The sequence below is a fragment of the Cupressus sempervirens genome, chromosome 9 (genome assembly GCF_028749045.1).
Source record: "Cupressus sempervirens isolate cs-2001-9-10 chromosome 9, ASM2874904v1, whole genome shotgun sequence".
Classification (NCBI taxonomy): Eukaryota; Viridiplantae; Streptophyta; class Pinopsida; order Cupressales; family Cupressaceae; genus Cupressus; species Cupressus sempervirens.
In genome coordinates this window covers 693,807,650-693,951,828 of record NC_143126.1, presented here as the reverse complement: position 1 = coordinate 693,951,828, position 144,179 = coordinate 693,807,650, and the positions used below count along the sequence as shown (strand labels likewise).

The window sequence follows — 144,179 nt, the reverse complement described above, 5'->3', positions numbered from 1 at the left end:
TGACCCTTATTTTTCAGAAGAGAAACATTGATATTTATTCTTCTACTTCTTATGGGTCTTGTTCATTATGATTTCAGATATATGGGAAAGCCAAAGGAAAGGGTCATGCATTGTGTGTAACTACTACTCTACTTTCTTCTAGATGGCAATTGGATTTAGGTGCTTTATGTATATGCTACTTTAGTATGCTAGAAACACTAATTTAATGAAAACAAAAGCATTAACATTAACTAAATCAACATAACATATAAGATAGACAAAGAGAAGCCACTCAAATGAGAATGTGAGTCATTAAGGGGCTCTCTCAATGAGTTTGTTCTCTTGATTTGGGGATGAGTCTAATTTGGATATGGATTTAGGTTGTGTGCTCAAGGTTCTCAAACTAGCTTCAATGGATTCTTGGTATTTGGGTGTGGGTTTATGGAAAAGTATGAATTTAGGCTTCTCAAAAGGGCATTATAACTTTAGCTTAAGGGTTGTGATGATATGGCTTGGGAGGGGATTCAATTTATAGGCTATGGGCTTGAGGGATGGAGGGCTAAGATGCAAGGAGAGATGAAATCTTAAGGAGGGCTAAGATGCACTCAAAGGGGAGCACATGGATTGTGCTTGTTTAGCACCAACCAGGGAGTGACACATGTCACAAGGTGAGTGGATGGAAGAAAGGGGATGGATGAGTCAACAAAGGAGGCTCAAGGCCTTAAAGACCCTCATAAATGGCTTGTAAGAGCAATGAATGGGCTTGTAAGAGTCTTTATGGCCTTGTAAGAGCATTCATGGTTGGGTGATTGGGATATTTTGGAGGGAGTTGAGATTGTTGACTTTGCTTGGTTTAGGAAAGTCTTAAGCTTACTTAGGGAATGTGACAAGGTTTGGGGGGGGGGGGGGGGGGGGGGGGGGGGGGCGAAGGGGGATTAGAGGTGATTTAGGATTAAATTAGGCTTGTTAGAGATATGCAAGTGGATGGCATTCATGAGGTGGGTGAGTTAGTGGCTAAGCTTGGTTAGTATGGGTGGATAGGGTGGATTAGGCTAAATGAAGGGTTAGGGATAGGTTAGGGGTTATTAGATTGAGGGCTTTATTTATCAAATAGATTTATTTAATAAATGGGGATTTTGGAATTAGATAGAAGAATAGAAATTAATTGATAAATGATAAGTTATTTAATTTATCAATTAGGACTATAGATGATTTAATAGGATTAATCAGCTAGGGGATGGCAAAGGATTAATTAAATAGGAATTAATTAATGATGCCTTCAGAGATAACTAAATAGGATTACCAAAGCGGTGTAATCAAATTTAGGTGTCTACATTTTGCCCCTCTTTGACATGGTGTTGAGACAACACTATTTCAAAGAAGTTCAAATGAAGACGACACGAGGAAGATTTTTTAGCAACAAGGTTGGCCCAGTCTCGGATAAGAAGAGGAGAGACTAGACTTAGATGATGCCCCCTCAAGAAGGCGACAGAGAGAGAAATGAGGCTCGATGGCTTCTTTAAAAGCACCAAAAATTGAGACAAGCAGAGACACAGATTGGCAAAGAGAAGGGGTTGAATTAGCTCAAACTCTCACTATGGGAGAATGATAAAGGGAGGTTAGAGGCACAAGAGGAAGCAAGCTTAAGACTTTCCAGGATTGGGGGGGAGGAAAGAGCGGAGCGCTATAAAAAGGAATCCAGGATAGGGGGAGGGATGATGGGATGACAAAGCTGATGCAACAGGATTTCAAAGAGTCAGATTGGTGGAAGATGGGTTTCGGAGATCCTTAGGACTAGGATTGTGGATCTTGAAAGATGAGGCTTGGTGGATTGATTTGATTGGTGGATCCCTAAGACTAGGATCGTGGATCCCTAAAGCTAAGAGTGAAGATTGATTCAAAGAGATATTGATGCATAAGTTGGGGTAGGAGAGACAGATGTTGGATATAGATGGGGGATAATGGAGATGAAGGGAATCCATTGAAGCTTTTTGAGCGGGGGGATACTTCAAAGAGAAGTACCACCATATAGTTGAGCACTAGATTTGCTATAGGACTGTTGGTTAATTGCCAAGGTTACCAAGATCATCAAGGCATTTTCACCAATCGTCTAAAGGACTGACGAACTAACTCAAAATAAACACACAAGGATTGCCCCAGCATCACACATGAATCTCGAAAGAATCAGAGTGAAACCGACACTAGGTAACCCACAAGAAGAAAAAAAAAACAAACAAAAGACCTGATCAAGACCTTACGCTCAGATTGCCCCATTCGCAGTATACCATGATATGGATGATCATAGCAACCTTGAGGAGGGAACAAAAAGATTTCTTGAAAAAGATATTTCAAGACCCAAAAGGGAAGATTCCAAATCAAAAGAAAGTGAAAATCCAAAAGAGAACCGTTTGCCAATGAGATGGGTAGGATGAGGTACTAACGGACCAAGATTAGACATGAGGAAAGCTATATCCTACAAGGATCTATCGGAGAGCACCTAAGCTGATGGATATGGATGAGTGATGCATCTGGCAAGCTGAACTAAGAAGGATAACACTTTGGTGACAGGAGATCTAGCTAAAGGATGCATTGGAATAGCTAACCAAGGGTTGTATGATGTGTACAAGATGTTGATCAAGGAGGAACTGACACGAAAGCTAGATAGATAGATACAATGGTACTAAGCTAAAGAGGATGTACAAGCTGACAGACCAAGATATGTTACAAATGTACAAGGTTGTGCATGTTTTGGTTTTGTGAGATGGAAATGGTTGTGAAGGGTGGGATGTCTATAATAGTTGATAGGTGGATAAGTAGATGGTTTGCGAGAAGCTTAAGTGAAAATGGGGTTCTTTGTGTGCATGTGATAGGATACTAGCTAGGATACAAGCTTATTTACAAGCTGGAATATGGTACAAGTTTTGGACAAGATTTAGATATACAAGCTATGGTACAAAGGATGATACATGATTTACAAGCTGAGGGACAAGATTTACAAGCTGGGGGATTTACAAGTTGTACAGGAGGTATTTACAAGCTTCATTAGATTTTGGATATTTGGTTGGAACACCAAGGGAACAAGCAGGTGTTTTATGGGATGGTGGGTGAATGGATGAGGGATAGGATAGTGATAGATAATGGATTAGTCTTAGTACACAAGGTGCCTAAATTACTAGGTTTTCACCAAGGTACCTATCCAAGGCGCTTGAATTGCCAAGTTTTCACCATTGGACGCTTATTTCTCTTTACTATTTTTTTGTATTTTTCAAAAGCTGGGTATACCAAGGATCTTCAAGCATAGAACTTCTTGAGATGAATGATGTTAGTAGGATCATTCAAGATTTCTCCTTCCGGTGTAGATAGCTGATAGGCTCCGAAGCCAAAGAAAGCAGTGACAACATAAGGACCAAGCCAGGTAGGTTCAAACTTGCCTTTCTTTTCTCGATTTGCTTGCACTTTCATATTTTCTTTGAGGACCATGTCGCCCGGCTGAAAGTGTCATTGGAGTACCTTCTTGTTGAAATTCCTTTTGAGACGAGTTTGATAGACTGTGAGATGATCATAGGCTTTGTTGTTGCTTCTTGTCTAAGAGATCTAGCTGGGTGAGCTGAGCTACTCTATATTATTCATCTGATATTTTCCCTTGCAAAGATATGCGCAAGGAGGGAAGTTCAACCTCTATGGGTAGTACTACTTGAGCACCATAGACTAAGGAGTATAGAGTTGTACCTGTGGATGTACGAAAGGAAGTTCGATAGGCCCATAGGGCTGGATTTATTTGTAGGTGCCAATCGCAACCGAAATCATTGACAACTTTCTTTAGGATTTTGAGGAGGGTTTTGTTAGTTGCCTCTGCCTGGCCGTTACCTTGTGGGAAATATGGGCTAGAAAAGCGATGATGGATGTGGAGGGAAGTGCATAATTCTTCCATGTTGAGATTTTCAAATTTACCTCCATAGTCGGTGAAGATGGTGGATGGGATGCCAAAGCGACAAACAATGTGGTACAAGATGAACTTGGAGACCTGAACTCCTGTAGCTGAGACAAAGGGGACTACTTCCACCCACTTAGTGAAATAGTCTGTAGCTATTATTATCCATTTATGTCCATCAAATGAGAGCGGTGTGATAGTTTCAACCAAATCAAGACCCCAACAAGTGAAAGGCCAAGGTGGTGCAATAGGCTGTAGATCCTGTGCTGGAGCATGTATGAGATTTATGTGTTGCTGACATGGGAGACACTTTCTGACAAAGTCATAGGAGTCTTCTTCAATGGTAGGCCAATAGTAGCCTACTCTAAGGATTTTTCGTGCTAGGACAATACCACTCGTGTGGGCACTGCAAAGTTCGGAGTGTACTTCTTTTAACACCATTGTGGCCTCGTTTTCATCTAAACATCGAGAGAGAGTATCGTGATAACCCCGACGATATAGGGTATTAGCTATGATAACATAGCGGGATGATTTTCGGATAAGGTTCTGGCATTGGGTACGTGTGAGGTGAGGGGAGATGATATCATCGTTAAGGTAAGCGTGAATCTCATGGTACCAAGGGGATTGGGGACCAACCAAGATACAAACACGGTTTGAGTCATCATTCGCATAGGCGGGTGTGAGGAGCTGTTCGACTAAAAACTCATACTTGGTGGAGATGTAGGAAATTTCCAAGAGCGAGCCGATAGTAGCCATAGCACCTGTTGCTTTGTTCTGTATTCGAGGCACTTGTGTAAACTAAAGCTTTGTAAAATGTTGGGTTAGCTGATCAACTAGCTCTTTGTAGGGTAATAGCTTTTCGTCTTTGGTTTGATATTCATTTAGGACTTACTTGATGATGAGTTGAGAATCACCAAAGATTTGTAACTCAGTGATGTTCCATTCTGCAGCTATCTTTAATCCTGCTATGAGAGCCTCATATTCAGCTATATTTTTGGTGCTAGGGAAGTGTAGCTTGAAGTGCCAACACAGGCTGTTCAGTCACCTTCTTCTTCAGCAATTCAAAACTTCTCGCAACTGCTGCAGTCCATTTGAACTCTTTTCTATCCCCTCTTATTGTATCAGTTAGGGGTGCACATATGCCACTGAAATTCTTAATAAACTTCCTGTAAAAACTAACCAGACCATGAAATGATCTTACCTCAATAGCAGACCTTGGAGTAGGCCATTCCAAGATGGCTTTTACCTTCTCTGGATCCATTTTGAGACCTTCAGGTGATATAACAAAAACCAAATAGATTAACTCCCTTTTTGCAAAGACACGCTTCTTTAGATTAATTAACAGTTTCTCTTCCCTTAGACTTTCAAGGACACTACAAATATGCAATAAATGTTCTTCCAAAGTCTTGCTGAAAATTAAAATATCATCCAAATAGACAATAACAAATTTTCCCAAGAACTTCTTAAGTACCTCATTCATGAGCTGCATGAAGGTGCTTGGGGCATTTTTCAATCCAAAGGGCATGACTAACCACTCATAAAGACCCTCCTTGGTCTTGAAGGTTGTTTTCCACTCATCTCCTTCTCGAATCTGTATCTGATGATAACCACTCTTCAGATCTATCTTTGTGAAGTACTGAGCTCCACTCAAGTAGTCCATAAGATCATCCATCCTTGGCAAAGGAAACTGGTACTTGATGGTTATCCTATTTATAGCTCGAGAATCTGTACACATCCTCCACTCTCCATCCTTCTTTGGTGCAAGTACTGCAGGTACTGCACATGGACTCAGGCTCTCAAATCAAGCCCTTCCTCAACAGCTCCTGAACCTTTCTATTTAGCTCCTCTGTTTAAGTAGGAGTCATCCTGGGAGCAGCCTTGTTCGGTAAACTAGCTCCTGGAATCAGATCTATCTGATGACTAATTTGCCTTACTGGTGCCAATCCATCTGGAACATTATCAGAGATAATATCTCCAAACTCCCCTAGTAAATCTGAAACTTCAAGTGGTATTTCACTACTACCTTCTTCATCTTTCCTAGGAATCAAAGCATAGCACATATGCTGATGTTTCATGCCATCTAAAAACTTCCTTCCATCAACAAGACAAATCCTAGCACTGCTACATACCTTTTCACCTTCCTTTTTCATGGGCTTCAATTTGTGGCAAACTCCATCCTTTATCAGAGATTATGTGTTTTCATGTCCATCATGCACTGCATGTCTATCAAACTGCCATGGTCTACCCAACAATAAATGGCAAACATCCATCGAAATAACATCACAGAGAACTTCATCATGATAACTCCCAATTTTGAATTTTACTAAACATTGTTCACTTACCAGGACCTTATGATCATCTTTTACCCAAGAAATCCGATAGGGCTGGGGATGTTTCTCCCTCTTGAGCTTTAGCTTAGAGACCATCTCTTCTGATACCAAGTTATCAGTGCTACCACCATCAATGATCACATCACAACATTTATCCTCACACTTGCATATGGTACGGAACAAACTCCTTCGTTGTCCTGGTTCATTCTCACCACTTAGTAGGACTCTTTCATTTACCAAGGTCTCTCCTCTTTCTGCATCCTCTAAATGTGATGATTGTGCATCCTCATCCACATGAGCAACCCTAGCTTAGCCCTCAGTTCTCCTATCTGTCCTTCCTTGTCGTTGAGGGCATTCAAAGGCACAATGACCTTCTTCATTGCAATGGAAATAGGTACCATGGAAGCCTCCTCTTCCTTGTCCATGTCCCCTACCTCTTCCTCTCTGATTTCCAAAGTCTTGAACGCGGGAGCGGTTGAAACACTCATTCCTCTGGTTCCTGCTAGTACCCTCATCTTCATTTTTCTTTTGAGTTTCATTATGGCCTCCAGATGATCTACCGCTTCCCCTTCCTCCTTGACCGCACCCTCTTTTTCTTCCTTCAAACCTCTTATTCAGCTTCTCTTCAACTCGTAGGGAAAATTGGTATGCCTCTTCAACGCTGGTCATTCTTACCAGACTTAATTCCTCCTGAATGCTAGGTTGCAACCCACTGATATAATGAGCAACCTTCTCCTTATTTTCTTATGCATGCCCCGCTCTAATCAAGAGTCGGTAAAACTCCTCTGTATATTCTTGGACTGATCTTCTTGCTTGCTTTAATGCATGCATCTTCTTAAACAGATCCAGCTCGTAGTCTACAGGAATGAACTGCTTCTTCAATTTGTCCACCATGCGATCCCATCTTGTGATCTTCTCCTTTCCTCTTCTGTTTCTTTCCAATTGAACCTCTTGCCACCAGATTTTGGCATGGCCTTTTAGTTTGGCCTTTGCAAACTTAACCCTATCTAGGTCCCTGATATCCTCATACTCAAAGTATTCTTCCAGTTCATAGATCCAGTCGATCAACTCATCTAGTTTCAGATTTCCTGAAAATACACCCACTTCAATTGTGGATCTTTTCCCAAACTTAGTAATGGCTCTAAAAAGCCTTTCCTCTGCATGATTCAGAACTTCCCTGTCAAATTCCTCTTCTGGTCCCATTACTTCTTCTTCATTGTCATCCTCACTGTTGTCGCCAGCGGCAACATTTGCTCCTCTATGGAGCTCCTCTTGCAATGCCTGCACCTGCCTTTGGAGGGCTCTAACCTCCTTAGGATTAATATCTCTGGCCCTTCCACCATGCTCTCTTCGTGGAGGCATCTTCTAACTCAAACCCACAACCACAAAGTCCTGGTGCAAACTGCCTCACAGTCGGCGCTCTGTCTACACACTTAGGAAAACCTGCTCTGATACCACTTGATGGGGACACAACCCAAGAACAGAATGGAACCAACATAAAAGTAAAATTATATTAACTGAGAAAATAAGCTAGTACAAACAGTGCAGAGAAAATAAACTTCAAAACATGCCCTAAGGGCTTACAATAGCATAAATCTGGAGATAATTTCTCCTTTTAGGACCTCCTCTCAAACTCCACTCTGAACTGCCTTTTACAATGCTAGAAATCTCCTTAAATAGACCCCGGAGGGTTAAGGAATAGGAGTACATTCTAGAAAGTGCTAGTAGGCATCCACCGACCAAATAGAAGGTTTCGGAAGTTGCGTTAGAAGTTGGTGCAAATCTAAAAGAATCCAGAAACGGTAACCGAACTTTCGAGAGGCATAACTTTTGAACCATAGCTCCGATTGACGAACCGTTTACATTTTCGGAAAGCTCTCGAAGCACTCTATAGCCCTATGGACCAGCTTTTCTTGTCCCCCATTTTTTGGCCCTTTTCAAGGTCATTTAATGCCCCTAACCTGACTTTGAAGCATTCTTAGGAGGTCTCCAAAACTCGAAAAACTACAATAACTTTCAAACCGTGGGGCCTTTTGACCTGATTCTTTTTTTGGAATGCTCTAAATCACAATTACATTCATTTGGCCAATTCACACCTTCTAGGTCACCAAAATGATGGCCAATTTGCATGCTCCTATTTTTTCAAGATTTTCAAACACACTGATAGTGGAACTGTGAGAGTTGGAACCTTTATTTGACCCAAATGGGTATCCAAAAATGAAAAGACATGAAATAGAAACTAAGTCTAAGTACAATTTTTTTGGGTGACACAGGATTGCTCTTATACCTCTGGATGCTCCTGCATCAAGTTCATAACCAACTAGGGTTCTACTGATGTAGTAGATGGCCCTTTCTCTGTCATAGTCATCGAGTTGTGCTAGAAGTGCCCCTAGAGCAGTAGGTGTTGCTGATATGTACAAGATCAAGGGACGACCAGGAACTGGTGGAACCAAGATAGGGGGATTGGCGAGATACTGCTTGAGCTTATCAAAGCTGCATTGACATAAAGGATCCCACTTGAAGTTTTCATCCTTTTTTAGTAAATGTGCAAATGGCGTACACTTATCTGCAAGCTGGGAGATGAAGCGCCAGACAGATTGAAGCTTTCCCTGAAGAGTGTGAAGTTGTCGCATTGTTTGGGGAGGAGGCATGTCTAAGATAGCCTTCACCTTTTTGGGGCTGATCTCTATACCTCGTTTAGAAACTATAAAGCCTAGAAGCTTGCCAGATGTGACCCCAAAGACACATTTCTTGGGGTTCAGCATGAGATGATATTTGGCTAACCTATCAAAGACTTTCTCTAGGTCAGCAAGATGATCCATGAAGGTATGAGATTTGACCAAGATATCATCCACATAATCCTCCAAAATGCTATGAATGAGATCATGAAAAATGGTTGTCATAGCTCTTTGATAGGTAGCCCCAACATTCTTTAGGCCAAAAGGCATCATGTTGTAACAAAAGGTTCCCTAAGAGGTAGTGAATGCTATCTTATGCTGATCCTCTTCTGCAATCTTGATTTGATTGTACCCGAAAAATCCATCCATGAGGGACAAAATTTTATGTCCAACTATAAGATCTACAATCATATCTATGTTGTGCAAGGGAAAATCATCTTTCGGACAAGCTTTGTTAAGATCTCTGAAATTAGTGCAGATTTTGATGTCACCGGAAGGTTTAGTGGCAGGGACCATGTTGGAGATCCACTCTGATTAGTTGATGGGTCGGATAACCTTAGCAGCTAACATTCTTTCTAATTCAACTTTGACCAGTAACACCACCTTGGGATGCATTTTTCTAAGCTTTTGTCTGACAGGCTTGATCTTTGGATCGACTGCAAGATGATGAACTACAAGCTTTGGATCAAGTCCTGGCATGTCCTGATATGACCATGCAAATGGTCCAATGTTCTCTCTTAAGACCTCAAAGAGGAGGTTAGCTTGGTCTTGTGATAGGGATGCAGTAATGTGAACAAGTTTGGGGATCTCTGAAGAACCGATGTTTGACTTCTCTAGTATCCTCAATTAGAATAGAAGACACCTCTAGTCAATTATCTTGAGGAGGCAATGCTAAATCCTTATGTTCTGCTTGTGACTCTGGATTTTCTTTCTGAGGGGTTCTCTTCGCTGCCTTAGCTAGTCCCGGATTCACCTTAGTTCCAATTTTGGGTGTATCGAAACTAGGTTGGGGATTTTCTCCAAAATACCCCTTGGGATCTAGCATATAGATATAGGCAGAATCTGGCTTTGTTTTCTTGTGAGGTGTTTCAGCTCCCATGAATCTCAGAAGTGCTTCCTCTAATGTGAACTCATCAATGTGTATGACACTTGGTTGGTCCCAATCTATGAGTTGTGGATGGGCGAGTGGTAGGTCAATGAAATGGATGGATAATTCTTGGAGAACAGAGTCTCCGAGGAAGATTTGGTCTCGGATATCGTCGTAGGCTCTCTTTTCAACTTCCTCAGGAATGTCTTCGATTTTGACAAGGTCACAATGAATGTTCGAAAAAGTGTGACCGTTCTCATTAGTGCCCCCAGTTTTGGGTATGCCAAAGCCAAGACCTGAATTCGTTTCCCAATTTTGTGCTTCGATGGGGCATTGCATGTCTCTTTCTTTTGGTCCTAGACTGCCACCTTGATAGTTCCATTTGTTAGTGATGAGCTTATGTTCTTGGGGATACTTCTGGCTGAAGTGATCAAGATATGCTTGATTTCTTGGAGGTGCATCCTTATGTAACCAATTGTTGATATTTGGAGTGAGCTCCTCATGAAGAGGGATTTTCAAGGATACAAAGGTTGTTGGGCCAAACTGTTTGAATCGAGGAGGTGAAATCTCCTTAGCTTTGTGATATGTTGGTCGTCCATGGGTGTGTGGATCAAGTGGGAGTGCCCCGACAGCAAATGCATCTGACAAACTATACTCTCCACAACCTTTGTTATTGATCTTTACGATAGATAGGGTGGAGGCGAGGATGGTTTCTAGGTCATTACAAGTGTGGGATGAGCTAGCGATGGCTATGTCGATATCAATTCTAGGGCAATGGTTTGTATATGAAGCTTCAAACACATTGCAGTAAGCAAAGGGTTCTAGATTGGCATGGATGGTTACCTCAATGTCTTGATGCGGAAATTTGATGCACTAATGGTAGGTGGATGGAACGGCTTTCATGGCATGAATCCATGGGCGGTCGAGGAGGATGTTAAATGGTAGGTTTAGATCAAAAACATGGCAGAGTGTTTCATGGATGATTGGCCCAACCTTGATTGGCAGCAAAATAGTTCCTTCTGTGGTTCTTTCCAAGTTGTCATGAGCTTTGATTGTGATAACCTCACTGATGATATCTGCCTCAGTATATCCAGCTTGTTTTATGAATTTTATGGTGCAAATATTCAAGGCTGATCCATTATCTATCATTACTCTTTTTATGGCAAAGTTGGATACCATGATGGCTATGCGAAGCAGAAGGGTGTGATCTGGCTCGACCACGGGTATGTCGGCGGGTTTGAATGATAGGGCACATGAGGATGAAAGGTGTCCAACAAGATTATGAAAATTAGTAGCGTTGATATCTGAAGGGACACGAGATTCTATTAGAGCATTGTCAAGGATATTTTTGTACACAGGACTAGTGCGGAGAAGGTCTAAAATGGAGATTTGGGCTGGTATGTTCCCAAGGTGTTCCAAGATATTGTACTGGCTTTTTGATGGAGCTGATGGTGTTGGTGGAACTGGTGGGCCTGCGATGTTAAATTGCGCTCTTCGAGTGGTGACTGCACACTCATTATTTAGTCCTTGGATATTGATAACATTGACAGAAGGCTCTTTCTCAGATATACAACCTATGAGGCTACCATAGTCTATATAGGATGAAGTTTGGTCATTTTTCTTCCCATGCTGTTGGTTTGGTTGGCAGTTTTTGGTGTTTTTGTTGTTGGTTTGGATAGGTGTTTTTTTAGGATTTTGGTTGTTGTGAGGAGGAAAAGCATTTTGATAGATCTGTAAACCTACATTGGGAAAGGTTTGGGCACCAACGGTGATTTCTTTTCGATCAATGAGGTCCTACACATAATCTTTCAGTTTCATGAATCTGAGGATGGTGTGACCTTTTACCCTATGAAATTTGCAGTACTCATTGTCTTTGTACCATGTAGCTTTGGATTGGCTTGGGTCAATTTGCTGGGTAGGAGGAAATTTGATGAGGTTTTCCTTAGTCAATTTCTCAAAAATGACATCCAATGGCTCACCAAGGGGTGTATAATTTCTAGGTGCAGGTTGGAATCTAGGCTTTTGCCCCACAGCTACATTGATGGCATTAGCTTGATTGCTAGATCCTTGGAAGTTGGGTCTTGGATTGTGGTTTTGATAGCTTTGGTTATTCTGCTATTGGTAGTTGATAGCTTGTTGATTGTTTGGTTGATATGGTGGGTTGGACTGATTTTGGGAAGGACCAACAATATTCACATGTCTTGTGTCAGTGGCCCCATCTGTTGCAACATGCTTGTTTTTGTTCCAATACCTAGACTTGTCATTTGAATGTGTTTGATTTTGGTTGGCTTCCTTGTAAATCTTGACCATACCATCTTTAATGAGTCCTTGCTCAAGGATCATTCCTTTTTTTTTGATATCTTTGTAGGTCTACAAGCAGTTCATGGTCATGTGGTGATCCAAGCTAGGATGGGCATTATCAATAAACATTTTCACCAAATGGCATTCTGGTAAGGTGCAAGATATGTGGGTGGTAAGGGTTTTCCATCTTTGCAGATATTTGAGAAGGCTTTCTCCACATTTTTGCTTAGTGTGGACAAGTTCAACTACTAATAGTTCTATTTCGACAAGATGGGCATATTGGGCTACAAATGCCTCAGACAATTCAACAAATTTTTTAATTGTGCCATATGGGATTCTATAAAACCATTCAAGAGTTGGTCCAGCCAAGCTTTTGGGAAAGAGAAGCAAGAGGAAGACGACACTGTATGCTACTTCTTGGCAGTGCATATAGAATTCTTTGATATGTGTGACAGGGTCTCCTTTTCCTCTGAATTTGTCAAATTTGGGTATCTCAAAGTGTTTGGGAAATGGGTCATGGTAATGGTTCTGTCAAATGGGTAAGGACACACATTCTCAAATTTGAAGGTTTTTGGATCATTTCCCTCCTGGATGTTCTTCAAAGCTATCTTCATGGCTTCCCATTCTGAATTAATGGGTGATGGCTGGGGTGCCCCCAATGTAGGAGTGCCCTAAGGTAGGTATGTGCTAGATGGGGCAATAGAATATGGATGGCTTTGAGGTATGGGCTGGTAGGGATTGTACATGGCTTGGGCAACTGAATGGTGGATGATGGGTTGCTGAGGTGGAGGTGGCACATATTTTTGAATGTGTTGCAAGGCTTGTTGCTGGTATGGGATTTGGGATTGGGATTAAGGGATGTAGGCTGGCTGTGGGATAAATGGATTGCTTTGTGGAGGTAAGGTATAAGATGGTTGCGAAGCTTGGGGAAAGGATTGGGGAGCTTGTGGAACTTGACGTTGGATTTGAGAAGTTTGACCAATATATGTGGGTTGTGCCCCCATTTGGGAAGGTATCTGCATGGCAAAAGAGGCCAAGTAATTGGTGGTTGATGGTGGTGGATTTCCTCCTAGAAGTGGCATAGAAAAATAGTTATTAATAGGAGGTAATGGATTAGTTGGTGGTGGAGGTGGTGGGAATTGAAATCTTGGGAATGGAACTGATGGGGTTTGATAGCTTGGTGGTTGGATTTGAAAGCTTGTTAGAGTGGTGGTAGGATCTTGGATCACTTGAAAGCTTGGCACAACATTGGTAGTAGCTTGTGGGGTTTGATAGCTTTGTGGAGTGAGGGTAGTAGCTTGTGGATTTGTGGCTGATGGCATTGAGCTCCAAGGACCTAATGGAAATTATGGAATTGTGCTTTGAGCTAAGGTAAACAAGCTGGGGGTGATGAAAGGTTGATTACTTGGCCCCATGGGTGGCATCCATGTTGTATATTGTTGAGGTTGGCCAAAGATACTAGCACTAATTTGGGAGATGGGTGGATTTGGAAGGTTGGGTTGGAGAGCAGCAACAGCAATAGTGAAGGGAGTCAATGATGAGGTGTTTTGGGTGAAGGGGGTTTGGGATGGAGTGGTATGGACCAATGGTGGAGTGGTGGTGGTTGGATTGGCTTGTGGAAGGGATATTTCAACTTGAGTGGAGGTTGGTATGTTTGGGTCTGTTGGATCATAAGGATTGGCTTGAGGCTCTTCTTTTGGCACATATTGAGGATAATTTGAATCATAAGAGCCTATTGGGAGTGGTAGTTGTCCAAACAATGGGTGAGATAGATCTGATAAGAGAGGAGGTCTTCCAAAGTCGAAGGCTCCTATATTGTCCCTTCGAAAGTTAGCCATGATTGTTTCTTTGTTCTTGTCTATAATGGCGTTCACCAATACTGCATTTTCTGGTTGGTTCATGAAAGCTTCAATGTTAGTAGGTGATGCTATAGTGTTCTCTGGGCTGAAGGATGGTTGACTGCTCAAGGGGAGAAAAGTTGTTTGATCCAAATGATAGGGCTCCATTGTTTCCTTCTTCTTCTCGGCTAAGCGAGTGACGAGTGGCATGAAAATGTAGAATGTTTCCTAGGGATGAGATGCAACAATGTTGATGAATGCAAAGGGGGAAGGCTTTACTATGCAAATAATTTCCTATGTTGAGGCAAAGCTATATGACAAAACCTAAGGAGGATTGGGTTAGGGATTCTAACTTCAAAGATATGTTGCCAAATCATGAAAGGTCTACTTTCCTATGTGCAAGCTTGGTGGTGATTGTGTCAACTTAAGGATAGACTGATGATCCTTTAGAAAGAACACGAGATTGACCACTTGTGGATCTCAACCTTTAGCTCAAGGTGATGAGGGATCAAAAGTGACAAAGCTAGATTACCCTAGACAAAGCTTTGTCAAAGGGATAACTTTGGTGAGGCTGGTGGATTTGGAAGATTTTAGAAATGGCAAACTTTTGGCAAGGTGACAACAATTTTGAAGGCTTGAATGTGAAATTTTTGGATTGCTGGCTAGATGGTTTGGTTCTAAATGAGATGGATGAGCTAAAATTCTTAAGGGGGGTACTAAAGATGGCTAGATTTCTTACAAATATGACTCTAAAATGAAGCTTACGCAAGAAGATGTGGAGAAACAAGGGGGTCTAATCATAGAAATCATGCCAAGTTGGTAATGCATAAGCAGGGTTAACTCCTGGATGTTGGTTAAGTTGGATAGTGCGATCTAACCAGGCGTCTTGAAGGGCTTTGTTAGTAGCTTTGTCCTCTGCTTTGTGGAGTTTGGAAATTCGAGGGCTTGGTGTTATTTCCTTTCTCTTGGCTGAAAGTTCTTGGTATGCCTGAGATGGCTTGAGTTTGGCTTTGTGAAACTTTTGTTTGGGTTTGGGTTGTTCTAACATGAATTCCTAAATCTGCTTGGCTTTGAGAGATCTTAGTTGTTTTTCTTCGACTTGTTCAACTTTTGAAATAGGCAGTGACTACGCTAAGTATGCCCTAAGCTAGGATTGACCAAGTTTGGCAAACATTCATTCAACAAATAAAAAATCAAGCAATAGATAGGAACAACCAAATAGAAGTTTTTGATTCTCAAAATGTGATACTTGTGCCAAGGAGTGTGTATGTTTTACAAATGTTTCTATCAGTCACTTCAAACACATTAACATCCTAGATGGTTGTCTGCAAGGCTAACAGTTGGTTTAGCTAGGGAGTCCTCGATATACCCAAGGTACGTGAGGCCCAAATCTGTAGATGAAAATAAAAAGATGTCACACACCCGAGAGGAGCGGTAACCCACTTCTCCTCTTTCACTTCTCAAGGGTATAAAGTTCCTTGAGGCTTAGCTCGAGTGACAAAATCTTGATTCCAAGAGAGGTATCTTTGGATTCACCTCCCGGTCTTTATACTCCGTTAGAACGCTAGAGTTGAGGTCATCCAAGGGGTGATGAAATCCCCAAGCAGGCCTCCTAAAACTTAAACAAGATTTTGGATCCTAATCTTATGCACCCAAGATGGCCTCGAAAGACGACAAGGGGAGAGAAGACTTGGATGATCTTGGGCTAAAAAACACATTTGTTCTTTTACCAACTGAGTCTTATGTGTGTTGATCTAGACTTTGCAAGCACTTGTGTTTAAGATGTAAATGTTCAATTCCAACTTTGAAATGCACCAACAAAGCAAAATCGATCGAAGAATGTGAACAAGAAGAAGAATTAGGGTCAACAAAAAAGTAAACTCGGAGGCCCTCCACGTCAAGTATCGATTAATTTTCTTTAAGGCATTCAAGAGTTGGTGTGATTTGGTTTTAAGCCCAAAACAAAGATGTGTGAAACTTGATTGTCAAACGCGTGCCCGGAGGCCTTCCACGTTAAGATTTGTTCAATTTTTTATGCCCAAATGAAGTGTTAGCGAGATTAATTCACATTCAAAAAAAAAATTAGCTTAGAAAAACTAATAAAAATCCAAGTGGAGTTTGACTTTTGTGGAGCACTTAACACCCTCTTAGGTGGACCCATCCCCGTAGATGGCGCTGAGATTGCAACCAATGGTTAGAATGATGGGTGATTAAAGAGGGTGATTCCAACTACAAACTCACTCAAAGTATTTTTATTAGTTTTTATAACTTAAGAAATTACAAAAATGTGGATTTAGGTTCTTTTTATGCCCAAAAATTGAAGTGTGAGATATTGCAATGGTTAATTGATCTTTTGCATTCAAGATTAAGTTTTTTTGTTTTAAGCATGCATTCCAAGAAAGATTGATTTTAATCCATGGCATTCAAGATTATGTTTGAGCAACATTCATTCAAAGGAAAAATGTTTAAACATTCAAGTTCATTTTAGCAACATGTATTCAAAGACAAATGTATAAACATTCAAGTTCATTTTCCAAGAGCATTAAACCATGTAAGGAGAACCTATAAGAAACATGGTTAGTGGTTTCATATATGCTCCAACCTGCAATAGCTACAAAAGCCAATTTGATTAGTCACCCAAAACTCTCAAAAATTGAAGCTTAACTATGGAGAAAATAAAATCAACTTTTTTTGTTTTTTTTCCTAGGCATAAAAATGCTTAGAAAAACCTCTACTGTATGGAACCACCAAAAGTTAAAATTTTATTTATACTCTTCTTTTTTTTTTTTTTTTTTTCTTTTTTGGTTTTATAAAATATAAAGTGCAGGAACAGAGATGCTAAAACAAAAATGCAACAATAACAGGCGAAGACGACAGTTCATCAGCTGGAGATGCCAATCTGCGGAGATGATAGAGAAAGAGGTGGAGGCGACAGTTCTGTTTGACGGCGCAGACAATCGAAAAATAGGCAGAGACGCTAAATTGCAGAGATGACAGTTTAGGTTGGTGGCGCAGACAAACGAAAAATAGGTGGAGACGCTAAACTACGGAGACGATAATTTAGGTTGGTGGCGCAGACAAACAGAAAGCAAGCAAAGATGCCAAAATTCAGAGACGACGGTTGAGGTTGCGGAGATGACAGTTTGGTGGTAGCACAGCCAACAATAGACTAGGCAGAGACGCCAAACTTCAAAAACGACGGTTGAGGTTGCAGAGATGACAGTTTATCAAGCGTAGACGACAGTTCACCAGGCGCAGACGCCAATCTACAGAGACGACACTGCGCATGAACAAAACTTACATGCGCGGGTTTTTTCAAAAAAAAAATATTTTTTTTTATTATTTTTGAGTTTTAGAGGGTATGTCTTCTTCCCAAGTGCGCCCTTCAACATGCAAAAACAAAGAAAACACCCTACAACCCACTCAAACAACAACAAGCATTAGGGGGTTAGTTTATAAAAGCAACATGTAGATTGAAATGGATGAATAAATGACCCATAGTGGGGTCTCACCGAGCATGCCAAAAATGTATATGCTACTTTAGTATGCTAGAAACACTAATTTAATGAAAACAAAAGCATTAACATTAAAATCAACATAACATATAAGATAGACAAAGAGAAGCCACTCAAATGAGAATGTGAGTCATTAAGGAGCTCTCTCAATGAGTTTGTTCTCTTGATTTGGGGATGAGTCTAATTTGGATATGGATTTAGGATGTGTGCTCAAGGTTCTCAAACTAGCTTCAATGGATTCTTGGTATTTGGGTGTGGGTGTATGGAAAAGTATGAATTTAGGCTTCTCAAAAGGGCATTATAACTTTAGCTTAAGAGTTGTGATGATATGGCTTGGGAGGGGATTCAATTTATAGGCTAAGAGCTTGAGGGATGGAGGGCTAATATGCAAGGAGATATGAAAGCTTAAGGAGGGCTAAGATGCACTCAAAGGGGAGCACATGGATTGTGCTTGTTTAGCACCAACTAGGGAGTGACACATGTCACAAGGTGAGTGGATGGAAGAAAGGGGATGGATGAGTCAACAAAGGAGGCTCAAGGCCTTAAAGACCCTCATAAATGGCTTGTAAGAGCAATGAATGGGCTTGTAAGAGTCTTTATGACCTTGTAAGAGCATTCATGGTTGGGTGGTTGGGATATTTTGGAGGGAGTTGAGATTGTTGACTTTGCTTGGTTTAGGAAAGTCTTAAGCTTACTTAAGGAATGTGACAAGGTTAGGGGGAGGGGGGTTAGAGGTGATTTAGGATTAGATTAGGCTTGTTAGAGATATGCAAGTGGATGGCATTCATGAGGTGGGTGAGTTAGTGGCTAAGCTTGGTTAGTATGGGTGGATGGGGTGGATTAGGCTAAATGAAGGGTTAGGGATAGGTTAGGGGTTATTAGATTGAGGGCTTTATTTATCAAATAGATTTATTTAATAAATGGAGATTTTGGAATTAGATAGAAGAATAGGATTTGATTGATAAATGATAAGTTATTTGATTTATCAATTAGGACTATAGATGATTTAATAGGATTAATTAGCTAGGGGATGGCAAAGGATTAATTAAATAGAAATTTAATTAATGATGCCTTCAGAGATAACTAAATAGGATTACCAAAGCAGTGTAATCAAATTTAGGTGTCTACACTTTACACCATATGACACATTCTTAGAACATGTTCTCTTATTTTGGGGCTTCTCCTATCCCGCACATTTTGATGGGGAACAACATTGTTATGACCCTATGTGGGAAAGGTTCTATTGACATTGATGATTTTCCATTCCACGATGTATTATGTGTTCCATCTTTTTCCTCTAACCTTCTCTCTATTTATCATATTAGTCACAGTGAGACAGGGAAGACAGTTGATTTCACACGAGATTAAGTGTACATTAGAGATAGTGAGACAAGCAATATTGGTGCTACAAGGACTTTTGATTGTTCTTCCCTCTTGTACTCTTTCTCGCATTTTGGTCTGCCATCTTCATTATAGGGGAATCATTCTCTTTCTTCAGAATAGCCTATTGAGGTGAAGTCAAGTCACTTGAATTTATGTGTTGTTCTTGAGACCAATGTCGTGACTTCTACACCTCCACCTCGTATTGAGATTACATATGTTACAAAGAACTACTCTTTAGCATTGTCTAACATTGTTGTTTCTTTCATCGAGCCACCTAGTGCAAATGTCGAGCATGTATTAGAGGACATTTATCTCCTCTCAAATGAAAAATTCAGCACATGTGTTATCCCACCTCCATTAGAAATTCCATTATAGGATTTTCATGTATTCTCTTTTGAGCATCAGCTAAGACTTCTAGCTTCACCACACATTTAGGGATTTCATCTTCTTTCTCTACTGCTTTTGTTTCTTCAAGATTGGAGCCACATTGGCCTTACCATCAACACTAGATTTCTACCATTCTAGCAGGTTATGGAGTCTTGAGCCTTTATCATGGGGGTTTTCATTGTAATTATGATTTTTAGAGAGTCTCTTGAGACACATCATTTTTAATTTCTTATCATCTTTTTTGGGAGTAGAGTTTTTCCCATGTGGTTTTCTCTATTTCTTTTCTTTAAAGAGATTTGGTTATGATTGGGTACCTCATCAAGCCATGTTTTCAAGACCCAAGTTTGGTTATAACATTGCAATTCCTTTGCTATATTTCTTGCAATGTTTGTAGTTGTATTATTGCTCATCTTAAGGGGAGGTATTAAAGTATTTATTTAATCATGTTGATTAAATTAACTTCACTTTCTTCTTAAGAATTCCCTTTGATGCATTAGTGACACTTAATAATTAATATAGTTATTATTTTCTTACCTCTTAGGGTTTCCCTTTTGGGTTTTGATCTCCTTTCATAAGGATTGATCCATTGTATATTTTTCTCATTCCTTTTAGTCTAGTAATATAAGTTTCGTATTTTTAGAAAAAAAAGCTTATTTTTTCTTCTTTCTACTTCTTTGTGACGGGTTCTTCCATGCAAGTGTTCTTCGAGTTCTATGAAGTTGTGAGTACCCATCCGTGCCAATGGAAATCATGCCCACCGATGGTGACATCTAGTCTGCAGGCCCTTTGTTTTTTGGTAAAGTTTGGCAAAAACAATTTGGCAATTGTTCTTGCCTAATGCATTCGAAGGCAACTTTATGCTTTCTTGGATGGTTTATGCCCCTTTGTGGTATTTTTTTGGATTACATGGGTGGTCAATGACATCTATTGGCAGTCTTTTCAAAGCCATCTATGGAATTTTTTCCATTTGTTTCAAGGTGGATTTGATGTTTTTTTGCCAGTTTTGCGGCATGAACTATAGTTTTGGTGATTTTTGGAGGACTTTGGTAGTTTTTCCTCTCCAAGTCTATAGACAGTTTTTTTTCTCATGCCAATGGTTTCATTTCTCAAGTGCGAATTCTTATGAGTTTTTTGGATGTTGGGTGCACTCACCCAACTCTATGCACTTGAGAAGCCTATCTGTTGCACTTGTGCTCCTTGTCTTGAGAGTTCTTCAATACCAAAAGGAGTGAGATATTTTTGATGACCCTCAAGCCACCTAAGCAAAGCCTTTTATGGAATGTATTCCTCTCGAGTCCCTCTAGGACAGTGTGCACGTCAACACAACTTGTGAGGAAAAAGCGTTGGGTGAATCTTCTCAAATTAGGTGTGCTCTAATTTTGGGATGCACTCAGTGTCCAGTGCTTGAGGCTCACATCATCCACTTTTTTTTGCTTGGATTTTGTGATTGTACGTGTTCCCTCTAGTTCTGGTGGGCCCATCACCAAATCTCCTTGCCTGCACTTATTCCCAAATCATGTGCCACCTAAGCACTTTGGCAATGGTTTTGAGCAACTCAAATGGTGTTTTTAGCTTTTTTATTTCTCACTAAATGTTTTTTTGAAATGTGAAAATATTGGCCACCAGATTTTCTTCCAACGTCGACCCTTTTTTTTCTGACAATTGTATTCCTTTCTGGTAGTAGTCACTTTCAGGCATTTTTTGTCTCAATGGCCACTTGACCGTCAAATTTGGGTTCTTCACTTATTGACATTAGTGCTTGCATCAGCACTCATGCAACCTCTTCAAGTTTTTTTTGGACCTACCTTCACTTGTTTGTTCATATCTTGAGAATACATACTCTACTTTCCACAAATAAGATATCACCAGAAAGATGGTTTTGAGTCTGTCATAGCGATACAAGTAATTTACAATTTTGATACCTTTTTATGGCTTTTTCCACTATCAAAGTTAGGAGTTATGTTTTTCACTCTTGGAGACATATCTTGAGCATATGATCTCCTATTTTGGAATTATTTATATCATTGGAAAGGTATGTTTGGTTATTTTTCCATATTCTACTTCAGACACATTATATTCAGTCTTTTGCATTTTTGCATTCTGGTGTATATCTTGGTTCTTTTAGATTTCATTGCTCCAAATGATTCGTCATGGGTTGTACTATCTATTGTATCAACCTTATGTTTCTTCTAGTCTTTGTAGACATCTTTTCTATGCATTCTTGCAAATGCATTGAGATAAAGTGTTATATTGCATGTGTGTTTTTGTTTCAGTTATTTTTCTGTGTTTTGCCTTCTAATTTGAACTGTGTCATCTGAGGATACTCGTGTAGATTATTGCATTCTTAGGATTCACCATATCTTGTGTCTTATTATACATGCACTATGCTAATTAAAGTGTCATGGGGGATTGATGTTTTGCCTTTTTTTTTCATCTTCCTTTGTCTAGTGAATGTCCCTTTTGTGACATTAGCCTCATGATGTGATTGAGATTGATCACCTTAGTACAAACATGTATTATTTTGTGCATATTGATTGTGGCTCGTGGACATGCAGTTATGTTGGCTCACTTTTCCAATTATATATCACCTCACCATTTTCTACATTTGGGGGAGTTATTCCATTGTTTCTCATGATTCTTTGGTTTGATGGAGTGAGTTATGTGTTCAACATTCATTCTCGTGTACCAAGTGAATACAGTGGTTGGGTACCTATGTATTTTGGTGAGATGGTTCATTTACCACATAGACACTCTTCTTTTTGTTCTTGCTTTGCTTGTAACCTTCTATGTTTGATTGATCAACTCTTATGGCTTTGGTTTTTTATGTCATCTGTATCTTTGAGTTCAATTGTTTTCCTTTGTGTATCTCCTTATGTTAATTTGTGGTGATTGATCAAGGAAGTATTGTACATACTCCATAATTCGTTGGGCCCTATTTTATCAAGGCCTATTTTACCAGTACTATTTATAAGTAATTTTGGGCTGACATGTTATAATTAACTATAACCCTAAAGTGGAAAAAAAACTTGTATAAAAGGGCTTAGGGTTAGGGATTTTTGCATAAGGTGTGATGCAAAAAATTGCTTCTTGTGACGATATTGAGCTATAAGAGATTATGAATTGTAATCAGGTTGTAATCACTAGATCGTAATAATATTGGACTTTTTTTTTAATGAAAGTAACCCAAGGACTGGGTGAACCACATTAAATCTTAGTGTTTTGTGTTCTCTTCTATGTGATTGATTATTTCCTAATATTGTTTATATTTGTACGTAGTTATTATTTTTGTTTGTGTTTAATCTTAATAACTGATATCAGAGCCTGGTTGTTTTTTCAGTTATCCTCTATAGGAAAGTCTCATGATTGAGTGGGAGCCTCACGATTGAGTGGGAGCGATGGAATATGAGGGTAAGCTAATGGTTGACAAGTTTAATGGGTAGAACTTTCAATTATAGAAAATGCAAAAGGAGGACTATTTGTATCAGAAGGATTTATGGAAGCCATTGGAAGAAAAAACTAAGAACCAGGGAACTATGAAAAATGAGGACTAGGATATTTTAGACAGAAAGACACTTGGAAGCATTTGATTATGTCTGGCACCATTGATGACATTTAACATTACAAAAGCGAAGACAATGGCAGAGCTGATGAAAACCCTAGCAAAATTGTATGAAAGGTCTTATGCTTCAAATAAGGTATTTCTCATTAAGCATTTAATTAATATAAAGATGGCAGGAGGTGGATTTGTTACAGATCATTTAAATAAGTTTAATCTTGTTACTAGTTAGTTATCTTCTATGAGTATCAGTTTTGATGAAGAAATTAGGGCTCTCTTGATTTTGTGTTCTTTTCCTAAAAGTTGGAATGGCTTGGTAATGGATGTGAGTAATTTCATTTCTAAATCTAATACCCTAAAATATGATGATGTAATCGGTGTTATTTTTAGTGAGGAAACTCATAGGAAAACCTTAGGTGAATCTACATCAAAAAGCGCTTTGAATGCACAAAGCAGAGGTAGAATGACTGAGAGAGAAAATAGTTCTAAGAATCATCCAAAATCAAAAGGAAAGTCAAAGGGGAAGGAAGAAAGATTTCTAGACTCAAAAGAACAATAAAGGAGATAAACCAAAAGGGAAAAGGGAGGTAAATGTGGTAAGTAAAAAATCTGAAGAGGATTCTGTTTTTTTAATCTTTAGAAAGTGTTAATAATTCATGGGTTTTAGATTCTAGTGTTTCATTTCATGCTACACCTCATAGAGGTTATTTCATTGATTATGTCCAAAGGGATTTTGGGCTTATTTATTTGGGGGATAATGAACCCTGTTAGACTGTTAGAAATGGAAAAGTTATGATTAAGTTGCAGAATGGGAATCATTGGCTCTACTACATGAGGTAAGACATGTTCCAAGGTTGAGTAGGAATTTAATTTCAAAAGGGAAAATCAGTGATGAGGGTTGTATAGTTACTTTTAATGACAAAAATTGGAAGGTTTCAAAAGGCTCCCTTGTAGTAAAAAAAGGAACCTTATATCTTTGTACAGGTCATATTGTTTCTTCTACTTTGATTATTTCAAAGAAAAATGAATGTTTAGGAACAATTGTTGTAGTTGAGCAAGGAGAACAAATAGTTGTTGTAGACTCTGAGATAGCATTGTGGCACAACAAATTTGGGCACATGAGTGAGAAGAGGTATGAAATTACTTCATTCAAAGAAAGTTTTACCAAGTCTAAAATGTGTTAATATGGTTTTCTACGAAAGTTGTGTGTATAGAAAATAAAATAGAGTGAGTTTTGTGAAGACTAGGAAGGAAAAGAAAAATGAGAAGTTAGAGCTTGTGCATACAGATGTATGGGGACCTAATCAGGTATCTTTCCTTGGTGGCTCTCATCATTATGTTACATTTATTGATAATGTAACTAGAAAAGTATGAGTTTATTTCCTTAGACATAAATCTGATGTACTTCAAACTTTTAAGAAATAGAAATGCTTGGTTGAAAATGAGACTGGTAAGAAATTAAAATGTCTTAGATTTGATTATGGTGGTGAGTATTGCAGTCATGAATTTGAATATTATTGCTCCACTAATGGTATTCATAGACAAAAAATTGTTTCAAGGACTCCACAAGAAAATGGAGTGGTTGAACACATGAACAGGACAATAATGGAGTGTGCAAGGAGCATGAGGTTACATGTTGGGTTGCCCTTAAACATGTGGGCAGAGGTTGTCAACACTATTGTATATTTGATTAATAGAAGTCCCTCTACTCCCTTGGGCTATGGTACTATTCCAAAGGAAGCATGGACTGGTAACAAGGTGAGTTATTATTTTCTTAGAACCTTCGATTGTGAAGCATTTGCATATGTTGATTCTGAAAATAGAACCAAGTTGGAAGCTAAGTCAAAGAAATGTACATTTGTTAGATATGAAATTGATGAATTTGGTAATAGGCTTTGAGATTTTGAAAATCATAAAATTGTAAGAAACAGGGATGTCGTATCCAATGAAAAGTGTTGTACAAAGATATGTTGCAGCAACATGAGAAGAAAGAAGATGATTATGTAGTGTTGGATGATACACCAAAAGTTGATGTTTCACCAATTCCTCATGATGTGCAACAACAACAACAACAAATACCACACACACCAATGAATGTTAGACAGTCAACAAGGCTAAGTAGACCTCCAAAAATATTTTCTCCCTCTTTGTATTCTATTTTACTTACTAATGTTGGTGAACCTAAATGTTATGATGAAGTTGTGCATGTGGATACTAAGATTCAGTGGAAGTCTGCAATGAAAGAAGAAATGGACTCTTTGCTGAAAAATAAGACTTGGGATTTATGTAAATTACCTGCAGGTAAAAGGGTTTCATGGAATAAATGGGTTTATAGTTTGAAAGATAAGGATAGAGGTAAGAAAATATTTTAAGTTAGGTTAGTTGTAAAAGGATTTGAATATAAAAAGGGCATTGATTTTGATGAGATATTCTCTCACATTGTTAAAATGACTTTGATTTGTACTATTTTAAGTATTGTGGCTACTAAAGATTTGCATTTGGAGAAGCTTGATGTTAAAATAGTATTTCTTCATGGTAATTTGGATGAAGAGATATATATGTCCCAACCACAGGTATTTGAGGTCAAAGATAAGGAGAACTTAGTGTGCATATTGAAGAAAAGTTTATATGGCTTGAAGCAAGCACCTCGGCAATGGTTTCTGAAATTTGACATTTTTATGCATGAACATAGATATAGTAGGTGTCATTCAAATCATTGTGTTAATTTTAAGAGGATGGATGATGACAGCTACATTATTTTATGTTTATGTGTTGATAATATGCTTGTAGCTGGGTCTAACATGGATCACATTAAGGGGTTTAAATGCTAGTTAGCACATTCATTTGCTATGAAGGATTTGGGGGCAACAAAGAAAATCCTTGGTATGAAAATTTGTAGAGATAGACAAAACATAAAATTGACTTTATCTCAAGCTGATTATATTGCAAAGGTGTTGCAACGTTTCTCTATGGAGAATGCTAAAGATGTCAGTACACCTTTACCTAGTCATCTGAAGTTGAGTAAGGAGATGTGTCAAAAAATACAAGAAGAGAAGGATAAGATGTCTAAGGTACCTTATGCTTCAATTGTTCGAAGCTTGATGTATGCTATTATATGTACAAGGCCAGATAATGCTCATGCAGTGGGAGTCATTAGCAAGTATATAAGTCATCCAAGAATTGAGTATTTGAATGCAGTCAAATGGATTCTCAGATATTTGAGAGGAACATCCAGTAAGTGTTTACTCTTTGGGGGCTCTACTAATGATTTATAGGGCTATGTTGACTCAGATTTGGCAAGGGATATTGATACTAGGTGGAGTACTATAGGTTATGTATTTACTGTTAGTGGGGGCAGCAATGAGTTGGGTTTCTAGGTTACAGAAGGTGAACTTGTTATCCACTACAGAGGCAAAGTATGTTGTTGCTACAGAGAAAGCCAAGGAGATGATATGGCTTCAATTTTTCTTGGAAGAATTGGGACACCCACAGAGGGATAACTTTTTGTTTACAGATAGCCAAAGTGTCATTCGTCTTGCGAAGAATTTTGCTCTGCATTCAAAGACATGACACATTCAATTGTGATACCATTTCATTTGGTTAGTTTTTGATGATGGGTAGTTAAAGCTAGACAAGATACATACAGATGACAATCCAACAGATATGTTTATAAAGGTAGTGACAAGGGAGAAGATGAACTCCTCTTCAACTTCAATTGGTCTTCTAGACTAAATAGAATAAAAGAGAAGCTGAGTCCAAGGTGGTTTGATCCATTGGGAGCCTCATGTGGTAGCAGTATTGCTATAGGATTAGTCTCCATTTGAGAGATTATTGTTTAGTGTGGAGCCTAATCAATCCCCAAGTGGGAGATTGTTAGCTTGTGGTGACTAATTAGGGAAGTACTGTACATACTCCATAATTCTTTATTAGTAATTTTGGGTCAACATATTGTAATTAACTATAACCCTAAAGCGGAAAAAACACTTGTATAAAAGGCCTTAGGGTTAGGGATTTTTCCATAAGGTGTGATGTAAAAATTGATTCTTGTGGTGGTATTGAGTTGTAAGGGATTACGGATTTTAATCGGGTTGTAATCACTGGATCCTAATAATATTGGACTTGTTGTTTGGTGGACGTAGCCTACGGATTGGGCGGTGTCTCGTGTTCTCTTCTATACGATTTATTATTTCTTGATATTGTTTATATTTGCACATAGTTATTATTTTTGTCTGTGTTTAATCCTAACACCTTATTTGAGAAATATCTTCTAAGAGAACTCATGCAAATTATAGTCTTCTCGACCTGGTCAAGATCTATTCAGTGGAGGTTCTTCAGATTAGTTGTTACTTTTTGACAGAGATTTGAAGCTTCTAGATACTTTAGTGATGTTCTACGTGATCATCTATTTTGTTCCTATCTTCTGGGGCATTCCCTAGTTTGGAGGCTTCTTTAGTCCTTCGCTAGTTTTTGTATCGATCTTTCCATCTCTTTTTGGAGTAGGTTTTTCCCCATGTGATTTTCTCTATTCCTCCTATTTTCAAAGATTTGGTTGTGCTTGGGTACCTTGTCAAGTTTTGTTGTCAAGACCCAGATCTATTTTCAATAATAGTTTCTAATTTTTTAGCTACTCCCTAAGTTTATCTTAAGGGGGGGTGTTAGAGGAATTAGATATTTTCATTAACTCTATTCTACATAATCTAAACTTTAAGCATATAATAATTAAATTTTTTTATTAATTATTACCATGCAACCTAGGTTAGTTACCTTTTAGGTTTTTGATCTCCTTTTATAAGTATTGTTCTCTCTTTGTAAGTTTTCATTCATTCACTTTTGATAATAGCAATTTCTCTTTTAGCTCATCAAAAATGTCTCATCTGTTGATCTAGGAATTCCAACCCACATAGCTTTTACTTCTCTCTTTTTGTGATAGGTGTTTGAATGCGGGTGATTCTTGGAAGTCGTGGGGTTGATCTTTCATCAAATTCAACAGTATGCATATTGGATATTTCCCCTCAAATATTTTAATTTTTGAATCCACTACAAACCTTTTTTATTACTTTCTTTACAAAACCCTACTTTCCAAAAACTATAACAGTGCATTGCACATTTCTCATCACATGTACACCATAAAATTATTCAAGGAAATATGGTGTATCTTGTGACCCATTTCCATATAGCTATGGACTACCTATAAATCAATAGGTTACAAAGAGATTATTTACTTAGCTTGTGTATCTCTTTGTCTATACACAACAACACCTTCATACCTATACCATCACCATCACCATTCCAAACCAAGTAAAGCGCAAGCTCTTTAATGTTATATGTCATGCCAACTCACCTATGCTCTATATCCCTTTAGTCATTTATGAATGCCTCAAATCCCTCTATAATGTCCATTTTTTCAACATTCCTTATAGCCCAAATCAATTAATTTCCATTATGGAAATTTTTCACTATTTCTATACAACCCCTTTGACCAACTTCAATCTTATACTTTTTGAAGTAACCAAGATCACTTGAAAAAATATAAGAACTTTCAAAAAGTTGAATTAAATAAATAACAAGTAAAAATAGCTAACATAAAAACTACTAATAATAATAATTAATTAATTAATTAATTTAATTTAATGTGGAACATACAAAGGTACAATTACACCTTTCATATATAAAGCTAAGGATGAGGAGATGAGACAACGGGACTAAAAGTTTGGCTATCCCTCCAAGATGTCACACATGTGAACACTTGAGACAAGTATGAGGACACATATCTTATGCATATGAGGTGAGACAAAAGTGTAATAACCTCTACAAATAAATATACTATTACCGTCCAAATAGATAAAAGTTTAGCTTACTAAAGTTCTTTTTCACATAAGTAGTACTTATATTCTATTTCACCTATGTAATTCTAATGTCTTTAATAAAATGGTTTTGTCATCCCATAACCTCCTTTCATTTATCTTTCTATCACAATCATGTCTCAATCTTCCACACCATTTATCCCATGTCGTGTGTAGACTCCTTCTACATCACTGGTCTTAAGCATATTTTGTGTTCAATCATTTGTCACATGATCGCGTTGAGAAAGTTTATAGAAATGAGGCCCGCAACGATGACTAATGTGTCTGTGTATGTCGGGGTTTCTAGTCTCTCCATCGAGGAAACACCCTTTCCAAGTTGTTCTAGCCTACCATGTGTCCCCTAGATGCTCGTCTTCCAAAGGGACATGTTGATACATATTCAAGGAATATTCATCCTTTTAAAGAATTCTATAACCAACAAAATTCTAGATAGTTATTCCCTTCATGTCACTCAAATTAGTCTATCTAATAATGGCATCTCTAATCAAGCCACCACATTTTTTCTTTCAATCCCAATAGGAAGGCTTGTTGTGATTAACCAATCAAAGAAGTACATTTGCCCGCAAAAAAATGTCATGTTGGTGTCTAGGCATACTGGTCAATTATAGAAAAATTGAAATCATTCCTTGATTATGTCACCTGAGGGTTTCTCTATAGAACCCGAAGGACTTGTAAAATTAAGGAGGTTGAAAATATTGAATTCTATAAAATAGGCAATGAAATACATTGTATTACTTTTATAGGTTTTTGTTTATTGAGAACAAAACCTATGGCTAGTCAGCTTGGGGTGTATATTGTAGCATTGAGTTTTGATAGAATTTTCTCTTTCCTTGGCAAGTTTGTTGTTAAATAAATCATGGAGACTATGTATTCAATGCATTTTTCTTCTTATTAATCATTGTGTCATGTGTTGAACTCTTATAGTCTTGATCCAATTTGTTTATGTGGATGCAATTGTTTTTGTTTGTTTATCTTAGCACAAAGGATGGATTGTCCTTTTAATAGCATGCTCCTCAAGAATATTGGTTTTAGAAAGTGAGGTATTTTCTTTCAAACTTTGTAAGGACTATTTATGTTTTATAATGAGTAAGGTCTTATATTGTGTCCTTGGTTGATGAGGATTTCACTTTCTTTAAAACTTGTGCCTTAATTCGGATCCTTGCATATGTTTCCCATGCTTAGATATGAATGTGTGATCTCCATTTCCAAACGAATTTAGATTCTCGTTCTCCTACATGAATTGTACCATGAGTGAATGAAGGCATAAAGCTCTAACCAGAATAGTCAAAACCCCTACAAATATTGTGTGACAAATTGTGAGCTTGTCCAACAAAGCTTTGATCTGACACTTTGCCTCCCCTTAGCTTAAGTTGTTTGCTATACGTTGTTCCCTTCCTTTTCTCCAAACACCAACTACAAAGAGCTTCTAAAATCTAAAGGTTGTGTTATGGGATGCACCTCATCTCACTCTTGCAACACTTTCTAGTTGGGCTCATTTATGTGTGAGCCTATGTCTAAGATCAATAACCTTTTTTGTCATGCCTTGAGAGACCAAGCTAAATGCAGTTACCAAAGTCAATGAATAATTTGAATTTTTCAATTTGAATAAAACAAAAAAGTGCACAGGAATAGAACTAGTTGAGGACCTATTAGCTATGGACCCAAGTTACTATAGCTTTGTCAATTGGTTCTATCATCAACCTTATTAGTGGGGTTCACTTCTTATCTCAATGGATATGTTTCTAGATTTCCATCACGAGCTGCAATTTATTGAGATATAAAGGCAATAGAATATCCTCGAGAACTCTTTGAGTGTGCAAGAGGCCTCGAGTGAGGAACCATATTTAGTAGAAGAGTATGTTATGGAAGGCCATTTTTCTAGTGAAGAGGTTCTATAGGTTTTAGATTTGATAGGAGATGAACCTAACTGGATCACATCTCAAGAGTTTTCTTTTCAATTATTGATGGCAAAAATGATTCCGTTATTCAAAGATGGGCTAGTGGTTTGAAAATTGAAGTAAAAGAATGAACAAGGTCAACATGCCTCACAGTTGACAAGTGAGTGGATTTCAAGAAGAAGATTACCTTCCCCTACTACATCCAAAGACGAATGACCCGAGTCCCCTCCTCTCTTAGCTTCCCTATATTTTGAAGCTTGACGAGGCTCGCATCATCCAAATCCTAGACTTTTCATATTTTCCTTCTAAAAATGCATTATTGTGGGAATTTCCTCCTGAGCTCACTAGTAAGAAAAGAGATGTCAAGTACAATGTTCGACATACCTTTCTAGGAAAAGATCAAAGCCTTTTGTGCAACACTTGGCATATGAACTCCAATCATTAATGCACATCTCTCCACTACTCCCCATATGGAAAAATCACCACTCAATGAGGCCTACGAATATGTAAATGCATCCCCGACCACAATTTAGTACAATAAGGATTGAGGTTACCCAATTAAGTATTGTTTGGAGTTGTCATCTTGCCAATCTGAACAAGTTATGCTCATGTGACAACATGAAAAGAATCTTATCAAAAAATTGACATGTCATCTCCGAAGAGGTCATAGGAAGCACTCAAGATAAAATTTAATATTGTCACCTTTGACGTATCACGCCCAAGAAGGGAAATACCCATGTTTTCCTTCTTTTATCAAAATATGTTGGAAACACTAATCCAAAGGAGAAAACTAGGCTACAAGGGTAAATATTTCTCAAGTCTAGTAAACAACTTCTTGTAAATTTCTAGTTGTTCAAGTAGTGTAAATAGTTAAGTTAGGTTAGTTTCTTTTCAATAACTCCTACTTTATAATACAACGACATTTTCTCCACATTCCATGTATAAGTGACAGTACTCTTCGTTAATTCATTGCAAAATTTTCACAATAGTCATCGTCACATGTCTTCTGTTAATTAAATAATCATGTTATTATGTTGCACTAACCCTTTTTTTGTCTCGTAAAAGAAAGCATGGCAATGCAACAAAGTTTCTCCATTTTCATGTGTGTTCTTATGAAGGTGTTTTTTGTCCTACCATTGTTCTATATGCAATGGAATGGCCTCTTGTTATAGTATTTCATTACTTTTAGCAAGAATTAAGGGTTATTTTTCCAAAACTTTTAAAGTAATGATCAACATAAATGGTAGATGATAAAGAAAATTAAATAAAAGAACCAAGATACATCGAGAAAAAACTTTTATATATTATAGATTTTTGACATTTATTTACATCTAAAAATTTGCAATATATATGAGACTTTCTTCATCATTTATAATTCATATATATCATAGCATCTATTTTCTATTGGAAGAAAAATATTTCTTTCAGGCATAGGTCAAGTGTCTCCATAATAGGGTTTGTTTTCTCTGGAGCCATCTCCTCCCTCCTCTATGTGTTCTTCCAAGCTCAAAGGCTCCCTTTCACTTGACTAAGTAGGTGAGTCCTAAGATTGCTCCATCATGACCCTTAGGAGAAGTCTTTTATCGCCTCCTCATCCATTTCCACAGTCGAGTCCAGATATTTCTTCAACAAATCAACCCTATTTCGCACATAACAACAATGGATGTTAAGGGTCGAAAGCAAGAAATTCATAACAAAAAGAAAAAATGGAACCTCATTCCTCATCTCCAAGATCTTCAAGTTAGTTGTGAGTGGCAACCCAACACAATTACGAGAAATCACAAGCACATATGCAAGTCCCTCATAGTGAATTCTACAAACATGTCCATTATGAGGAATAGAATCACATCCCTGGAAACTCTTAGGTCTAACAAAGACACCACAAACCTGGATGAAATGTATGTGTTAAGCCAATACTTATCCTTTCTAACACCCATTACAGGGCAGTAAGGACCAATCTATGTTAACTAATGTGGCCAACCTATCATCATAGATGGAAATGGGTAGGTCAATCTTAAAGGTGTATATGTATCTCTAGGCTACACTAGAAAATACTACACCCTTCACTCTCAATTTTTTTTATTGTTATGTCACATTTTGAATGTGTTGCCCTTTTATAAAGCAAATAGCCACCCACGCATTTTGCATTTACTCCATAATAGAGATAATGTCACATCAACTTGCAAAAGTATTTTGCTCATTTTCCAAGAGCTACCAACTCTCCATTTTTGGCACTTCAGGCTTAGTTTTGGCTTCCAATAGTACCATCAGAGGAGACTCATACTCCTTGGATGTTGAAAAGGGTAACTACATTTACTCTCAATTTAAAATAAAATGTTATTTTTGATATTTTTGCATACTAACACATTTTTTGGCATTTAGCATAAATATCTCTCATTTCATGAAATTAATGATATTTGGTTGGGTTTCACATGCTCCTCATTTTAATACTTGTACTAATGATGTAGATATGTCTTTTCTCTATTCACTAGCTAAAAGATCAAAGAGTAATGAGCAACCACCTTAGTAACAACCCTGAAAAGATGATGTTGTAATTTTCCATGCGTGCTAAAGCTAGGAGGCAAAAAAAAAAAGGAAAAATGCAAAAATGCAAAAAGATGCAAATAGGGCCATGTTAGCAATTATATTGAGGCTATGGATGTTTGATTAGTAGTAGAGAAATGTTAACAATTGTGAAGGTGATAACCTTGTTGGGGCTATAGATGCCTAGTTGGTAGCAAGCTACTATCCAATTGGATATGGAATAAGTCTCACCTAGGAAGTCTAGTGGACAAGAGAAAATCATTTCATCATCTTAATAAAGGGAAGGATTAATACCTTACACACACACACTAAATCTACAGGTGATTTGATTTCATCGTTGAAATGTGCTTGATTAATGTCATTATCAGCTACAAGATATCAAATATAGGGTTTCATTATGAAACTAGGATCAAACATATTAACTTTATTTTCGTCCTTGGTGTACCCCTTTCCTTTGCAGTTGTCAAGTTAGTTGATCTTTGGTTCAGAAACGTGATGATTGGAAACTCTTGACTAGCCTTCCTTGTGCTTTAAATATTTGTTCTCTTTGTGGCGGTTTTCTCTCACAACTCATTATGTGCATTGAGCCTTCCGGTTTGATACGTGCCTTAAGTTTTGCCAACCCACTACATGTCCATTGGACACTTACACTTGAAAGGAAACCCTTGATATATATTCAAGGAATATTCTTGTAAGGAATCCCGTTATCAATAACATTCAAGATACTTGTTCCCTTTACACCATTTGAATGGTTCAAGCAATCATTGAATCTTTGATCAAGCCACGGCAGTTTTTCTTCCAAGCCCAATTGGTAGGTATGTCATCATTAACCAATCAAAGAAATGCATTTTCGTGTAGCAAGGAATTGAACGATTCATGTTGGGTACTTCAGCATGCTAGTCAATTGTAAAAAATTATAGTCATTCTTTGATCATTTCAAACAAGGGTTGCTCTACAAAATCCTAAGGACTAATAAAATTAAGGGGGTTGGAAATATTGAATTTTTTCAAAAATAAAAATAAAAATAGAAATGCAGTGTATTATTTGTAGAGGTTTTATTTGGTCGGCATTGAATGGTTCAAGCAATCATTGAATCTTTGATCAAGCCACGGCGGTTTTGTTTTCAAGCCCAATTGGTAGGGTATGCCATGATTAACCAATCAAAGAAATCCATTTTCGTGCAGCACAAGGAATTGAACGATTCATGTTGGGTACTTCAGCATTCTAGTCAATTGTAAAAAATTATAGTCATTCTTTGATCATTTCAACCAAGGGTTTCTCTACGAAATCCTAGGGACTAATAAAATTAAGGGGGTTGGAAATATTGAATTTTGTCAAAATAAAAAATAAAAAGAGAAATGCAGTGTATTTTTTATAGAGGTTTTATTTGGTTGACCAACCAAGGGTGCATACTGTAGCCTTAATTATCTAGGGCATTTTCTCTCACCTTGGTATGTTTTCTCTTAATAAACCATAAGGACTATGCATTTTGTGCCTTTTCCTTTTTGTTGATCTTTGTCTTGTGTTAAACTCATATAGGTTTGATCCATTTTATGTGGATGCAATTATTTTCTATTGTTTAGCTTAGCATAGAAGATAAATTTTATCATTTAGAACCTACTCCTCAGAAAGATTGATTTAGGAAGTGAGGTATTTTGTTTTGACCCTTATAACAACTATTGATGTATGTTGATGCATAGAGTCTGATATTGTGTCCCTTGTTCTTCTCGCAATCATTGATGAGAACACAACCCAAGACAAAATGAACACAACAAGAAAAGGGTAATATTATTATCAAAAGTGATCTGCTATTACATTCAGTACAATGAAAATAGACCCAAAGGCGTGCCCTATTGGCTTACAATGTTGTCTAATTCTGGAGAAAAACCCTCCTCCAGTACCTTCCCCCAAACTCCACCAAAAATCGCATTTACAATGCTAGAAATGTCCTTAAGTAACCCGAATTAGGTTTAGGGTTAAGAATACATTTAAAAATATGTCATTTCGCATCCATTGCCAAAATAGAAGGTTCTTAAAAACACGTCAAAAGTCGGTGTAACATTAGAAGAATCCAGAAATGGTAGTCCAACTTCCAAGAGGTATAACTTATGATCTGGGACTCTGATCGACGAATCGTTTACATTTCTAGAAAGCGCTCTATAGCCCTATGGACCAGCATCGCTTGTCCCGCATTTCTTAGTCCCATACAAGATGGTTTAGTGCCTCAAATCTGACTTTGAAGTGCTCTTAAGAGGCCTCTAGACAACTTAAAATTGTAATAACTTTCAAACCGTACAACCTTTTGAACTCATTCCTTTTCTGGATGCTTTAAATTACAAGTATAATCATCTCTACAACTTACACCCTCTAACTCATTATAATTATGGCTCAATTACAAAATAACCTATTTTCTACATTGGCACGTATCCCAAGGTGCTCAAAAACTCTAACCCAAAAAACCAATAGTGACACTATGAGAGTTGGAATCTTTATTTGACCCAAATGGGTATCCAGAAATGAAGACACTTTAAATAGAAACTGATACTAAGCATATTTTTGGGCGATACAAGATTGCCCTTACACCACCGGATGCTCTTACATCATACACCCAAGGTAGATTGAAAAGTGACCCTCTCACTTTATAGTTGGTAGAGTAAAACCCAAATGGGCGACCTCTGTTGCAAATATCCAAGTTGAATCTTCTATTGTTCATCCTTTTCACTTCAACAGGTATTCTTCATATTGCCTATTTCTGCTACTCCGACCCACACGACTATCCAAAATTTCTTCAATCTCTTCCTTCGCAGAAGTAGGAATTGGACATGGCTCCAACATCAACTCCTCATCTGCACCATCATAATGATATTCTGTTAAGTCTGCAATATTGAAAATAGGATAAATGTGAATCCCATCTGGCAACTCCACCTCATATGCATTTCCTTGGTCATGTTTCTTCAAAATTTTGCAAGAACCAAATTTCTTCATCTTCAACTAGTTTTAGGTACCCACTGGAAATCGTTCCTTCCTCAAGTATACCATAACCAGATCCCCAACTTGGAACTCCTTATGTCTCCTCTTTTGATATGCTCTAGTAGTATACTGTAGGTTCATCTTGGTAATATGTGCATGTACCTCCTCATGTAGGTTCTTGACATGTTCAGTAAAGTCTTTTGCCTCAGCACTTGTCCTCTCCCCTTGCTCCATCTTCCTCAGCTCTAGTGTAGTCCTTGGACTACTACCATACACAATTTGGAATGGTGATCTACCATAATCTTGTTTACAGAATTATTGTAAGCAAATTCTTCTTGTGGTAGAGTCAAGTCCCATCCGTTGGGCTTATCGCCTACTAAACACCTCAGCAAATTACCCAGACTCCTATTCACTACTTTTGTTTATCCATTAGTCTGTGGATGATGTGCAGAACTGAACTTCAATTCTGTCTTCAACTTCTTCCACAAAGTCCTCCAAAAATACCCCACAAATTTAGTACCTCTGTCAAAAACAATAGTTTTTGAGAAACTATGTAGCCTCACCACCTCTCTGAAAAACAAATCTGCAATATGTATTGCATCATGAGTCTTGTGGCATGGAATGAAGTGTGCCATCTTGGAGAACCTATCAACCACCACAAATACTGAGTCATTACCCCTTTGTGTCCTTGGCAATCCAAGAACAAAATCCATACTTATGTCCTCCCAAGGCTTCGATGGAATAGACAATGGTTGATAGAGTCCAGTATTGTGACTAAATCCTTTGATTGTTTGACATATTTGACAACTGTGTACTAACTTTTTCACATCCTATGACAATTGAGGCCAAACATAATGTTCTCTAATAATGGCAATGGTCTTATCTCAACCAAAGTGTCATGTCATCCCTCCAATCACCTCAACAAATTACCCAGACTCTTATTCACTTCTTTTGTTTGTCCATTAGTCTGTGGATGATGTGCAGAACTGAACTTCAATTTTGTCTTCAACTTCTTCCACAAAGTCCTCCAAAAATACCCCACAAAATCCATACTTATGTCCCCCCAAGGTTTCGATAGAACAGGCAATGGTTGATAGAGTCCAGCATTCTGACTAAATCCTTTGGTATTTGACATACTTGACAACTCTGCACAAACTTCTTCACATCCTGTGAAAATTGAGGCGAAAAATAATGTTCTCTAATAATGGCAATGGTCTTATCTCGACCAAAGTGTCCTGCCATCCCTCCACAATGCTTCTCCTAGATCAAGTTTTCCCTCATGAAACTCCTTGGAATACACAATTAACTTCCCTTGAACAACATACCATCTTGAATCATGTAATCTAGCCACCTGGTCCTGTCTAGAGTAACAGGTTCTTTAGAAGCCTTCCAAGCCTTTGCAAAGTTAGGATCCTCGAGGTATAGATTCTTGAGCTCATCATACCCAACCACTTCAACCTATATTACTATCAACAACAACTCTCTCCTATTTAATGCATCTACAATCCTATTAGACCTTCCACTTCTATGTTTCAATACAAATGTATAGCTTTGCATGAACTCTACCCATTTCAAATGTCTATGATTCAATTTACTTTGGCTATTTAGGTACTACAATGCTTGGTGATCCGTATACAAGACAAATTCTTTTGGCAACAAATAATGCCTCCATTTTTTTAAGGCCTAAACTATTGCATAGAACTTCTAATCATAAAAATAATACTTCTTCTTTGCATCATTCAATTTTTCACTAAAATAGGCAATAGGTTTACCTTCTTGGCTCAATACAACCCCTATAGCACTGCCACTAGCATCGCAATCCACCTGGATTACTTTGTTGAAATTAGAAAGTGCCAAGACAAGTTGCTCTGTCACCTTCTCCTTCAGTAATTCAAAACTCTTTCCAACTCTTGTAGTCCACTTGAACTATTTTCTATCCCCCTTGATCTTCTCAATTAGGGGTGCACATATAATACTAAAATTCCTAATGAACTTCCTGTAAAAACTAGCCAAACCATGGAATGACCTCACCTCAATGGCAGACCTTGGAGTAAGCCATTCCAAGATGGCCTTCAACTTCTCTAGGTCCATTTTGAGACCCTCAGCTGATACAACAAACCCCAAATAGACTAACTCCCTTTTGACAAAGCTACACTTCTTCAAATTAATCAACAATTTATCTTCCCTCAACCTTTCAAGGACACTACAAATGTGCAATAAATGTTCATCCAAAGACTTATTGAAAATCAAAATATCATCCAGCTAGGCAAATAACAAATTTTTCCAAAAAATTCTTTAGTGCTTCATTCATAAGCCGCATAAAGGTGCTTGGCGCATTGGTTAGTCCAAAGGGCATGACTAACCACTCATATAGACCCTCCTTGGTCTTGAATGCAGTCTTCCACTCATCTCCCTCTCGTATCTGTATCTGGTGATAGCCACCCTTGAGATCTATCTTTGTGAAGTACTAAGCTCCACTTAAACAGTTCATAAGATCATCCATTCTTGGCAAAGGAAACCGATACTTGATGATTATTTTATTTATAGCCCAAGAATCTGTACACATTCTCCACTCTCCATCTTTCTTTGGTGCCAGCACTGCAGGTACTGCACATGGACTCAGGCTCTCTTGAATCAAACTTGTTTGTTTAGCTCCTCAGTCTCATTAGGAGTCATCCTATGAGCAGCCTTGTTAGGCAAACTAGCCCTAGGGACTAAATCTATTTGATGACTGATTTGCCTTATTGATGGCAACCCTTCTGGAACATTATCAAAGATGGCATCTCCATCCTCACTCAAAAGACCTAAAACTTCAAGTGGAATTTCACTACTACCTTTCTTATCATTTCTAGGAATTAAAGCATAACACATATGTTGATGTTTCATGCCATCCAGAAATTTTATTCCATCAACAAGACATACCCTAGCACTATTGCATACCTTTTCACCCTCCTTTATCAAGGGCTTTAATTTGTGGCAAACTCCATCCTTTGGCAGAGAGTACGTATTTGCATGACCATCATGTATAGTATGCCTATCAAACTGCTATGGCCTTCCCAACAATAAATAGCAGACATCCATTGAAATGATGTCACAGAGAGCCTTGTCATGGTAACTCCCAATCTTGAACTTTACCAAACATTGCTCACTAACCAGGACCTTATGATCATCCTGCACCCAAACAATCTGATAGGGTTGGGGTTGTTTCTCCCTCTTGAGCTTTAGCTTTGAGACCATCTCCTCTGACACCAAGTTGTCAGTGCTTCCACCATCAATAATCACATCACAACATTTACCCTCGCACTTGCACCTGGTACGAAGCAAACTCCTCCTTTGCCTAGGTTCAATCTCACTTCTTAGTAAGACCCTTTTATTAACTAGAACCTCTCCTCTTTTTGCATCCTCTGAATGTGATGACTGTGCATCATCATCCACATGAGCAACCCTTACTTGATCATCAACTCTCCTCTCTGTCCTTCCTTGGCGTTAAGGGCATTCGAAGACAAGATGACCTTCATTGCAATGAAAATAGGTACCACGAAAGCCTCCTCTTCCTGAACCTTGTCCACATCCTCTACCTCATCCTCTCTGATCACGAGAGCAATTGAAACCCTCATTCCTCTGGTTGCAGCTAGTACCCACATCTTGGCCTCCAAATGACCTGCCACCGCCCCTTCCTCCTTGACTACACCCTCTTTTCCTTCCATCAAACTCTTTGTTTAACTTCTCCTCAACTCGCAAGGCAAACTGGTATGCCTCTTCAATGCTAGTCATTCTAACCAAACTTAACTCCTCCTGAATGCTAAGTCTTAACCCATTAAGTTAATGGGCAACCTTCTCCTTGTTTACTTCTGCATGCCCCGCCCTAATAAGGACTCGATAAAATTCCTCAGTGTATTCCTGAACAGATTTTCCCGCTTGCTTTAACCCTTGCATATTCTTGAACAAATCAAGCTCGTAGTCAACAAGAATGAACTGCTTCTTTAGTTTATCCACCATGTGATCCCATCTTGTGATTTTCTCCTTTCCTCTTCTATTTCTTTCCAACTAAATCTTTTGCCACTAGATTTTGGCAAGGCCTTTCATTTTGGCCTTCACAAACTTAACCTTATCAAGGTCCCCGATATCCTCATACTCATAATATTCCTCAGCTCATTGATCTAGTTGATCAACTCATTCAGGTTCAGATTTCTCGAAAACATGCCGACGTCAATCATAGGTTCAGATTTCTCGAAAACATGCCGACGTCAATCATAGGTCTTTTCCCAAGCTTGGCAATGGCCCTAAAAAGCTTCTCCTCCGTCTAGTTAAGGACTTCTCTATCTCCTTCCCATTCCTGCCCAATATTTCCTTCTTCATTTTCTTCCTCACTTTCGTTGCCTACAACAACATTCATCCCTCTATGAATATCCTCTTGCAATGCTTGGACTTGTCTCTAGAGGGCTCTAACCTCGAAAGGAACAACTCTAGCCCTTCCACCACGCTCCCTTCGTGGAGGCATCTTCTTATATCAAAACCCACAACCACACAGTCCTGGTGCAAACTGCCTCACAATCGACGCTCTATCTACACACTCAGGAAAACCAGCTCTGATACCGCTGATGAGGACACAACCCAAGACAAAATTAACACAACATGAAAAGGGTAATATTATTACTAACAAATGTACTTTTTCTATTATTGCTCTACCTTTTTTACTTAGAAGCAAAGAAAATGATGGATACATAAACATTGAATGAGAGAAAAGATCATACAAACGAGGAGTAATTGATTATTTTATGTAGTTGCTTGAAAAGAAACTTTAGTAGATCAATGAGCATGCTCTCCATGTTATGCAAACCTCTATACATTTTATATTACTGGCATAAGATGTCACTAATTGCCAACCTACCCTTACTATGAAAGACCTACAAAGAACTTAAAATTTTGAAAAAATTATACTAAAGAAAAATCAATGGATACAAATGAAAGAGTGGGAGTAACAAGGTGAATGTTATTCAGAAGATCTCTTGCAGACTATACAACCTTTAATTGCCACACTCTTCTTATCCATGAAGCAACAAGTAATATATTTGTTCATTTAGATAATTATATGTTTTTTTTTGAAGTAATTTTTTTATTACATTGTTTATTTTCTTTTAAAATAACTTGGATGTTAATATGCTTAATTAGTAATGGAAATCTAAGTGACATAACATGAATTACATTTTTAATCTCACTTTGGAGCTTGGAATTAAAGTCTCTACAATGAGAACCTATTGATTTCACCTATTAGATCTAACTCCTTTTATGATTTTAGGTCTTATTTCAATGTAAACTCAAGGATGTATCAAATGAAATTGCCACAATAAATTATTATTAGTCCTTGTCATAAGCAATACTATTGCACTCTATGAAACTCAATTCTCAATAGTTTTAGACCAATAAAAATTTATCATTTTGGTTTTCATAATTCTCGCCTCTGAGTTCTTAGTTGTTGCTCGTCCTTTTCTTGGTTCTCTTGTTTTTACTTTCACTCTCTTTTTGCAGACACCATTTGGTGCTCCCCCTTGCTGGTGTTTTCTCTTTGTGTTGTTTCCAAACCCTTACACCCTTGTTGGTCTCCTGTTGGACATTAATAAATTTATCTTATCTATGACTTGCACTTTAAATTGAATTAATATATTTCATAAGAGTATTACATAATAAAGACTTATATTATCTTATTAAGATAAGTTATAATCAATATTACATAAATATAATTAAACTAATATAATATTCAACTAATAATAATGAATATTTGCTATATTTCTTATGTTATCAATAATATTGACACGACACTCCCTCCAACTCATGTGTCTTAAGTGAACCTCATCCTCATTTAACAAGTTGAAGCTCAAACATTGAATCAACAAAGATTCACAATTGCAATACCCTAGCAGAAATTTGATCTTTAATAGATACCACAACAACACTACCACTTGACCAACTCACTATGTAGTAAACTTCTAAAATATATTTTATTATTATAATATTATAATTATTATTATATATATTTTTAACTAATTTATAATAATATTTTTTTAAGGCATATTGTCACTATTATAATTATAACAAATATATTTATCTTAATACTATAAAAAATACTTGCCTCTTAATACTTGTTATTTTTTATTTTATTTTTATTTATTGAAATTACTTTTACATTTTGTTTTGTTTTTTTTGGTTTTTTAGGTTCATAAGAAGCTTTTTGGGTGGGATAGAAATCACAATTAAGATACCTCCTACAATATGCCAGGCATCTCAAAATTGTGGATATTAATATAGACTTAGAATCCCAGCTCAGATGAAACTTCAAGATGTAATCCTCATTCCTCAACAACGAAGGCCTAATTGAACTATCTACCCTTTTTTACTCTCTATAGATAAAACACTAGACAGTGTGCAGTCATACCCAACCACACCGGATACAACCCAAATATGGGCCTACATATAGACAGGACTAGATACAGTATTTGTACCATATCCAAGATACTTGTATCCATATCGAATATATCTGGGCAGGAAGATACATATCCAACGCCTCTAGTTTATATTTCTGAGTGGTCCCCAATGATATTAATGCGACTAGGAGACATTAGTTCGTGGGAAATGTACATTTTTGTATTGTTGCCTAGTAGATGAAACATATTAAAGGCAATTTTTTTCCCTTTTGGATGGTGTTGGATTGGAAACGGTAGAATGCATTACCGAGATTAAATTATAACTCTTCCAGATTAAAAATGATCCAAATGAGCACTGTCATATCTGAGAGGACATTTGTAGGATATGACATCAAACAATATGATGGGCAAATTATGATGGAGAATCTCTTGCAGGTGTAAGAATACACATCGCCGAAGAACCTTGACAAGAGCTGTAAAAGAGTTCAGGGTGTAGCTTGCTCAAAATCCATTACTGGATTTTCATTCCTCAAACCTCGAAGAATATTCTTTGCATCTTCCTTTTCCTGTAGACCACATAAAATAAAATTCAGTCACTCTTAGAAGTCAAAATAAAAACCAAAACCATGTCAGTGTAGAACTAAAATCCTTACCTAATAATGAACAAGTTATACGTAGTAAATTGAGGAAAACTTCCAACATTTATCAAATAAAATAGCATCAAAACCAAGAAAACGGTTACGGTAATGCTGTGATGCACAAAGTACTAACAACTGTATATGAAAAATAACAGCATTAATAAAGATTGTTGAAGATAAAATGAGACTAAAGCAATATCTAACAGAATATGATAATGGAATCACAAAACTATGCCAAATACATTATAATAAGTTGATTCCACACATGTAAATGATAATTTACGACAATACATCAGTTAAGAGCCACTGTACTGACAGATGAACAATTACATTACATCCAATCAAAATGCACAGGAGCGAATCACATGAGGAAATGCTATATAAAACCCTCTGAGGCATGAAGCTCTTGGCAAGTAATCGAAGAATTGTTGATGAAGGGAATATGCAAAAGAATATAGAGATATATTCTTTCTAACACTGGTGTTTGGGTACATCAGGATGCTGGGAGGCTAGGACAAGTTTCCAGGAAATGATCAGATGCGTTCTGTTAAGACATAATAGAATCAAGCAAGATGATCTGTCTATGTCTATACTGATTGGCGATTTGTCTTGGTCATGTTTGGTTAACTAAATTGGTTGTATTATGTTAACTATTGTTTATACCAGCAGTCATGTCATGAGCAGACATGAGACATGTCCTCTCATAACATGACTAATGGTTTTGTGCCTTTTGGATCAATACTTATATCTAACCGATCAGAGAAAGAGAGGTATCAAAAACAATTAATGTCTTCTCTAGAGCAGATTGGAATTACTAGAAATAGATCTAGACCTGCAAATATTCACTGTTTGTTAACATAGAAAATTGTATCAGGTTAACATGGTATCAGAGTAGGTGCCTTACCAGCCTATGACATTTCAATAGTGAAGGAATACTGTGACTCGAAAGATTACATTTGCATTTCAAAAGCCTTGAGAATAAATATAGTCTGAGGAAAAATTAAATAGTAGCGGTGATCAATTCTTCAAACCATTCATCACCTTCCATGTGATGGAATCAATATTCAACTCACTGGCTTACAAGTCACCATGTCCACATGTCTAAGATACTTGGGATGGCCTCATGTTGTCTAGAACATTGCGATGTTTGGCTTAGATAGCGGAAGTGCTCCAGCGGACCTTCTGCAACACATTCAGATAAAGGTATCGAATGGAATATATAAATATTGAATGGATTTATTAGCAAATATACAAACGGCAGAAAGTATATTTCTTCCCGTGGACGAAGGGTGGAAATTGAAATTTATAATATTTATGCAGCAAATATGTTTCTTAAACAATTTGGTGAACGGACATTACAATTAGTGGGAGATTTAATATTTGAAGAGAAGTTTATTTGTGTGGATATATTATCAAATACATCAATATTTCTGAGATTGATATTTTGCCCTGCAGATCAAAATCTTATTCATCCAACTCTGTGAACTTCATGGGAATTTCATTCTATTTGGAAATCACAAAGATAAGCAAACAGATAGCGTGCAAATTAAAAATAACGGAGTTGAGAGAAACAAATCTGAAGAAAGAAGAAATACAAGGTAGGTACGATATATTGCTTGGTATTCACTGAACAAATGTATTAAAGATGAGAGTTCTGAGATCCTTGGAAGGAGAATATTGGAATTTTGATGTTCACCATTCAACGGAACAACGAGACATTACAAGAATAGTAGCTGTAGTGTAATGAATGTCTTCTTCATATCTGCTGAGAACTAAGTGTTCAAGCCTGGGAAATATCGGACAGTTCACATATATGCAGGTAGTATCATGGCCCTTGGAGAGTTCTTGAATTTAATGTGTGAAATTGCACGCCCCTGCCAAATGAAGAGACGTGGATGGAAACAAGGACACTGTGGAGCTTTGTGCGATGGAGCTTAGTGTGTGAAGGAATAATAAATGGAAGCTTGTTTTAAAATTTGGGGTGACACTTGAAGTTACAGTGTTTGTATGTTGATTGACCAGAAAAATGTCCCATTCTTACTATAGCTCTTCAGCATTGTGGTGCTTTTGTGTGCTCAAGTGCGTGTGATCTAAATTGAACAACACATGTAGCAACGAATTTCATGATGTATGAAAGCCACAAATGGATCTGTTTGAAGGAGTTGACCCTAGCCGTGAGGGGGTCATGTCCCCTATATTTCTCCAATAGAGTTTAGTAATAACACATAATAAAATGAACAAATAAATTATAATTTAATTTATTATTCATTTAATATAAATGAGTACTAATAATAAATAATAACTACTTGATATGTATTAAATTATTTAAAATATATTTATAAGATATAATTTAATAACTAAGAGATTAAACTGAAGTCTTAAACTTGATAAGAAGTCATATAAACGACTAATTACATAAGAAGAGGTTATACTCAAATAATCAAATAAGAGTCATGTACATGTGTAATTGGAAAATCACACCTCATGGGATACAAAGGTTATAAATTAAGATTGCAGTTTTAGAAAGGGGGATACAGGGCAGAACATATCAGAAAACGATATACATATATTATTCATATCTGATCAGAATATATAGGAAAATTTTAAAATATACATTGAAATTTGCAAATATACATATCATTCATATGAAACTAAGCACAAAGCATGTCATTTAAACATTATAGAGCCATAACATACAACATTTGAATGGCATCTAGGAAATAATATCCGATTTTAGTACCCACTTGTCAAAATGCATATCAATATTAGTGAACACTGAACAATGAACATTAACAATTGTCAATATCATAATGTCATAATGATAAACATGATAAATCTGAAAATCAAAATCAAAATATGCCTAAAGCCATAGGCCCAAAGGGTAAGGGCTGCCATAAAGTAGTAAGTATCAATGTATCATAGTCATGTTCATGTTCAACATAAAAAACAAAACATAGAAAAATGACGCAAACTGCTGCTCCTATTCTGCCTCTACTGCCATGGCATCAAAATCAGAGTCCTCCTTACTATCATCCTCCACAGGAAGTTGGAGGCTTTAAAATATATTTTTATGTTACCTTTTTTTAATTTTATGCAAACAAAAAAGGGGGACGGCCAGCTGTACCTGGTACAAAAAGATGTCCCCCGACCATATCAGGTACGGCCGGCCGTCCCCCTTTTTTTCCCTTTGGCGTCCCCAAGTTTCCGAGACATCCCCTACATTTATTCACTTTTTGGGGATGGCTGGGGGACGTCCCATACCCGTCCCCCCATCCTCGGGACATCCCCGTCCCTGAAACGCCAGGTTTTAGGCCGGGTACGCGTCCTCGGGGAACATAGGTTATAACACATCTTATTCATTCAATGGAAGAGGATTAATTCTTAAGAGACAAGAAGAATGAATGAGCTGAGCGTTAAAGACATCATCTGTATAACACCCAGTCAGTGATCATAAATATATATAAGCCATGAAATATCTTTAGTCCACGGTTTGGTTGGAGCTTGCCAAATATTGTGTAGTCTTCCACAACTATTAGTATATCTTACACATGAGACAAAGGGAATATAGAAGGCTATTGATATATGACAACCGACTCAGCGATGGAGCAGGATGACTCAGCAGAATAGAAGTTGGCACAATATTTAGTAAATTGAGTGTGACATGGATAATAGATGCAGAGTTCAAGCATAAATAATAGAAACAATTATACAGTCAGCATAGGGAAGGAAGTTGTGATGTCTCAAATAAAAAGAAGAATTCAATGAGGCAATCCAGTACCCAGTTAATTAGAAATCAATAAAATACAGATTACCGTCTCCTTTCTGATGGTTGTGCGATTAAGGGAAAGAAGATGATGAGCCCTCAGTACTCAAGATGGTAGCAAGAAGGGTCTGGAACAGGAAGAATGATGAATCATTGCCAAAGACCAATCTCAGCACAGTCGACAACTAGTTCTGATGACCAGGTTGTTTTAGCAGGATAAACATTGAACATTCAGTTAAGCCAAACATACAAGGGGTAGCCATCTTGGATTGAAAACAATGAACGAACTTGCTTGCACTAAATATTCTAAAACTTATATATATGGAGCAAGGAAAGGACAAACGAGTCTTAGCCAAAATATGCTCCCATTATACAGACTTCATAAAAGGAAGTGTCATTTAGTAGTATTTAAGAAAGTTGGCAACTAAATTTATAAGCAATCATTATAGAGTGGTACAAAAGTGACGAGATTTGCAGAGTAAATCTGAAATAAAAATTACATGGTCCTCATGAACACCATTGAGAAATGCATTTATTACATATCTCCATCCTAAAACAACAAGAAGCAATCAATGGGAACTTATGACACAGTCAGGTCTTGCAGTATAATTACACGAGGAACAGTGGAATTAAAGTCATAACAGATCACATTCATATCTGATAAGATATAATCTTACCTCATCAAAAGGTTGCATCCTTCAATGTCTAGATTATAGCAATACAAGAGGTGTGGATTGAACTTTCTAAATATAAATATGGTGAAGCATAAGTTTCATAAATATTGATATTTATAAAGGATATTGTACATTCACTAGAAAGAAGCCTTTTTCATTAAATTTGAAGAAGTCAATCTTAAATCTCAGAGTTCCGGACCTCAGGTCATTACATGTCGTCCAAATTTGTTTTAACAAAACGGCATGCTGCCAGGAACTTCTGACTTTGGTAGAAAAGCAGCTCCTACTTAACTGTTTTACATCAGATAACTGAATGAAGAGTGGCGCAACTATGGATGAAAGTCTTTGTAGTTTTGAAGGAAACTGAAAGACAGAAGGCCAACCAAACACTAGCAGTTTCTGCTACACAGAATTCTGATGCTAGGGACAACTGCCTGGCTACAGAAAACTTTAATAGTGATCTGAGGGGTAAAGATTTAATTGGTCAAGTACAGGATGCAGGTAGAGACCAACGTCATATAATTGCTGAAACAACAGTTGTCCAAGGAGGAAATAATGAATCAACTAGAAGAAGCAGTGAAGAAACTAGGAGAAACGCTTCCATCTCATCGCAGAGTATGAAGGTGTGAAAAAAAAAATAGTTAATGAATGGCTGGCTGAAGAAGAGCCCTTGGCTGTTATGGCACTGATGGCTATCGCACTAGTTGATGAATACCACCCCTTGATTATTCTAAAGAATCATGGGGCTGACTTTAAAGCTCTATACAAAGTTGAGACTGCACTGGCAAAGTTTGTGGAGCAGAATGAATGGGTAGATGTATCGACAAATTCTGACTTTGAGGTGGTTGTTGCATTGGTTGTGATGTTGGTTCTCGTGACATATGAGGCTTAGATTATCACAATTATCAACCTTATTAAAACTTTAACCATATGAGCAATATAATCAGAAACCACAACAAGATACTCATGCACAATAACGCCAGATATGTTAACTAGGGAAACCTTTGATCAGAGGGAAAACCCGAGTGGGGATGGTACCCACAAGATGATGTACTAATATAAATATTCTTTGTTAAGAGGATGGACCCTGTTAAGAGTCTATAACAACATTTAGGACATATTAGTCCCTGTTAGGAGTTCTGAAAACCCTATTAGGAGTTGTTGAAGACAGTTGGACCCACTGCCCAAACAGCGTCAAGGTTAAGATCAATGAACCCACTGTCCAAATGATCTTCGTATTAATCCTTGCAAAATAATAGAAATGAACTATCTTTCCTTCCTCTTCCTTTGTCCTATCAACTGGACTTATGCTACTTCAAATCTTGTAACTAGATCACACAATTCGCATCCAATAATCCCTTGGATCGCTCACTCATATTCAATAAAACACTCTGCTCCTTTTCGCACTTTCTTAATTACTTTGCATACAACTTACTTGACAAACAAAGAAAACATCTTTCCTTTGTACCATATCTTCAAAATAATTTCTTGAATTGGCCTTGAGGCTTTCCCAATTAATTATAATAAGATAATTAATTAATTACAATTACAATGGCACTGTCGACTCACAGTCTACACAACTTCTCACACGTGCGATACTAGGGCTTGTGCATCCACTGACGACATCACCTAACTATCATGCATCACTAGCTGACCACGCATCTTCTCATTACATCTCAGATGAAGGATATCATACGAACATCAGGAATTGCTTTCCAAGTACTCTATCTTTGTACTACTCTCAATAAATCAAGCATGTCTTTTGTACATCTTTGACTTAAACTCTGCGCATTGAACCTTAACATCAGGACACAGTATATAACATGTCCTTAGTCGCGCATCACCAGACAATGAAAACCTTGTCCGTGTAACTATGATCTATGTCCTCTACTCTGTCAATCTTCATAGACTTACTATTATGTTGACATCAATGACAAACATAGTCATGAATGCAACATGTCAATATTGCTACATGCTCTTCAATGCTTAGGATACTCCCCCAAAGGAATACCATCAGCATTCATGCTAACAATCTCCCCCTTTGGCATTGATGGCAACATAGATGAAAAACATCTAAGTTCCAAGAATATCAAACAATACTCTATTGTTGTTGCTATTCTCATCTTTTCAAATCCTCTTCATCAATCAAATCTTAAATCCACTAGAACACTACTCTGTTCTGTATCTTCTTTAGGATCGGCAACAATTGTTCACACTAAACAACTCTTAGCTTCTCCCCCGTTCAAAGGTACTCTTATCTTTCCCTTTGCCATTAATAACTCTTCATGCTGCATATCTCCCCCATAAAGATATTCCTTCTTTTATACATGAATCTTCTTAAATCTCCCTAATAAATATCTTTCCCCCATACATATTTAGAAGATGTTTTTCATGCACTCTTCTCCCCCATTGACATCAATGACAAGGGCTTCATTATGTCAACTTACTGCTTCAAGACTTTAACCAACTCAATTGTCCAAAGACATTGTTCAATACCAAATACCAAGTACCAAGAGTCCTCAATGACTCTGCTCATCACAGATACTCCTCCATAATCAGCATTCAATCTAGTCAAACAATAGTTCTTTGTACCATTGGACTGATGCAATCTCTGCATCATCTACTCTTAAGCACGTAGGGATATAACCCCAAGCATACCTCTTAAGTACTCAAATGTATCTTTAGGTAAAGGCTTCGTAAAGATATCTGCAATCTGATCTTTAGTACTCACATACTCCAATCTGATCTCTTTTTCTGCTACCTTCTCTCTCAAGACATGATACTTAATAGATATATGCTTAGTCTTACAATGCAATACAGGATTCCTAAACATACTTATTGTACTTCTATTTTCACAGTATATGATAACAGGTTCTGCAAATTCTATCCCAATGTCCTTTAGCATTTGCTTCATCCACATAACTTGATTATAGTTATTTATTGTTGCTACATACTCTGCCTCAGCTGTACTCAATGAGATACAATCTTGTTTCTTGCCCAGCCAAGAAACCAATATTCCTCCAAGAAAGAATGCTTCATCACTATTGCTCTTTTTGTCATCCATACTACTTGTCCCATCCGCATCAGTATAAGCACATAGAGTGAAATCACTTGATCTATCATACCATATTCCATAATTAGATGTTCCCTTCAATAATCTGAATATCCTCTTTACCACTACATAATGATACTCCTTAGGATCAACTTGAAATCTAGCTACAATCCCAACTGCATTTGCTATATTTGGTCTGGTGTGAGTCAAATATTGCAAACCTACACCCATGGATCTGTACTTCTTCTGCTCAATTGTAAGTGTCTCATCTTTGTTAGATAACTTGTGACCAGTTATCATAAGTGTACCAACAAGCTTACAACTCTTCAATTCAAATCTCTTCAACAAGTCTTTCAAATACTTAGCTTGTGAAATGAAAATACCATCACTGTTCTACACAATCTACAAACCTAGAAAAAACTTCATTTCTCTTATCATACTCATTTCAAACTCATTCTTCATCTCTTCAGCAAACTTATCACTTGCTTCATCATTACCTCCAAATATTATGTCATCAATAAATATTACTATGATAAATAAACCATTATCAATTTCTCTCAAATACAAATTACCATCTGTCGTACTTTTAACAAATCCAAGATTTGCCAAATACTTGTCTAACCTTGCATACCAGGTTCTAGGTGCTTGCTTCAAACCATATAGAGCTTTCTTCAATCTACATACGATATCTTTCTCTTCTGTTAGAGGGAAACCTTCAAGTTGCTCAATATATACCTCTTTTTCAAGTTCTCCATTCAAGAAGGCTGATCTAATATCCATCTGATATACTTTGAATTTCTTATCTAGTGCATAAGCTAGGAACATTTTCACTGCTTCCATTCTAGCTACAGGGGCATATGTCTCCTCATAGTCTATTCCTTCTTGCTATGAATATCCTTTGCACACCAGTCTGGCCTTGTTTCTCACAACTTCACCTTGATCATTCATCTTGTTTCTGAATACCATTTGGTTCCAATAACGTTCTTGTCTTTAGGTCTTGGAACTAATTCTTATGTTTCATTCTTAACAATCTGATCTAATTCTTCCTTCACTGCTTGAATCCAATGATCATCTTTACATGCTTCATCTATACTCTTAGGTTCAACTTGAGAAATCAAACATAATTCACATACTTCTTCATTTACCTGATTATTGTTTATGCTCCCAATGATTTGTCCAAGAGGGTAGTTTTTTGATATACTTTTGCTAGGAGTTGTCAACTCAACTCTTTCTTCTTCTCTAGGCTCAGATCTTTGTTCTTCACTCTGATTCTCATTCTACAAATCATTGTTAGTCTCAATCATAGATGTGAGTATTGCCAATTAATCGGCGATACGAGATAAAATCGCGATTTTTTGGGGCCGGCGATTTAGTCGCCCCAAAAATCGCGATTTTTTTTTGCAAATTTTTTCCAAAAAATCGCCCGCGCCCAGTAGTCACATAAAGTGACGAAAAAACACATTTTTTTCATTCTGTTTTTACATTGCTTAGGGCGTTTTGGAGAGGAGAGGATAGAGGAGGAGTTCTTGGTAAGAAACAAGCGGAATCGAGTGCATTTGGAGGCCTTTTGATTCGATTTCTTCGTTACTAGGTAAGTGATTTGAATCTTTGTTTTTTATTTTTGCAAGAGATTGTATTTTTTTTTCTTGCATGTAAATGGATAAAAATACATTCCTAATTAGTTAGGAATGCATTTGACGAATGTAAGCAAGATTAAATGCATTCATTTGCATTTTTTTCCATTCTAGATCGAATTTATGTTAGAAATTTGCACTTTTTTGAAAAATTTGAAACCCTAGCAGCTAATTTGTTTGAATGTTATTTTGATTTCAATTTATTGGCGTTGTTATTGGAATGTTGCTTGAATTCTTTGTTTAACTGTTAACTTTGATCTTGTTATAATTTATTTATAGTTTTTTTTTTTTAAATTTGTATGTGTAGGCAGCCCGCAGCAGTTTTAAATGGCAAACAAATGGCCATTGACTCCATGACCCTCAGGCTACATTGGCACCAGGCCAAAAAATGTGAGAGATCGGGCATGGAAATATACCTATGAAGCACCCGATGAACCAACCAAAGTGATTTGCATTCGATGTGAAAAAGTAATATCCGAGGGCATTTACCGGTTCAAATATCACATCGCAGGGATCTCAAAACATGATACGAATCCTTGTGAGAGTACAACAGAAGAAATAAAAAGGTTTGCAAATGCCTTGCTCGCAGCTGGAGAGCAAAAAAAATTGCAAAGAGAGCGGAATAAATTGCATGTCAGGGCAGCCATAGCAGAGACCCAGGGCAGTTTCGTTGATGTTCAGGAGGAGGAGGCAGCCATTGAGAGCATGGTCGGCTCTTATCGTGGGCCGCGTGTCCGCAAACAGGGTGGTTTTTCTTTCACGAGTTCCGCTCCCACTCCCACTCCTACACCTCCTAGCACTTCCGCACCATCAGGATCAGCAAATGCTTCTGGGATAGGGAGCTATTTTGTGCCAAGACACACACCTGGTGCACAACCTTCATTAGAGGCCACTAGATGGAATAAGGAGGTCCATGACCAGTTGGATAATGCACTAGCAAATTTCTGGGTTTTCAACAACCTTTCTATTAGTGTTGTTGACAGTCCCTATTGGGAGGCTTTGGCCACAAGGTTGACAGTTGCAGGAAAGGGGTACAAGTCCCCTTCTCGTTCTGTGTTGGGTGGCAGGTAAGTGAATAATTTTATTACACTCGATTTCCTTTTAATTTTTAACTTTTTACTTAGTTCTAAATTTTAATTAATTTATCTAGAAGTTAGAATGTTGATTACTAAAGTCTAAATCAATTTTAAATTACTAAGAATCTAAGACATAACTAAATTTTTTTTTGTAGGCTTATTGGGAATGTTGTTGAGAGGGCCAAAGCATTTGTTGAGGAACAGAAACAAGAATGGACAAAATTTGGTTGCACCATTCTTTTTGACGGGTGGACGGATGGGAAGAGCAGGACCATAATTAATTTTTTGGCCTATTGTAATGATAATGTGGTGTTCCTAAAATCAATCGATGCCTCCAACAAGGTAAAAAATGCTCAGACATTGGCATTGATGTTGGAGAACATGGTCTTAGAGATTGGCATTGAAAATGTGGTGCAAATCATCACAGACAATGCTGCTGCATATGTATCAGCAGGTAAACCGTAATTTTATGTTGCATGTGCATTGTGAATTTCACAAGAAGAATTTTTAGTAGTTTGATATTTTTGAAAAGTTGGAAACTAATTAGTATTTTCTTTTACAATTGGCAGAAAAACTCCTACAGTAGAGGCACCCCACTCTCTCTTGGACCCCGTGTGCAGCACATGTCCTTGACCTTCTTTTGGAGGACATGGGCAAACTTGAGCGGGTCACTCCAATTGTGGAGGATGCAAGGCGGGTGACAAAATACATATACAATCACCCATGGGTCCTTAGCCTGATGAGAGAGCACACTGATGGCAAAGAAATTGTCAGGCGTGCCGCCACAAGGTTTGCAACGATTTTTTTGACATTGCAAAGCATTCTCGATAATTTGGCTTCTTTGAAGCAAATGTTTGTTTCCAAAAAATGGCTTGCTTCCACATTTTCAAAGAAGAGTGAAGGAGAGAATGTTGTGCGGATTGTGTTTGATAAATATTTTGAAGATAAGGCTGATGAAATAGTAAAGGTAACTACAAAACTTTAAGTTTTAGTTTACACTTACAACTTTATAACATACTAAGTTTGTAACTCAAGTAAATAATAATTTTGTAACTTGTCAACTAATTTCAAATTTATATTGCAGGTGTCTAAGCCTTTAGTCAGAGTTTTGCGTTTGGTTGATGGAGACCAAACGCCAATGGGTGAACTATATGAGGCCATGGACAAGGCCAAAGAATCTGTCAAAAATTAGTACAAGGGGGAAAGCATCAAATATGAACCCATTTGGCAGATCATTGATAGAAGGTGGAATAATCAGCTCCACCAACCCATTCATGCAGCAGGATATTTCCTCAACCCACGTTTTAGGTATACCGTAAGCTCATTCTTACTCAAATTTAAGTTAACGAAGACTTGAGTTCATTTTGCTTTCGTAGGGTGTTGGGTATGTACTAAAATTGCAAGACTTATTTGTTTTTGGTTTTTGGTTTTAGGGCTGATGGTACATATGCAGATCCTGATGGAGAGGTCATCAGAGGCCTAAGTGAGTGCGTCGAAAAGATGGTAACCAGCGAGGAAACAAGAGATAAAATCATCGCTGAGCAGGAGATCTTCACTTCAGCAGGGGGCAAGGTGTTCTCCACTTCTCTCTGCAAGAGAGCAAGGCTTACACAAACCCCAGGTAATACATTTGCAAACTTCTGAATCTCAAATGCTAAATTAACATTTATGTTTCACTTTTTGTTGTCTATTAGTATTTTCTAACTTGTACAATTTTTGTGATGCAGTGGCTTGGTGGACCACTTGGGGTGCAAGCACTCCAAATCTTGCAAAATTTGCTCTCAGAATCCTATCACAGCCTTGCAGCGCATCACATTGTGAGCGCAACTGGAGTTTGTTTGAGGCCATCCACACAAAAAAGAGAAACAGGTTGTCCCAAAAGAGGATGAATGACATGGTCTATGTGCAATATAATCTTAAATTGCGCATGAAAAAGGCACAACAAGATCCTCCTAGGCCAATCGATTTGGATGAGATAGATCCTTATTATGATTGGACGGCGCAAGAGCAGGCTCCCTTATTTACACAGGAGGACATCTCCAATTTGGAGAGGGAAGCCGCGAAGGAGGCTATGGAGGAGGAAGGGGGTGGAACTGGATATGACATCGATTTGGATGACATCGAGGAGGGCGATGATGAGGATGATGACATTGAGCTTACTGTAGAGGACCTTGACATCTTGCGCGCAGCGAATGTGGAGCTACCGACATCTAGTTCTATAGCTAAACCATCTCCTGCATTGGCACAGACATAGACACGGGCACAAATCCTATGGAGTTCTAGTTCTAGAGCTTTACCCTCTCCCACACTCACTAGTAAAGCGACTGGGAAGAGGAAGATGTAGTCCTATATTTGACATTTGTACTTATTTGTAATCATGTTGATGTGCTTATTTGAACTCTTTACATTTGACACTTTATTTATGAGAATACTTCTCATGTGTTGTGAACTTGTTAGTTGTTAGTAATTTACAACTTGTCACTACTTACTTGTTAGTAATTTATCGATTAATAACTCTTTTTGCATTGATATATATCTAAACATGATTGTTTCTTATGTATTGTTAGTAATTAAGTCATTAGATGCAAAAAAACATTGAATTCTGTAAAAAAATCGCATTTTTTTATTAAAATTTAGTGATTTTTTAATTCTCGATTTTTTCCCCGATTTTTCCCGATTAAACTTTTTCAGGCCTAGGCGATTAATCTCCTCAAGCGATTTTTACATCAATGGTCTCAATGATAAATTCCGCATTTTCATTGTTAGCTTTTGCATCAACAATAGTTACCAAAGCTATCTCTTCTATTACTTCCTCTTTCTTAACCAATTTAGGCTCATTATCTTTATCATCATAATCATTCAAGAATCTTTCCATGCTTTATATTCTTCGTCTTCATCAAAAAGTGAACCCTTCCTAGATTTTATTACTCTCTTAAAACATCTAGACGAAAAATGACCAAACTCTTTACATGTCCAACAAACAAAAATTTCCATACCTTCTTGCTCTCTTTTCATTAGAAGATCAATACCTTCCTGTTGTGATGTTTTCACACCATCGGCCCAAAAAAATTTGGGAACCCCCTTTTTTTATCACCTCAGGAATAGTTTTTTTAAGTTGTCCAAAAGTTTTTTTGAGTTTTGAAAATTTTGAGCCTTGGACACCTTCAGGGCAAATATGAGAGAGACTTAGCTTATTTTCACCCAGTTTCGCTTGATTTTCCAGAGCCACCAATTCTATCCTTAGGCCAAACAAATTTCAAAGTTAATTCCAACTTGGCAGGATAAAATTGTTAATTTGTACTTAGACAAATTCTTTTGAAAAATTGGGTATAATTGTGTAAATTTGGATCATTTTCAAAAAATGAAATTTTGTTAGATTTGAACTTTTTTTAGAAAATCTTGAAATTTTTTTGCTGAGAAAATTATTTTTTGTTATGATGAAAGCAAATTGCAAAATCGATTTAAAACTTTAGAGAAATAATTTTATTTATATTAAAAAACTAAAATTGCTTAGCAAAATCGATTTAAATGAAATTGCAAAAGATTGTCTTTAATGGATTAAAATTGCCTTGAAAACTTTTTGCCATTTAATGAAATTAGTAATTTAATATTGAAAAAATGGCTTTTGATTAGCCAAAATCCGATTTTAATAACATATTAATTACTAAATCCTCATTAAATGGAAGCATTTAACATCTCCAAGCCATTGTTTAATTTCTTTTTGCAATTTAGAACTAATTGGCAATTTTAAAAAGCAATTTTCATCATGGCAAAATTAATTTTGGTTAAGTATTTAATTGTGGGCCATAATTTTGCAATTAATTATTTGTTTTTCTTTCTCCCAAGGTCTAAGTCAGCCAACTTGGAGGGAGTAAGAAAGTTGGGTATAAGACGAGGCCTCACTCCCATTTCCTCCTCACTTTTCACTTCTCCTTCTCAAGGTATTGGCGATTTTGCAATAACAGATCAAAACTCTTCTTGCTTGGCAAATTTTGTGGGAGCTGAATTTTGTGGGGACCGAAATTTGTGGGAGCCGAATTTTGTGGGAGCCAAAATTTGTGGAAGATAAAATTCTGATTTTTGTAAGAAGCTGTGATTTTTGGCCCTAGGTTGGGTAATTTTATTTGGAGGTGAATTACATGATAAACTTTTGAGTTGCAACTAGATTTGAAGTTCTTGAGGTCTAGTCCTAATTCCAAAAAGTCGCTGTACGATTATTGGTTAAGGTGAATTTTAATCATTTAAAGTTGAAAGGGGTCCTTAAGCTGACATCCTTCTTTCGTTCTAATCTAAGGATTGCTTCCCTTGGTTCTATTTGCCTTTTGGTCCACCACTCTACCATCCCGTAATAGGGCGACGAGTATGGAGGATGTTAGTGCAAGTAAGAATCCCAAGCGGACAAACACTAAAAAAGACAAAGAAGATATGATGCCCAAAACACCCTTCTCGAAAATGAAGCGAATAACCAACACCAATATCGGTGCAGTGGACATGATACGAATGAGGGACAGACTAAAGGAAGGACAATCCCCCTTGGCATAGAAGATATATAAAAGCAAAATTGTACACGCAGCAAACAGCATGGTGAAGTTAGCGGAACTCAGGGCGAAACACACACCTTGTCCTCCTATGGAAGAAGTTAATGAAAGGCTAGCTAAGTTCATTGCCTTAGTTAAGAAAATGAAAGAATAGGGAAGAGTTATATTAGAAGGTCATTTGATGTAAGCCCAAGTGGCAAATTTCTCTTTCTTCTACAATAGGACAAGTGTCTATTTATGATTGGCTACCATTTTGGTGCCTTCTCATTGGTTGCCACTTTTTGCACTTTTTTCATTGGCCCATTGATGAGGTGGCGACTTCTCATTGACCAATGGGGTGGCAACCCTAATTAGGGTTGTGAGGATCCAATCTAGATCGTTGATCTTGTTTTGATCTCCACGTCCGTTGTATTTTTGGCCCCTATATAAGGCCATTTGCTCTCATTTGTGAAGTGTTGGAGAAATTGTTGCTAAAATAATACCAAAATCGCTCTCTTTTTCATTGTTGTGACTTGCATGGTGATTAAGAACATTGGGTGTTATGGCATGTTTTCTACTTCCACATAGTTAGATTTCCTTTCAAGTTGTTAAAGTTGGTTGCATTTGAAGTTGTTTAAGTGAGGGTAGATGGATAGTTGTATGGTAGCATTAGTAGATGTTTGATAGGGATCAATACTAGGCCACTAGCATCCTGGCGGCTGGTTGGGAAGCCTTGTGTGGTAAACTAGTTCATTTTCCTTAGAATCATTGCATCTATGGAGGTGGGGCCGCTGGTTAGCCTTCATTAGATTCGATCCCCATCCATTTGCTAACCTTCCATTCGTAGGAGTAGGAGTAGAATAGTGAGTAGCTGGGTAGTCGAAGTTTAGAGAAGGAAGTTAAAGAAGTAAGTCAAGTATCAGAACACACCCATTCACCCTCCACCACCATCGCTTTCCCATCAACATCATCATTGGCAGACACATCCTCCATCATCACCACCATCAACATTATCTGCCACTCGCATATTTCACAAACCCATCACCATCACCATCATTCCACCAAAGTCCAAATCATCCTTGAATGAACAACGTAAGGCCGCCTACGTGATTACTCGCAAATCACATTGATAAACTGAGCGAGTATCCAAAAGAGTAAGGAACATTGGAGTTATTCTCATATCCCATGAGCAATAACTTTTCAAGAGAGGAATTGTATGTTTGATACTCTGTATCAGATATCCAATTACTAATATGTTATGTAAGTGATACAAAACTCGCATCAACACTTCCTTGCTATTCATGTCTTCTTCAAGGACCTGATGCTCTGATACAAATTGCTAGAATATATAGTCCACCAATATAACTGAGAGGGGGAGATGAATCAATTATCCAACTATTATCACAATTATCAACCATATTAAACTTTAACCATATGAGCAATATAATCAGAAATGACAACCTCGTGCATAATAACACCAGATATGTTAACTAGGGAAACCCTTGATCAGAGGGAAAATCCCGATGGGGAAGGTACCCACAAAATGATGTATTAATATAAATATTCCTTGTTAGAGGATGGACCCTGTTAGGAGTCTATAACAACATTCATTACATATTAGTCCCTGTTAGGAGACTTTGAAATCCTTGTTAGGAGTTCTGCCAACCCTGTCAAGAGTTGTGGAAGACAGCTAGACCCACTGCCCAAATAGCTCCACCAAGACAATCCATTAGGTCCTCTGTCCTAGGAATAGGAAATATATACTTTATTGTTATCCTATTTATTGCCCTAGAATTCGTACACATTCTCCACTTACCTCCCTTTTTAGGAGCCAAGACAACTAGAACAACACAAGTGCTTATGCTTTTTCTAATCAATCCTTGGTCAAGCGGCTCCTGGACTTGCCTTGCAATCTCTTTGTTTTTCTCTAGTGTCATCTTGTATGTAGCTTTGTTTGGCAAAGAGGCACCTGGTATGAAGTCTATTTGATGACTTATCTCTCTCTTTGGGGGTAATGTAGGTGGTGCTCCATCATATACAATGTCTTCAAACTGATCCAACAATTGTTGTACTTCTGCAGATATAGGTGTTTTCTTTTGTGTTTCTTCCTTTGGTTTCACCATGATTGCATAACCAATTCATCAAGAGTGCAATGGCTTCAACCTTTTCCACATTGTCCTCCTCTAGTAAAGACTATCTCTTGTAGGTGACTCCATTCTTTTTGAATGGGTACTTGTTCTCCTTATCATGATGGGTCGCCTCCTTGTCATACTGCCATGGTCTTCCTAACAAGAAGTGGCATGCATCCATTGGTAGAACATCACAGAGTATCTTGTCCTGATACTTTCCTATGGTAAATTCAACCCATAATTTCTCATTAACCATTATGTTTTGCCCTTTGTTTAACCAAGTGACCTTGTAGGGACACACATGAGGTATCTTGTTAAGTTTCAACTTTTGAACTGCCTCTTCTGAAAAAACATTATCAGTGGACCTTCAATCAATAATGACTCTACATACCTTTCCCAATATCTTGCATTTGACTCTGAAAAGAACCCTCCTTTTCTTGTGTTCATCCTTGACAGGTTCCCTCATTAACACTCTACTAAGCATCAGATTCTCACATTTCTCTGAGTCCATGCTTACCCCTATATGTTTGCAATCCTTCTCTTGTAGATAGGTAATCTTCTTCTTTCCTTGTGAAGATGATGGCTTGTCAGGACATCCGTTGGCGAGATTCCCCAACTGGCCACAATTATATTCATTGAAGCAAAATGTGAGATTCTTCCAAACCCACTTGATCTACCTCTTCCACCACTAGAAAACCCTCTACCTCTACTACAACCTCCTCTGTTATTGGAGTCATGAGATTGCTCACCTGATTTGGTGTCCCATTGGCTTCTATTTTCAATACCTCTTCCACTAGAACCACCTCTATGTCCACTCTTGAATCTCTACCTCTTTCCTTGCCCTTGTTACTAGACTCTTGTTTCTTTTTCAGTTTTTCTTCCACCATAAGGATCATCTGATAACTACTATGTAATGTTGTAAGATAAAAAAGAATAAACTCCTCTTGTATGTTCCACCTAAGGCCATTCAGATACCTAGCCACCTTGATACTTTTAACTTCTTGTATCCTAGACCTAAGGCTTAGTTTTTGAAACTCCTCTGTATAGGCACATACATCTAGGTCTTTTTGCCTTAGGTATTGTCTTTTCTTGTGCAGTTGAATATCATAATCTTCGTGTAGATAACTTTCTTTTATCTTAGCCACCACAGTCTTCCAATTGGTTATGGACTTCTTGTTTTCTTTCTCTCTTTCTTCTTGCAAGAACTTCCACCAAGTTAATGCTTGTTCTCTCAATCTTGATTTTCCTATCTTTACTCTTTGGGCCTCTGAAATATCATCACATTCAAAGTGATTTTTCATGCCTTCAATCCATTCCATAATTGCTTCTGCATCTATTTTCCCAATGAAAATAGGTATGCCTTCTAATGCTTTACCACTTAATGCCTTTGAGGCTTTGAGGAAAGTTTATTTTGCTAACGGAGAATCTAATGTAGGTGTTGTTTTCTCATCTTTTTCCTCTTTGTATTTTCTCTTGTATTTCTCTCCCTCTAACTGTTCCTTCACCTTATCTATAGTATCAACAAGTTCCTCTAGCTTTTTCTTCATCTCTTCCACAACTTCCTCAAGAAGTATGTTCTTTTCTTGCTGCTCATTCAAATCCTTTGCCAACTATGCATTGGTCACCATGATGTTTGCACCTATGGATTCTCCTTCCACTGACATCCACTATTCACTGCTCAAACCTTTCAATGGCTCTGATACTACTTTGATGAGGAGTTTCTCACACTTAGAGCCTTTTTTCTCTAGTCAAGGCTTTCTCCTAGCCTTTTTAGGGTTCTTTCCTATCAGCCTACTGTAGAGGATCCTTTTCTAACCCTCTCCAACCTAGAAACTCACCTATCAATTCAAAATGTTCTCCTAACTCTTCAAAACCCAACTAGGAAACTTTGTGCTCAACAGGAAGACAAACTCACCCAAGGCTTCCAACATGGCCAACACATGTTTTAATCATCCCCTCAATGTTCTTGGTCATTTACCAACCACTCTGCACCATCTTTCAACACCCAAGACTTCAAAATCACCAAATTGCTCTTTAAGGCCTTGTAGCCCTATGAGCCCCAATTAGGCCTCCTACAAACAAGGAAGTTTTAATAACTTAAAAAACTCTTTAACAAGCCCTATTGGTGTCTTCTAAACTTTGTTTCACAAACCCCTAGACTCAAATATTTTCTAGGTCTTAGACTCCCATGGCGTTCGTACAATACTTTTCTAGAAAACCCTATCTTTTAGGGTTTCTAGGGAAATGATATCAAATGCTTCACAATATGCTGAGCTATCTTTCTCAAGCCTTATCCTATGGCCTATGGACTCTTGCCTCTTCTTACTACATTTCCCCAATAAAGTTTTTCTCATCCCAATTGAGCACACACATTAAAACACTCCTGCAAGCTTCTTATTATTACAATAATAGATAAGACATCTATTATTAGTTAATGGTTATCTTGTAAATATCTTTAGCTTTAGTTTGCTTTCATTTTTTGCTTTCTCTGGAATAGAATGTTTCTATTCTTTACAATTGTTTCCTAAGGAAACATCGTCTCTTCCTTTTGTATAAATTGACCTTTCGGTCTCTGTTATTAATAAGCAAGTATTTACCAATTACCTTGTAATATGGTATCACAGCTAAATACTTAAATTTTTTAGAAAAAATTTATAATTTCTTCTTGAAATTATTTGTTTAAATTTTTCCAAAATTATTTCAGCTAATTTCTCCAAAACCCACCTAGGGTTTTTCTGCTTGGAGAAATTCCCGAATTACAGGTCTGCAAATCGCATGGAAATCGTGGCCATTTTTTGGAGACTCGCGTTTTTGGGGTGAAAATCTGCATGTTTCTATATCAAATCTTCATGCTCTTAGCCGTCTTAGTCTGTCATCGTGCTCTGGGAAGCAGATTCGACCATTTTTCATCAAGAAATCTGAAGTTTTTTCAAGCTTTTTTCAGCTAGGGCCGTTTTTTTTCGAAACCCTAATTTTTGGGGTCGAAAAAATTTTTTGTTTGCAGATACTTGATGGGCTTTTCGAGAGCTCAACTGGGTTGTCGTCCGTTTTTCTAGGTACCTCGATTTTTGTGCCTCAATTTTCGAGCCAGCGGATTCAGAAAACGACAGCAAATTCCTTCTGGGTTTTTCGAGCTCTCTTTTGGGTCATTCTCTGATTCTTCTGGGTCTTCCATATTTTTGCCTCAAAGAACGTGCCTTCACAGATTTTCACAATTTTTCATTGAAAAACGTGCCATGGCATCTCTAACAAATATTCTGCTCGAGCATAATTCCAAATTCAATGGTCGCAATTATGGAACTTGGAAGCAACGCATCATTGCAATCTTCGAATATCAAAACACTGATCAACTTGTTCTAGGTGTTACGCAGCGTCCGACTTCTCTGGGTCCTGATCAAGATACATGGGATCTAAATAATCGAGAGGCAGTAATGCTTCTCAAACTATCCGTAGCTGATGACCAGCTTTCTCAGATTCCATCCGGCAAGACAGCGGCCGAAATGTGGACACATCTAAAAGGTCTTCATGAGACTTCCGACAAGAGCAGAGCCTTCTTTCTGAAAAACACTCTGTTTTCTATTGTCATGGATGAGCGCACCTCGCTCCAGGCACACCTGAATCGGATTCAGGAAATCCGTGATCAGTTACTTGCCATCGGTCGCAATATGGAGGAAGAGGATATTGTGGTAATCACTCTTCGGAGTTTACCAAATTCTTATGAGCATTTTATCGAGACTCTCAACATCACATCTACTGGTGTTGATCTAAAGTTCACTGATCTCTGCACCCTGCTACTTCAGCAAGATCGGTGGAAACAACAGTTCGGTAGCAGCTCCAGTTCCACCTCCACTGAGCAAGCCTTTGCTGCGAAATCCTTTCAGAAGGATAAGGGCAAGTTTCAGCAACCATCTCAGCAGAAGTCTTCTGCTCCAGCATCCGATGGTACCAAAAAGAAGAACATTCAATGCAACTATTGCCACAAGTATGGTCACATGAAGGTTGCATGTCGTAAACGCTTACCTGCCCAGTCTAAGCAATCAGGTTCGCAACCCAAAGCGAACAGTGCAGAGCACACTGAGCAGGTGGAATCTGCCTTTTATGCCTTCATGGCTAAAAGACCCGCAGATCATGTACAGTCATCTGCCTGGTACATTGATTCAGGTGCCTCTCGACATTTCACTCACCACAGAGATTGGTTTATTGACTACCAGCCTTATTCAGATTCTGTTATCTTTGGTGGTGGAGAAGAGTACACGGTTGTTGGTAAAGGCAACATTCAAATTCAGTCTATTGGGAGGAAGCTCATATTCCTTGATGTGTACTACGTTCCAGGGATGGAACTAAATCTACTCTCGGTCAGTTAGTTGCTGCGACATTCTCCACACTTGGTAGTCACCTTCAGTTCACATCAGTGCACCATCACTGATCGGGCGACTAAGTCTACTATTGCAATTGGTCTTGAGGATCATGGTCTTTTCAGACTTACTGATTCTGGTGATTCTCAGGACTTAGCTATGGCTGCTCGGCGATCTTCCATCAGCTCACTTTGGCATCAGCGATATGGGCACTTAAATGTGCATTATCTCTCACAACTTGCTCGGGATGAGCTTGTTCTTGGTTTGCCAGAGATTCAAACCCAACACCTCGGAGTTTGTGACGCATGTCAGGCTGGGAAGCAACATCGCACACCTTTCCCCTGGGCGATTCTTGGCGAGCTTCTCAAGTACTTCAGCTTGTTCATGCTGATATCTGCGGCCCTATGGCCACTCCTTCTGTTCTTGGGTACAGGTATTTTCTGTTGTTTGTAGATGATTTCAGTAGAAAAATGTGGGTGTATTTCCTTAAAAAGAAATCCGATGCATTTATTGTATTTCAGAAGTTTAAACCCTTAGTTGAAAAAGAGTCTGGGAAATCTATTATTACTCTTAGATCAGACAATGGGGGGGAATTTTGTTCTAATGTTTTCTCCAGCTTCTTGGATACACATGGCATCCAACGCCAGTTCACCACACCCCACACGCCACAACAGAACAGTGTAATTGAACGTCGGAACAGGACAATCACCGAGATGGCTCGTTCCATGCTCGAACACAGACATGTTCCGAAGCGTTTTTGGGCAGAAGCAGTTAACACTGCAGTTTATCTGTTGAACCGATCACCCACAGTGGCGGTCAAAGGTAAAACTCCGGAAGAGGCCTGGTCAGGTCGCAAGCCCAGAATCAGTCACCTGAAGGTTTTTGGCTCTCTTGCTTTTGTTTGGATCCCTGATGCTTCACGCACCAAGTTGGATGCCAAGAGTCAGAAACTGATGCTTGCTGGATATAGCAGTCTTCACAAAGCCTACCGCCTTATTGATGTTGAGACATCTAGTCTCATATACAGCCGCGATGTAGCCTTTGATGAGCAGCGAGGACCATTCATGCTTGTTTCTCCTATTCCTGATCCAGTAGACCAGCCTATGCAGGTTCATGATTTGGGAGTTCGGCTTCCATTAGGTCCACCTGATGGGAGGGCTCCAGTAGCTCCTACAGCTCCAATCCTGCCAGTGATACCTGTACAGCCACCTCCGGCTTCTCCTGCAGGATCACCTCGTTTTGAAGATGCTTCACCTGAGTTTGATCCAGATTCTTCTGATCAGGATCCTGCTGATCAAGCATCTCCTAGTACTACTGTTGGTCATTCTCCTCTCCGGCCTAAGTGGTGGGCTAAGACACTTGCTGATCTTCATGATGATGAGCTCATTGATGAGAGAACTACTCGGAAAAAGAGCAAAACTATAGATTCTGTTAACTTTGCTCTTATGGCCAACATTCACAGTGTGTTTGAACCTCAAACATATTCCGAGGCTAAAGGAATTCCAGAGTGGGAACAGGCCATGCAATCTGAACATCAGAGCCTGCTGAAGAACAACACTTGGGTCCTTTCTGATCTTCCCCCAGGGAAGAAACCCATTAGCTGCAAATGGGTCTACAAAATCAAATACAAATCATATGGTACTTTGGATAAGTACAAAGCTCGTTTAGTGGCAAAAGGCTTTTCTCAACGTCAGGGCATTGATTATGAGGAGACCTTTGCTCCTACTGCAAAGATGAGCACCATCAGATTAGTCCTAGCCATGGCAGCACAGTTTGGCTGGAAGGTCCATCAGATAGACGTAAAGAGTGCTTTCCTGAATGGTGATCTCCATGAAGAGGTCTACATGACGCAGCCTCCTGGTTTCAAGGTTGCTAGTAAAGACCATCAGGTTCTCAGATTGGTAAAAGCTCTCTATGGTTTGAAGCAGGCCCCTCGGGCATGGTACATCAAGATTGATACGTACCTCAGTGATCAAGGCTTCAAGAGGAGTTCTTCAGACTCAAATCTGTACATCAAGACTACTGACAGTGACATCATCCTTCTGATTATCTATGTGGATGATCTGATCATCACTGGCAGTTCGGCATCTTTGATTCAGGGAATCAAACAACACTCATGCCAGTCTTTTGATATGACTGACCTTGGGCTCATGCATTATTGCTTAGGTGTTGAAGTTTGGCAACAGTCTTCTGGTATATTCATCTCTCAGTCCAAATATGCCAAAGCCTTGTTAGACAAATTCCGAATGCAGGATTGCAAACCTGCATCTACACCTATGGAGAAAGGTCTCAAGTTATCAGCCAAGTCTGATTCTCCTTCCGTTGATGATACTACGTATAGGCAACTAGTAGGCAGCCTCATCTACCTATCTGCTACTAGGCCTGATATCAGCTTCGCAGTCAGCTATATTTCACGCTTTATGACAGCTCCTAAGGCTGATCATTGGATGGCAGCAAAGCGTGTGCTTCGTTATGTGAAAGGCACTTCTGATTATGGACTTCTGTATTCTCGGAGTTCTAATCCTAAACTCAGTGGGTTCACAGATTCAGATTGGGCAGGCTCTGTTGATGATAAAAAGTCAACATTTGGATATGTGTTCAGTTTGGGATCCGGTGCAGTCACATGGACCAGCAAGAAGCAGCAGGCAGTTTCTCTCTCTTCTACAGAGGCTGAATATAGAGGGACTGTTAAGGCAGGATGTGAAGTTCTCTGGCTTCGTCGGATGCTTGGGGATATGTAGATGTCACCAGCAGGACCGACTGCTCTGTTTGTTGATAACGAAGGCGTTATCAAGTTAGCACGGAATCCAGTCTTCCATGAACGAACCAAGCATGTGGATGTTCATTGTAATTACATACGACAGCTGGTTGAAGACGGGACTATAGATCTGCAGTATGTTCCTACCTCAGATCAGACTGCAGACATTCTCACCAAGCCTCTTGGTCCTGATAAGTTTGTCAAATTCAAAGGACAGCTTAGTGTGTTAGATAGATTAACCATTAAGGGAGGGTATTACAATAATAGATAAGACGTCTATTATTAGTTAATGGTTATCTTGTAAATATCTTTAGCTTTAGTTTGCTTTCGTTTTTTGCTTTCTCTGGAATAGAATGTTTCTATTCTTTACGATCGTTTCCTAAGGAAACATCGTCTCTTCCTTTTGTATAAATTGACCTTTCGGTCTCTGTTATTAATAAGCAAGTATTTACCAATTACCTTGTAATACTTATTTCCTAGCGAAGCAACTTCAGGCTTGCCTAGGGCTCGCTTGCAAAATTAACAAAATAACTCCTAACTCTTCCTTCCATATTTACAGTATTTACATAGCCTACTTCTTGGTTCCAAGATCCCATAGCTAGAACTCAAGTTGTAGACATTTTTCTCACACACTGTTATGTACAAGCAATAAAATTGGGAAATAGAAATTATTTACAAAACAACAATTAATGGATTAAAAACTTCAAAAAAACAATGCATAGATAGTTCAAAAGTTCCACACTAACTTCTCCAATGATAACAGTGAGCCTTTCAATCCATTAAATCATAAATGAAGGCCAATTCTTAAAAACTGTCATTATAGTCGGTGTTTTCAGTCCATACACAACAGATCTCTCCCCAAGTTTAGGGATTGGATGGGATTTTATATCCCTACTCCACCTATCCCAATCCTAAGGTCAAGTCTCAGACCTGATAAATTATTCCTCCAACTTTTGAGGAAAAGTTGTCATGAGCAACTTTGACAATTTTTGCACAAATGACCTTGTGTAATTCCCAACTTGACAAGTGTGACTCCAACCCATCGAACTTGACCCAAAAAAAAATTAAAAAAACATTTTAAAAATTATCCCTCATTTTTTAGGTGTTCTGCAACTTTGACCATAGTTGACCCTATTAGGACTTTCTAACACCAACTAGGACTTAACAACTAACACATGACCCAAACTTGCATTCAATTTTCTGATACATTCTCCTACACACCTTGGGACTTCATTAATAGTCCTTATTTGGTCAATTGTTGGATAAACCATGTACTAGCCAAAAATTTCTATTAGGGCTATCTTTTCCCTAAGGTGCTCTTGCACCAGCTAATGGCATTATTTCCAAAGAATTATGTGACTTTATCTCTCAGCTCATTTGGAATAGGATGAGGAAAGCCATGAATCCATATAAAATAAATTTTCTTATACCTTTTTCATATAGATGGGCCTTTTCTGAGATCCTAAGATATTTGAAGAACTAGGTCTAGCCACCTAGATTTGTATGGGAATTTTTCCTTGTTGGGTTGTAGCTAATTGACATGTAGTAGTAGAAGAATACATTAGTACTGTTGGGAAAATCCTTTACTTTTTATTATAGGACCACATGTTGGGATATAAGCTACACCTTGTGAAGTCTAGTTTTGCCAGGTTGTTATACAAGAGGTGGATTTTAGGAATTGAATTTTCCTCCTTGTTTCTGCCGCCTTAGCTTCATTTTCAACTTTCTCCAATTCTTTTGCCAGATTTTCCCTCTCATTCATGGCTCTTTCCAACTCTAAGTCAATCTTGGTGATAACAATATTCTTGGGGGGAAGAGGAAGTTCATTTTTTTGAATACCAACAACGTTTTTCTTTCCTTTATCAGTATTCTTAGTAATGAGATCTATCACATTCTCTTCAATGGGTTTATAACATTGAACTTGAGAAATAACAGGTCATTTTTCACGTAGAGCACACTCTTGATCTTGGATCTTAGACGTTATTTCTCCCATATCTCCAAATATATTTGAGTGTAAAGTTGAAGATTTCTCTTCTAACTTCTTATTCTTCTCTTTAAGTGCTTCCATTCCTCTGAGAAAATTTTTCGTCTCTATGAGGGCATTCATAGTGATTACTTCTTTCTCTTTCTCCAAACGTATGCATTTGGCATCCTCCTCTACAACTTTTTTCCTAAGTACTTCAATTTCAGATAACAGATCCTCGGGATCTGCAGAGGTGGTTTTTGAATTTATAGGATCATCTAGATCTATAAGATTTCTTTCAACATATGGAATGTGCCTAAAGTTTGCCCTATTATCTAGGGTGTTCTTATATCCCCATTATTGATTTACCTCCTTATACATATTAGGTCTAAAAGTGGCATCTCCTATGGAAGAAATAGTTTTATTTTGGTACACTCTTTCTTCAGGCAATAAAGTAGTGAAAATTTCACCTAGAAGCCTAGTATTCTCGGATTCAAAGTTCAGGGATGAGGAATCTCTCTCTATTACATGTTGATAGTGTGAATGAGCTAAGGTGTTATCTCAGGGCTTCCATGTATGGCTAGAATCTCATTTCTTCTTGGGCTGGTTCTTCCTACCAACTTGAGGTAGTTTTGTGTATAAAGGAACCTCTGGGTTTTCTTTCATATATGCTCTCTCGCTTCTCCTTCTATCAGCCATTTCAAACAAAAATTTAAATATATAGCACTAGCTACTGAACCTTTGACTGAGTCGCCACCCACTAAGGGAAAAAAAATTATATGGCTTAAAAATAAGAGACTACCAAGAGAATGAAATGTTGACCACAGATCTGACACAAGGGCCCAATACACAATAAACTTTTGTCATGATGCACTTTGGGAAATGAAAACTCTATCACATGGACAAGGAACTATTATGACACATGACCTACCATACTTTGGAATACAACCCACATCATGCAGTCCACAGTAGAGTCACCATTTTGTTGGCTCCTGATTTGAAAAGATTTAAACTACCTCTTAATGTGCGAAGAAAAACCTAGGAGTTAGCCCAAAGAAACGATAGTCAATTTTTCAATAAACAAATTAAAAGGACCAACTAACAAGACTGCTCGGATCTTCTTATCTTTGAACTCTGCAAAATTCAGGCGGGTATACCTAAGAATTTATGGCCTTTATAGTAAAGATTTTGCAACATAAATTCCAATTTAGCAGATGAATATGCCCCCCATCTTCTTCTAATTCAAGAATTTAAGGAAAGAAAATGAGAGATGGAAAATTCTCATTACTCTTAAAACTTTGAATCAAGTGTGGGCTTGTACATTTAAATCATAGTACTTGAACAGTAAAAGGATTTGATTGTTTACTTGTTTACTGTATAAACTTTCTGCCCATGATCCATTAGCCTCTAAAAACAAGTGGCTTATCTATTGGGCTCTATCTCAAAAAAACTTGACACAAATGACTAGATTTATCCTACCACTTTGTGAGAAAGGACAACAATATTCAATCTAGAGCTCATTCTTATAACAATATTCTCTAGATCACTTTCAATCCCTCTATATTCATATCAAGCATTTACATAACCATTTTAGATTACCAGCAAAATATGAACAGGAATATAACTCAAAAGAATTATAACTGAAGCTTAAAAGACATTATTGTTAAGTTTCAACAAAATTGAGAGTGACATGAGAAGAGACAAGATCTAAGTCAAATAGTTAGAATCCAAATACTTCTTGTATTATTCCTTTGAAAATATATAATTTGGTGTCAAATTTTATAAGAAAAGACTCAATACTGACTCAGCAATGTAACTTCATATGTTCCACTAATGTCTTTTTTGAGACAAAATGCAGATATATAGTTCTGGACTGAAAATTAAAAGTATGTGTTCATTTACTAATGAAAAACTTGGGCCTTCTTCTAGCCTTGGGAACTCATTTATATAGCATGAGTTGCAACAAGCTTCAAGCATAGAGGGATAAAGACAATTGTCCTTTTGACAAAAAGGGTTACAAAAGAGACAAAAATGTCACTATCTTCACAGCACAAGAAACTAAAAGGGACATTTGTGACATCTTTTACTTGATATCAAAGCAGTTTCTTGAGTTGTTATGAAGGTATACCCATGGTGAAGTAGCCTGTGACAATAACTACTTTTTCTCATAATCACTCATTAGGTGCTTTGTGGTGGGGCAGGGGCTTCTTCTGTTATGTCTATATCGTGTTCTTCAACAACTTCTAATGATTTGTCTTCATCTTTTGTGCCAGTTGTGGACCACCCTTTCTATCTCTTCCATTGTTACCTGAATACCTTTGTTAATCAAATCTCTCTCTTCAATGGTTATAGATTTGTCCATTGATTCAAACTCAGATGCCATCTATAAAAGTTTTGAAGCTAAAGAATATTCTTCCATCCACTTATTAAAAACTATATCATCTAGCCAGTTGAAATTATGAATATCTCTCTCTATTCACAATATTTTTTCTAAGCTTCTTTACTTCTTCAAAGTCTTGGTGAAAAGAATCAAAGAATATCTGGATATTAACTACTACTTTCCACAATCCTATAAAACTAGATATAATTTTCTTTGTTGATGACATCAGTCATCCTTACACTTAATATTTCTTTTAATTCATTTTCCCATTCCTCTTTACTTTTAATGTTTCCAAGGGCTTTTAGCACATGAGGAAAAAGATCGAAGTTTCTACTGAGATACTTGGAAAAGCATGTTTTCAACTTTTTCTGAAGCCCTTTCCTCTTAAGATCAAAATCCAACAAATCAATAGCCTGATCATGTCTTTTCAATCTGATCATCAACTTTACCAATAACAGTGGCACATAAGGGAGTGATATCATTTTCTCTATTGATCCATTTATCCAAAATCTGTCTCAAGGCACCTTTATACTCGAGCTCAGTCTAGGTGCCTACTAGCTTTGACATTTCTAAATGGAACAAGGGCCAGTTTATAATATCAACTAAGAATAAAATTGTGTCCCTAATTCTGTCCTCATATTTCAACTGCACATCTATCTGGGCTGCCTTAAGTTTAGCCTTTTCCTCATCCAATTCCTCTGCAGTGTAGAGCTCTTGATGTTGGGGTGTGTTTGGAATGTCAATGATAGGTCTAGTAGGAGGAAGTGGAGCAGGGGAAGCTGTGATTATAGGTTGACTAGGATCTTCCACCATCTTCCTCTTTCCTTGTTTTTTTTCCAAATTTGCAATAATTCGCTCCATCTCATTTATTTTTCTCCCCTTTTCATCATAGGCTTCCAACACCTTTTCAAACCTAGTGTTCAACTCAATGGTTTGTTTCTTATCCTTTCTTAGAACATCTCGGTGGGAAATAAACAACTTCTTTATTCATCAGGGCAGATTTCTGACTGTTTGTATCAGAAACTCTGTAAACTACAAGGCTCCCTGTATGTTTTGAGTCTGAAGCTTTATGGAGTCTGGATTAATCCCTCTTCTGAATTGTCCACATCACTAGGGCCTTATGATCTTCACTGTATTTTACCCCTTTATGGGCTTCCTTAATTTCCTCCTCTATGTTATTAAACTTAGTATCCTTTTCCCTCCTGATTGCATCAACAAATCATTGCATTAGTAATGTCCCATTCAAGCAGTACTAGAACACCAACATCTTTGAGCAGTTGTCTTCCTCCTTTAGATGTTATTTATCAAAATTTTGCATCAACTCACTCTTGATCTCTTCCTTAATCTCAGAGTCCTTCTATTAGGTTGCTCTGACTTTATTTTCTTATATTTTGCTTCAAAATTGGAAATATTAGTTCTACACAAAAACTGAATGAAGGCCCTAGAATTAACAAAGTCATCATCAGATACAAGTTTTTTGGCAGCCTACTCTATGATAGGATCCTTTTCCCTCCCCTTATTATCCTTAACTGTGAGGTCTAAAAGTGGCATTGGGGGTTCTTGAGGCATTCCTTCTTCTATTTCTGATGTTTTTAGTAAAACATCATCCTGGCCTCCCATTCGTTTTATTTGCTCCCTTAATGTGTCTTCATTACCAAAATGTATGGGGGTTTGGGAAGGCGAGTGTTCCTCCATTCTTGAGGAAGATCCCACTTCTAACTTTTACTTCTTAGTTGTTGGTTCTGAAGGTGGGATTTTAGAATACTAGCTCTGATAGATTGGCACAAGATGTGTTTCCACATTTCTAGCAACTACGTATCCAACCTTTCTCTAGAGGGTGTATTGTCCTGGACTAATGACAATTTTGCTTACTAGCCTTCTTGTTAGCATGAATGTTGATGATACTACTTGAGAGTATTGACATGTTGCATTAATGGTTGTGTCTATCCTTGATGTCAACATAGCAATAAGTCTATGAAGATTGGTAGAGTACCAGAGAGAGATTATAGTTGTATGGACAAGCTGTTGCTTGTATGGTGATGCACTAGACATGTTCAGTACTGCGTCCTGATGATGTGGTTCAATGCACAACACATAAGTCAAAGATGTATGAAAGTTGTACCTGATTTACAGAGAGCGGTACAAAAATAGAGCATTAGGAAAGCAATTCCTGATGGTTGTTCGCTATCTTACATCTGAGATGCAATGAAGAGATGCACAATCAGCCAGTGACAAAGGACAGTCTGTTGGTGATGTCATCAAGTGTGCAAGCCCTAGTATCACATGTGTGAAGTTTTTAATAGACGGTGAGCCGACAGTGCTATTGTAATCATAAATAATTAATTATCTTATTATAATTAATTGGTAATTATTCATTCAATGACCAATAGTGGTTCACAAAATGTCCAGTAGTAGTTACTATATGGATGCACGTGATGTAGTTTATGTTTAGATCTAATAGTGCCTCTAATTTATTTTGTGGTTAAGGAAAGAGATATAGGTATAACTATATGTATATTTGTGGATAAATGATGTTATGGGTGTGTGACGATTTGGGTTATCAATTTTATGCTTTATATGATGATGTACCTTGTTGAGTGACTATGCATTGCTTCGGCTATTATAAATGTTGCAAATATGCTTGACATGCAAGTTGCATGTATTAGTACAAGGTTATCTCCCCCAATATAGAAATCTAGGCTATTCTTAACTATGCTTGTTTTGGAAGTATCATATTGGGCCTTGTGCATTGGTTATCCCTATTGTACTTGATTCTGAGATGCCTCAGGTGTGACCTTGTGTAAGTTTGGGTCTTAAAAGTCGTTTAATTTCCTTAAAAATTGTATTTAAATTTGTTCAAACTAGTTAACTAGGACTTGGGAAACATTCCACCATTGACATAATTTGCTTCTTTTTAATTTTTGTAAATAAGGAAAGGCCTTACACATTTTAAGTACTCATGAAACACTTTATAGGGGAAAAGGGGACATAAAATCATGAATAAAAGAATATAGAAAAAATGGAAATTATGCATAAAGAAAAAAGAACTTAGTCATTTGATGATTCTTGCATTTTCGGAGGGACCTCTCTCCTTAATTTGAAAATGGGTGGAAATTGCTTGCCTTGGACGTATGAACTTGGGATTAGCATTAGAGTGAACCATCAAAGGTGCTTGCCTTATGATAATGAATTTACTTCATCAAGTTGGATTTATTGGAAGAAATCAAGAACCAAGTGAAAGCAAAACTTGAGGTGAATCTTTTCATTTCCTTAGTTCTTGGCATTCCCTTGAAGTGTGAATGCCATGTTTACCCTTTAGGTAGAAAATGGCTTCCTTCTTGGATTGATTTATGTAAATGTAGATTAAATTTCTATCAGATTTATAGTAATGGATGCCTTAAATTGTATTTCGGAATAGAATGGTTATTAATCTCTCATTTGGTATATGCAGATTTATATCAGAAAATATGGATCTTGATCTTTATACCAAATGTAGAAAGGATGCAATTTTAGTATTTACAGATACTGAATATCTTAAGTCTAATATGATTCTGATAATGCTCAATCTGCTCTAGATAAACATTAATGAATTTCAATGTTTCTAGGCAGATCATTTCAAGGATATATACAATATTTGAATGGGCATGTCCTTGAATGGAGTTGTTTCAACCAAATGGACATGTCTCTACACGGTCAAGACAAGTCCATTCAGGACATGTCTCTAATATGCATCGGTTCATTACCAAGAAGAGACCCGATCATTAATTGGGATTAGTTAAAAATTCATTCTTAACTAAATACTATATATATGATCACTGAACATGGAGAGATTAATCAGACTTGATCTGATTCAATATCATCTGCAATCAATAAAGATAGAACATGAAATATTCACATTTAATCTGTACGAACAGATTTGACAATATACTTGGACTTCCAATTATGAAATGGTATATGGATGATGAATAGTTTTTTTCAATCTCTGTGTGTGTGTCTTTGTGTGTGTGTGAAAAGAGATATCATCTAACTCATGATATCTGAGGATATAATATGCTCAAGAATATCAAGTCACATGACATTTTTCTTATTTATACATCCATGTTATGGTATCTGTACTGACATCACGTCTCATGATATCTACCACAATAAATCATAATATCTTACAAAGAACATAATGGTTTGCAATTGATATCAAGTCTCGTGATATCTATCAAAATATTCAAGAGATACTATCCAGACATGTCCACAAATATCAAGTTACATTATATTCAGTAGAGAACTAATCATTGTAAAGGCGTCATCTTATAATGTTAGATACAAGTGTATATTATTTGAAAGATCGTCACCATTCAATACTGTACACACGGGGGCCTATAAAGTCATAAAGTCACATATATGACAAAAGAATCTACACATTAAACATCTTATACACACACACAGACACACACATTAGTACAAATAAACAATTTTGAGATTTAATCTCAATAACTTACATTTCAATCATGTTCAACTTTAACTCTGGAGAGAGGCTTGGTGACAATGTTTGTTGTTTGACTACTTGTACTAATACACTCCAACTGGGTCACATTCCTTTCTACCATGTCTCTAACATAGTGGTAAGGAATCTCTATATGCTTTGATCGATCATGGAAGACTGGATTCACCGACAGCCTATTACAACTCTGATTATCGTAGTGAACAATACTCGATTTCAAGGGCTCACCAAATAGTTCCACAATCAATTTCCAAAGCTTCTCTTGCTCCCATTGAGGCTGCAATGTATTCGGCTTCTATTGAACTTTGTGCCACTAAAGATTGTTTCCCGCTTATCCAAGAAATTGTAGCTGATCCCAAACTGAAACAACATCCTAATGTGTTTTTTCGATCAGTTACACTTACAAGCCCAATTGAAATCAGAGTATCCATGTAGATCTAGGTTAACATTTCCATATTTAAGACAATATCTAATGGTACCTTGAAGGTATCTCAAAAATATGCTTCACAGCAACAAGATGTATCTCTTGTGGTTTGCACATAAACTAGCTTAAGGCATTAATTGCATAACAATTATCAAGTCTAGTGTTCACCAAGTACATTAGTGATCCAATTATCTGTCTATAAAGAGTAAGATCTGTAAATCTAGATTCTGTTGCTGCTTCTTTGAACTTATGTAAATTGGTTTCCATGGCTGTAGACATCGATCTACAACTTAACATTTCAAATCTCTTCAGAAGATCAATAGTATATTTTCCTTGATTTAAAAGAATGCCATCATATTTTTGCCAAACTTCCAATCCAAGGAAGTAGTGTAGAATACTCAAGTCCTTCATGTCAAATTTAAGGTCCTTACATTGGACAATAAGGTGATCTTCCTTTGTAATTAGTAGGTCATAAACATATAGGAATAGTATTAGCATATCACCTTTAATAACTTTAAAATAGAGATTTGGGTTTGCATTATTCTTTGTAAACCCTAGTCCCATAAGATAATTGTCAATCCTTTCATACTAGGCTTAGGGAGCCTATTTAAGCCCGTATAGGGCTTTCTTCAATTTGCATACATGTGAGGCTGCATTATGAATCACGACACCTTCAAGTTGTTCTAGATAGACTTCTTCTTTAGTAGAGTCATTCAAGACTGTAGTTTTCACATCCATTTGATGGATCTTCCAGCCTTAAGTTGTTATAATACCTATGACTACTCTAACAGAAGTATATTTGGCAATAGGTGCAAATGTCTCTTCGTAATCCATACCTTCATTTTGAGAGAAAAACAACAAAGTGTGCGTTGTGTTTCTCTATACTGCCATCTGCAGCATAGTTGATTTTGAAGAGCCATTTCGAAGATAGAACAGATTTCTCGTCAAGTCTAAGCACTATATCCCATATATTATTTTTCAAAATGGATTAATACTCCTCTCTCATAGCTTTTGTTACACTAGTAGGTAGTTAATGATTTTGCTCATTAAGCCAACATAACTTGAGAATCTATTGGGCCTCTTACTTTCTTTGAAAGTTCCTTTGGGTGTTAAATAATTTTCAGCTTCCTCAATCATTTTTTTTTGGCACAAAGTGGTCTCTTTTTGTTGTTATTATTTTGATTTTCCTCTTGATACTCCCTCTAAACCTCAGGAGCAATCTTGTTTTCATTTGTGGTTTCTTCTAGATACTCCTAAAACTCAAGCGTAGGATCCTCCTCCATATCTTTAGGTGAGTCTTGAATTTCTATCTCATTAGAGCTCTTTGCCCTCTTGAAGGCAATGTCCTCCTCAAAGATGACATCTCTACTCGGTTCTATTTGTCTCTATCCAAGGATGTATATTTTGTCAACCTTTGAGGTTTCACTATAGCCTACAAAATTTCCTCTCTTTCCAGAAGGCTCTACTTTTGACCTCTTCTCTTTAGGCACATGGATGTAAATAGGACAACCAAATATTTTTAGGTGGCTTATGTCAGATTTTACACCAGTAAAAGCCCCTTCAAGAGTTTTGTTATCAAGGTAAGAAAGGAACTATCTATTTTGAATGTAAACAATTGTTCTAGATGCTTCTACCTAAAATGTGGTTTCTATGCTTTGGTCATACAACATTGCTTTGGCAGCTTCTATAATAGTTCTATTTTTCCTCTCATGTTGGTTAACAGATTTTTCTTTTATTTCTTCTCTCACCTTTACTCTTTTGTGCCCAAATGATGAAGAGCAAACATTCCCAACAATTGGGAAGTTATATATACACACACACATATTACTAAAACTTCCCTGAATTTTAAACGTACAACTTCCTTGTGAAAGAATATGCAATGAATTTGTTTATATTTCCTAATATTATATATATATACACATATTACTAAAACTTCCCTGATTTTTAAACGTACAGCTTCCTTGTGAAAGAATAAGCAATGTATTTGTTTATATTTTCTAATTAACAAAGGCACGCTCTTAACTTGAGAACAGAAGAGGCAATTACCAAGTCCTCCATATCCATGAATGACTCAGGCATATAGTTTATTTAAATCTGGCGTTACCCTACCCACAATCATGAATATGATAAGCTTTAATATTTTCTCTCTCTACTTCCATATGCAGCTATCAATTCCTACACAAGCAACTTACATGCAACAACTTATCTGACCTCTAAACAAGAATGAACGATGAATACAAATGCAATAGAACCATGGTAGTTCTCAGATTACCCAATGATCATTAAACTTCAAAAGGATTCCACTTTACTAAAATTCAACAAGTACCAGCTCCATCAACATTCCATCTATTACACAAAAGAGAAACAAACAACAAATGAACAACAAATATTGACAAGATTCTCAAGATTCACTCAATTGTCTCAACAATAGGGGGAGAATGCACACAAAAATTTGTTGATCCTTTCCATTAACTTTCAAAATAGTACATATAGGCTCTTTATCTTTTGACCTTTACAAAAATTACACTTCTTGAGAGAATAGAATATAAAAGAAGAAGAGAGACACTTGTCATTTTACAAGAGAGCAATAATTTCAAGAGAAACTAAGGAGCCAAAGCATCTACATTCCCATCATCAGCCTTCTTTGCATTTTCTTGATTCAATTTATGAGTTTTCATGTCCTCCAAGATAACTGTAACGTCATCCACGTTAGGGACCTGCACATTGTTAGAGTGAATCATCCAGTACTCAAGATCTTCCGTCAGTTTCTCGGCCTATCTACAGGTTGTCCTTAATGTAATTATTGGGGTTGAACTTTAATCTTATCACTTCATATGAGTCAAACTTACACTTCTCACAAAACATCTTCAACATGTTCTTTGCATTGGAACAAGACATGCAAGAGTAAGCTCCAACTGTGATAGGGAAATGAATACTTGCCTTATACACATCAGCACAAATAGTGTTCTCCTCTAGAATCTGGAGGCAAAGGTCAATTAGGATGATCTTGTCATCTGGATACCTCAGTAGCTTCCAAGGAAACTCATCGAACCCGACTACTCTAATGTAGGTGAATGAGGGAAACTGAATGAAGTAATTGCCCAATCGGATCACAATGAAGATAGCTTCTAGAGATAATATCCTCTCCGACCATCCCTGTAATTCTCTACACAACCCCATTGTGAAAGCGTCATTCACTTTCATGAACTCCACATAACTATTGTGCAACTTGAGGTAGAGGTAGAAGTCATACACTTGAATGTCTTCACCATACCTACTCATATGGGGAAGCTTGAGCCATACTTGAACTGTAGCTAAGGAATATCAAATAAGATCACATAAAGAATTGATTTTGTACCTTTGTTGCTTGGAGCCACCTGGATAGCTATTTGCTCAAGATTTGGGCCCAATCTACGCATTCGCTCTCAATACACACCGCTTGTACTAGATAATAATAATGCTATATGAAATTTCAGGCATCACAATTTCCTTTAGCCATATGCAAGTGTACTAAGATATTGACAATCTCTCTTTTTAGGTTAGTGGCATTAAGTATCTAAGGCAACTTCGGCTTCTCCTCGGCACCTAGAACCATGTTGCTAACAGGTCAACCCTTCTTGCCATTTTCTTCTTGTTATAACTCCCCGCCGAGTTCCAAAAATCCATATTGTTGAGTTCTTCTCTAATGGGCTAGCAGAAACGATTTTGTATGATGTCCCAATTAATTTAAGTAGCACCTGATCGTCCGACATCTTAATTTGTTGTGTGGTGGAATCAAAGTGGGCAATGCACTCCAGAATCAACTAGTCTCGAACAGTCATAGGAAACCCTTCCACTTCTACCAAACCACCCATTCAGTCTTTGTGTAATGGGATGGATTGGATCAGATCTCAATCTCCTATGCAAATCCCCCAAAATGGTAGAATTCAAGTTGGGTGTCACTCAAATTCTTCCACTTGCAATCAATTCCTCTCAAACTATCATACCCAGCTATTTTCATTGCCATGGTTGATAACTTATATAAGAATGCTAGGGCTTTGTTCTACTTTGAAAATTGAAAATGTGCATTTGAGAATTATGATGGAAAAATCCTCCCCAAATTCATTTTTTTGGATTTCCTGTGTGATCGTTGAGCCAGGGTTTCCACACCGCACGAACAAAGGGTAACACATTTAATTTGGAAATGACCCCTTTATTAATGATCAAATTTGAATTTAATGCCCAATTGTTAATAGTTGTGTCTTACATCAGCAAGTCTTTTAAAACTTACTACACCTCACATAGCATTAAGTTTTCAATTCACTGTTTCCCTTTAAAACTTAAGAGTGATCGACTTTACCAGGTTCTTGATTCCTCTTGTTAGTGGAAAACCCAGACATGTACTTTAAGTGCTCCTTTGGTAAGCCATTTGGCTTGGAGTAGGCACTTTTCCATTTTCCTCCAAGTCTTCCATTTCATTATTTTTTCTTCTTTGCAAGGATGCAAAGAGAAAACTTCTCCTCCAAAATTCCCGAAGAAATATTACCACTCCTTTCCCATTACTTGTTGCGGTAATGATCGTGCTTTTGCCTGCGAGGTAGTAGTTGTTTTCTTGTTTCTTCGATCAAAGTAGTAGAAAGGATGGGAAAACCCGGAAATCCCAACTGATTGAAGTATCTTGTTCATTTGGACTTATTTCTCATTGGGAGAAACTCCTAAGACTCAACTGCCTATTAAACATTACCTGCGTGCACTACCTTTTGCCAATTCCTGCACAACGTGAATGAGGAAGTAGCATGAGCAAGGAAAACCTAGAAGCCACATAACTAAAGGTAATGGACCCGATGAGAAATGAATTCCAAATTATGTTCTCGTTGCTATTGACAATGAATTCCAAATTATGTTCGTATTCCAATTTTGTATGTTATTATTTTAATATCACATGCATATTGACAATGAATTCTAAATTATGAATGTATATTATTGAGTTTGGCTATTAAAGTGTTGTACATTAAGGTTCTAACATGTCTTAATGGCATGATTTATACATGTTTTCGTATGAATGTTATGTATACATGCAAATTTCCCTATATATTTTAAAATTTCTCTATATTTATATAGCTGTCCCGAAACATCGCTAAAAAAAAGGTTGTCCCAAAAACTTGTCCCCTACCATCCCTCCCCCAAAAACTTGGGGTAACATTGATCAGTGGGCTCCCATCTCTTCTAGGGTAGCCTCTCTACTTGATCGCCTAGCTATGCCTACTAGTTGAAGTGAGATGGCGCAAGGGAAGGTTCATCCCTTTAGACTTTAACCAGCCTCTAGAGTTGTCAACCTTTTCCTTATCCACAACTTTGCACATTGAGTAACATAACAATACCCACCTAAGCAGCTACTTTTATCTAAACCCCCATTAAAGGTACCAAAAAAATTGATCAAATACATTCACCTTAACAATAGTAACACAATTACAATATTACTAGCCTTTACGTAATTAAAGCAACACCTAATGATCATTATGAACAGCTTTATAAACATATGGAGGGAGATCCTACTGCCAAGTCTCTCTTCTCAATAATAATCCCGATGTCATCACTCAAGGCTTAAAAAAGATCGTATCAAGTAGTCCCTATGAAGAACTCAAAGAGTTATCTTTAGCACAATAAAAGACAATGCCCCAACTCAAAACACTCAACACACGAATTGATCACACACACCTTGTGTAATGTGTATTTGATGTGAGTATCTAAATTCCCTTGCATAAGATGAGTGTTTTGTGATAGGTTGCATGATTGGCATAATCCTAATTGGATCCTCCATCCATAACTATGTCAACAATTTTCACATCATAACTAAAATATATACACAATTCCACATTCTTGCATCTCATTGATGAATTTAAAACAGTCAATGCATCAAGAAATATAAAACATGCATAAATTCAAACTCACAAGGCAATTCACTCCCACATTAGAGTACATAGCTACAAACTCAATTGTTTACCACAAAATGTGATGGATGCAAATAAGGACATGCCTAACGATTGGCAACAAGCAATAATAAAAATGACCTTGCTACATTCTTCTGTACACACTCATTAAATAACAAAATCTATTTGAAATTAGGGACACAAACTACTCACAAAACAAAGTAACTGAAATCACAGTGCATCGAGGAATGTAAAACATGCATGAATTCAAACTCACAAGGCAATTCACTCACACATTAGAGATAGCTGCAAACTACAAAATGTGATGGATGCAAATAAGAACACTCTTAACGATTAGCAACAAGCAATGGCAAAAATAACCTTGCTACATTCTTATGCACACATTGTTAGAAAGCAAAGTCCACCAAGAAGATAACTGAGAGGGGGGTGAAACAATTATTAGATCGACACAACTTTTATCAACCTTATTAAACCTAAACATGTGATCAATATAAACAGAAACCATAAGAAGATACACATACACAATAACACCAGATATAATCCCTGTTAAGAGTTGTAGAAAGTAGATGGACCCATCGTTCAAACAGCTTTAAGGACAAGACCACCGAACTCACTGTCCAACTGGCCTTTGTATTGTTCTTTTTAGAGTAATAGAAATGCAACTAATCTCAGCAACTCGAACTCTTGCTCTGTCCTCTTGATGTTCCAATACCACAGCAAATACTTCTCAGATCTCAATACCAAATCTCCAACTTCACATCACAATGATCCCTTTGATCGCTTACTTGCATTTACCAAATTTGCATATTACTTTCACAATCCACACTTGCATTCCTCATCACGAGGAGAATAACTTTCCTTTATACCATATTCTCAAAATAATTCATTGAGTCCACCTTCAGGGTTTCCCAAGTAATTATAATACGACCTTATTAAGATAATACAATTCATTGCATCTTTTCATAATTACAAAATACTATCGACTCACAGCCTTCACAACTTCTCACATGTGCGACCTCATGCTTCACGCACTCACCGATGTTATCATTATGCTACCTACTGTCATTGTATCCAGACTCTATCCCAGTTAGGAGATATAATCCGAACGCCAAAAACCTCTTCTCAAGTACTCTATTTGCACACTATCTTTTGCAAATTACAAGTAACTTTCACATGTCTTCAAATTTTGTTATACGCACTTGTCCACGTCATTAGGACACACTATAAAACATATCCTCAACTGTGCTTGACATGATCATCAATACTCGATCTATACGACCTCATTATCTGTCTACTACTCTGATAATCTTCTCAGTGTGTTTACATCAATGACAAACATAGTCATGAATGCAACACACAGTCATGCATACTGTCTCTCCACTATTCCAGCAATGCTCGAATACTCCCCCATAGGAATATCATCAGTATTCATGCTAACAATCTCCCCCTTTGGCATTGATAGCAACATAGATGAAAAACATCTAAGTTCCAAGAATACCAAATCCAACTTTGTTGCTACTGCTCTCATCTTTTCAAATCCTCTACATCAATCAAATTTGAAACTCTTAGGAACAACTGTTGCTCCCCCATTGACAAATTATTTTCTCCCCATTGACATCAAATCTATCTTTCCTTCATGACTCTCCCCCATTTTGTATGCTCATCTTTCCATGCCTTCTCTCCCCAGTATTCAGGAGATGTTTTTCATGCACTCTCTCCCCCATTGACATCAATGACAAAGGCATCACTATGTCAATTTGCTACTCAAAAGTCTTCAACCAACTCAAAAGTCCAAAGACACTATTCAATACCAGCTACCAAGGGTCCTTCATGACTCAAGCTCATTACATATACTCTCCCACAGAGGAAGCATCAACTTTTAGTCCAAATAAACAATAGTGCTTTGTATCATTGGACTAATGCAATCTCTTCATCATCTACCCTAAAGTAGGCATGGGCATATCCCCAAGCATACCTCGCAAATACACAAATGTATCCTTAAGCAAAGACTTCATTCAAATATCTACAATCTGCTCCTTTGTATTAACATACTCTAATCTGATTTCTTTCTCTACAACTTTCTCTCAGAGAAGATGATAATTGATATATGTTTTGTCTTAGAATGTAACACAGGATTCTTAAACATACTCATTGTACTTGTGTTATCGCAATGTATAATAACAGGTTCTAAAAACTCTATCCCAATGTCCTTCAACATCTGTTTCATCCACATGATCTGATTGGAATTGTTTGTTGTTGCTACATACTCTACTTCTGATGTACTTTGTGAAATACAATCTTGTTTCTTGCTTAGCTAAGAAACCAATCTTCCTCCAAGGAAAAATGCTCCACCACTTGTACTTGTTTTGTCACATATTGCCCGCCCAATCCGCGTCAGTATATGCACATAGAGTAAAGTCACTTGATCTATCATTCCATAACTCAAAATCAGGTGTACCCTTCAAATATCTGAATACCCTCTTTAATGCTGCATAATGTGATTCCTTAGGATCAGCTTGAAATCTTTCTACCATACCAACTGCATTTTCTATATCTGGTCTAGTGTGAGTTTGATATTGCTAACCTTCAATCATGGACCTATACTTCTTCTACACAACCGTAGGTGTCTCATCTTTGCTAGATAGCTTGTGACCAATTATTATAGGTGTACCAACAAGCTTACAACTTTCCAAACCAAATCTCTTAAACAAGTCTTTCAAGTGCTTGGTTTGTGATAGAAAAATACCATCATTGTTCTACAAAATCTGTAAACCTAAGAAATATTTCATCTCGCCAATCATGCTCATCTCAAATTCATTCTTCATTTCATTAGCAAACTTGTCACTTGCTTCATCATTACCTCCAAAGATTATATCATCCACAAATAAAACAAAAATCACCAAACCATTCTCAATTTCTTTCAAATAGAAGTTGTTATTTATAGTACCTTTAGCAAATCCTAATTTTGTCAAATACTTATCGAACCTCGCATACCAGGTTCTGGGTGCTTGCTTTAGTCCATACGATGCTTTATTCAGTTTGCATACCATATCTCCTTCTTCTGTCAAAGGAAATCCTTTAGGCTGCTCAATGTAGACTTCTTCAAGTTCTCCATTCAAAAATGTTGACTTTACATCCATCTAATACACTTTGAGCTTCTTATTTGCTGCATAAGCCAAGAACATCCTTATTGCTTCAATTGTGGCAACAGGTGCACATGTCTCTTTATAGTCTATACCTTCTTGCTGTGTATATCCTTTACATACCAATCTTGCTTTGTTTCTCACAACCTCACCTTGTTCATTCATCTTATTTCTAAAAACCCACTTAGTTCCTATAACATTCTTATCTTTAGGACTAGCGACCAATTCCCATGTCTCATTCTTCACAATCTGATCTAGTTCCTTCTTCATTGCTTGAATCCAATGATCAATCTTGCATGCTTCACTGCACTCTTTGGTTCAACTTGAGAAATCAAATATAATTCTTCATGTACTCTATTTCTTGTCATAACTCCTTTGTCTTTGCTCCCAACAATCTGATCAGCAGGGTGATTCTTTGTCAAATTCTTGTTCGGTGTAAGTGTCACTGTCTCAAATATTTCTTCTAGTCTAGGCTCAGATCTTGGTTCCTCTCTTTGTTCCACAACTTGAATGTCATTCTACAAATCATTGTTAATCTCATAAAACAACTCAATATTCTCATGGTTAGCCTTTGGATTAATATCTTCATCAGAATTGCAATCATCAATAATAGTTAATAAAGTTGTCTCTTCTATTACTTCATCTTTCTCAACCAATCCACGCTCATCATCTTCAGCATCACTATCATTTAAGAATTCTTCTAATCTCGCATTAAATTTATCATCATCAAAAAGACAATCCTTAGGCATGCTTGATTTGTAAGGCTTTCTAGTTTGCTTCACTCTTAGGACATTTGGAAGAAAAATGACCAAATTCTTTACATGTCCAAAAAACAAGTTTAGTTCTACCCTTGATAATGACCTTGCCTGTGATTCCTCTCACATCGTCGTCACCCACCATCGACGATCTCCTGTATGCGCTTGACCATGGCTCCTGCATGTGATCGCAAGCGTCGGGTTACTGAGGGTCGCAAGGACTTGCGAGACCGTCTGCTTTCTATCTCAAGTTAAACTACTTTCTTCTTCGTCTGGTGTCGGGCTTCTCTTTTTGCGCGTTTTGACTTCTTCCTTCTTCGAGGGTTTCTGTTTTTTGCGATGACTACGACCTTCTTGTGGCTCTCCCGGTAAGTGTTCGTGCCCTATTCTGCTCCGCATCGTTTATGCTTATTTCCTTCTGTTGTGTTTTCAAGTTTGTTGGCTTTGCGAGGTGGTCGCGATGTGGTTGCCGTGTGTGATCGCTTCCAATCTTTCTTCTGCAACCTGTGGGTATTTTCTCCGCAATCCATAGGTTTCTCTTCTGCAAATTGTGGGTAATTTCACTGCTATCCGTGGGTTTTTCTTCTGCTAGCCATGGGTTATTTCTCTGCAAGTTGTGGTTACTCTTCTACAAGCCGTGGGTATTCTCTGCAAGCTGTGGTTATTCTTCTGCTAACAGTGGGTGCTCTACCTCTCTCTTCTAGTTGGTCTGCGGGTTCCTTACGCATTTTCCAGGGTAGTCTAGTGTGCTCTACGAGTTCTTGTGTATACTGGATTTTGTGTTTGGTCTGTGGTCTCATTATGGCGGATAGTGTTGATTCAGGATCAACCCATGGACAACAACTCATCACCTATTAGAGACTATGTGATAGGATCTCCAAACTAGAATCAGACAACTTGCAGTTGAAGGAACTGGTTGCCTCTCTATCCGCTACCATTTCTGAATTGAAGAGTGCTGCAACCTCCAATATGGCTTGATTCCAAAGCTTTTTTGATACTTTTACTACCGAAACAACAGGTCTGCAAACTAGTATCACCTCTATTATTTCACAACTGGAAGGGTTGGATTCCATCAAAGAACAGCAATCCATCATTGCAGCTAAGCACTCCTCTCTTGTATCTAAAACCGAATTGAAGGTCAAGTCTTGGGCATCTCTTTGTAGCAATTTACACTCTCAACCTCTGGCTAATATTAATAAGATGGTACAAGGTAAGATCAAGGATGAGAGGATGAGATGGGTCTGTAAGCTTACCTGTGGGTTCGTGGACTTCCCTCTAAGCTCTTTCCTCTGCGACCAACTTGGTCTTACTGACATCTCGGTAGATAGGCACTGGTTTGGTCATGGTGATGTTCTTTTTATCAGATTTCTTTCACTTGCTGACAAACTCTGGGCTCTATGTGCTAAGAAGAAGCTATTTTCTCTTCCTTCTAAAATCTTCTTAGATGAAGATCTTATGAAGGCTCAAGTTATAGAGCTCAAACAAGCTCGCAGAGTTGTTGCTGATGCGAGGCGGGAGGGTAAATGAGCAGTTATCAGAAACCTGAAGGCAATTACTAGAGATTCCCCTCCCAATGGTTGGGAAGAGAGGTAGGCCCCCAAGGCCAAATGGCGATCCCACCAGCAGTCGGACAAGAGGGAGACCCCCACTTGCTCCCTTCTTGTTAACTACTGGAATGGTAATGAATCTTTATGGTCATTACCCGGTCTTCTTTGTGATGCTGTGCGTACTGCTGATATTCTTGTCATTACCGAGACTCCTGAGAGTCCCGCACGTCCTCTTCCAGGTGTTACCGATTTTCAGTGGTTATCTATTTGTCATGAGGAGGTTCGGGTGTCTGGAGGGGTATGGGGCTCGGGTGTTGTTGCTTGTTTGATTAAGGATGATATTTTCAATAGCACTTCTATTGTACACTCAGACACGTTTGCCAAAATTATGTGGGTCCGCATTGACCGTAAGTGTCACCGTTAGAGAGATCTTTATTTGGCTGCTTGCTACTTTCCACCGGCCTCCTCTCACTATGCTATTCATGCTACCAATGATGGAGACCCTTACATCGATCTTTGTGAGACCATTTCGCAATTTGCTGCTCTAGGGGACATTATTTTACTTGAGGACTTCAATGCGAGGACCAGAATACTCTAGACTCCACTTTATGATCGCAGTTCGAATTCAATATGTTCCACTAAGACTGATCCCGCCTATTTAGGGCTTCAAAGATGTTCCGAGGATGTGCATGGGCCATTAACTGTATATGGCAGACATTTCTTGCGGCTTTGTGAGTCTTCTGGGTTGGTGATCTTGAACGGCCTCTCCAGTTTTTCAGGTTCTAAGATCTTGACTTCCTCATGGTGGTGGTGCTAGTGTCGTTGATTATGCTCTGACCTATCCCTCCTTCATACCATGCATTCGCAGTTTTACCATTTTGCACCTTCCTCTGGCAGATCATGCTCTCCTCAATACTCTTATTAGTCTCTCTCCTCTTATGTCGCCTCATCATTCTTTCAATACTCGCTCACCCATTCGCTTCCATTTTCTTGATGGTGATTGTGAGCTCTATTTCGTTCATCTCTCAAGACTCCTCAGACCTCGTGCTTTTCGGACTCGTGCGAGGCCACCTCCATGTTTGACTTGCTCGCGTCAGCTATCCTTAAGTCTGCCACCCTTTCCATTCCTCATTGTCCCCCTTCACTCCTTAGCCGCAAGCGTCGTAATACCTTCCCCATGAACCATTGGTTCGATTCGGACTGCAAATCTTTCCATCTTTTTTTGAGATCTACTTTTGAGGCTCACTCCACTGACTTTGCCAATATTTGCTCATCTTATCTCCATTTTATTTGGAATAAGAAGCGTAACTTTGTTGCTTCTAAGTGCAAATCTCTTTGCTCCACACTAATCCGCAATCACCAGCTCTTCTAGCGCACTCTTTTCCCCCATACCCCTCCGCCCTCCACCCTCAACTTTTGCTCCCTCACCTTGCACACCATGGCTCTTTATGACATTCCTAGTCAGCCTTCTATTCACCCCTCTTTGCCTCCTTTCATCCACCTTTTCACCCCTTCCCTAATTTATGAGGCTATTAGATCCATGAAGTGTAGTCAAGCTACTGATGAGGAGGGTTTCCAAGCTGCGCTTTTCAAGTTTGGTGCCTCAGTTCTAGGCCCTTATCTCTCTATTCTTTTTAATAGAGTGATTCACACTGAGTTTCCGACCTCCTAGTCTAGGCATCTGATTTTTGCCATTCACAAGACTGGCCCTGTCTCTGATCTAGGGAACTACAGAACCATCATGATTGGGCACACATTTGCCAAACTGTATGTGATAGCTCTTAACGCTATGTTATCTGTGGAGCTTGATAGGATTGATTGCAGGGCCAGAGGGCAAGCCGATTTTCGAGCGGATTATCAAACTATGGATCATATCTTCACTTTACGGGCTATTATTGAGGAGGCCAGACACAAATCAAAGGTCTATTGTTGCTTTGTTGATTTTCGCAAAGCTTTCAATTCTGTTCCTAGGGTGGCTTTGTTGGAGAGACTTAGGGAGATTGGTATTTCTGAGATGCTTCGTATCGCTATTATGAAAGTGTATGAGACTATGGTTGGCAAATTTCGAACTCCTGAGGGCTTCTCAAATCCAATCCATAGCACCATTGGGGTTAAGCAAGAGTGTCCTCTCTCTCCTACTTTATTTGGACTGTATATTGATGAGCTTAAGGACTTTCTTTTGAAGTCTTCGCTCCCAGGGGATGGTTGTTATCTTCATCAGGTTTTGATCTCTATCCTTCTATTTGCGGATGATGTGGCTCTCCTTGCTTCCTCTCCAAACAAGTTATAGAGACTTCTTGATGATTTAGCTTTATTTTGTGATCAGAGACAGCTTGTGGTTAACTTGGGTAAGACTCGGATCATGGTCTTTAATTGTTTAAAGACTTCTCATCTTCACTTCATGTTTCAGGGTCAGGAGATTTAGATCGCTTCATCCTACACTTATTTGGGGGTCGTGTTTTCCGGACCGTGGATCAGTATGAGACTTGCTATTCAGCCCAGAGTTAATAAGGGAATGGATTCTCTTGCTTTGCTTGAGAAACAGTGTTTCAGACATCACTTCCACGATAACTCGTCTAAGCTATCTCTCTTAGATGCTTTGGTGCGGCCAACTATTCTTTATGGTTCTGTAGTTTGTGGCCCTTCTCTTCTTAGCTTAGATTGGGCCTCGATTGAGTGGGTTCAGACTTTGTTCTTGAGGCGCATCATCAGATGTCACAGATTCACTCCTCACAATGTCATTTTTGTTGAGTTTTGTGTTCATCCTTTCAGACTCACAGCCATTTTTTATTTGGTTTGGTTCCTTCATTCTCTTCAGGGGTTTGTTGGTACTGTTGGGGATTGGAACCGCTACTCCTATTTAGCTTATTGCTCTTCTGTCTCCATTGCGAATGCTGAGTCTGGTTCTCGAGCATGTTGTTGGTATGCATAGGTTTCTTCTTTGTTGAGTTCGATTGGGATTGACATGGATTGTCTCCCTCCTTTTCAGTTCTCTTTGGATGCCCCTGCTCATCTTCTCCCTTCTCGACAGGAGTTAAATGAGCATGTTCGTCTTGATATCTATAGATGTTACATTACTACTACTTGGGTTAACCCTCCTGGCGAGTTGCATCCACGTATGTCTTTTTATGCGAAGCACTTTTTAGAGATTTCGGATGGGATTATTGCCCGTCCTAGCTATCTTTCACGACAGTGGTCTCATGCCCTGTGGATCTCTTTAGGTTCTTTCAGAGTTGGTTCTCACCGTCTTCGGGCTCAGACAAATCATCATATTGATAGTGGGGAGCAGATCTATATGCTCTGTACTTTAGGGGAGGTGGAGAATGAGGCTCATTTCCTTTTTCGATGTCTCATTTACTATGAGATTAGAGGGAGATTCTTTTGTCTGTTCAGGGAGTGCTTTTCTCTCCATGACTTTTTCAGCTATTATGATCAGAGGTCTTGCACTTTATCTTCGTGAGGCCACCACGCTCCGTGATAGCACGATCCAAACACTGCTTCCCCACCGACACTCATCTACTCAGCTCATGCCTTCTTTACACCACTATCCCCTTTGTGTGGTGTGAAAAAGTCTTCCAGCTCTATTCAATCTAATGGGCTTTCCAGATGTGTCAGATCCCATTCTGACTACTTGCACCAGCGACACTCCTCTAGGAGAGGCCAAATATAGGGCAGTACCTCTACACATCGGCATTTGTTTCATTCAGTGACAGATTTCTTCTCGTCCAAGAAAGATTCCTAGCGCTTTCCCTGTCTCTGTTCTTTATTGTTATTTCTATAGCTGTATTCTTTCTTTTTGTTTGGACACCTCTGTGTGCTCCTGTTGGTGTTTGCTTCATTGTTGTAATCCTTTCAGTCCCATAGACCTCTTTTTGGTATTTTGTTGGACATTAATATCATTATCTTATTATCTTATCTTATCTCACTTCTTATCTTCCTCTTTCCAACTGTCATAGTTAACTCCATCAAACTTCAGACATCCTTTCTGAAATGACTCGCCATTGATCTCCTTAAGATGTTATGTTTTTTCCTTCAAGGACCTGATGCTCTGATACCAATTATTAGAAAGTAAATTCCACCAAGATAACTGGGGGGGTGAATCAGTTATCAGATCAATACAACTTTTATCAATTTTATAATACCTTAAACATGTGATCAATATAAACAACAACCATAAAAAGATACACATACACAATAACACCAGATATGTTAACTAGGGAAACCCTTAATCAGAGGGAAAACCCCGGTGAGGATGGTACCCACAAATGATTTACTAATATACAAATTCCTTGTAAGAGGATGGACTTTGCTAGGAGCCAATGAAATACACTCAGTACATATCAGTCCCTGTTAGGAGACTTTGAATCCCTTTTAGGAGATTGCAACCCTGTTGGGAGTTATAGAAGGCAGATGGACCCACTGTCCAAATAGCTTCAAGGGCAAGACCACCAAACTCACTGTCCAACTGGCCTTTGTATTATTCCTTTCAGAATAATACAATTGCAACTAATCTCAACAACTCGAACTCTTGCTATGTTCTCTTAATGTGCCAATAACGCAACAAATACTTCTCAAATCTCAATAACAGATATCCAACTTCGCATCACAATGAACCCTTTGATTGCTTACTTGCATTTACCAACTTCACATATTACTTTCACAATCCACACTTGCATTCCTCATCAGAAGGAAAATAACTTTCCTTGAGACCATATCCTCAAAATAATTCATTGAATCGGCCTTGAGGCTTTCCCAATTAATTATAACAGAGCCTTATTAAGATAATACAATTCATTACATCTTTTCATAATTACAAAATATTATCGGCTCACAATCTTCACAACTTCTCACACATGCGACCTTAGACTTCGCACACTCGTCAACGTCATCATCAAGCTATTGTTGATGTTAGTTTTGTACCACTACATAACATATAGCAATTGAACACTTGATATGGGATATCAAATCCTCAATTCCTCTCTTGAAAAGTTAATACTCATAAAGACATGAGAATAACTCCAATGTTCCTTACATGTGTGGATACTAACTCAGTTATCGATCTGATTTGTTGGTAATCACGTAGGCGGGCTTACGTTATTCATTCAAAGATAACTTGGTCTTTGGTGGAATGATGGTGATGGTGATTTGGTGTGAATGTCGGATGATGTTGATGGAAAAGGTGATGGTGATGGAGGGTGAATGTTCTTATGACTTACGCCTTTCTAACTTTCCTCTTCAAAACTCCAACTCCTAACTACTTGTTACTCTACTCTTACTCCTATGAATGGAAGATTAGCAAATGGACAGGGATCGAATCTAATGAAAGTTAACCGGCGGCTCCACCTCCATAGATGCAATGATTCAAAGGAAAATGAACTAGTTTACCACACAAGGCTTCCCAACAAGCCGCTAGGATGCTAGTGGCCTAGTATTGATCCCTATCAAACATCTACTAATGCTATCATGCAACTATCCATCTACTTTACTCTTTACTTAACAACTTGAAATGCAATCCACTTTAACAACTTGAAAAGAAATTTTACTCTAACTATTTGGAAGTAGAAACCATGCAACAATACCAAAGGCTCTTAATCACCATGCAAGTCACAACAATGAGAAAAAAAAGCGATTTTTGGCATTATCTTATGCAACAATTTTCTTTGACCATTACAAATGAGAGCAAATGGCCTTATATAGAGGCCAAAATGTACAACTGACAGTAGAGATAAAGAGGCAAAACCAACGATCCAAATTGAATCCTAGAAACCCTAATTAGGGTTGCCACCCCATCGGCCAATGAGAAGATGCCACCTCGCCAATAGACCAATGAAAAAAGTGGAAAAGTAGCAACTAATGAGAAGGCACCAAAATGGTGGCCAATCAAAAATTAGACACTTGTCCTATCCTAGAAGAAAGAGAAATTGCCACTTGGGCTCACATCAAATGATCTTCTAATATAAATCTCCCTTTTTCTTTCGTTCTTTTAGCTAAGGCAATGAACCTAGCTAGCCTTTCGTTGACTTCTTCCATGGGAAGGCAAGGTGTATGCTTTATCTTGAGCTCAACCGATTTCACATGCTGCTTGCTGCCTGTAGTGTCTTCTCATGGTCCTTCTCATACTCTTTTGCATATTCGATAAAGGGATTGAGGGAGGAAAGGGTGCCCAAATGTTTCTTCTTGATAGCAACCTTTCCTAACTCATCCAATATTGATCCAAGTCTTGTCTCATCAATGTCCTCTTCTCTAATGTCTTCAAAATCAAGCGCCACCCCAACGTCGCTCACCATGGTTGAAATGGAAGTGTCGATGCTTGGGCTATGTTGTACAACTGCATTATGTATCTCCTCGAGTGTTCTCAATCAAACAGTCAAGGCAACAAACCCAAATTCAACCGCACTCAATCCTCCATCAACTAACTTGGCCCTTTCCAAATATGTCTCAAGTAGCCCAACGAATGCCTATAGCCTGGGAATAGCTAAATCCTTGACTGGAAGGAAATCCTTCCACTCCTCTTCAAATACTCTGAATTTGTTTCTAACGATCAACAATGACCGGAATGTTGAGATGAAGGAAGGCAAGAAATTCCACCCATCTTGGATTGTTTCATGGATCCAATCCCTGCCTTCATGTAGCTAAGTTGATATCTCTTCTAGGTTGCTCCCACTGTCTTAAGCAAGGGCTGCCTGGTGCAACTATTGGATAGGTTGGCAATCTCTCCAATATTTGTTCTCGGCCTCCAACTTTATGATCCTTTCATTTGTCTTCCTCAACCTTTCTCTAATTGAAGCTATACCTTCCTAGATCTCCTCGCATTCCATATCATCTGTGTTTCTTCCCAAATTATGCTACACTATCTCATATTCTTGGGCGGCAATCTCATCCAATGCCTTGTTGATTGTTGGTATAGCAATCTAAACCTTTTGATGACCATCATTGTCACTCCCGATTACCTTTGCCACCGTCTTTGCCACTTGTTTATGGTTCTCGCCATCACCCTTTTCTATTAGTCCTTGGATGTCTTCAACTGTTCGGGCAGTTACTACCTTGCCTCTTGGCATAAGCATTTACCTTAACCATAGTGGTGCGGTGCATCTCTCCAAATCTAGATTCGGTTCGACTAACAGAGCATCACCAACGGCCTCGAGTGCCTAACTTATTACCTCAATATCAATCGGCCCATCTCCTTCACTAGTAACTGCCATGTCATCTCCACATTGGTTTTCTTAGAGAGGAGAGTACTCGGTGCTCTCACCGTAACCACTTGATTCCGAATCAAAGCTCACCTCTATTGCGGCCCCTTTATCACTTGAATTAACCTCTTGGCTTCTAGCCTCAATTATGCTTTCCCTTAACGATGTTGCATGTTGTCTCTTTGCTGTAGGTTCAGGATGTTCTTTGCTTTTCTCAACCTCCAAAGCTCTCTTCTTGCTTCTAACTGCTTCTTGTTGCCGGCTACTTCTTTCACCTTTCTATCCGACTAATTCCGTTGGACCCTCTTTTAGCTTCATCTTCTTATAAGTAAGGGGGGCCCTTTGACTTTGTAGCTTCCTTAATCTTTCATTGTACCATGACTCGGTATGCAAATCAATTGTCCTTGTGACTGCCTCCAAGGAAGGATCCTAGTGATCATCCCAATCCACTGGATTCAATTCGGTTCCATCCACTGTATCATTATCTCTTCTTATCACATCTTCATCATCTTCCAGTTGATCGGGAATATCAAGGCCTCTCCATCTAATATCTCTCATCATGTTCACCGACAAGCTTTCTCACATGAAAGTCATCCTTGGCATTGGCCCAAAAGTCTTCTAAAGTGGGAACATGTTTAAATGCATTTCCGTGAGATACCTTGATGAGACCATTTGGATCAAATCCTTGTCTTTCTCTGTACCATCCTAGATGATACTATTCCAATTCTTTCTCCGCAACTACAAAGGCGGCACGATTGGGGCGACTATCATTGACAATTCTGAATGAGAAGGTAATCCCTGTCTTACCCTCGAGTCTCAATATTCTATCATAGTGCTCAAGTTGCCTAGCCAACTCCATCAAAACTACCTTGTCGAGTGGGTATCTTGGAAGCCTCTTGGGACAAATTGTGCTTCCTGCTACTCTAATGTATGTAAATTGTGGAAATTGGACAAACCAACTCCCATACTTCTTTATCTTTGCTTCTGCTTCCAATGAAAGTCTCTTAGCAAGTGTCCCTTGTAATACCCTTACTGTTTTCATGGCAAAGGCGTCACAGAACATTTTGTAATCTTTGTTGTTGTGTAAATGAAGCTATGAATAGCATTCATGCACCAAATATTGCCCCAACCCACTGCCGATTTCTCCTAAGGCCTTAAGTCCCGGACTTTTATACAATCTAGCAATTAGGTAAAACAAATAGGATCCCATGTAGAATTGCTTTTGGTTTTGTATAGTTCTAAGTTGCAACTCTAGATTCTCGCTTATGATCCTAGCCCAATCAAATCTTTTTTTTCCTTTTTCAATTTCATCAATAAAGAAGTACATCCAGTTTTTGAATTGCATACCTTGAGCTAGGCCTATGATCCGGCTGAGGAGCACAATGAGATCGCCATATTCTGATTTGAAGTCCGCCACTATGAGCCTCAATGATCTAGTTACTTCTTTCTTTCCCTCATGTAGCCAATCCTATTTTAGATGTGTGAAGTAAGCTTCCTTGTTATCCTGAAATGACTTGGCTGCCTGATCCATCATCACCACCGTCATGCTCTTGTACTGGGGAATGTTGAATGTTTCTTCGATTGCTTGTTCACTAATGTTTGCCAATACTCTCTTCCCTTCATCAAAAATGATGGATTTACTGGTCAAATCAAACCTAGATGCACATTCCATAACCAATTCTAGACAAGGCAATGTAGGAGGAAAAGTTGTTGCATGTACAATTCCGCTTCTATATATCTTCTTTGCCAAAGGGGATTGTCCTTCCTTTAGTCTGTCCTTTACCTATATCATATCTACTGTACCGACATTGGTATCGATTATTCGCCTCATTTTCGAGAAGAAAGTTTTTTTGGGCATCATATCCTCTTTGTCTTTCTTAGTATTTGTTCCCTTAGGGTTCTTGCTTGCACTAACATCTACCATCCTAAACACTTATTTCTACCCCTTCGTTCTAAGTGATATGAACTACCCTTATCGATCTCCAATTTTCTTTCTATCGATGGATTCTATACTTATTTTTGCCTCGCCAAGTCCTATCACTACACTTATCAATCTCCAAACTTCAACCTAGGGGTGAGACTACCACTAATTTATGCCTCTTCGTTACCTTAGGATGGACTACACTTATATCTCTCAACTTCACTCCTAGGATGGTCTAGCTTATTTCTGCCTCTTCAAATGTCCTATCATGGATTCTACACTTATCAATCTTCAATCTTCAACCTATGATGGGATGATGAAGTGGTGGATGATGAATGAAAGAAGAACCAAGGGAAAAAAAACTAGACAAGAACGAAAGAGCGAAATCCGCTTAAGGACCCCTTTCAACTCTAAATGGATTGAAATTACCTTTACCAATAGCCGGGTCTTCTTTGAAGTTCGGATCAGACAAATCTTGATGCCCTCGCTGGAGAAATCAGAATTCGATCCACTTGAAATTGCCCATGCATGTGCCAAAAAATTAGACTTTATCACTTGTTTTCTTCACCAACAAAATCGTACAATCTCTAGGAGAAAATCACAGCCCCTTTTGAAAATCAAAATTTTGTCTTCCACAAATTTCGGCTCCCACAAAATTCGCCAAGCAAGAAGAGTGCAGATCTGCTCTTGCAAAAATCGTCCAAGGAAGAAGAAATCTGCTCCAAGTCAAAATCGCCAAATACCATGAAGAGGAGGATGGAAGAATAAGGAGACAAGGGGGAAGAGACACCCTCTTACACCCCATTTGCATGCCCTCTTAAGCTGGCCGACTTGCACCCTGGGAAAGCAAAAGATATTAATTAATGCACAATTCATAATCCAAATTAAATGCTTAGCTCAAAATTAATTTTTGCCACAATGAAAGTTGCATTTTAAATTGCTGGTTAGACCAAATTGCAAAAATAAAATAAATAAAGCCTTGTAGACGTTAAATGTTTCCATTTAATGATGATTTAGTAATTAATATATCATTAAAAATCGGATTTTGGCTAGCCAAAATTGATTTTTTCAATTTTAAATTACTAATTTCTTTAATTATTTTAAAATCTTCAAGGCAAATTTAATCCATTTAAAGCCAATTTTTGCAATTTTAATCCAAATCGATTTTCCTATGCAATTTTAATTTATTTTTTTTACAAAAAAAAATCATTTCTCTAGAGTCAAATCGATTTTCCTATTTGATTTCACCATCACAAAAAATTAATTATTTTCACCGAAAATTTAAAATTTTCCAAAAGACCAAATTTAACAAAAATTTCATTTTTTTGAAAATTACTCGAGTTTATACAATTATATCCAAATTCTCAAAAAAATCGTCTAAGTACAAAATTTACAATTTTATCCTGCCAAGTCTTGTTCTTTGAAATTTGTTCGACCTAAGGATGAAATTGGTCGTTCTGGAAAATCAAGTTGAAACCGAGTGAAAATAAATCTAACCCTCTCCCTCTTGACCTGAAGGCGTCTAAGAAATAAAATTTTCTAAGACCAGAAATTTTTGGACAACTTCAAAAATTATTTATCACCAAGGCGATCAAAAAAAAGGAGCCCCCAAAGTTTTGGGGTGATGGTGTGGAAACTTCATAACAATTCTCTACTGTCATTGTCTAACTTCGCTTATCTAGATTCTATCCCAGTTAGGAGATATAATCCGAACACCAGAAACCACTTCTCAAGTACTCTATTTGCACACTGTCTTCTGTGAATTACAAATAACTTTCACATGTCTTCGACTTTCGGTACACGCACTTGTCTACGTCATCAAAACACACTGTAGAGCATATCCTAAACTGTGCTTGACGTTATCATCAATACTCAATCCATACGACCTCATTCTTTGTCTGCTACTCTAGCAATATTCTCAGTATGTTGACATCAATGACACACATAGTCATGCATGCAACACATAGTCATGTTAATTGTCTCTCCACTATTCCAGCAATGCAAGAATACTCCCCCATAGGAATATCATCAGCATTCATGTTAACACACACTCAATACATAACAAAACTCTATTTGAAATTAGGGACACACAAGCTATTCAGAAAACATGTGTTCCATGGGGACACCATGTGTGTTCCACAGGGACACGTCCCCTATGGTTTTGGGGTCGCACCCGTACTAGGGACGAAATGGGGATGCGAGGACGGATTTTAGCCATCCCCTGAGTTGTCCCCTTTTTGGAAAACTCGTTGACGTCCTCGAAACAACCTTCTTTTTGGCTGGAAACTTGGGGACGGCCAACAGCACCAAGGACAATTTTGTTGTCCACTATCTGTCCCGAAATTGCTGGTCATCCCCTTTTTTCCAGCCAATCTGGTAAAGGCAAAACACCCCCAAAAAATCATTTTTTTCTAATTTTTGCTATTCTCACGGCCCCTAGTCGTCTTAAAGACATAATATAAACATGCAACCCATATTTGGTCCATTAAAACACTAACTCTTCTACTCATTTTTAGATTTGACATACTTGCTAAGAGGAAGAAAAAAAAACATAAGACCAGTAGCAGCAGTAAGGAAAGATTGTGTTTAGTATTTACTAACTATTTTAGTTGGACTTCTCTTTATTTCATTATGATTTCATCATAATACTTGGAGCCTTTAGGCATTTTGATTTTATCCATATATGTATGTGATAATGTTATAATGGAAGTACTTAGTATTTTCCATTTGATAATATTCCATGTATTGATCTTCTAAAGTGTCTATGGTGAATGGTTTATCAATGTTATGATACACATATTTGAATTTTGTCTCTATATATAAAAAATTCCCTATGTTTTTAATCACCGTCCCCTGAGGTCTTGTCCCCTAAATTTTGGCTTCAACCCATACCTATACCGGAAACATGTCCCCGTCCCCTAAAACGTCCCCATCCCGAAAACTCCGTGGAGCATAGGAAAACACAAAAACTTAAATCACCCTGAAGACTTCTCCCAACCAGAACCACTTTGGGGGAACCTTACAACACATTATTTACACTTACTGGTAAAGTTTCGTCAAAATCCACTTCCTGAATCAAAAGATATGAAATTAATATGATTTCTCCATGTTGACTGAAAGAATGAATCTTAAACTCTATCACAGGTATTCTTTTAATATAGAATTTCAAATAAACAAAACTGTAAAATTTTATAAGAAATCTAAGTTAAAAGTAAAGCTCTAAATCAGAGTTTACTATCAACTTGAAACATACAGTGCTTCACTCCAAGCACCATTACTGAGTTGTAGAGTTCCTCCTTTCCGTGCCTTAGACTTCATCAATAGCTGTGCAACTTTATATTTGCTATTACATGGCTCTGCTCATAACACACCCACATTATCTGACTTTTATTCAAATCCACTCCTTGTAACTATATACTCATTTTGCTTCTATCAAGATAAAGAGTGACATTTATTCTTCCTGTGGATCTGATTTCATATGCAGTGCATCACAAAATAAATTAATTGCATTAGTCTCCGTGCTGAAAGGTAGTTCATGTTCAATTTTGGTGCCGGCTTGAAAAAACAAAACGGCTTTTTCATGCTGACCTACATCACTGTAATTGAATTGAACCCACTCCTCATAAGGTACCTACCAATCTCTCTTCTATTCCAATACACTTCTTGTCACTATGCAGTCAGCCTGTGATGCAGGAGCATCATGGCATAAAGGATATTCAATGTTATAAGACCAATTTTGATCGTGTATATGATATTTGAGTCATTCAAATGTAATAGAATGAAAAAATGATGTAATAATTACATTATATGCAAAATATGTCGTAAATAGCTCATAAGAGGGTTAAAGGGTTTGTTGTCTTTGTAGTCATTTATAGCCGATTTTTATATTAGTAATGGTATTATACTATTATAAAGTGTAGAGGTCATTTGTACAAAAAAAAATACAAAAAGTGTCAATAGATAATAAATGTTGTCATAAAAAGTTGATGTAAAAAGGAAGGCGAAGAGTCAAAGGGGGTGGATGATAGGTTATAGAAGTTGGAAAAGCTTTAAATATGATCTACAGGACGTGATTTACATTGGTATCAAGAAATGAAAAGTTGGAGAAGAGTTGAAGAAGAATTGGAATAAAATTAATTTGTTTTGGTGAGTTTTGTGCCAAGTTTTCTATGTTATTTTTCCAGAAACGTCTGTTGTTTCTATTGGTACGAACACATATGAAAAGATACAGATATGTAACTTATATTTTCAGAAAGGTATAAGAGTCAGCTTTAATTTGGTTTTTGTTTAGTTCAATTTCATCGTGATTTGGAGAAGTTATGGTTGTTTTAGTGAAGGCAGATCTGAACCTGTTTTTGAATTAGCAGTTTTGAAAAAAGTGTTATAACTTTCAATCTACTCAATGGTTGTAACTTGGAGAAAATATCTACAACTCGTTCATCTTCACTCGCATAAAAGGAATTGATTTTATCTCTTCATTTGTAAAAGTTATTAATGGTTCTTTGGAGAATTTATGTTCTGTCCTAGATGATTAAGTTGGTAAAAATCCCTTAATTGATGTGTAAGAGCCCATTGTTGAAACTTCTTGAGTGCTCAATCCCACAAGAGTTTCCAAAGGGGTAGCTCTGCATCAGTCTGCTTCTGTCAAAAGAAAGAGTAACATTTTTCTTCCTGCAGATCTTATCTGACGTGTTGTGCGGCACAAAAATAAATCAACTGCATTTAAAGTTTCTCAGTGCTCCACCATTTCCTTCAACATACCTTACGATTTATTTTAACAAGCTAACATTGCCACTAAAAAATGTCTTACAACCTCCAAATGGCAAAGCTGGATTTATTACAGTGGTTAAGGAAGAACACACACAAATCTAAAGCATAACTTACCTCCATTAATTTACCAAGTTTAACAGTCCAATAGCTCTGATAACAATTCTTCGCTTTTGCATTCAATCATTATAACATGATATTTACTAATCAGAGCTTGATGACTCTTCTCCGAAGAAAGATTTGATAAATAGATACTGATATCAATATAAGAACATAAATAATAAAATGCTATAATTTCAATATTAATAGAATAATAATAATGCTAATATAAAAATAAAGATTAATAATAATAAACTTATTATTAGTATAATAAAACGATATATTATTATATAGTATAATAATATAGCGTATGATTAACAATGTCTAAAATAAAATATTAAAAAAATAAATAAATAATCATATTATACCATCATAATATTTATCATCAGCTCATGATTGACTTCACAGAGGAGGAGATTTCTTGTGCATCGCATTGAGGAATTTGTATCAAGTTGAAACTATCAAGGCAATACTATTAGCAAATGAATATATATACCTAAGAAGAATATTGACAAAGCAGGGAATATATGCAAACAGCGATCACTACTTGTTGCCTACTATTACCTCATATGCTTATCCTTATTAAACACGAACAAGAAAGGAATATAGAGAAGAAGAATTAACATATAATATCAGCAATCATCGGGAGAATCTTCTGAAACCATGCACAGGACGCAGTGAGCATGGACACAAGAAAATCCAAATACCTGTAATAAGCATCAAACATTTCTATTTCTTATTTTCACATCCAGACTGACATCTAAGTGCTCCTATCTCTTATATTTTCATATCAGTACAGAACATAGATATGCCAGAACAGATCAGATAAAACACAAATTCATATCAATACAAAATAATTGGGATCCCTATAATTCTAGACCAATAATTATCTTGCATCCATTGTTTTAAGTACTTTACAAAGGTTCAGACTGTCAATACTGGTTGGTCGAGTGAGCTCTTTCCTAGCTCTAACATGTTAGGGGTTGAGGATGGAAATAAAGGAGAGGAAAATGAATTTCTGAAGGAATATAGCGAATTGAACAAACAAGAAGCACAGATAGATGAAACACCTGCACATACATTTAGTGAAGACAAACCTATCCTTTAAAGGCAATTATACTATCATTAACTCGGTCCATTAAATTAAAATAAGAGATTCATATAAAGAATCACTGTTGACAAATAAACTGCTGCAGATCTATCTGCAATAATATCAACATTTGCCTTAATCAATTCCACTACAGTCCAAATTCATTGATTTAAGGATATTAATTTTGTATACAACTATCATATTCAATACAAACCTTTTTAGTATAGGAACAATTTCTGTGAAAGCGATTGATAGGGACAAGTCTCTTACGGCTTGGAATCATAGATTAAGGCATAAATCTAAACTTTTAAGTGATACTATTTACATGGTTTATTTTTTGACCTATTTTGTGAGGTATACCCCTATCTTTAAGCTATCAATCCCTCCTCTTCCTCAACTACAAGTTATGTTTGGGAGAGATTTAAAGAACCTAGGCAACATATCAACATTTTTTTTATCAACAGGATTAAACATTTAGTTAAACCTAAATAATAACTATCACCCCTAAATCTACCTAGGTGAATTATAGGACAAACCAATCTCTAAATGCTTTGGAAGGAAACAACAGATTTAAAGACTTATGAGTTTGGTTTTTTAGTAACAACATTAACTTTTTAAATTTTTATAATAATGTTACACTTGGTCATAGAAAATATCAGAAACCTTTTCAATTAAGGAAGTACTAGGGCGGATAAATCTTCCCTGGCTTGTTGAGCTCTTCGAACACTGCTTGAAGCAATATAGACAAAGTGCACCACCTTCCTATTCCAAATAGTTTCCTAAATAATATGATGGGGTTTTTCTTAATAATGCTTACTAAATGCCAGAAAAGCAGGACCAAGACATGAAAGTTTCAATTGAATGCTATCAGATCTTAGTTGACGCTAATATGAAATAAATATCTTGGAAATAAATCAAATTATCCGTCACACAGTAGCTTTCGGTACATGGAAACATAACTTTCTAGCTTACTACAGAAGGGTGTAAATAGACAGAAAATGGTAATAAGTAATAAATTATAGAGGAAGTTAACTGAGCTTATCGGATGTGTCTCTCTGTAAGTCCATTAAAATGTGCTACAATTTGCATTTATTTCTTCAGAAAAACAATTTTGGAAAAGAAAAAGAGAGTGACAAAAATTTGCTTAAAACTTACTGGTCCACCATAGTCCAAAAGTCTTGAGCAATACATCTGTGCTGCCTCAATGTCTTTTCGATTTTTGTAATAATTTGCAAGGTACAACAGTGCTTCAATCATTTCTGGGCCAACATTCTGTTCATTTTCCATTCGGTCAAGATTCATTTTGTAATATGATGCAGCTTCATCATGACGTCCTAGCTGACTGTGCAACTTTGCAAGTTTATGCATGGCTATCCCTTCATTATCATTGTTTCTCAAAGCCCGGAGATAGCACTTCATGGCTTGATCAAGCATTTGCAGTTGTTCATTATCATAACAATTTCCAATAGCAATCCACATGCGAGCATCATCAGGCCGCAAAAGAGCAGCTTGCCGATAATAATAAAGAGCATAGTAGGGCATGGCTAAAATTTCATAGGTTTGTCCCAAGCCATACCACGCACGATAGTCCCTTGGATTTATGTCAACAGCTCGTCGGTAAGCATCAACAGCAGCTGGAGTATTTTTCATTTCAACATATTCGTGCCCCATAAGTGTCCATGCTGAAAGGTAGTTCTTGTTCAACTTCAGTGCCCGCTTGAAATACAAAACAGCCTTTTCATGCTGACCTTTAAGACTATAATAGTTTCCAATTATACAGCAGGACTCAGGCCTATATTTGTCAGATAAAAATACTTTATGTGCCAGGTGGCTTAGAGAAGCAAAAGATTCTTTTACATATAATATGTTTGAAAAAATATCCATCCCATCAATACGATAGGGATCATACTTGAGCATATCCATATATAAGCTTTCAGCTCTCTCATAATCACGCGAATTATAAAATCCAGATGCAATCTGACCTGAAATATACTCACTGAAAGGGAAAATTTCCTGCAGCATCATATATTTATCTAAACCTTCAATGTTTTTGTGAAGTTCCAGGTAAGCACTCGCAAGAAAAAATTCTTTCATCCAGTGATCCTTCAACTCAAGACTGTTTAGGATACTCATATCTGTACATAAAGCCTGTAGCTCAAGCCATGCACTCCAGTTCCATGGATAAACATCAACAGATTTTACGAGAACATCACGAGCTGATTTATCTTTTCCACGTTCACGTAGCACAATCCCATACAAGTACATTCCGAACGCATCAAGAGTGCCATTACTGTTATTTCTAGATAATTCTTGTTCCAAACCAGCCAACTCACGGTTGAGGCCATCACTCTTTCCTAAGGGACCATCAAGTTCTATCGCCTCTTCCTCTTTTCGCTTCTCCCCAGCCTTGTGAAAAAAGAAACAAATGCAGTGTAAACAACAAAACCTTATAATTTTTTATACAATTCATCAATGCATCAATATATTCTCGTGCAACAAAGAAAGCTCTGCATAAAAAATTACAGTAATATTCAAAAGAAGTACATGTAAAGAAGTTTGCTAACATGGCTCTTCTCTCATAATGGGTATCAGTTGTCATCATTTCATTATATCCATGACGTTACAATGTCATGAGGGTATTTCTGACTGAAATAGTGCATACAACACACAAAATTTATGATCATCGTCTACAGCTGCGGATGATAATTTTTAATAGCATTCAAATTAAATCAGCCCAAACAATCAAAGTTATGATAGAATATCATGAAGCAATTCAGAAGTTTGTCACACTACACATCTTCCCCTTCTATTATATGTCTGTTTGAGACTATAGGTTGAGAAGGTTTTAGTGTCCCTTGAGATCTCCTTTGATTTGATTCCCATCAATAATTATATTCATTGCATGTAAAGTCTGTACATAGAAATTATATAATTTGGGTTCTCAACTTCTAAGACACAGCAAGTTTAATGTTTTTTTTGGGGGGTGGAGGTTGACAAGATTTTAGTAGTTCTTGAGATCTCCATCGATTTGATTTCCATTGGTAACTCTATCCATTATATTATGCTTCAAGTGCCTGATAATAGAAGTTGTAAGTTATTGATGGATAGAGTTTGTAAAAATATGGATTCTCAGCGGTCAATACAGGCTAGTGGACATACTTGATGATACTCATCATCCAAGATTAGAAAATGCAAAAGCCTATATAAATTGTAAGGCTCAGAAGCAACAGCAGAAGAATCAACTAACAAGATACATACTCCTTACCCTTGGAATGTATTTTCATGTGAGACATCTAGGTCATTGTTGTCTGGAAAAAATCTTTCAGAGGCGCCACATTGCACCTTTCCCTTAATTATGTGCAAAAAAAATGAGTTTTATGTATGACCAAAACACTAATGGAGAAACAAAAGCACACAACACAATTGATTATAGTAGCTCCATTGAGCAGTTTATGTATATTATTCACTAATACAAATGACTTAAAAGTTCATAGTGAAAAGATGCTCATGGAAAATAGCTGTTTCCTGATCCTTTTAGAGAGGTCACCTTACTCTAAGAAGATGAAACAGGTTTCAGTTCTGGGCCAGGATGGCCTGGGGTTCACCCAAGGTCCAGCCTAGGTACATATTGATGGGTGTTTTATGACCACACTGACACAGAATAAAATATCAAGGTATCTTATCCTCTCTTGATCAAAATTTTGTGTATGCTAACTTTGCAAGAAGGATCACATGGGTAGTTTCCAAAGTTCCTTCTATTGTGGATAAGCTCAATGGTTGATGTGATATGCTGGTAACACATTAAGAGAAATTATTTTCTCAAGATGACTCAAACAATCCTGGTTTTTGAAGCTTTTGAATGATATGACAATGGAAGTGTTTTTTTATGGGTTTTCACAATACTTACAAAAAGTAAATGGGATGAGAGCTTAGGAGTTCTACTTTACTCCTAAGAATTTGAAAGATAGTGACTGCTAAAGTGAATCCTAACACTGTGTGCTTTTCCAAATTCAACAAATACACAGAGAGGGTGCAATCTTCAAATTACAAGGATTCAGTCCTTACTAGTAACTAGTTTATGGCATCATCATTTCCAATATCTCTAGTCAACTATTCTTGAACCTAAGTTGGCACATTTTGCCTTGAGTATTCTCTGCAAAATCTTCCTCTTGGTGCTCATTCATCCCCGTTTAGGGTTCCAATCCTCATTGTCCATTTTGCTGGTAAATTAACAATCTTAAGCACCCTTTCTAATTTTGTCTCCAAGCTCGGGAAGCTTAAATTTGGATCCACAATTATTGTGATCCTTTTAGGCTCACTCCATTTTCTTGGCATATGGTTCAATTGGTAGACTGACCCTATCTATCGTTGAAGTACACTCTAGAATGAGATGGAAATTCTCTTCAGCACTTGCAAAGATAGAAATGTGACTCTTTTCCTAGGTTAATCTGTAAACAAGCATTCTTCTATGTGTTCTAAAGTGTGACCTATTCTAATGTTTTTACACAAATTCATGTGCAAGCTTAGAGAGTTGCACTTGAAGTTGCTCATCTTCGGTAGCTTTTGGACTACTCAAGAATGCTCCCTATGTTGTTGCTAGAGTTCCAACCAACTCCTCTTCCCTGCAAGGGCATAAGCATGGTCAAAGTCGTTCTTCCTCACAAGATAGAGGCTCTCAGTCTCACAGTTCTCAACCTCCAAGTACCAAACATAATGCTACCCACAAAGGTTGGTCTTAACCTTCTCAACAACCCTCTACTTCCTCTCATGGGTTTGGTGTTACTAGTCAGCCCAATCCTAGCAAGGTTCCACACCTCGATCTAGCTATCTTGATCTAGATCCAGAGATGAAACCTTGCTAAAATCAGGCCACCCAAAAACACTTCCCTTCAGGCCTATGATGACTCTATTCATGAAGAAGAGGAAGCTCTCACTGGTTGGTGGCCAATTGATGATTATATCCTTGTAGATGTTTGAAGAAAGTCTAATGATAATGATCCTCCCCTTACAAGAATTGTTTGGCTGCTTAATGATCCTTGGGCTTAGCCTTTTTTTCATCTTGTATTGGACTCTATCCTGCTTAGACTTTGAGGGTGCCTCTTTATACCGCTTGTCTATTTTATTTGTGAATTAAGGAATTATGTACTATTATCTTTTCAGTTTAATAAAAAGCTGATTTGGACTTATTTGACAAAAAAGGGGAAGGCAGATGCATAAGGGGGGCACTGCCACCCCACTAAAGATATAAAAATATGAACCAAATGTACTGATAAATATCTAAGGGTATCAATATGTTTTGATTGTTTCTACTTAAAAGACAACTCATTTCTACTGAAAGAAGCCTCTATCAAAATTCTTTTATTTATTAATTTGAAACTTCTGTAACCAAACCTGTAATTATAAAAGATAAAACAAACTTCATTGCAAATATTGACTAATTTGTGACTATAAAATCCAGAATATGTAAAGTTAACTGGTCTTTTTCCAAACGATTATCTGATCTTGTATCCCTGATATTATTGCAAATGAGTACAGAAAGAAGTTCAGAGTCTTGCCAGATATAAAGAATAACAGCGCAAAAACAAAGCCCTCTTTCCAGGGGCTTCCTTCAGCACAAATGCAGCCCGCCGGTACTCATGTATGTCAAAATAACTCTTGGCAAGCATATGGCGATCATTCTCCACCTCTGTTTCTTGAAACAGAGGTGTACCATACCCACTTCCAGAAGCAGCCACATGTGTACGTATGCCAAGAGGAGTAGAATACAGTTCCACTCCTCCTAATCCACCACGTCGCAAAAAATCCTTGTCATTTGACCATGTTCTGCGCTCCCTCCTCCCAGTGGAACTTCCTCTGTCAGACCGAACATACCCCGATACTGGAGTTACTACTCTGTCCTCCTCTTCTAACCCTACCAACTGCTCTGCAGCCCTGCATAGAAAAATAAATACAGAAACAAATAATAATCTTAAATATAAAAACATTACAGCAGTAGAATTCCATTCAAAATGCAGAAATCAGGTTTAATTTACTTTGGATGACTGTAAGTATGTATTGCAGCTAAAATCTCATGAAATTTTCATTATTCTTATACTACCAATAAAAATGTTCCTCAAATTGCAGATATTGTTGAATTGAAAAATCATAACAAAAGACAGGGATTAGGACTCAGTTATCGTCAAATATATGCATTTAGAATAAAGCAAGTTTTCAGATGGCTGTTTTTATAATAGTAATGGCAGTCATCTTCGAAACTCAAACATGATTGCATTGACATTTGGTGAAGGCAGCACAACAGACATAGGGGTTTACTTTCATTGAGGACCCTTAAACTCTCCAAACTTTTACAATAAGAGGAACAATATTGTGAAGATGCAAACCAATTTTCTGTTGAAGATTGTAGCTGCGATAGGGATCTTTGGACATTATTGTCGTTATGATCACCTTCAGCTGAAGAGCACATTTATGATTAAATTGTAATATTAAATATAATGACATGTGTCATTCGACATGCATTGAGGCATGGAAATACGTAGAGTTGTATTTAAAATAAAGAGTTATATTTTGGAAAACTCAAGAGACCTTCGGTTGTAATGTGAAGAGTCTCTCTTTGAGTTATATATCATATCAAGAGAAAGACATTGTACACTTGAATTTATTATCAATAAAATGTTTTTTGTCGTGTGGCTGGGTTTTTCCTTTCATTGTGGAATGGTTTTCCCAGGATAATCCTATGTGTTTCTTGTATCTTTTGGGTCTTTCTTATTGCTAGTTATCTTTGTTTCTGGGTTAAATCCAACATGGTATCAAAGCTTAGTTGTATAGCTGCATATAAGGGAGTTCTGAAGAGTGAAATCTTTTGGGAGTTTGTTACATCCCAATTTTTGACCTAGCTTGAAATATAGCCGTTGAGTTTCGCATGAAGTCAGTTGGCAGTTTAATTTGATATAATCTAGCGAAATGGTAAGATAGTTGGTCGTTATGATTTCAAGTGAAGATGACATGTTAGTTGATCATTAATTGTGAATTTATCGAATTAAGATGAAAGGTTAACTATTATGATTATTTATAATTAAAGAATATATAAATTAATTACGAAGAATTTCCTTGCAAGAAGCATGTCGAAGGGGTGAAAGCATTGTCAGAAAAGAATTAGGCAGGGCATCACCATCGTTGGGCAGACGGGTAAAAGACCTAGTCAGAATACATCTGTGGGACTCGCATGAGTTATTTAATAATTTAATTAAAATAATTGGGATAAAATATAAAACGTATCTTAAAGGATTTTAAATTATCTTTTGTTGTAGTACTTTTAATAATGATTTGGCACCATTAACATTTAATAATTTAATAGTTGTACATTATAATAATGTTCGAATTATAATAATTGTATTATTATAATCTTCGAATTTTAATCTTCCAATTCTATTCTCTTCTTTTTATTATTCTTGCTTTTAACCGATTATTGTTGGCATATTTAATAGAATTTATGTTGTTAAATTCATTTAGACTTCTTGGGAATTCGAAATGAATCTTGTAACTGTAGGTAGCCGTAGAGACAGGCTTACTCTATATTATGGACTTCCTTGACTGTCGGCATCTATTCTTCTTCCTCTTTCAAAATTCAATTTTCTTGGCAATCGAACCCTTGTTAGATATTCTCAGAGTGAACCCGAGTTCATATTGTGCCATCGATTGAATTCTATCAAGCCACAGATCTCTGAGCTGGTAAGCGGAATCATACCAAACGTCAAGGTTTTTTTCATTTAGACTTTCAGCAGAGTCACGTAAGACTCAACTACAATCTCGTGTACCCTTTTTCATATTCATTTCCTGCAAAGTTTGAATGCGGTATTATTTCTTAAGTCGACAGTTATTAAATTAGTGATAATCCTCATAAAGAAGACATTGTTTCAAGTTATGCTTGTTAGTCATCATGTAACGCTTGTTGGATGGCTTTCCATGGTCATTAATCATGCGACTATTTTATGTTCTGTGTATTATCTTTATTGAACAAGAGACTGTTTCCTCTAGCCGCAGGAGCAAGGAGATGAGTTGGATAAAATCACGTAAGGCTATCTGTGTTCTGAATCCAATTATTTTCCTAACACTTTACCAGACGGCGTCCTGTCTTATTCATTATGTTTTTGAAAGAATAAATAACCATAAGATTTTCCCAGTAACGGATATGTAAGATGGAAATAAAATAAAATCCATGGATCAACAATCATGCCAGTGTTATCACCATTAATTACAATACTTGTTTCGCTCCATATAAATTCTGTAGAAGTTTCTTTGTTTCTCATGATGGCTGCATAAAAATTTAAGTATTGAATAGCAAGTTATAAAGCAGAATGTAGATTCCATATTAGAATATAGAATTTGTATCAGAACTTTGTTTAATAAGGAGATCATATCAATAAAAGCTTATACAAAAGTATTTCCCATCTACCTCTGAGATAATGGATAGTACTCTCAAGAAGAACTAGTAAATAGGTTACAAAGCAAAAAAAAATTTTGCTAAGCTTTAGACCCACACTACAATGACTATGAATATAAATGTTTCTGTACTCTTATGAAAGACCAGTATTATGAATCTTTTGTTGAAACCAAGGAAAATTTAGTATAGATCCATAATCATTATGCCAAAGGATATAAGAATTAAACAATCAATCCTGAAATCTTTAAAGAACATAATCGTGTAACCACAGAGAGTGAAATGTTGGATGCATATAATCTTCTTATAATCTTCTTAGAACCAATTGTTTTGAGAATTTTGAATACTTGGAACTCACCCGGCTATGTAGCCAAAAAGATGGGTGATGAGGTGTGAGAAAGGAATCATCAATAATATGAACTAGTATCAGTTATGACATTTCAATATTTATCATTTAATATGAACTAATTAATAGCTCATGTAATGCCCCGCCCGGAGATCCTTGGAAACAAGGATTCAAATCAAGCCAAGATATTTTTTTTTTTTTTACAAGTATGAATGCACATGACAACATCATACAAGGATCACAACGATCGCAACGGAAGACTTCAACACAATCCCGGCAACCAACGAATCTCCGAACGCCACTACCCAACTGACACACCCAAACAAAAGCCAACAACCACCACAACAAGATGAGGGCACAAGAAATGACCACTCATCAACAAAACACCAAGCTGGGGTAATATGTAGAATCTCGAAATTTGGCTAAGCCTGAAATCCTGAAGCCTTGAAAATTGGCTAAGTCTGGATTTCTGAAGCCCTGAAATTTCCTAGAATCCATAACTTATCTCTGAGAGGTCTGAAACCTATCTCAAACGATTTGTCGCATATATTAAAATATATCTTAAGTATAAGAACTTATACTTAAACGATATATTTTAAACCCCGAAGGACTACAACAGAAACCCAAAAACTGAATTTCAAAAGAAACCTCCTGAATTCAAAATGCAACAACATAGGCTCGAAGAACGCCCAAAAGGGTATCCAAAACCACTCTCAAAAAGATCGGATCACGAAGAAAAGTGCCCGCTGATGGTACGCGCAGGTTTTTCACAAAAACCGTGCGACACTTTTCACTAAAGGAGGGCGACACTTCTCCCTTACTGCGTGCGACACTTCTCAAGAAGGCGTGCGATACTGGAAAAGTATCACGCGACATTTCTCATGAAGCCGTGCGACACTCTTCCAATGTCATACGGCATTTCTCCAGTAATGCGTGCGACACTTTATAGTATCGTACGACATTCTTTCTATGGGCGTGCGATACTTTATCAGTGTCGCACAATGCCGAACAAATGTCGCCCATAGAAAGTAAAAACACTTCCAGAACTCAAAAACGGAGAAAAACCAACAAAAGAACCTCCACACCGGGGAGTACCGGATCCACAAAGGCTCGAGGAATGAACACTCGAGTGCAAGAACAACACAAAATGAAGAACACCAAACCATCTAAACTACAGCAGCAAAGACACACTGAAAATAAGCATTGCAGAGAACAAAAGCAACATCACAATGTACATAAACACATCTCAGGAACAAAACAACCAAACTAAGTACGCGGTTCCTTCCAACCGTCAATAGCATCATAAGACCATCGTGGGTCCTAGCCATCCCCCGCGCGTAACATCCCAAGCCACCGACCAGATCGTCAGTACTGTCGTAATAGGGACGTCACTACTAAAAACATGCACAATAACAGCATAAGAAAATCTAACATGCTAGTGATAATGCATAAGATAATCCTACAGTAGATAACATCACCTATCACATGCTAAACAACAGTAAGCAACAGATATACTACTAAATCAAATAACATCATCTAATCATATGCTAAACATCATGATAAGGGAATGCACCAAATAAAATAACATCATCTAAACATGATATACAAGAATCCCAATGAAAGCATAAATCACAAGAAAGCATACTCCGAAACCCGAAGTACCAAGTGAAGACATCCAGCAACGATCGCACTAGGACAAAAGATCGTTTCTGTACACCAATCCCTAGCAGTGGTGAAGGTAGCTACGCCTCCCAACCACGTGGCACCCATAGGTCCACACCCGCCGTGCTGATGGAGATAATGATCCAACCATAAACACACATAAAACACAACATCCATGGCTAACACTCACGCCAGACAGTATGATGGCTGCAACCAAGAACCTAAGACAATGCAAGGAGTATAGGTCCTGGTCAGACACTCAAAAGGCTACTAAGTAGGGGCTGACATCATGGAGAGTCGCTTGGCATCTAAAAGCCCAAGCTAGTATAGGCAGCTACTCTTCTCAACAGAAGGCGCACAACGTAGGGCAGCAACTCTTCTCCACGGAAGGCGCACAACCCCGGGCAACAACTCTTCTCGATGGAAGGCACACAACCCACACATGTTATTAAGTTATCACTTAATCAAAGCTCCTCTCAGCCATACCCGTGGCGTCATGATCGCCTGGCTGTGAGATAGAAGCCCCCTCCATATGCTACCCTACCCTACCCATGCTCATCCTACGACAAGTGCCCGTGGGCATGCATACTCCCATCCCAACACCAATGATCATAACTTCCGGCAAATCCACGGAAAATCGAGCCTCGCAAGTCACCCAACAAATGTACGCGTACATACTCGTGTGTGGCGCACCACCATCACGAAGATCATAACACAAGGATAGGAATGAGAACACAATGCAAAGGAAACACCCGACTGAAAGCAACACGGGAAGGGCGGATTCTACAAGAATCCCAAAGCCAATAAAACCATACATCATGAAATCACTCAACCGGCCTCAATCCGAGAGTATGGATTCTACACGAATCCCAATGATGTAACAAGACCAAACATCGTGAACTCACTCAACCGGCCTCAATCCGAGAGTATGGATTCTACACGAATCCTAGCGTTCACGAAACAAAAGCAAAGGTCCAACAAAAAACATAACAAAGTAAAATCACTCAACCGAACACGTCGGGAGTACGGATACAACACGCATCCCAATGCAACATAAAAGTGCAAAAGTGGTCTGACTGATATCCAAACGGATCATCAAGGTCCACAATCCACATTGTGCCAAGAAAACCCGAGAAAACAGGGTGGCACGCAAAACGAGGTAAAAACCCCAAAATTTGGAAAATTACAAAATTAAAACCCATTTGGCCTTTGGGTTCGAAAACCCCAAAAATCCAAAAATAAATGAAATCGAACACCGTATGCAAAAACGGCCAGCATAACGACGTAAAATTCCAAACCCTCATCCCAAAAAACAGGGAAATGTTCATACCCGCCCAACCGGGTAGAACTAGCATACAGAAACGGAGGGGAACACTAGTTCTCAGCCTCCAAACAAACGACTACCAAAAACAGAAGCAGAAACGGAGCAGAAACAATAAAACAGGAAAGCCCTACCTCACAACCAAAAGGGCAAAACGAGAATCTGAACCATAAAATAAATATCCCGCAGAAGTAGCTGAAAATCGCGGCAATCCAAGGTTTCCCCGAGCTGGATCCAACGAGCCCAACCTCGCGACGATCCCACGCCCGTAGCTCCCACAACGAACAAAACAGTAAATCCTCATGAAGAGGATTTTGTGTTTTACTCTCCAACTTTCCAATTTGAAAGTGAGAAGTGAGGAATTAAATTCCTTTTTGGATACTTATTCACTTTTCGGGTGAATAATCAATTAGGGCATTTAACCAGCCAATCCAGTTAAACCCCGAATCGACCCAAACAAAAACAGCCTATTCCTATAAATAGGAATTCATCTATGGCAAAGCTGCCAGAAATTAAAATAAAACAATCAAAAAGCCCGAAAACCCAAAAACACATAAATCTCCTTAATAACTTTCGCGACAATGCGAACCTCTAAATGCACAGACACGCTTACTGGTCTAATCACATAATGCAAATGAGTTCGGATTTAATAATCACCGAAAGGTTTAAATTAAACATTTAATTAAGGATACGTCGACCATACAAAGACGACATTGGTAAAATATGAATGGTTGAATCACTAACTCCATGTGCCACTGCCAGGGATATAAATCCTGCACACTAAACAACACGATCAAGTGCAATTGCATATAATAACATAGCCAAAGCAATAAATGCATTAAATCACCTAATTTAAACATTTATTTAATTATATTAAAATAATCTATTTACATCACTCACGTTCGCATAAAGCATAACAACGCAGGAATGAAGTAAATAACCATAGCATTAAATCCATCACACAACATAATAAGAGATATGTCCAAATACCAGATAACATCACAAAACACACTGTCATCTCAAAATGGCATCATCATGCAATATGATTAACTGAACAGCATAGTAGTCTAAAATCCATGATACTGGAATCAAAGTGTAGCATCTGACCCTCGGGTCCTCTCAAATGTAAACATAACATGAGTAACAAATATCTCTCTAATCAGAAATATAACAAGGTAAATGCCTCAGCACATAACCCAATAAATCAACATGGACAATCCATTTCTAATCATTAATGCATTTAATAAAGATTGACTACTCTGCATTAAAAAGGCATTTAAAACACATAAGCAAACACAGTCAAAAACATGACTAACCACTGCTACAGGAACCTAGTCCAGTGTAGCATGGTAAAAGAACATAGTGAAATCTCTGCACACATCTCAGGGTAATCACGGAACAACCTCATGATACCACATCGCTCCTGGTAACCACTGGCACAAACCTCAGTGAACCAAAAATCACATCATAATCTCAAAGATCAGTCAAAAGCATAATCAACGCAACTGATAAAGAAACATAAATCCAAACACCTCAACGGTGTAGACCACTCAGGGTCACAATCATGATCCATCACAAAAAAAGATCAGCAAGGTTGCATCCATCAGGACGACTTACAAAAGTCAAATGGGAGAGGCACTACAGCTCATGCAAATTCCTGTTATGGTGATCTCCTACTGCCAAGTTGTATGGCGTGTTATATATCATGATGCCCAATGGATGGTAAGATGTCCCCTGTCAATTCCGGGTAGGGAGGGCCTTTCTCAGCAAAGATCGTGTGGGGATATTTGTGGTCCAAGGTTGGGTGGTTAAGCCCCTGACAATGTTTCACCTCTCTCAAGATGTTGGATATGCGTCAGACAGAGATAAGCTATGCAATCAACTGTTATCGGAAACAGGTATTATCATTTTTAATTATGAGGAGGTAAGATTAAATTAAGTCAATTTATTGTTATCGTAATTTTACACCTAGATGCAAGATATAGAATCGTGGATTGTTTTTCATTTATATGGATATCAAATAAAGTATATTTCTAACCTTGAGTTACTGTCATAGTTAGGCAATCGAAAGGAAAGAAATTTGAAGCCCTATTTGAATCCGTCGACGCCGAAGCCCTAGTTTAAATCCGTCGTCGCGGAAGCCCTACTTTAAATCCATCGTCATGGAAGCCCTAAATTGAATTCGTGGTAGCGGAAGCCCTAAGTGGTAAAACAGCATCAGAAGCCCTAAATGAACCGATGGTAATTGATGCCCTAATTGATACAATGGTTTGTGATGCCCTAATTTTAATTTTAGTGATATTTAATTGTAATCATCATTTGATTTTGAGATAGTGGTGTTTAGATGATAGTCGTCATTTGAAATTATTATAAAGTATTTGTGGACTATTCCAGATGGTTGCAAAAGCATCCTTGGTTTGATTTTCGGTCTCAGTTTTCCGAGGTATGTGATATTCAATTTCTGTAGTAATTTCATCTGATGGTATTTCAAGTTTTTAGTTAAGAAATTTTGTTTAACTAATTTTAACGGTAAATCTTATTCACATGAACATGAATGATATAACTAATTTCCTATGAAAATTGAAAATTTGAAATTATAACTGTATTCTTTGAGTAAGATAGATGCTAATTCAGAACTAGGAAATTGGGATGTTACAGAGTTTGAAGTGATTCATATATGGTATGTTTTACTGTTCCTTTGGCCTATTCTATAATAGAATGGACAGAGCTTGGTTACCTTCTCTTTATCCGGCTTCCTTAGCTGCTTGAATCTTTAGCCCTCAGTAATTTACGAGTTTGCACCCTATTGATCAATGGTTCATTCACAACACCTGTGTGTGAAGAAATTCAAGGCTACTCTTACACACAGCATTTTGAGGTGGAGGTCTATCGATCAAATTTACTGAAGCAACATGCAATGGTCGTCTTGGACTTCACAAAAGCATTGAAGCAAACGATGAAGCTATCATCCTCGATTGTCTGGGAATCAGATTCATTACTCTTTTTTTCCATATTCTTACATATCCATGGACTTGGTGCCTTCTCACTTCTCATCGATTATGTTTTGGGCTCTCCGATTCATATTTTGGAAGTTCGTCCATTTATTACTTGCTCTTCGTGCAAGTAATTAAAGCCTTTTAGCGTGCTCTGGACAAGTTTCATGAGGAGACGAAGAACAACATGTTAAGATTTCAAAATCTTCTGTTGCATTATAAGGAAATATCTCTCATATTTTGTTCCTTTTTGTAACGTTAATTTACTGTAACTGCCAACGGTGATTAAAATTCCTCATGATTTTGTGATTGTCGTCTCTTGACATTTCCATGTGTTAGATATCATTTCGAGGATCATTTGGAAGAAAACTCTTGATTGAAGAAATTTATCTGAGATGATTTTTTGTGATCCCAAGAAACGACAACTATCAATGGATTACAAGGAAATACGTGTCCTAGATTGTGTGTAGATCGAGAACCAACAATTGTCAAAGATCAAACTAGGAGTTTTTGGTAACGGTTTTTTGGATGGAAGCTTTCGTGTCCGGAGCATTAGACAATGTCTTAACCATCATGTTAACTTGATGAGAAATCATAAGGGGTACGTCTTTGCTCAGATTTTCTAGAGACATTTGCATGGATCAAACTTTCTGAACTTAGCTGTAATTATCAACGACATCATGGATTGAACTCTAGAGAAATATCTGATGGTGACAATAAGGAAACTAGATCTCTTTGAGCCTATTCTAGGAGAAAAGATTTGTTCGTGTAAAGGGATTTTCCTTCAACATCGATTCTCTCTCTCCTTGTCAGTATCATTTGTTAGTCTTCAAGAGAAATCACACATTTTCTTCGTCGAAATTATGATGCCCGTCTCCTTGTTCAGATGATGGATAAGTTTTTATATCACATGACTTTGCTATATTTTAATTTTGTTGTGGTTTTTGCATTAAATACTGAGTATTTTTTGCTAGAGATGCTTTGAGCTTAATTATATTAATTCTTCTCAACTTCTGGAAGTTCACATATTTCTATACGTCTTCAGACAGATAGATGTGTTCGTATCTGCGGATAGAATATTTAGATTGTTAAGATTTATGCCAAAGTGCCTTATGGAGATAACAATTCAAGATCCTCTTGTTCTGCTGGCAGCCTGCTTGTTATATTCAAGAAGCAATGTTTGTAGCAAGATGTCTACAACAATTGGTTTGTCACCAACTTAAGTATTTAGTGATATTTGACTTTTGGCATATCACTAGGAATAATGTTTTGATTTCAAAATTGATCTATATAATTTTACTAACACCTCTCCTGATTACAGGATAAGCAATGAGAAGAAAATGTCAACGTCAGATGGAGGATACTATCACAATATTATTGCATTGATCAAAGAAGTTATCGATTGATCTATATGATAAGTTGATGTAAATTTAATCTCTTTCCTGTGTGCATTAATAACCACTCTTGGTTACACCCTGCAACCAGATGCAATAAGTTGAGGACGTTGATTCAAAGGGAGAGGGACGAAGAAGGTCTTAGCTCTAGAGGAAGCTTTCATCTACATGTGATGATCAAATTTGTGAATCCCCATCATTTTTATACATGTTAATATTTTGTATAGTAGATTTTGAGACTCTTGATGGAAACGAATCTTAGTTGCGATTGCATTTCTTGCTGATCATGAGTTCTTATTGATTATAGTTATAAGGTTAACCTAATAACTCTTTCACTTTTTGAGTGAACATCATGTTGAGAGAGTCCATGATGACATCACATTGAGAGATTTTTTGATGGGAGTTGGAAGTCATGTTGAGAGAGTCCGTGATTAAATGGTCGTTGTAAACCTTACTAACTTGTCATGTTGAGAGATTTCATGACAGCATCACGTTGAGGGGGTCCATGATGACAACTGATAGTGATTCTTGCAGGTTTGTCATGTTGAGAGATTCCATGACAACATCATGTTGAGTGAGTCAATGATGAAAGTTGAATGTTATTTTTTGTAGGTTTTTCATGTTGAGTGATTCCATGAACATGAGTAATTGTTACAGATTTTCATGTTGAGTAATTCCATGAATTTTATAGGATTTTATCATTGACATTTTGGTTGCAGCTTTGATTTTATTACTGTTTAGCTAAAGATCTCTATCTAGCTAAGAGGGCGTGTTGAAGATTTTAGATGTGATAAAGATCTTTGGACGTTATTGTCATTATGGTCACCTTCAGCTGAAGAGGACATTTATGATTAAACTGTAATATTAAATGTAACAACATGTGTCATTCGACATGTGTTGAGGCATGAGAATACGTAAGGAGTTATATTTTGGAAAACTCAAGAGACCTTCAGTTGTAATGTGAAGAGTCTCTCTACGAGTTATATATATCGCATCAAGCGAAAGACATTGTACACTTGAATTTATCATCAATAAAATGGTTTTTGTCATGTGGCTGGGTTTTTCCCTTCATTCTAGAAGAGTTTTCCCAGGATAATCATGTGTATTTCTTGTATCTTTTGGGTCTTATTGCTTTTATCTCTATTTCCAGGTTAAATGCAACATTTTCAAGTAAAATTCAATACATGGAGAGAATTCAAAACCAACAAATTGGTTACTTCTTAAATCAAATGCATGCATTAAGAATAATATAAAGTGAATTTGTTGACAATCTTAAGATTGTGACAGCGTGAACTTGTTGACAATCTTAAGATTGTGACAGCGTGAACTTCAAAATATAGCTACCATTACAACGAATAGTATATAAAATTATCTTCTACTTCTAAGATCAAATGTATTCACTAAGGATAACAATTGAATGGATTTATCGGTGTTCCGCTATTAACTTTTAATAGTCAAAATTCAACCATTCATGTAAAGAATACCAATCCAGAATACAAATTGCCAATTACATACTTGTAATGATCAAATATATTTAATAGGAATAAAACTGAATGCATATTTTGCAGTTTTTATATGAATTACAACACTAACCTTCAAAATGCAGGAAAATGCAGGAATTATTGCTTTGAAAACCTCTATGGAACACACAGATCATTTTTTACTCGCTTCAGATTCAAATGTATGCATTAAGAATATATTTGAGTGAATTATATGATACAACTCAAATAAAAATAATAATATCATATTCTTAAATATGTGGCCACTGTCAGTAAAATTCATTAACAGACTACCAAATTACCAGTTTACTTCTACTGGCAAATGTATGTATTAAGAATGAAATTGACGAAGTTTTCCACCATTCTTACACAAATAATAATCTCAATTATGCAGCAATAATCTATGTTACCAGATTCGCACATCTGGCATATGATCAGGTTCCGGGTCCAGATTTGCAGACTGCAGGCAGGTTCCAGATTTGACCCTGTGGATTCATCCAGATTCGTGTCTCACAAATCCATGCAGACCTGGGAGAATCCAACACCAATCCACGCGAATCCAGGATAATCCGACACACATCCCCAAGGACTCGCAGGCCAAACATGGAATAAGTACACACGAATCCATATATATATAATGCACATACATACATACATACACACACACATATATAAGCACAAATCATAATGGGAAAAAAATCACAAATCCACAAATACGATTCTCATACCCGAACCCATCCCCAAATCCAAATCAGCAACTTAGGCAATAATTGTAGTCCAAATGAGTGCAGAACAAAGAAATCGCCATTGGACACATTTTATGATTTTTGTTGCAGTTCTTGCAATGATCTTCCACCAAATGCAAATATTGTTACAGTAAATAACCAGGAAGGAGCACAGCAATTGGGGTTCAGCAGATCATTATAGTTAAAATGAACCATTATTGTACAGGATATAAATACAGACCACAGATACTGACGTTTCATTGCGTATAAGGTTGAATGTGTGTATTTAGAACTTTAAAGAAATCAAGTAATTTTTTTTAACATATTTACAATAATAATGCCATTGATCTTTGTTATATATCAAATGCAGTAAGCATAAGTAGGAATAGAATATGGGCTTTCAAAGTGTAGCTTACTGTTCAAACACCAAAACACATCATAAATTGCTACCGTTGGATAAAAGACTGCACCCAGCACATTAGAAGCACCATATCCCTGTTGACGAGGCCAGAGGCTTCAACTGAAGCAACAATCTTTGATCGTGGCATCTAAGTTTATGGTTGCCTTAAAAAAGAGGATAATTTACCACATTTTAGAAAATCTATGCTATTCGAACACAAAGAGTTCAGTAAAAATCACTGCACACTACATAACTTTAGTTGCTTCTACGATTGACTGGAACTTAACAATAGCGAGCGTATTTTTAGCCTCTTTCTACAAGAATATAATAGACTTCAAAATGTAATCACAGTCGCCGTAAAATTGAGTGCAGAGGACAGAAATCACAGTTTACAATTCACTGACCTCTGTGGTCCAATGCATACATTCAGAACAAGCCGTTGGTGAATATTTGGTCCACTTTGCAATAATAACAGCAATAAACATCAAACTCGCTTATCATTGAAGTTCAGTGCAGACAACAAAAACCGGAATGTGGTGGCATTCGTAGTTGCAACTAAGCACGGTGAAAATTTTCCCGCTCACTCGAGAACATTGAACCAAAAAGAACAAAAATGTCGATATACAACCATTGTGCACAAAACATAAAATATGAAAATATTGTGGTAGTTACCATTTAGCAGCGGCGTAAAGGCCTCGATCTCTCAGCTGTCGAATGGCTTCGCGGAGTTCTACTCGACAGCCCTCTTTGCTAGTCATCTTTCGAATTCTTTGGTTGCAGAGCACCAAAACCTAACCAGACAGTGAAGGCTACTTTGTAGTTTTCCCTCCTCCGAACTTGCACATTGAGTTCGAACATGCGTTTATTTCATTTTCAAACTCGTATTTTATGATGGACAGAAACGACTTTTCATTTGCTCTAACAAAACTAATCTTCCAAATCTACTTGGGCAATGGATGAGTTGTTCGTGTAAACTTTAATGGCGTGTAAGAAATCATAATTCATTTATTTTTCCAGTCTTGTATTTTGAATTTCACTTGTTAGTGATTACTAATTAAGAGTGTGTGTTAGTGTGAAATGGGTATATCAAACACGTATGGAAGGTCATTTGGCAAGTAATAAAAAAATGATGTTTGCTCGAGTAACAAAGGTCGTAATGGAGAAATTGTGTTAGTCAAACTAGAACAAAACTTTTAAATAACAAAGATAGGGTTATGTTAAATTTATACTAGAGAAAAGAGAGAGGGAGTAAAGAGATTAAGATTAAAAAGATGTGGAAAAAGAGAGAGATGGATGAAGGAAGATGTGTGAATAGATACATATAGATATAGAAGTCTAAAAAGAGGAAGATGGAGAGATGGAGAGAGAAGTGTGTAGGGATAGATGCACAGCGAATAAGATAGAGGTAGAGATGAAAATAAAAAGACAAATAAAGAGAGAAGAATAAATGGATTGGGGAGTAAAAGAGAGACATGTTGAGAGAAAAAGATAGAGGTAGAGATGAAAATACAACAACAAAGAAAGGGGGAAAAATAAATGGACAGAGGGAAGTAATAGGGAGACATAAGATACAAAGCTAGGAGAGAGGGGGGGGGGGAGGGGTGGGTGGGAGAGGGAGAGAGATGAGAGGGGGGAGAGATAAAGAGATAGAAATAGAAATAAGGAATGTATGTGTATTTTGTGAACTTTATGGTTTGCGTGGTTGGGGATGTGTTTGAGGCATATTGGTGGACCTTGTCTTATGTGCGCATAATGATTAGAGTAATTGTGTTGAAGTTAGAGCCATTTTGGTGGTTGTTGGTAACGTGTCCCTGATTTACTAGCAGGCCTTGGTGATTTTTTTTTAGCTTTGATCTATGGGAATTAGCTTATGCGCTCTTGGATTTGGATTGTTGGATGGCACGTGGACCTATGCCTAAGGGCGCATACTTTTATGTTACCATATGAGTTAGTTATGCATTGTAAACTTGGGGCTTGTCCTAAGTATTATGTTAATTTCAAGTATTTAATGTTCGTTGCTAAGTCAACTTATAGCTTGAGAGTTTATTTAGCATAAGGGCTTATTCAATGTAACTTGATAGGCCGACTTGCAGCTTGGTTTAGTATAAGTAGAGGGTCTTGTGGAGTCTACGGTCATTGAGTTCAGCATGGAGTACTTGAGAGGAGTGAAGTTTGGTAGAGCTAGTAGCTAAGTGTGGGCTTGGGAAACAAGAAGGTTCCTTGGTGGCTTGCAAGCACAAGTTTAGATTCTTCTTGGGGTTTCTTCAAGATTGTGGATCTAGGTTGGGTAAAATCACACATCTATGTCACTTTTTAAGACCTCTAAACCTATTTTGGTCAAATTTCATTTCTTTATCAAAACTCAATTTTTTTCAATAACTTAAAATACCCTTTTATAGATCTCAGAGTCAATATCATCATTGTATAAATTTCATAGTTTAGATTCTTCTTGGGGCTTCTTCAGGATTGTGGATCTAGGCTAGCTAAGTGTTTGGATATTACGAGGTCTTGTAGAACTGTTATTATAATAGCTAATGTATTTAGTCGTAACCCAGAAGGCCTTACAACCGAGCATGTTGGATGTAAGTCATGATTCTATTATGATAATTGATAGTATTTTGGATCTAAATATCTTTGTTATTGTTATTATTTCATTGTGTGGTTATTTGTTGGGGGCTAGGACATCTCTTTTAGGGATTCTCGTGCCTTGCACTACATCAAGTAGATGGGAATGTAAAGGACAAATGGGGGAGAGAGAGAGAGAGAGAGAGAGAGAGAGAGAGAGAGAGAGAGAGAGGGATGTGTATATGAGTGTGAGAGATATGGAGAGAGAGAGAGAGAGAGAGAGAGGGAGAGAGAGAGGGGGAGAGAGAGAGAGAGAGAGAGAGAGAGAGAGAGAGAGAGAGAGAGAGAGAGAGAGAGAGCAATGCATAAATAGAGAGAGGGGGGTGATGAGATAAATTGGGAAGAGAGATAATGATGGGGACAATGAATAAACCACATGCTAACCTAAGCATAATCCCCAAGGATGGGTGATGTCCTTAATTTATTGACACATAAGGAACAACCAAAATTTAGTTTTTCTCTAGTTCTCAATTTTAATTTAGAATTTAAATTGATAATTAGTTTATAGATAAATTAAAAATTAGATTAAATATAACTTAAATAAATAAATAAATAAATAATAGAATAAATTAATTTTGGTATCTTATCATTATTATTTATAATCTCATAAGAAGACATAAATAATAAAGTTTGAAGTTTAAACTGCACAAAAAATAATTCCAAGAAGAGGAAGTAGAATAAATGAAAAGGATAAAGTAGAATATTTAGATGTCTTATATAGATTACTATAAATTTTAATAATATCACATAGTGCAGAGTACTTGTCGTTGTAGACTATATAAAGATTGGTCAGTAGTAGTTTGAGATTAATGATATTGTAGTTATTCTAAGTATAAAAATAATATTGTAACCCTAACTCTATACATTTTCAAATTGGAATTGTATTCATAATCCCAACTTCTTATTATGGATTCCTAGTTACCTTTTGTCAAAATCATTCTTCCATTACTACCTATTGAATAACTCTTGTGTAAGGTCATGCAACAAAGAATGAGTTGTCACCACATGTGGAAGCATAGGCTAACTCTTCCTAAAAGATGGTGTCAAGGTACGAGTTCCCCTATCTCCTAAGCATGTAGTTGTTAAGTCATGATGGTGTTAGATGAGCTAAGTTGGACATGAGACTATTTGTTTAAGAGACTTGCTTGTTGTGTGAAGTTTCTAAAACACGTGGTATTCCTACGAGAAAACATTAGGATGAAATGGGAAGAAAATACCAAATAGAGTGCAAAGAAATGAATCTAACTAAACCCACTTTGCATACAATAGCTTAAAAAGTACTCAAGAGTAAAGTTAAACTTACTTCAAATATATGATCAACAATCACAAACATGAAAAAGGAAAGGTTATTATTTCCATAAATATAAATTCCATCTATAATCTAGCAACAAAAACTTGACTAAAGGAAAGAAATGTAAACAAATGATAGAATGTTATGAAAACCCCAAATGAACAACCAAAAAAGAGGGATACTGACTAAAAGTTATTCATTCCATTATCAACACAAATATCCCACATTCATTGGTATAGGATTGCAAATATCTAAGGAAGTATAAACGTATAAACTAATTGTAATGTCCCCATTTTAGCAGTTGACCAAGTGTGTGCGCGTTAGCCTTGTTCTACATGGTCCCGAGGGCTAACGAAGGGTTTAATGGGATCTTGGAGTGTTTTGGCCTAGTCATTTCCAGTTTGGGCCAAAACGAAGTTGATTTACTCAGTTTCAGGCATACTTACTATTTTTAGTAAGTCGGCAGGACACAGTGCAGGTCAATTTTGGGGATTGGATTTGATACTCCTCGGTGAGAGCTTTCCGATGAGCTATCACTCGCATTATTCGGAGTTCGATTGCTAATACATTTTAATGCCTGAAGTTTTATTAAAGTAACGTCTAATTTAATTGTAAAATATTAAAGTGTTACTTTAATATTTATTTTATGGTGATGTGTACCCAAGGGAGACATAAGGGTTATTTTAATATATGTTTTATATTACACATCTTTTATCCCACATTGCCCATATGAGTTGAGGGGACCCGTGGGAATAGAATAAAAGGAAGCATTTGTGGCTTCATTAGACAGGTTGAATATGAGAAGAAATTGGTGTGTGAGTTGCAGCTTTGTTCTTGGCGTTTGAGGACGTCTATCCTCTCTTGTAACATTCTAGACGTCATTCCCTTGGGGTTTGGCCTTTGGAATTCTTTCTTATTGGCTTTAGTATCAGGCAGTTTAGTTGCATTTCCGGCTACAGGCAGATTTGATATTTTGCTCATATCTTCTTCACTACTTGTCCGACGCTTATGCCGCTTGGAGGGAATGGTATTATGAAGGTATCGGACTGATTGGAGGACAAAGTATTGTAGCAACAAGTTCGTAAGCATGGGCTGGAGTATTATGACAATATTGCTGAAGCAATTAGTGAGTTGATAAATCTGCCATGTATTTGGTTTTATGAATTCTAAAAATAACATTTTATTAGCAGCAGTTCATTTCCACTTTGCATATTGTTGTAGTTTCTCTCTTGTTTATGTTGTATGATACCAATTCCATGCACGAAACACAACAAACAAATAAACGTTTGATTTCCAGAGTTATAAGGGGTTTTAAGAGGTTGCATGCAAACTGTTTGACAAAATTCATTTCAGCAAATTGGTTTAGTTTTATGGGACATCCAGGGGTGCCCATTACAGTGGTATCAGAGCTATAAGTCCTGCCATCCTGTGGAGGTTTTATAGGGAATTTGGAACAGCTGGATAGAGGGAAAAAGTAAGTAAAAAAACACAGGCTAAGCATTTATGTTTGAGCATGCGACAAGGGTCTTATAATTTCCGCGATACCAGAGCAAGACAAAATAGGATTTCAGACTTGCAAAGCAAACAGTCTAGTACATCCATGCAGGGGGACATTGAATTCAACCATACAGACACAGAGGAGATATTCTGTGATCAGGACAATAATATGGGTGATCGAGATGACAGGAATACAGGATTAGGCGGAGGCAGAAATGTTGGTCCAGATCAAGGGGAGGTACTGTTCCGACAGTTACTGGATACATTAGAGCAGGGGCAGCGTATGCAGCAGGAGCAGAATAGGCGAATGGACATGATGTTGCAGCTCATGGCTAGACAGATGGGTGTCAATATTAATCCAGGTGATGCCAACAACAGAAACAATAACAACGAGGGAAACAATAACAACGGGGGAAACAATAACCATGAAGGCCAAGGCAACAACAATGGTCCTGAGAATAACATTAATGGTAATAATGGACACGGCAACAATGGGAATGAGGCTGATAACTTTAGACACGTTGCACGCCCAACACGGACTGTGAGCTCGAGACCTCTTCTACCCACTTTTCCACCCAGAGATCCGGTTCATCCAGTAAACGAACCGCAGATTACCGAGTTACAGGATCAGTTCAGGAGGGACTGGGAGGCTAGTGGACCAGAGTTTCAAGCAGATATTTCTCTTAGAGATTATATGGACTTGAGGATGAGACACATGCCTAAAGCAGGAGGGAGGAATCAAAACTTTGAGCTGAGGAAGAAAGTTGGAAAACTTTCTTTACCTTATTATGATGCTTCAGGGAAGATGACTGCACGAGCTTGGGTGCAGAAGGTAGATACATACTTGCAGCTTAATCCTATGCCTGAGGAGGAGGCTATCAAGTATGCGGCTATGCACTTGGATGGCGTTGCACATGAATGGTGGCATCATGGCATGGTGACTTTGGGGCATAATCAGATTACATCCTATGAGGAATTCACCGAAACATTGATTGGGAGATTTGACACTAAGGATCCCGAGTTACATTTCAAGGAGCTAGCACAGTTAAAACAGTCAGGTTCTGTGGATGCTTACATTGCCGAGTTTCAGCGCTTGTCTGTACTTGTTACTGATATCTCTCCTAGGAGATTGGTGGTGTTATTTTGTGATGGTCTTGCTGATCCATTACGAGGTTGGGTGAAGGGACATGATCCACTCACGTTAGCTAAAGCAACTAAAAAGGCACGAGATTTAGCCCCTTCGGTATACAAAGGAAAAAACCATTCAACAGATTCTTCCTACCGCAAGGACAAAGACAAAAAATCATTTCAGAAAGAGTATAGCAAACCCAAAGAAGGATCAAAAGGACTAGACAATGAAACCTTGAATGAACTTCGAAAGAAGAAGTTGTGCTTCCATTGTAGAGAGCCTTGGGACTTATCTCATAAATGCTCTCTCAAGGCTAAGGCAAATCAAATGGAGTATTTTTCAGCAGAAGAGTCAGAGTCAGAAGGGGAGGATCAACACTCTGATTCAGATGAGGGTAACACTATAGAGGAGAGCAATATTCCTAAGGATGATAGATCGTTGGCAGGCTTGACAGGGGCCCAAAAGGCAATCACATTTAAGGTCAGGGGTACTATCCAAGGGCAGAAAGTGATATCTCTTATTGACACTGGGGCTACACATAACTTCATAGATGCACAGTTGGTAGCCAGGAGAGGGTTACAGACAGAGGAGCATGATGGGTTTAGAGTCATGGTGGCTAACGGTGATAAGTTATTATGCACTCGGAAGATATCTAATCTTCGCATCAGGTTTGGAGATGGCTACGAGTTGGAAGATGAGTTCTATGTTGTGGACATGGGAGATTATGATGTCATCCTCGGCATGACATGGATGGCTTCACTAGTTGAGTTCACACTCAATCTAGCGAAATTGGAGATGAGATTCCAGCATGAGGGGAGAACTGTGGTACTTAGAGGGCTTTCAGATGGAGGTTGCAGAATAGTGTCCTTGAGGAGAATGCAGAGACTTTTTCGTCATGATGACATAGAGTGGGCAGCAGAGTGCCACATTATGCCAACTTCACCAGAGCCACAAGAAAAGAGTCATCCACTAGATGTCTAGAAGATACTTGATAGACACGCTAAAGTATTTAGCGATATTCCTCATGGGGTTCCTCCTGACAGAGGGATGGAACATGTTATTGAGCTCGAGGAGGGAGCCAAACCAGTTATGATTACTCCCTATCGTCATCCTAAGAAACACAAGGATGAGATAGAGAAGGCGATTAAGGATTTGTTGGAGATGGGGCATACCAGGCCCAGTAAGAGCCCTTTTGCTTCAGCAGTAGTATTGGTAAAGAAGAAGGATGGGACAATGCGCATGTGCATCGATTACAGGGCACTGAATAAGAAAACAATTAAAAACAGGTATCCCATTCCTAGGATTGATGAGCTGATTGATGAGTTGCATGGGGCATGCTTCTTCACCAAAATTGATTTGCGATCTGGATACCATCAGATCAGGATGAGAGCAAAGGACATTGAGAAAACAGCCTTCCGATGTCACTATGGCCACTTTGAGTTCATGGTTATGCCATTTGGTCTAACCAATGCACCTGCTACATTTCAAAGTTGTATGAACCAGGTATTCAGGAAGCAGCTGAGGAGATTTGTCTTGATCTTCTTTGATGACATCTTGGTCTTCAGTAAGACCTGGGAGGAGCACTTACATCATCTGGAGGAGGTGTTATCTATTCTGGAGAGAGAGTCATTGTATGCCAAGGAATCTAAATGTGAGTTTGGCATGACTGAGCTCCTTTACCTGGGGCATATCATTAGTGCAGATGGCGTTCGGGTTGATCCCGAAAAGATTAGAGCTATTGTAGAGTGGCCTACTCCCACAAACCTTACACAGCTTAAGGGATTCTTTGGTTTATGTGGTTTTTATAGAATGTTTGTTAAGGGATTCTCACAGATTGCTACACCCTTGACAGATCTTACCAGGAAAGGAGCCTTTGTGTGGACAGGGGCTGCACAGAGGTGTTTTGAGCATTTCAAGCAGGTAATGTCTTCATGTCCAGTTCTAGCTCTACCGGATTTCACAAAGCCTTTTGAGCTTCATTGTGATGCATCAGGTGATGGGATTGGAGCAGTATTGATGCAGGAGAAGCATCCCATTGCATTCGAGAGTAGGAAGCTCCGAGGAGTTGAGAAAAGTTATTCTGTCTATGACCGGGAGATGTTGGCCATAATGCATGCATTGGCCAAATTTCGATCATATTTGGTAGGTGGACGTTTTGTGATCAAGACTGATCACAACAGTATTAAATACTTCATGAGCCAACATGATCTTAATGACCGGCAACAAAAATGGGTGACTAAATTGCAGGCTTATGACTTTGACATAGAGGTTGTCAAAGGTAAGAAAAATGTGGTGGCTGATGCCTTATCTCGGAGACCTCACTTATGTGCTCTGGCAGAGATTTCAGGAGATTGGAGAGATCGGATTATAGCAGAGTATGTCGGAGATGCTTGGGCTTCTGGATTGATTTCAGGTACCATACAGGATGATCGCTATGAGGTGATAGATGGATTGATCAGAGTTCAGGACAGGGTTTATTTGATTCCGTCATCACATTTGAGAGAGGCGATATTGAAGGCATTTCATGATGCACCCACAGCAGGACATCCGGGGGTCTTCAAGACCTACAGGTAGATCCGAGAGCGGTTTTCATGGAAAGGGCTCAAGGATGATGTTCAGAGGTATGTCAGGGAGTGTATGGTTTGTCAACAGAATAAGGAAGAACACACATTTCCTGCAGGTTTATTACAGCCCTTGCCCATTCTTGATAGGAAATGGGAAAGTATTTCGATGGACTTCATCACTGGTTTACCACGAGTGCAGGGAAGGGATTGCATCTATGTGGTGGTGGACCGCTTGACGAAGTTTGCTCACTTCTTTGCTATTCCGTCCACTTACACAGCAGCACAGGTGGCAGATCTTTTTTTTAAAGAGATATTCAGGTTACATGGGCTGCCCAGATTCATTGTCAGCGACCGGGATAGTAAGTTTATGAGTGTTTTTTGGCAAGAGTTGTTTAGGTTGTGTGGTACAGATCTTACACCTAGCACTAGTTATCATCCGCAAACAGATGGGCAAACAGAGATTGTGAATAAATGGGCGGAAGGATATTTGAGGAACTATGTAACTACACAACAAAAGGCTTGGATCAGATGGTTGCATATGGGAGAGTATTGTTATAACACCACTTATCATATGTCCATCAAGATGACTCCTTTCATGGCACTCTATGGTTATGAAGCACCTAGCTTCATGGATTTAGTTTTGGGGGACAGTAGAGTGCCCAAAGCCAAAAACTTATTGCAGGATAGTCAGGACATCCTGAAAGTGCTCAAAGAGAATATACAACAGGCCCAGAATCAACAGAAATTGTATGTTGATCAGCACCGAATAGAGCGTAGCTTCGAGGTAGGGGATATGGTTTACTTGAGGCTACAACCATATAGACAGTCATCGCTCAAGAAGAGCGGAGCTGAAAAGTTGAAACCTAGATTTTATGGTCCCTACAGGGTGATTCGCAAAGTGGGCAAAGTCGCCTATGAGCTTGAGCTTCCAGAGGGCAATCGAGTGCACAATGTGTTTCATGTGTCTAGGCTTAAGAAAGCCATTGGTCAGAGTGTAGTGCCTTCTGCAGATTTACCCCCTTTGGATGAGGAGGGGAAGCTTGTGTTAGTACCTAAGGCTATTGTGGATACCAGAGAGAGGAAGCTTAGAAACAGGATAGTGAAGGAATATTTGGTCAAATGGAAAGACCTGCCGGAGGAAGATTCTACATGGGAGAGTGAGCAGGTTATTCAGCAGGCTGGACTGAGATTGCTTGAGGACAAGCAATTTCAAGGGGGGCAGACTGTAATGTCCCCATTTTAGTAGTTGACCAAGTGTGTGCGCGTTAGCCTTGTTCTACATGGTCCCAAGGGCTAACGAAGGGTTTAATGGGATCTTGGAGTGTTTTGGCCTAGTCATTTCCAGTTTGGGCCAAAACGAAGTTGATTTACTCAGTTTCAGGCATACTTACTATTTTTAGTAAGTCGGCAGGACACAGTGCAGGTCAATTTTGGGGATTGGATTCGATACTCCTCGGTGAGAGCTTTCCGATGAGCTATCACTCGCATTATTCGGAGTCCGATTGCTAATACATTTTAATGCCTGAAGTTTTATTAAAGTAACGTCTAATTTAATTGTAAAATATTAAAGTGTTACTTTAATATTTATTTTATGGTGATGTGTACCCAAGGGAGACATAAGGGGTATTTTAATATATGTTTTATATTACACATCTTTTATCCCACATTGCCCATATGAGTTGAGGGGACCCGTGGGAATAGAATAAAAGGAAGCATTTGTGGCTTCATTAGACAGGTTGAATATGAGAAGAAATTGGTGTGTGAGTTGCAGCTTTGTTCTTGGCGTTTGAGGACGTCTATCCTCTCTTGTAACATTCTAGACGTCATTCCCTTGGGGTTTGGCCTTTGGAATTCTTTTTTATTGGCTTTAGTATCAGGCAGTTTAGTTGCATTTTCGGCTACAGGCAGATTTGATATTTTGCTCATATCTTCTTCACTACTTGTCCGACGCTTATGCCGCTTGGAGGGAATGGTATTATGAAGGTATCGGACTGATTGGAGGACAAAGTATTGTAGCAGCAAGTTCGTAAGCATGGGCTGGAGTATTATGACAATATTGCTGAAGCAATTAGTTAGTTGATAAATCTGCCATGTATTTGGTTTTATGAATTCTGAAAATAACATTTTATTAGCAGCAGTTCATTTCCACTTTGCATATTGTTGTAGTTTCTCTCTTGTTTATGTTGTATGATACCAATTCCATGCACGAAACACAACAAACAAATAAACGTTTGATTTCCAGAGTTATAAGGGGTTTTAAGAGGTTGCATGCAAACTGTTTGACAAAATTCATTTCAGCAAATTGGTTTAGTTTTATGGGACATCCAGGGGTGCCCATTACACTAATAGTACAAGGTGGAAGGTGATTTGATGAGACATCTATCACCATTGCTATGGCCTTCATAAACATCAAGTTTGTGGACCTTGAGAATAACTCAAAATTGTATATATATGTATAAATATTTATAAATGTACAAACTTTCCTAAATGCAATATTTTACATTATCTACCTTACTTTAGAATATTTGCATGTAAGTATACATTTGTAGGCGTATGTACATCATATATCATTACAAACTCAAAAGGGAAAGAAAGTAGCAGGAAAAGTGAGAATATCCATGTCTTCCATCAGATGTGAAATGATTCTAGGAACCACTTCCTTTTACTCAATTTTCCACTCTTGAAAACCTTTAATATGAACCTCCTTGTTAATAAATTTTGGGATTGACCAGTGTTTTACTATATGCCGAGAAGATATTTTCTCAATTATCATTTTCTCCTCCACATATATGTGTTTAAGTTCCTCCAAGATAGCACTAATCATTTCTTATATTTCATTTATCTTTTTGGGTGCATCTAGATCACTTTGAGTAACTTCACAGAGTATTGTGAGGTTTCCATCTTTTAGTGAGATCCTATAATTGTAGCCTATGTTTGTAGCATATCCATTAATATATGACAACCATTATAAACCTCTCTATATTTAATCATCATCAATTCAACCTTATGGGTTAACACTTGTGCAAAAGTATTAAAAAAATATTTTGGGATTTCCTGTGTGAGTGCATGATTGGCATCTTTTAGTTCCTTGATTTCTTTTCAATATTTATCTTTATCTTATCTCCATTCCTTATCATTTGTATCAATAACAATAGGTTTAGAAGTAGCATTCTTGTACAATAAAATAGCTCTATTGTCACCGCCTTTTAATTCCCTAAATTCCTTTTGAATATTGGCCTTTTCTATCTACAACTCACTTAAAACTTTGTGTGGCTTTATTTGCCTCATGTGAGCCTATTCAATTTGTTCATGCATGTGTTTTACTTGATCTTTATTTAACATGGCTCTATGGATGAGTTTTATCATTGATATTGATGAGTTAGTGTCTTCTATAGTTTGAACCATGGAAGTTCTATTATTTCATATGATAATATCAAAAAGTTTTGGTTTGTGGGGGATTTTAAAGCTAACACATGTGAGAATTGTTAGCCATTCTTGCCCTCCTATCAAAAAATTATTTTTTTAGGTTTGACAAGCATGTCCAACAGTCGATATTTGAAATTTCAAATTGTCATGCATAAAAGAGATATGCAAAACCTTGGTCTTATCCTTATATCCCTAAGTCTTTAAATTTGTTATATTTGCATGTTATATCCTTCAGGGTTTCAAGTTACAATCCCACAATTGTCAAGAAGTCAAGGTTAGTTCATCGTAGCATCGTGAGTATAGTTGGCAAAGATACAAAGTTCTAATGTTGTGACAAGAGGCCTATGGGTATGATCTTAGGATAAGTGGTTCGTAAGATCATCAGACCAAGGGTTCAGAATGGAGATTTTATGATATAAAAGGTTGTCGTAGCATCAGGTTATCAAAGGATAGTGAGGCCAAATGTAAGGAAACTTGGCAATAAAGAATATAACCGTTTCCACATAACCCATAATAGGTTTGAAATAAACACGAAATTAAAATCCACATGCAAGAGAATAGACAACATACCCATAAAATGTGACACAAGATAGACCCTGGAAAACCCTCATTGAGGGAAAAAACCCAGCCTCCAAAAGCATCCATCACCATATATTATTCAGCAAAAAATATCATTGCCATACAACCATGGAAGCCTTCATGGCCATAGCCACAACCGAGCAAACTATGTGAACAAGCATGAATCCACACATCCCATGCCATGCTTTCAACCTTCACAAATGCTCCCTTGGCTAACCTGTCAAGCCTTGTCCCGCTCGACTCTTGCCTTTTGTCTTCTCCTTGTCACTCTTTCTTTTCTCTACAACAACTACCCTTGTGGCTGCTTATATAGTAGCAAGTCCCACAAAACCACTAAGTGGTATTACATAAACCATATGCTAAAACCATGTGCTACCTAACCCACTGACCCCACATTTAATATTGGGCATTTAATTCTTTTCCCCAATATTAAATAATTACATGAAATATTTTTACAATGTTACAATACAACTCATCAAGAATATTCCATGGGAATCTTTACATGTTGCACGTCCATCTAGGTACAACATTACATAATAAAAATAAAATAAAATAATAAAATAAAAATATTATGCAATGTGTGCAACACCCATTATCTCAACAATCTCCCACTTGTTGTATACATTGCATAGGGTCAATCCGTAGCCACATAAATGAACAAGGGAACAATCCCTCCCAGCACATCCACCATCATGGATCAAAATACACCAAGTGCTCCATGCTGGTACCCGCAACAAAATCAAAGTATCCAGCATCTCAAACATGAATGATCTCATCTCCTATTATGCCACTCCCACTAGACATACATAGAAGTCATCCAAAGAGAAAGCCACCCAACCTGTTGCATTAGAAGATCATAAAATCTTGTACCAACTAAAATTCCGAGCACAAAAAAAATCTAATCCAAAGGTAATCACATGTATCCATAGTTGTCAAAATATCCATAGCTAAAATAACACCCACATCAAAGTGCCAAACCCATCCAACTATCCATACCTCAAAGGTATAACAAGTGAATCTCATATCACCGACATATCCAATCTACAACCTGCAATCACAAGCCTCAAGAGCAATACCTACCACATATATACCAAGAAGCTCCCACTGCAAAAGATAATGTCAAATCTATAACCAATCCACTTACAACATCTCAAAGAAGTGAATCCATGTAGTATCAAGGACATCCACAATACATAAACTGATATCCTGCAAGAACAAATCTCATAACAAGTCTCCAACAGTCTCCCAAATTCTCCACAACTAACAGAGGAAAGAGATAAAGTAATAACCATGTCATCTCTCACATGACATGCATGAGCACAAACCAGTGATCACAATCTCCAACCAATCTCATATCCAATGTAAGCAAAACTAAACATCCAGGAAGATAACCAAGACCAGAGAAACCATGCAAATCATAACCTGTATCATGTTCTTCTACACACACTTCTAGATGTAAACTGTGCAAGTATGATCTTCTCCATAAAACCCCAACAAGAAGCCTCAACAACACCCAAACCATACCATATAACTCATCATGGATGTAAGCCTCTCACAAGAAGATCAAACTCATAAACCATTCCTAAATCAAGAAAAATGCCCAATATAAAACCATCTCCCAAACTCAACCAGCATAACAACATATGCAAATGGAGATAACCAATGCTAAACCATCTCTCAAATGAACCCTCCAGAACTAACTCATGTACCATAGCTCAAGATCCATATCCATAAAAGACAAGCATAAATATAATGCTACTGAGAGAAATAATGGGCTATACCTCTCAAGTAGCAAACCGCCGAGTAGACCAAGAGTGGGGAATGAGAATGCTCATCAAGATACCCAAGTCTCCAACCAAGACTTGTCTAAAAACAATCTCCTCTCAAGTCCATATCAGGTGACTACCCCTCAGACTTCCTGCTGAAACCATCAACCATCCCATAAAATACTTCTCTAATCCAAGAGAAATCAGCATCACCACCGTCTCTAAGTATCCATGAGCACCTGTAACCAATCAATCCATGCCAACTCCAAATGCAACATAGCAATATCATGAAGTATCCAGCTTATGATCAGTGTACTCAATACCAAGAAACTAAACCAAGATCAATGTCAAAGTTCCAACCATGGCCTCAGGAACATAAACATGACAACATGATCTTACCGTCTCAACTAAAGAGATAACATGCTCCATATGAACACATAATAACATGTCACAACTCTAAACGCGTATCAAGAGTATACCATGAGATAATAATGAAACCATCCTCATACCAAGGATAACATGCCAAATAAAAGTATAAACCACACCTTTGCCAAGAACCCTGTGAGTCCTCAAGATGCAACCATCTCCACACACCATGAAGAAAACCAAGAACTCCATGAGTCCTCAAGATCTAACCATCTTCACACACCATGAAGATAACAAGTGCACCATGCAAATGTCAAAGACGCTTCTGCAGCAACAAGATCTAAGACAAACCTCCAACATCTGCAAACACTCAATAAATATATCAATGCCAAAAAACTCTCACTCAACTATGGTACCAAGTCACCTATGGCATCACAAACCAGGAATTAATCCTGCACTATCACCCCATCACTATCACAAGCTCCCACTAAACCGTGTATCCAAGCTATCCATGACATCATGATGAAAACCCATCCTCTAACCATGAGAATTAACCAAGGCATCAAACTATCAAAGAACTCAAAAGTGCACATCATGAGCTCCTCAAAAGAAAACCAAATAACCATGATCCTCAACCAAGAAGATATACCACCATAACTGAATCAGAAATTCAAGATAATGAACATCAAGGATGTACCTATATAACCAATCATGTCATGCCAAAATCTATGGCACCATGATCACATCCATGAATCAAGCATCTGTCTCTCAATATGTCTAACCTGCCAGCATAGTCAACCACAATCCTCTACCATGACTGTACCTGGTAACAACATCTCATCCCTTCAACATGAAGATAAAATCATAAAATCATGTGGTTTAGGGCATAGACAACCCAAATCCAAGCCACCAATCTGAATATGCATCAATAATGAAAGATCAATGGGCAAAGACAACCCATAACCAAGCTATAAATGCAACCTGTAAGTATAGACCGCTTACAACACTGCACAACTTGTAGATCCAACAAGTCATCATGCATATCCAAACCAAACACTGATAACCATATCATCATGAGACCAAACTTGAGTATACAATGACATCAAAACTTAAATCTCCAATGCCATAAACTCACAAGTTACCATAGTCAAAATATACCTATAAACTATTCAGATCAATATATCAACAAATAAATCATGTCAAACCTACACCAAATCTAAACCAATGCGTAGAGCTCTCCAAGAACTTTCCGTTGACTACTCGAAGTCCAAAATCTGACTCTGTATGCCCAAGTTATGCCCTAATTCGTGCTCAAAATAAAAAAATCTGACTTTAGGGCTCTTAAAACCTAAAAAAATTTCAAAATCATAGAACCAAACCTACACCATCTTGTAGTGCTCTGAATTAGCTTTCCAACGCCTGTAAGAACTCTGAAATTCGATATTCTGAGAGAAAGTTATGGCCATTTTACTAAGACAGTCTTTTTACCATTTTCAGTACGATTTTTTATTTTTTATTTTTTCAGTGACGAAAATTCCGACGGGATTAAATTTGACGGCCATCATGGGCTGAAACAAAAAAACTCTTTCATTTCCTCTGAACATGGCTAAACTAGGGCATATTATATATCAAAATTTATGAAAATGTCAAACCGGATCCAATGGTGAGGTCTGTTTTTACCCAGGAGGTCATTTTTGCAAGCTACCCCCCAAAACCCTCATTTTAAATGAAACATCCGAAAAAATCTTTTTGTCCAACAATTTCACATGCCCAAATCTTTTAACATCCCATCATAACAGCAAACCCAAAATTCTCAGATCTGCAATAAAACATTCATATATCTTGCCCTTTCTTTTATCCTCTCATGCATTCCCATGGATTCAATCTAGGGTTACAATAATAAAACCATAGCTCTGATACCACTTGTAAGGAAACTTGGCAATAAAGAATATAATTGTTTCCACATAACCCATAATAGATTTGAAATAAACACGAAATTAAAATCCACATGCAAGAGAATAGACAACATACCCATAAAATGTGACACAAGATAGACCCTGGAAAACCCTCATTGAGGGAAAAAACCCAGCCTCCAAAAGCATCCATCACCATATATTATTCAGCAAAAAATATCATTGCCATACAACCATGGAAGCCTTCATGGCCATAGCCACAACCGAGCAAACTATGTGAACAAGCATGAATCCACACATCCCATGCCATGCTTTCAACCTTCACAAATGCTCCCTTGGCTAACCTGTCAAGCCTTGTCCCGCTCGACTCTTGCCTTTTGTCTTCTCCTTGTCACTCTTTCTTTTCTCTACAACAACTACCCTTGTGGCTGCTTATATAGTAGCAAGTCCCACAAAACCACTAAGTGGTATTACATAAACCATGTGCTAAAACCATGTGCTACCTAACCCACTGACCCCACATTTAATATTGGGCATTTAATTCTTTTCCCCAATATTAAATAATTACATGAAATATTTTTACAATGTTACAATACAACTCATCAAGAATATTCCATGAGAATCTTTACATGTTGCACGTCCATCTAGGTACAACATTACATAATAAAAATAAAATAAAATAATAAAATAACAATATTATGCAATGTGTGCAACACCCATTATCTCAACACCAAATGATATGTTTATTGTGAGATCACGAGGGCAAGTCTTCTAGCTTGAGATGCTACGATATGGAGGTTATTGAAAGATCACATGATCATAGCATTGTCACGTTGAGTGATTGCAAATGTAGGAGATAAGGGTCCCGATGCTACAATATACAATGGATCATAAGATCGTGAATCAGGCAAAGTAGTGTTTCAATGCTACGAATGGTCAACAATTGTAAGATCGTAAGGGTGAATTTCTAGGCTTTCAAAGATGCAAAGAACAAGGATTGTCGAGTCATCATATGATCATAGGATTGCGGGAGGCATAAAATGTAAAGGGTCAGTTTTAGAATAGTCGTCCATCAAATGAAAAGGCAAAGGGTTCAACCAAATTTTCCATCGGTAGAAGCAGGAAAAGTAGTGTTCTGATCTTACGACAAAGCGGTTGTCTGTAAGATCGTAAGTGTAAATGATGAAACCACTGAAGTCACAATAAAGGGCTAGTTGACCGTGATCGTAATATCATAAGGGTTATTGGTACAACTGTCGATGTTATGATAGACTATTATCGTAGGATCATAAGGTCAATCTACTGAGTTCGTAACATCATAAGGGAGATTGATGGTCTCACAACCCTATGCCAGAGTGTTATCGTGTCGTCGTGTTGTTATGAGATCACAAAGCAATGGTGTGTCAGAGGATCGTAAAGGAGTTTCAAGTGTTAGAATTCTTTAGAATAACTGAGAGGGGGGGAGAATCAGTTATTCAAGGTCCAAATGCCCTATTAATACCTTTTTACTACTTTTAATGAATCCATACACTTTTCATCCATCAAAACTTAAATTCAACCATATTAGCAAATTACAGTAAATCAACATGCAAAGATAAAACATGCAAGATCAACACATGACACAATGATTTATGTGGAAACCCAATTTGGGAAAAATCACCAGTAACATGCTACTTGATTCTCACTCTTCTGAAGTGATGCCCTCTTAAGAGCCTGCCCTGTTAAAGGCTTACAACACACTATTAAATGTGACCTTGTTAGAGGATTTCACCAAACTATTAGAAATGGGCCTAGTTAAAGGTCTTTAGAACATTCACTTGGAATGTCGCCCTGTTAAAGGATTTATCTTATGGCTATTAAACCAACCTAAGTCCATAGGATTTAAACTTACTGTTACAATTGCTAGAAAGTAACGATAATGGTCTTCTGATCAGATATAACTTACAACATACTTTGCAGATTTCAGATCACACTTTCAATTCAATCCTTATGCTTGGCTTCAATCACTTCAGCTTTGACTGCTTGTCTTCCTCTCAAGCTTCGTCTCCTTGAGTCTTCTTACTCATTTTGCCAATGCAATCATCCTTATGGTCATCTATCCAAACTGAGTTCCTGTGCTTTCTTCTCCTTAGCACTTTCTTCAGTACTTCATGCTTTTATGCTTGACCACCTCTCTCTCTTTTTTTCATTAACTTATGTCTTCTTAAATAGAAATCTGTTTTGCCTTTGCCGCTCAATTCTCCCTCTCCAATTTTAGGGTTTCAAAATGGATTAGGTAGGATACAATGTATCTACCCCATATCTTGTTCTCTTCTAGAAACTTCGCCAGTTGTATCCTTAAAAATGTTCTACATGGTGCTCTGTGCCACCAGCTCATCATTCTTATCTTCCTTTTAATTCACAAATTTCTAGATAATAACCTTGTCGGCTTAGATCTGGCGAATCTTCGATTTCCAAAATAATGCAACAACTCGGCATTATTGAGTTACTGGTGCTCAGCACCTCTGTGTTACTCGGCACCTATACTTGCTCGACACTTAGTTATGCTCGGCACTTGATTCTGCTCGGCACTTGGTTTTGCTCGGCACTTGATAAACTCTATGTCACTCAGCATCTAAACTTGCTCGACATCTGAAGTTTACTCGGCATCAACTAGGAATTTGTTGGGCTCTTACTAGCTTGCTTGACTCCTTCTCTCTAATGAACTTAGTTGAGCTTTACAAAACACTTAGCTAAAACTTTAAATCTTTGATATGTTCTAGTGTGCCCATTCTTTGTATCTTATAGTATGTCATCAAATACACTTTTCCATCAATGACTTAGCTGATCCTTGTACTTCATTACAACATCATAACTTCAACCTTTCTCTAGGTGTTCTAGTTACGTCTTATTGATTGCCTCCTCCTTGTCAATCAACTAATTGATAGTATTTGGATCAGTAAAGCAATTTTCATTCCTGCAAGTAGCAAGTTTGACATCAATGACAAAACAATGATTGAGGATATTCTTTACCAGTTCTATATATTATTCCAACAACTTTTCTTATGATCATTTCAATCATTTCCAACAATCTCCCTCTTTGGCATTGATGGCAAACCAAACTGATCAATTAATCAACTTAGTTACCACCAAGATTGTATACGTTGTCTTGCTATATTTTTCTACTGATTTCATATATCTCCCTCTTTCTTTGTATTGATCATATTTCTGCATATTTCTCCCTCTTTGACATAAATGCCAAAGATGTAGCATCTTTATCATGCAAAATATAAGCTTTGGCTTCTTGTTGATTTTCTCTCTCTGTCACCATGCTTGTGATTGATTTGGAGGTTCTGCTCCTGTTGTCATCCTCTGCATCAACCTGTTAATATTTCAATGATTTATTCCTATTGATACAGGGCAGCTTCCTTGTTGCCTTAAACTGCTTGAGTTAGGGGTATTTCCCCCAACTTTCCTCTAAGATATTCATAGGCATCCTTGGGCAATGGTTTGGTGAAGATATCTGCAGTTTGTTCCTTTGTGTGAATGTATTCCAACTTTACTTGTTTGTCTTCTACCAATTCTCTGACATAATGATACTTGATTGCAATATGCTTGGTTTTTGCATGCATCATTGGATTTTTGGATATGTTTATAGCACTTGTATTATCACAATACAATATCACAAGTTTTGTTACTTCTTCTTTCATTCCATTCAATAGATGTGTGAGCCATACAATGTTTGTGCAATTGACTGCAGCTGCCACATATTCTGACTCTGTAGTGGACTGGGATGTACATGTTTGTTTCTTGCTAGTCTAGGTGACCAGCCTTTTGCCTAAAAATAATGCACCCCCACTTGTGCTTTTTCTATCATCAATGTTTCCTCCCCAATCTGCATCTGTATATGCATTGAGCTCAAATTTTCCATTCTTTTTGTAGTATAGACCAAAGTCATCAGTTCCTTTAAGATATCTCATTATTCTTTTTACTGCTATGAGATGATTTTCTTTAGGATTAGCAGAAAACCTAGCCATTATTCCAACTGCTAGTGCTATGTCTAGTCTACTATGTATAACATATTGTAGTTTTCCAATCATGGATCTGTACATTGTTTGATTGACTTCAGCTGACTCATCATTTTTTGACAGCTTATTTCCTGTTGCCATTGGTGTGCTGACTGGTTTGGATTCCTCCAATCCAAACGTTTTAAGAATTTCTTTGATGTATTTTGATTATGTAACAAATATTCCATGTTTGAGTTGATGTACTTGCAACCCCCAAAAAATTTTGATTTCTCCAAACATAGACATCTCAAATTCATGTTTCATTTTGTCAGCAAAACCTTTGCAAAGTACTTCCTTATCACCAAACACTATGTCATCCACAAAGATTTCAGATACAATAATGTCTTTACCTTCTTCTGCTTTGATGCACATGTTGTTGTTATCATCAGTTCTTTCAAATCCAATTTGCACTAGATACTTGTGAAGTCTTTCATACCATGCTCTAGGTGCTTGTTTCAAACCATAGAGTGTTTTATGTAGCTTACACACCATATCCCTGTTGTTTTCATCAACAAATCCTTCTGGTTGTTCAATATAGACTTCTTCTTCTAGTATACCATTTAAGAAGGCAGATTTTACATCCATCTGATAGACTTCAAAATCTTTGTAGGCAGCATATGCAAATAAAGTTCTTACTCCTTCCATTCTAGCAACAGGAGCGAATGTTTCCCCATAGTTTATTCCTTCTTCTTGAGCATAACCCTTGCATACTAATCTAGCTTTGTTTCTAGTAATATCACCATTCTCATCTAGTTTGTTTCTGAATACCCATTTGGTGCCAATCACATTCTTGTCAGTTGGTCTGGGAACCAAACTCCAGGTTTTGTTTTTTCTTATTTGATCAATTTCTTCTTCCATAGCTTTATACCAATCATCATCTTGTAATGCACCATATACTGTCTTGGGTTCAGATTTGCTGATCAGACATGATTCATGTCTTAGTTTGTTCCTTGTCATTGGTCTTGCATCTTTGTCACCAATTATCTGTTCAGCAGGGTGATGTCTTTTTACATATTTAGATAACCTTGGCTCTGTCCTTGTTTCCATGTTTGATCTTTCAGATTTAGGATCACTATGCACTTCGTTGTCAGGTTGTTCTTCATTATGTGTACTGTCTTCATAATCAAATTGTCCATTTCCTTCATTCTGCAACTCGACTTCTGAATGCAACTCGACATTCACTAGTTAAGACTCGGTTGAGACTGAAATTTGTTGCTA

General features: G+C 37.6%; 2 protein-coding genes across 4 annotated transcripts; one reads left to right on the top strand and one right to left on the bottom strand.

Moving 5' to 3' along the window:
• Window positions 1-42,532: 42,532 nt before the first annotated feature.
• Window positions 42,533-122,782, bottom strand: APC8 (anaphase-promoting complex subunit 8). 3 transcript variants are annotated; one of them, XM_089801702.1, is made up of 4 exons: window positions 122,432-122,782; window positions 108,538-108,913; window positions 104,139-105,389; window positions 42,533-43,249 (listed from the first exon to the last, which is right to left on the bottom strand). In XM_089801702.1, exons 1-4 carry the CDS (start codon window positions 122,515-122,517, stop codon window positions 43,169-43,171), a joined length of 1,794 nt encoding a protein of 597 aa, XP_089657828.1. In that variant the 5' UTR covers window positions 122,518-122,782; the 3' UTR covers window positions 42,533-43,168. The 3 variants fall into 3 exon arrangements, with proteins under 3 accessions (XP_089657828.1, XP_089657829.1, XP_089657831.1); XM_089801703.1 differs by lacking the exon at window positions 122,432-122,782 and adding an exon at window positions 121,045-121,325; XM_089801705.1 differs by lacking the exon at window positions 122,432-122,782 and adding an exon at window positions 121,056-121,324.
• On the top strand, window positions 54,630-55,774 carry LOC149540614 (uncharacterized). Its single transcript, XM_089800296.1, has 3 exons — window positions 54,630-54,828; window positions 54,974-55,141; window positions 55,248-55,774. The coding sequence occupies exons 1-3, from the start codon at window positions 54,642-54,644 to the stop codon at window positions 55,772-55,774; spliced, it is 882 nt and encodes a 293-aa protein (XP_089656422.1). The 5' UTR covers window positions 54,630-54,641.
• Window positions 122,783-144,179: the final 21,397 nt, after the last annotated feature.

Excerpts from the sequence above, each read along its gene's own strand:
- LOC149540614 (XM_089800296.1), top strand. The coding sequence starts at position 54,642 with ATGGAGACCAAACGCCAATGGGTGAACTATATGAGGCCATGGACAAGG. Across the intron at positions 54,829-54,973 it reads TTCCTCAACCCACGTTTTAG|ATCCTGATGGAGAGGTCATC; the intron begins GTATACCGTAAG and ends GTACATATGCAG. Across the intron at positions 55,142-55,247 it reads AAGGCTTACACAAACCCCAG|TGGCTTGGTGGACCACTTGG; the intron begins GTAATACATTTG and ends TTTGTGATGCAG.
- APC8 (XM_089801702.1), bottom strand. The coding sequence starts at position 122,517 with ATGACTAGCAAAGAGGGCTGTCGAGTAGAACTCCGCGAAGCCATTCGA. Across the intron at positions 108,914-122,431 it reads CTTTACGCCGCTGCTAAATG|GGCTGCAGAGCAGTTGGTAG; the intron begins GTAACTACCACA and ends TTTTCTATGCAG. Across the intron at positions 43,250-104,138 it reads TTTTGGACTATGGTGGACCA|GAAAAGGAAGATGCAAAGAA; the intron begins GTAAGTTTTAAG and ends TGTGGTCTACAG.